General features: G+C 45.3%; 1 protein-coding gene across 2 annotated transcripts; it reads left to right on the forward strand.

The window, feature by feature from the left end:
• The first annotated feature begins 571 nt into the window (after positions 1-571).
• On the forward strand, positions 572-81,285 carry ITIH5 (inter-alpha-trypsin inhibitor heavy chain 5). 2 transcript variants are annotated; one of them, XM_053572896.1, is made up of 14 exons: positions 572-853; positions 9,695-9,739; positions 18,605-18,768; positions 20,018-20,119; positions 23,531-23,775; positions 41,531-41,700; positions 42,671-42,787; positions 62,656-62,824; positions 66,337-66,646; positions 68,260-68,819; positions 71,952-72,005; positions 73,147-73,263; positions 75,344-75,721; positions 77,336-81,285. In XM_053572896.1, the coding sequence occupies exons 1-14, from the start codon at positions 764-766 to the stop codon at positions 77,635-77,637; spliced, it is 2,823 nt and encodes a 940-aa protein (XP_053428871.1). In that variant the 5' UTR covers positions 572-763; the 3' UTR covers positions 77,638-81,285. The 2 variants fall into 2 exon arrangements, with proteins under 2 accessions (XP_053428871.1, XP_053428872.1); XM_053572897.1 differs by lacking the exons at positions 572-853; positions 9,695-9,739 and adding an exon at positions 17,315-17,432.
• The last annotated feature ends 62,894 nt before the right edge of the window (positions 81,286-144,179 follow it).

Consider the following 144,179-nt stretch of genomic DNA (forward strand, 5'->3'; position numbering starts at 1 on the left):
TGCGGGCTGTAGGTGGCAGAGAGGGCTGGACTGCTTTCTGAGGGCCAGGCAGGCCCTTCCCGCGTCCTCTGGGGACAGGAATTAAGCCACAAAGAAGCACGCACCTTGAGGAAGAGGAAGAATTGGGGAAGGGGAGTTGGCAGCTGCAAATGGAATATGAGGCTCGGCAGAGGCAGAGTCTGGTCCTGAAAGTGTCACACGCAGCCGGGTGGAGGTGCGACCCTTCTCCCGAGGTGCGCAGGGAATCTCCCACAGACTCTGGCGCGGGGAGGCGGCCGGGCTGGTGATGGGGTTGGGGAAGAGGGGGCCTGGGGTGAGCAGGAAACCGGGAGGTGGCACCAGGGAAGAGGGACCCAGGAGGCAGAGCCTAGAGGAAGGCGGGACCCGGGATGCGGGGGGAGGGATGGGGGGGAGGTCTGGGGGTCAGGGGCCGGGAGTCGGGGGAAGAAGGGGACCCGGTGGAGGCGGAGTGGAAAGGCGAGAGGAGGGCGAGGGCGGGAGGGGTCGTGGGGAAGCGGGGCCCTAAGCGGAAAAGTGGTGCTCGGGACCCCATAGAAGTGGTACCCCAGGGGGAAGCCGGGCTCCGGGGGCGGCTGCTGTGAGAGGGCCCTGGGAGTTGGGGGCCCCCATATGGGCGGGACTCCAGGGGGAGGCGGGGCCCGGGAGAGGAGAGGCGGGGCGAGCGCGTCCCGCGGCGCGGAGCCCTGAGCGCTGCCCTGCGCGTCCCGCGGGTCCCGGTGCGGTGGCCGCGCCTCGCCCAGCCATGCTCCTGCTGCTGGGTCTGTGCCTGGGGCTGCCCCTGTGCGCGGGGGCGCAGGGGGAAGCGCGGAGCTGGGGTGACACTTCGGAGCAAGTAAGTGGGCGAGCTGGGGTGCCCGGGGGCCCCGCGCGGCTGCTGTCCGCTCCCTCTGCCTTCCGGGCCTCGGCTGCTGGACAGGCTCGCTCCGGCCGGTCCTGGCCGTGAGGAAGGGAGGCATGCCCCTCTCCGCGTCGTTTCCGAGTGTCCCTTTGCTCAGCCTTCTGCCCGGGAGTTTCCCATCTGCTGGTCGCCTGCGGGTCACTTCTGCTGCGGTGCCCGCCTGCGCCTGCGACTTCAGAGTCGCGCACAGCCGAGTTGCCTCCTGCCATCTGCGCGGATCTCTCGCAGTCCCTGTTAATTTCCGAGACTGACGCCCACTACTTTAATTATGAGATCTTTACCGTGGGTGCCTGCTCGTTGGTTGTTGCTCCTTGTTGGTCCAGGGAGAAAGAAAGTCTGGGAAAAGTTCCAGACTCCTGGAAGCCTCAGCTTTTCCCATCTGAAAATCAGGAGAAGGCGACCTTCCCGTTTAGTTACCATCCGTGGTTTGTTCAGCAGTTTAAAGGTGACACAGTCCTCCAGCTGATCACCTGTTGTTTGGCAGGGTCTGTGACAGTTTACCCATCCCAGGTGAGCACAGCCTGCAAATACAGAAAGCTCTCGGAAAAGTATGAGGCAGGTTCACACAAATATTAAGATCTTACGTGAAAAATGGCTCCGCCAGAATTAAAATAGTGCTGTTTACACACATATTCTTTAGATATTACGTTTTTTCATGGGAGGGATGGGGACAATCCAGGGTGGCAGATCTTCTCTGCCCTTCCCGGATCTCTTGTTTTGAGTAGATCTGGAAGACGAACTGTCTAAACGTCAGCTGGTTGTTTTCAAGCTGACTCTGGCTTAGGAACGTTCCTATTAGTGAAGTGGAAGGAATGGCCATTTTCTCTTGAGGTTGTCAGGAAGAATATCTAATAAAAAATCCCAGGAGGCTTCTGGGTGGTGTAGGAAAAGTGCAGAGTTTGGGTGAAGCGGGCAGGCTCGTCCCCAGGGCCCTGAATTGCTCTGAGCTGCTTTTCCTTGCTGGTCACAGCCGGGAACCCAGCTCCTTCTAAGCTTGCACGAGAGGATTCAGTTAGTTTGTGTGAAGGGCCCGGTATACAGCAGGCACTCAATAACTGGGAGATGTTTTAGTAAGTGGTAAAGGGTGTGAACATGGTACCAGGAAGTCTGGGTTTGATTCCTGGTTTACCAGCTCTTTTCTTTATCTGTAAAATGTGGGGAGGTAACAGGGCTGTGAGGAGGGGAGGAGTTAACACATCTATAAAGTCAGCACATTGTACCCTATGAATGTAGTAATGTACACAGTTATGATCTAATTAAAAAAACACAAAAAGTGCTTCTCACGCTGTGGTGCTTACCCCTGGCCTTTGCTGTTGGTGCCCAGGGAAAGAATTTAGGGTAAAGATCTTGAAGCTTTTTTGGAGGCTGGAGCCAGAAGAGTGGGATGAACTGAAACAAAGATTCCTTTTATGCACCAGGAAGACCCAGTGTGTGCTTAGCACTGTCTAGACTCTCCTTCAGAGGAGTACGCCAGTTTGGCCCATCTGAGTGATTCCTGCTGTCTTCAACCCACGGCAGTATTTATCTTGAAAATGACTAAATCAGGAAAAAGACTCCAAGGCATAAAGTTCCATGAAAATTTGCAATTTTACCTTTTCTCCCTACTCCATTTTTTAAAATTTAGTTCTTGTGATGTAGAATTTGAGAACATAAGCCTCAGCCGTGGGCTTCCTGGCTTCAAATCCCAACTCTTTGCTTACCAGGGAGTTACATAATGTCTGTCAGCCTCTATCTCTGAATGAAGATGACGCAATCACTTCATTGAAAGGATGTTGAAGTGTGAAAGAATTCATATGCTTAAATCTTTGAACAGAATGTGAGAATGGAGTGAGTGCTCTATTCTCCGTAATTATGGCCTTTGCGATTTAATATATGTAAGTTCCATTTTTAGCATGTAACAGGTTATGCAAATCTTATGCACTTTTGAATATAACAGATTATAACTGTTAACTTACATTGCGATTCTTATTGGTCCTTTGCGTGTAACTGGAAACACACCTGTAACGCCTTAGATTCAGGCTTCTTCAGCTCTCACGCTCTCTTCCACCTGAGCACAGGATTACCCTGAGTGGAAAGACTACTAAAAGCGAGGTTTTCAACCTGCAGTGTGCAATAAAAATAAATAAAGGACAACAAATTCCACATTTGACAATCTGACAAATACCACATATGCCATCTAGTATTAGGGGCTAGTACAATGGAGGGGTCCTGAAGCTTACATTTGTTAGCTTTTACATAATCATCCAATATTAAATAAAAAATAATAATCCAGTTCTGTTTTTATGGCTGTTGTGAGGATCAAGTGAGTGAATTCAGGCAAAGCATTTTCATACAGTGCATAGTCAAGTGATATTAATGGTCTTTAGTATTTATGTACACCCCTGTTACATCTTGGACTGCCGTGGCAAGGTCTTAGCACACGTACTTTAGAGAGGATGATCAGGAAAGCCCTTTTCCAGAAATGACAGGTTCAACCCACTCAGTACAGAGGCTGGATTACAGCCCAGTATGCTGGACACCAAAGCCAGAGCTCTCAATGACTCCTCTAGATAGCAAGCCACTTTTGCATCTATAATTGAGCTTACTTTGTTTAATTCCTATTTGTGTGTGTCTGTGTGTGAGACTGAGTCTTACTCTGTAGCTTGGGCTAGAGTGCAGTGGCATCCGCTTAGCTCACAGCAACCTCTATTTCCTGAGATCAACTGACCCTCCTGCCTCAGCCTCCCCAGTAGCTGGGACTACTGGTGCCCACCACAACACATGGCTAATTTTTCTGTTTTTTAGTAGAGTTGGGGAGGCTGGTCTCAAACTTCTGCCCTCAAGCAATCTTTCCACCTTAGCCTCCCAAAGTGCTGAGATTTCAGGGCCGAGCCACGGTGTCTGGCCTAAGTTCAATTTATACTTGTAGCTCCTAGCACCTAGATGACATTCACTGCATGCTGATCCTGGTTCCGACATCTGTGTATTGTGGCATTACAGAACTAATTCCCTGGACTGGAAATTTTCATATTTTTAATTTTTTATAAATTCTCACTCAGAACCAAATCTTTGCATGTGGGCAAAAAGCAGAGACTCAAGACAAGTGGTTTTGTTTGTTTGTTTTGTTTTGTAACTCTTTAAAAAATAAAGCCAGTGAAAGATTTTGTAAGTGGCAGGCCCCTCGGCGGTGTTGCCCTATGTGCTGTGATGTGATTGTTGCAGTGGGATTACGAAGCTGAGTGAGGAAGGAAGATGATGTGGGAGAGGTCTAGAGATTTGCTCACCCCCAAACCAACCTTATCTCCTTTTTTGGGAGTGGGAAGGAGGTGTGGGGAGGTCCTGAGAACTGAGGGATGAATTGTATCTGCCTTCCTGTTCCCCACTAGCTCTTTTCTCCAATCCTTGGACACGCCAGTGTGAGGCCATCCTGCTTACCTTCCCACCAGAACTGCCACTGGGAACATCAGCGATATTCCTGCATCGGATAGGGCTGATTTAGGAAGCAGGGGCCACAGGATGAACACCTGAGCTTTGGTGGCGGGTAGGAAGAAACGTTCTGAACCACTTATTTTCCCAAAAGCAAGGTCCGCTTCCCTGATTTTTTCACAGGAAAAGAGAAGAAGCCGGGTGACTTGCCTCAGGTCAGCACTTTTCAAAATTTTTAATCTTCCTGGAAATTGTTTAGAATTTTAGCTGAAATATCAAGTTTCTTCCTCCTACTGAGGTTCTAGGCACCCCAAATTAGGAATGGCTGACAGCAACATAACTCCAGAGGAAGGTGGTGTAGAATTACCCAAGTGGGACACTATTCTCAGACTAACTCTTCTCAGCCCACCTGGTAAACGACATCTCGTGTGACTTTATAACGTTTAGCCCTTGATTTTGTTCCAGGTGCCATAGCAGATCTCTAAGATAACTGACTGCTTAGCTGCTGAGTCTTAGTTTCAGGACTTCAGAATGCCCTCAGAGGAGTAGGGGCCAACGGTAAATAAATTCCTGGTATAGATCCCTCTAGGAACTCACAACTTCAGTCAATGGAAGGGGTTTGGCTGAGGCTGGCCCAAGTGTAGCATCTCTTGGATCTCTTATGCAGTCCCCAGTGTTTTTTTGTTTTGTTTTATTTTATTTTATTTTTGAGACAGTCACACTATTGCCCCAGAGTACAGTGGCATCATCATAGCTCACTGCAACCTCCAACTCCTGGACTCAAGTAATCCTCCTGCCTCAGCCTCCTGAGTAGCTCGGACCGCAGGTGCCTGCCATAATACCTTGCTAATTTTTCTATTTTTAAGTAGAGATGGGGTTTCACTTTTGTTCAGGGTGGTCTTGAATTCCTGAGCTCAAGTGATCTACCTGCTTGAGCTGCCACGCCCGTCCTCCAACCTATTTGGCATTAGGGACTGGTTTCAAGGAAGCCAATTTTTCCGTGGATGGGGGACAGGCATTAGAACACACAACCTAGATCCCTCCCATGTGTAGTTTACAGTAGGATTAATGCTCCTTTGACCATCTAATTCCACTGATGATGTGACAGGAGGCAGAGTTAAGGTGGCCATGCAAGCAGTCGGGGGCAGCTGTAAACACAGATGAAGTTCCGTGCACTCACCTCCTGCTGTGTGGCCTGGTTCCTAATGGACCACGGACCACTACTGTCCATGGCCTGGGGGTTCAGGACTGCAGTCTTATGGGACCTGGAGTCACGGATCCAGTGACAAAAGGAGGAGCAGAGGATATAAACCTTGCCTTTATATCTCTCTACCAGTCAGTTGGTCATTAAAGCATCCATACCAAAAGGGAGAGGGTGCCCTCAAGAATTGGGCTTCGTTTCTCTTTTTCTGTGTCCTGTTCTTTCCCACTGATGAATTCTTGGTATGTTTTAAGGGCATTTCTCCTCTGTCTGATGGGATCCCACGCTCAGATAGCTCCTGGGAAAAAACACAGCCCCTGTTATTCAAGTTAGAAACATTTAAGTAGCACCCGCCCCTCTTTGGCCTGTAGTTGCACTAATGGATAATGGGATGGATGCAGGCATTTGACACTCGTTGGCCCCGATGGTGTCATTGCTGCATGCTTGTCCAAAGGAGACCCTGGGCTACCCTGTTTCCTGGCAGTAAATGCTGCTTGGTCCATGGGAGCTGAAGAGGACAGATTTAGGCATAGACAGGATGTTTCTGAGCACAGTTCTGATATTGAACTTAATTTCTCCCCTTCTTCCCACCCAGCAAACCTCTGCACAGGTAGTTCTAGCCATCTCTCCAGCATAAAGTCTTGAATGGTCACTCAAGTACATGGTGAACTCTTCTTTTTCCCATTTTCCTTGTAATGTATGAAACTTACCTTGTCTATTACATTTTCATGAACATATTTCTTTCTGGAAAGTTAGCTAGCACAGTCTGTGATGGCAGAGATTGTGGCTTAATAAATACTGTGGTGTGGACATCTTCTGTTCTGATGCTGGAGAAGTAGCTCAGCTGGGTGGATGTAAAGAATCCTGTGATCCAGCTCTTACGTCCACGATGGGGCCCCAGGCAGGTCAGGGGAGGCTCTAAGATGACCACGTATAGTAGTTCTTGTCATGAAGCTGGAAGTCAGTTAACATCTCTGTCCTCAAACCCTTCTCTCATTTTCTTACAAGGCAACAGGGAAACATCAAATAATAAAAAGGATCAGGAACCCTTAACAATATACAATGATGATGACTTTGGTGCCATGTGCACTTCCAGTCCTCGCTGGCACCAGGATTCTGTGTCTACTGGGAAGTTGTGATTCTGGGTCAAGCTGAGGTTAACTTGGACTGAAGTAGCCGTAGTGATCCCTGGAGATGTCAGACAGGCATCTTAAAAATGAAAAACCAACTTTTCTTGTTCTTCTAAAAGCACACTTATTTTCTTGGAAAACCTATTTTACAAAGAGGAAACTTCAAAGAAAATTCTTTAGATCAATCGGGGAACTCAGTACCCAAGAGGGGCTGGGCTTCTCTGCTGACCAGAGCTATTTTAAGTGGTCCCCAGACTATTCCACAATTTTAGGGAGGGAAAGGCCTGAGATGAACCCACAGGCCTGGTAAAGAACTTGCCTAAAATCTTAGCATGGCCTTTCTTTGAGGGTCGCTCAGACATCTCGTTTCATATTAGAAATCTGGAACCAGCATCCTCCTAGGAATTGTTTGGTTCTACGTTGGAGCCAGGGATGGTGTCAGCCTGAGTCCTGTGCTTTATCTCTCTGTTCCCTGTTCTATCAAATGGGAGGCTCCATCCGGGCTCGGAATGATAATTAACAATATACATTTTGAAGGGGTATTAGGGAGAGGATGGGGCCAAAACAGTTTCTGTTATACTTTCAGTTTTCAAAATGGAAAAATGTTTATCATTTTTCTACTGTGGCAGTAATACACTCCAATTTGTCAAAACCCAAGGTTATACAGAAAAGTCTAAAGACAAAGATTCCAACCACCCTTTAGCGTTTTGGTCACATGCTACCCACAAAAACACTTATGCTTACAAAAATAGGATCGTATTAAACAAGATGTTTTGTTACCTGAATTATTCACTTGAACTTATGTCAGTGTGTATCTGTCAGGAGAGGCTACGGTCTGCTGTGTTACCAAACAACTTTCTGTTCTTGGCCTCTTAAATAACAAAGTTTATTTCTTTCCTGTACAAATTGTTCATTTCAGGTTGGCAGGGGAGCAGCTGTGCACATGGTGGTCACTTTGAACTTGGCCTTGGTAGAGCAGCTACCACCTCCGGCGTTGGCAATGATGAGACAGAGGGAAAAAGGAGTTCTGAGGATCGAACACCTGAAATGCTTGGCCCAGGAGAGACAAATGTTACTTACATTCGTAACTTATTGGCCAGCCCCTTGTAGCCGTCTGGATCCCTGAGTGCAGCCTCTTAACCAAATCCAAACTTCACAAAATAAATCCCTTTATTAAAAATTTTTTTCAGTAAAATTTGGATTCAGTCAAAAGGTAGCACCCCCATACAAGGGTCTGGAAGGCCACCTGTGGTCTCAAGGCCTCAGGTTCCCCATCCCTTTCAAGTTATGAGCAATTGTTATAAACGTTGCACAAAGGCCATGCAAGATGGCTCACACCTGTAATCCTAGCACTCTGGGAGGCTGAGGATGGTGCATTGCTTGAGCTCAGAAGTTCGAGATCAGCTTGAGCAAGAGTGAGACCCCATCTCTACTAAAAAATAAAAAAAAAGCTAGGCATTATGGTGGGCATCTGTAGTCCCAGCTACTTGGTAGGCTTGGTAGGCAAGAGAATTGCTTGAGTCCAAGAGTTTGGACTGTGAGCTGTGATGCCACAGCACTCTGTGCAGGGTGACAGAGAGAGACTGTGTCTCAAAATAAAATAACAGTTGCAAAGAATTTTCTTACACATTTGTTTTTCTAATAATTTTTGTAAATAGAATTCATACATTAAAAGACATGCATACTGGTGGGTAAAATGCTACAGCCACTTTGGAAAATGGGCAATTTCTTAAAAAGTTAAATTTACCTTATGACTCAGGAGGAAATTCCACTCCTAGGAAAATAAAAACATACCTCCAACATAAAGGTTTGCCTGTGAATGTTCATGTAATGCTGATTCCAGTTCTGTGTTACTCAGAATGGCTAAAAGGTGGAAACGACTCGAATATCCCTCAACAGAGTGGATGGACAGACAGACTGTGGTATGTCCGTAGAGAGGAATATTACTCAGACATAGAAAGAAAGGAAGCACTGCTTGGTACAACATGGACAAACTTTGAAAACATTCTGCTAAGTGGAAAAAGCCAAATGCAAGACTTCACATTATGAGGCCCCATTGGTGTGACATGGCCAGAGTGAACAGAACCACAGACCAAAGTGGGTTAGTGGTTGCAGGAACTGGGGCACAGAGGAGGTGAAGAGGGGAGCTAACAGGTGCAGGGCTTATGTTTAGGAAAGTAAAAATGTCTAAAGATAAAGATTTCAATCACCTAAAGGTAATGTGGAGATGGCCGCACAGCTCTGTGTGTATAGTAAAAAACCATTTACTTGTGTACTTGAAGTGAATAAATGTGGTTGTATATGAATTGTACCTCATAAAGCTGCTTAAAAACGTGCATAAAGTTTAGGTGTGCTTTTCAGGTTTGATCTACATTGTCAAATGGCCTCCCAGAAAGGAACATTTATTACCCACAGCACTGACAGTTTACACTTTTATTATTGAAACACAGACTTGCCATGAGCAGGTTGTGCCACTAGCCAGCACTTTGAAATTAGTCCAGAAAGGCTGGTTTATCATTAATGAGGTTTTTTTTTTAATCACCTTTCCATGCCCCACCTCTGGTTGTGGAATACAGCAAATCGTCCAGAAAAGACATAATAAGAAAACTCAAGGTAAATTCAGTTTTGCTTCCAGAGTTTCCTGGAGTTTTGCATTGAATAATGACCTCATCAGAGTAAGGCTGAAAACCTTTACTCATCATGATCGACACAAGAGCAGAGACCTTAATTTTAAGCCCCCAAATAAAATGAAACAGATACAAATATTCTAATGATCTTTTTGTCTTCTCATTTCAACTATGCTCCTCTTACAGATTGAAGAACAGGGAGACAAGGCTGTGTGACGTTATGGGATTAACTAGGTCTGAGAGAGATGAATTCCAATTCTGGCCTGGAAACAATCTCCCTAATAGAAAAAGTTGAAGCTGCTTTTCAGGACTGATAGACCTTTGAGTGAATCTGAGTCAATTTTAACCCCCTTGTGTAACTTACTTTAGAATGACCCGGCAATCATATTTTATGTCTCTTTTCTTTTGATAGGTTGGACTGAGGGTCCCCAGGCAAGTCAGGCTCTTGCAGAGGCTGGTACGTATGTTCATGGTACACCCCCAAAGCCAGTTCCCTCATTTTTCTATTTATTTTGAACCAGGCACTCATTTTCCTTGCGGGGCATCCAGGTCCTACAAAGTGGTGCCAGGCATGGTGGCTCACACACTCTGGGAGGCCGAGGTGGGTGGATGACTTGAGTTCAGGCGTTCGGGACCAGCCTGAGCAAGAGTGAGACCCTTGTCTCTACTAAAAACAAAAAAAGAAAAAGAAGAACTGGTCAGACATTGTCCAGGAGTTTGAGGTTGCTGTGATGACGCTGTGGCACTCTATCCGGGGTGACAGAATAAGATTCTTGTCTCAAAAAACAAAAAACAAAATACAAGAACAAAAAACAAATCTTATAAAGCAGAGTGGAGAAGAACTTAACATGAAACATTGTAGTTTTTTTTTTTTTGACCAGGGCTGGGTTTGAACCCACCACCTCTGGTATATGGGACCGGTGCCCCACTCCTTTGAGCCACAGGCACTGCTTCATTTAATAAGGCTTTTTTAAGTGGATTTTTTTTTTTTCTAAAAGGACTTCGATTATTTCAGTAGGACTATTAAGGACAAAGCATGGAGAATCAAAGACCTTCTTAAAACAAGGAAAACCTAAATATAATCTTTATTTTGTTATGACATCCTTACCCAGGAAATAAAAGCTTTGTTATAAAGTAAGCAACAAAAAAATCCACATTTGCAGATTAAAGCCTCGGGCGATGAGGGTGGGGCAGGCCTCAGTGCCTGTTGGAGGCTAACAGACTGGCACTCGAGGAGCTCGTCGGAGACAGCTCAGCTCTTCTGTGCGTGCTGTGGACTATCCAAATGTGGGGCGTGCTGGTGAGGCACTGTCTGACCCTCCCTGCAGCCAGCTGGCGTTTGAGTCAATTCCGATTTCTGGTTACCAGCGTCATAGTCAGTGCCATCTTTCTTTGGACTAGGACTTTGTATTCTTTTCCATTTCTTGCTTGGCTTTTTTTCTTCCCCCTTTTGTCCCCCAGTTCTCTTAATCCTGACTCCCCACACCCCAGTTTTTTAGCCTAGTATTCATTCTTTCATGTCTTCTCCATATTCACATGATCCTAGACAGAAATTTACTTTAGTGTGTGAAGAATTGTGAAGGGTGTGAGATTTCACCTTACTTACAAGCTAGTAAGTTAGTTTGTCACCATTTCATTGATGCCAGCAGGTCACAGGAGACTCTGAGGTCAGGGACAAAGGACGACCTGTTACTCACAGCAACCGCGGTGGTCAGAGCATCGGCATTTTTGGCATTCCTCAGTTCCCATATGGTGACACAGAGAGGGCCAGATGGCACCTGTGTGTGCAGCTGGTTTGCATTGCATGGGAGGAACCCAGGCTTAGGGAGCTTGATTCTTTAATAAAGAGCACTAAGCCTGCCTGATGTCCCCCGACCCCCAGAGGAAAGTACTCTCTTTATCATTCTGGACATTAAGCCAACCTGCTTTCTTCTCTGGAGGAAGATACCACCTGTCTTCCAAGGCTGTCTGCTGTACAAACATCCTCAAAAAGATAGTTCAGAGCAAAGGCAGCTGGAGCCACTGCTTGTGAAATGTGCAGTAATATCAGAAACTCATGGAGTCTCCTAGCAATATATACATATACGTATACACACACACACGCATACATATATCCACATATATGTAACACACGTAACACATATGACATACAGCACATAACACACATACACACATGTTCATTCATTCATTCATTCAACAAGTAGTTTTTCTAGTGCCTGCTACCTGCCCAGCACGGTCCTGGGCAGTGGGAACAGCAATAACGAAACACACAAAATGCCCCGTCTTTCACAGAGCTTGAATTCTAAAGGGGACAAAGATAGACAAAACAAAGCAAATAAATAAATTATAAGTGTATCAATAATTGAGAAGTAAGTGCCACTGAGAAAAATGACACACCACAGGGGAAGACGGGGACCCTGTATACATTTGCATATATGAGATTTTTGATCAAAACCCTGGGATTACTTTAATATGTGATGATTCTTATTGAGTGCTTACTATGTGCCAGGCATTGTTCTAAGGGCTTTATGTTTTTAAGGGTCATGACTTAATTATTCTCATAGTAAGTCATTGAGGCATTTTATAGATGAAAAAAAAAGATTTGGAGAGATCAAGTCACTTCCCCAAGATGACACAGTTGGGAAGGGGAAGAAGAGCCAGGATTTGAGCCCTCACAATGCAGCTTCTGAGGCCATGATCTTCAACAAACTGTTCTCTCATGCCACGCATTCTCTACTCCTTATAATTTTCACTCAATACCTCCCCTGGCATAGCTCTACGGACTTTTTAAAATGGCCAATAGTATTCCATATTGCTAGCCCACCATTTATTAAGCATTCTACCATTGACACCATAATTTATTAAGCATTCTACTATTGACGAGCTCTCAATGTGTTTCTAGCTTTTTATAAACAATGCTGCACTAAAGCTTCTTTTGTTCATTCTGTTATGTGGGTGCGTTTAATTCTGCAGCTTAGAGTTTTAATAGGAGGATTGCTGATTGAAAGTGCATATACATTTTAAATTTTACTAGATGTCACAAGATTACTTTTTGAACACTATTGCTCTCGACACCATCTGTATTTGTTTCTTCTTTATTAGCAGTGATATGAGCAGTTGATGTAATGACTTTCTCTGATGACGCAGTCCGTTAGATAGAGGGATCTTACGGTTCCTTTAAGTTGCGTTTCCACGACTACTTATAGATTTGGACATTTTAAAATATGTTTGTTCTTGGTTCAGGGTCATTCTTCTGTGAATTCCTTTTCCAGGTCTGTTGCTTATCTTGCTATTGTGTTTTTTACCCACCTAATTGTCAATTTATCAGAGGTCTTCGTACATTATACATACCCACCGTCTTCTGAATGGGATGACTTCCCCTCAATCTGTCATTTGTCTATTAACTTTGTTTATGGTATATTTGCCATATAAAAGTTTTAATTTCTTTCTTTTTCTTTTTTGAGACAGAGTCTCACCATGTTGCCCTTGGTAGAGTGCTGTGGCATCAGAGTTCACAGCAACCTCAAAATCTCAGGCTTAAGCAATCCTCTTGCCTCAGCCTCCCAAGTAGCTGGGACTACAGGCGCCCCCCACAATGCCCGGCTATTTTTTGGTTGTCGTCGTCACGGTTGCTTAGCAGGCCTCAGTTGAGTTTGAACAAACCAGCCCTGGTGCATATGGCTGGTGCCCTAACCACTGAGCTCCGGGCACTGAGTCTATTCTAAGTTTTTAACGTGAACTTTATTCATCACCCAGCTGGAATCAGCCTGATCTTTCCAGCAGTGTACCTGGCACATCATGCTCTGATGTGAATGTCTTCAATGACTCCACAGCACCTGAGGGACGGACTCCAAGGGTGTGTAAGGCCCCCCGTGACTCATGGCTCCTGCCTGGAGCCTCATTTACCCCGTGAGCTCCTTATAGCCCATTCTCCAGCCGTCTAACTCTTGCTGTGCCTCCCTGAACGCTTGGTGCTCTAACTGATGAATAGAACGTGGATGACAACAGCTGGTAACCTCCTGCCACTGCCGGGATTGCAGGGATTTGCTTAATTTTATTCTGAATTGATTAGATACCCTTTTTATAAAGTTCCTCGGTATTACACACACAATTTACAATTTGGAAAGCAGGGGTCTTTTTGTGTCTGAGTTTCCGTGGTGCTTCCCAGATGCTGGCCTAGGTTGTCTAAGACAATTGACTGCCGTCATTCAGCCTCCTGAGAGCAGCCACTGTGTCTCAGTGGCAGCTCCATACCAGGTGTTCTAAAGTGTGTCCAGCCACGATCTGGTTTAGGCAGGCCTGGTAAGACACACAGACACAGAAATGACTGTCATGAAGAAAGAGGTTCCCATTCACAGGTCCCCAGAAACAGGAGCCAGAGGACAGCATACAGGGCCTTAGTGGGGAGGCAGGTGGAGCAGGGCGTTATTGGGGTTTTCATGCTGAAGCATGGGGGAGCAGGGCAGACATTCTGAGCAGACTTAGCATTGGATAGTTTGAGTAATTTCAGCAGGCTTTGGGTCATAGGGGTGGTCTCTGGTTGTCTGGGACCTGGCGTGATTTAGGGCAGGGGCAGATTGGCTTAGGGTGAGAGAGGTTGATGGAGGATGTGGCTGGGGCTGTAGGCTGTGGGTTGGTTGGTTTGCACGTATATGGTACACTCCCATGGAGCGTCTGCTGTCTCTAGGAATGAACCAGCCCTGGCCCTAGAAGGGTGGTCTCTCCAGCATGAAAATCCTAAATACCAGGGTATCAAGAATACAGAACATAAGAAAATATGCCTGAAAGAAATGCTCTTCTCAGCTAGAATAGGTGGCATAATTCTGGACACTGTCACCTGGCTCAGGGTGGTGACACGTGTGTCTCCATCCCCACCTCTAACCAGCGGGTCTGCCCTTTCCAGGAGGCGTATAGAGTGGGGAGCCTTCCTATATAAAGGTGATAATTGCACATTCTGTTTCTTCTCCTGTCATGCCGTGAACTATTGCCAAGTAGACTGTGTGATATTAACACAAATGTGAAATTCAGAGCGCGTGGCATTTTCCATCTACAGAGGGGTAAAATTGTTCCCCAAGGTGGTAAATCCAGAATCAGGGAAGTTCCCTTGTCTTCTGTTTCGTGAAATAACAACATGGGCTGTACTGATCTTGAAAACGAGAGGCGTTTTCTTCACTCTAGTGAAGTATAGTAAAGATTTTGGACCCACCCTCCTCTATAAAACAAACCGAGTGCAAAGTGAGATGATTTCTGAGGTTCTCCGCCACGTCCAGAATGATTTCTTCTAATGGTCACTAAAGAACTGTTAGACCTGAAAGAAGCAGCAAAAGGTTAATCCTCTAGGAAGGGGCGCTGAGGCCGGAACTTCTGGCAGATACCGTCCCAACGTTCCTTTGTTACATTTCCAGATGGCATCTTGGGCAATTCAGGACATCCTCTGGGTGGCTTGATTTTAAGTGACTCACATGAGTCATGCAAAAACCTTTGGTCCCTGGAGCAGCTAATTAAGACACTCCCTGCCTTAAACACTTTTCCATCTGTTTTGCCTTTGTAGGAAAAAATAATGAGGAAATGACATTATGTCACAGGAAGACCTTTTTTTTTGCCTTTTTTTCCAGTTGACATCCCCAAACCAAATTATTATTTAAATATAAACATAGAGAACGTGTCGTCGGATTATTAAGAACTGTGCCCTGGGAAAAATTGAGGCAACTGTTTAATATCTGTCCTTTCAGGACTCGTTTGCTACTCAGAACTCTTGCTTACGTTATAGGGTTGTTGGTTCCCTGCCCGTCTCCCCTGCCCGTGTCCCCTGCCTACATTCCCTGCCCGTGTCACCTGCCAGTGTTCCTTGCCCGTGTCACCTGCCAATGTCCCCTGCCTATGTCCCCTGCCCATGTCCCCTGCCCGCATCACCTGCCAGTGTTCCCTGCCTGTGTCCCCTACCCATGTCTCCTACCTATGTCCCCGCCTGTGTCCCCTGCCTACATCACCTGCCATTGTTCCCTGCCTATGTCCCCTGCCTATGTCCCCTGCCCGTGTCCCCTGCCTGTGTCACCTGCCAGTGTTCCCTGCCTGTGCCCCCTACCCATGTCCCCTGCCCACATCACCTGCCAGTGTTCCCTGCCTGTGTCCCCTACCCATGTCCCCTGCCCGTGTCCCCTGCCCACATCACCTGCCAGTGTTCCCTGCCTGTGTCCCCTACCCATGTCCCCTGCCCGTGTCCCCTGCCCACATCACCTGCCAGTGTTCCCTGCCTGTGTCCCCTACCCATGTCTCCTACCTATGTCCCCTGCCCATGTCCCCTGCCTGCATCACCTGCCAGTGTTCCCTGCCTGTGTCCCCTACCCATGTCCCCTGCCCATGTCCCCTGCCCACATCACCTGCCAGTGTTCCCTGCCTGTGTCCCCTACCCATATCCCCTGCCCGTGTCCCCTGCCCACATCACCTGCCAGTGTTCCCTGCCTGTGTCCCCTACCCATGTCTCCTACCTATGTTCCCTGCCTGTGTCCCCTGCCTGTGTGTGTCCTCTGCCTGTCCAACATCCTTCTCACAGTGTGTTGTTCTTTCTGGTCATTGTGCCAGGAACGTGCTGTGCTTCATCCTTACTTTCACGTCTTCTGTGTTCTTAGAATGTTTTTACCTCTTAGAAATACTACATCCATGTTAACAACTCTTCTTCCTTCTACGGACTTCACTGATGCATCTTTCTTCTGAACTCTGCAGGGTCTTACAGTCTAGGCGTCTACCAACCTACTACCTACCATCATCGGTGTATCCGCGCATCCATCAATCTGTCATATGTCTGTCCACTCATCCATACATCCATTTATCCATCTACCCCCCACCCCTTTCTCCCTCTCTCTCCTGCTCACCCATCTTCCTACATTGCTTTCTAGTTTTTGCACTTTCTCCCCAGTTTGATTATAAGCTCTTTGAGGGAAGGAACCACATGCAATATTTCTTCTCAAACCTTCACAGAATTTAGTCTGTAATAGTGCTTAGTAAGTCCTAGTCTACCGTGCTTCCTTTTTGGGTATCTGTCATTTCCTTTCATTGTTCTAGATTCAGAAAATTGAATTCCATATATGATTTTTCACTTTTTCTGTATCCCGAGAGCTGTGGGTAAAAACAAAAAACAACTGTCAGTGTGTGTTCTCCAGGAGCCGATGGTGCGGGAGGGGCTGGGCTCGTGCCTATTAATCCTACCTGTTCCCACTCATCTTTCGCTTTTTTGTTGAGGACGTTCAGCCACAGCTGGTCACAAAGATGAACAGTCCTGACTCCTGTGCACGGAGCACCTGCCCATTCTCTGTTCTTGCTCCTGTGCTCACTCTGATCACCCCGACTCACCCCCTGGCGGGTGTGAGCCTCTTCTCAGCCACTTCTCTCGTCCGTCATATAAAATGTCTATTAAGCTTTGGGTGGTTCACCCTGCAGACCATGCTTGGACTCAAGTGTTTTTGAGTAAATGTTTGGTTTAATTAGATTAGCATTCTGTGGTGACCCTTTTGAAACAGAATTTGCAGTCTCCTTTGGCTGTCCCAGGAGCCATAGGCCTTAATATCAATACATTAGAACCATATGTTTATTATGAAAATAATTACAGCCTAGGGCTGTAAATAAATCAATAAATCAGAGGAGGGCTGAAATGTTCATTGCCCAGGTAGGCCACAGTCCCTGGGAGAGAGAGAGTGTGATCCCATCAGAGTAAGCAGGTTTCCCTCTCAACCTTTACTGAGAGGCTGCTGGGTTGGGCACAGGAAGATGAGGAAGACGTGTCCACAGTGAGAGGCCCCAGGCAGACTTGGGAGCAATCTGTGCTCACACTTAGCTCCCCTCCATCTGTGAAATGGGAATAAGACACCTGCTTTATGTACTTGTCCCAAGACTGTAACAGATACCTTGTCTTTCTGCTCTGGCTTCCATAACAAAGTCTCCTGTGTGTGGCTTACACAGTGTAATTGTGTTGTCTCACAGTTCTGGAAGTTGGATGTCCAAGATCAAGGTTCCGCAGTGTTTGGTTTCTGTTGAGGGCCCCTGTCCTGGCTTGCGCACGGCAACCTTCTCAATGTCTGCTCACGTGGCCTTTTCTCAGTGTACACACGTGGAGGGAGAGACATACAGAGCTGCCTCCTGTCCCCTTTTACGAGGTACTAATCTCATCTTCATGACCTCGTGTAATTCTAATTACTTTCCAAAGGTCTCAGCTCCAAAGATCATCACTTTAGAGGAATAGGACTTTAACACATGAATTTTGGGAGGACACAGCCAGCCTGTAACATGCTTGTCAATTGTTCAGAATGTTCCCTTCCTCCTCAGGCTTTGTCATCAGATATAGCGCAGTTGACACGGCTGGAAAAACCCTCAACAGTTTTGTTGTTGTTGTTTTTTGAGATAGAATCTCATTCCATTGTCCTGGTTAGAGTGCTGTGGCATCAGCCTAGCTCACGGCAACCTCCAACTCCTAGGCTCAAGCGATCCTCCTGACTCGGCCTCCCCAGTAGCTGGGGCTACAGGTGCCCACCACAATGCCTGGCTAGTTTTTCTGTTTTTAGTAGAAACAGAGTCTTGCTCTTGCTCAAGCTGGTCTTCAACTCCCAAGCTCAAGGGGTCCTCACACCTTGGCTTCCCAGAAAAGTAGGATTACAAGTGTGAGCCATGTGCCTGGCCAACCCTGAACAGTTTTAACAGGCTGCTAAATTTATACCATCTAGCTACTGCCTTAAACAGAGATTTTGAGGCTTTCCTTTTTCTGGGTTCTAGTTTCTGAATACTCTGTTGAATTTAGTATTGATTCTGTTTCACAATAAGGTGACTGCAGTCCAGATGGGGAATCCCTGGCATATCATTCTCTAAGTGGATACTTGGTGGATATTTAATTTTAAAATATGAGAGTTTCTTTAGCCATGTTCTGATGTTTTGATCAACTCAATGGTCCTGCAAGTGTGATGTAAAAGTGGTAACTTTTATTAGAAGTCTGGTATATGTCACACAATTAACTTCTAAAATTCCAATAATTGGATTACTAAGCAATGTTTATTTTCTGTTTAATTGGAAATCGTCACTGTGTTAAAATGTTTGCTTGTACATTATGAATTTGTTGTACAAATTTGTTGTACAAATTCTTCACTTGTCTTACAAGTGAAGGGACTTAACGGGGGAATTGGGACAAGACAAAGTTAAGGAAGCGGGAATCACAGGGCAAAGGCTCCCAGATTCAGGATTTTTTCCTGAATAGGAAAAAAAACCCTGGCCTGTCCCAGAATGTTTGACTCGTGCTTTCAGATGTTGCTGAGAAGACTGTGTGCTTTACTTCCTACAGAAAACCAAACCTTTGATGGCAGAATTCTCGGTGAAGTCCACCATTATTTCTCGTTATGCCTTCACGACGGTTTCCTGCAGAATGCTGAACAGAGCTTCTGAGGACCATGAAATTGAGTTTCAGATGCAAATTCCAGCTGCAGCCTTCATCACCAACTTTACTATGTAGGTGACATGCTGGTCAGAGACGTAGGTTTCTATGTGGGGTGGTTGGGGCGAGCCCAAGACGATGTGAGGACCCACAGCCTTTTGGCTGTGAGAATTCATATCCCAGTAGGTGGAGTGTGGACGGGAAGGCGGCCTCTTTTGTTTCCTCCTTTCTCCCTGGCTCACTCCCTCATTTCTTCCTCTCTCTTTTTTTCCCTCCCTCCTCCCCTTCCTTTCTTCATTCCTTCTTCCTTTCTCTCCCTTGTCATTTCATTTCTCTCTTCTTTTCTCATTCTTCTCCTTTCTTTTCTTCCCTCCAACAAAATGAGTGTTCATTACAGGCCAGCCACTCTTCAAGGAGATTGGTATACTTTTATGAAAAAGACGTTGTTGGCCAAGTTCAGTGGCTCACACCTGTAATCCTAACACTTTGGAAGTCTTGGGTGGGAGAATCACTTGAACCTAGGAGTTTAAGACCAGCCTGAGCAAGAGAGAGACCCCATCTCTACAAAAAATACAAAACTAAGTTGGGTGTAGTGGTGGGCACCTGTAGTACCAGCTACTCAATAGGCTGAAGCAGGAGAATCTCTTGAGCCTAGGAGTTTGAATTTGCAGTGAGCTATGATGATGCCGTGGCACTTTACCCAGGGCAACAGAGAGAAACCCTCTCTTTGGGGGGAAGACAATGTCACAATGCTTACGATATTCTAGTGGGGATAAATGGACAATGAATCAATAAACAAAATGGTAAATGAAATAGTTTTAGGCAATTGTGAATGTTATGAAGATGACAAGTCAAAGAGAGAGGGGCTTGTTAGGTAGGGAAATCAGAGAAGGCCAAGGTTAGGCTGAGACCAGAATAAGGAGGCAGCATGAGACTTCTGGCATCCTAAATTGGATATCTTTCCTCTTCTTGTGATTCAAGAGGTAAAAATATGCCAATCAGGGTAGGTATCAGGTTTAGTTTTTGGTCCGGACAAGATTCAAGATGGCAAATGTGTGTGGAAGTTTGAGCAGATCTCGTGATTTTCTCCTGGAGAATCCCTGAGGCCCTGTGGGTTGGGTCTCACCATTTGGACCTATTGAAAATTGCCCTAGAGCGAAATGAATGAATCAAGGGTGATGCCCTTGTCTGTAATGTATTCGTTCTGCATATCCAAGAGGATATAAATAAAAATATTTTCTAGGGTTGTCATGGTTATAAGATCCGTGTCTGAGTTTGTCTTCGAACTGTAGGCTGGTGACACAGCTGTCTCTTGTGTTTCAGGATTATCGGAGACAAGGTGTATCAGGGTGAAATTACGGAGAGAGAAAAGAAGAATGGTGACAGGGTGAAAGAGAAAAGGGACAAAACCACAGAAGATGAAGGGTAAGTGTTTCATTAAGGAATTAAAAATCCATTTCAGCAAGGTGTTTTGTTCTCCAGCCCTTCCCTACCCATCTGCTTTTCTAGCCCCAAGTACTTTTCTCTTTTTCATTTTTATCAAAATAAAAAAAAATCTATACTAGTTGACAATATATTAGATAGGTATTTACAATATAAAAGGAAAATTTTACCAAACCCACGCATTGGCCGTCTCTTCCTAGGAACACCCACTTCTAATATTTCTACATTTAGCTTTCTTTTTAGTTACCTCCCTAACTGTAAATAGTATGGTGGCCATCCTTCAATGTTTTGTCTTGTTTTATGCTTTCCTTTCCTTTCTTTATTTTTATTTATTTATTTTTTTGAGACACAGTCTCACTCTGTTGCCCTGAGTAGAATGTGGTGGTGTCATCACAGCTTACAGCAACCTCAAATCCTGGGTTGAAGGGATCCTCTTGCCTCAGCCTCCCAAGTAGCTGGGACTACAGGCACCACCACCACGCCTGGTTAATTTTTCTGTCTTTTTGTAGGTTCACGGTCTGGCTTTTGCTTAGTCTGGTCTCAAACCCCTGTCCTTAAGCAATCCTCCCACCTCAACCTGGTAGAGTGCTGTGATTGCAGAATGAGCCACACTGCCCTGCCTGATTTCTTGATAAAAATAAGACATCATCTCTTGACCCTCTGGTGCAGAGAAAGAGGATTTAGCAAACTTACAATACTCCTACTTCCTTCTGCATTGCAAATTTTCATATTATTATTTTATATTTTCTTTCATCCGTTTATCAGTGTGTAGGTTATCTTGGCTATTCCTACTGTCTTAAATGGGAATATTCCTTCTTAGCCTTCACATTGCCTCTCCTTCCCCATTTCTTGTACCCGCCTTTTGTTACCTGATCACTTATTTTGCCCTGTTGGAGTTATTGACATTTAAATTTTGACCTTTAACAATACTTGTGTTCTCTGTTTTGCCTTTAAACTAAATCTAAACATTGGGAACCAATACACAGCATTTGCTTTTTTAGGGCTGTAGAAATAACATTCCTGTGGGGGCCTCTATGCACTAAGATTGCATTTCTCTCTCTAGGCCTCCATAACCTTTGTAGGAAAGTGATCTTTGAATCTAGATAAAATGATGTGAACCTATAAATCTGATTTGGTTCATTGACAAAAGGACGTAGCTTTGGGAAAGTTAGTTAGTCTTAAACTGTCAGAAGTTTTGCTGTTGGAAATCCTATTAGTGAGAATGGAACATCTGTTTTTCTGGAAGACCTGAGCCAAGGGGTTGCTAGGCCACAGAAATGCAACCAAGGTCCAGAGTTATAGATAAGGGGTTTTCAGACATGGTATTTTACATTTATCTTAATGTTATTACCAAGGATGCATAACCTAGAGACTGCTTCCCAGTCTAGCTGATATTAACAATTTTAAACATACCATGCTGTGCCTTGAACCTGTCCAAACACTGCTTTGCTTAACTTTTTCCCTGCATGTCACCCTTCTCCTGTCTTTTCCTTTGTTTGGTGAGATGGCTCATGGTGTGTCTGGTGTGTGGCCCCTCTTGCTGCAGCGGACAGTTAAAACCCAACTTTGTGGGAATACAGGTATGTCTCAAGTGGTATTTATCACAAATGTTCAGACTCCTGCCACAGTTTAGTTAGATCATGACCTGTAAGTTTCTGTTTTTCTTCGCATTTTCTATTGCCTTCCTTTTTTTCCTCATGAGACAAAATTTAATTTTGTCACTATTAACATTTAGCAAGACACATAACTCATTTGAAATGATGACAAGAGAAACAGTTGTTACCAAGTTTCTGTAAACAGTGACATCCGTATCACCCCTGATGCTGGAAGACATCACTGCTGGGAAGACAGTTATGATTTCAGATCTGTTAAAACATGCCATTAAAACACAGACGTCGGTGGCTCATGCCAGTAATCCCAGCACTTTGGGAGGCTAAGGTGGGCAGATTGCCTAAGCTCACAAGTTTGAGAGCAGCTTGAGCTAGAGTGAGACCCCCCTCTCTTAAAAATAGCCAGGTGCTGTGGCAGGCACCTGTAGTCCCAGCTACTTGGGAGGCTGAGACAAGAGAATCGCTTGAGCCCAAGAGTCTGAGGTTGCTGTGATCTATAACACCACAGCACTCTAAAAAACAAGCAAACAAAACAAACAAACAAAAAAACACAGATGTCTTCGGACAATGGATACCATTATGGCTGTTACTCAGGGGTTTCTTCTCCTTTTCTTCTGAGTTGCTTTTGTTATTTCTATATTTCACATCTTCCCCTTTCTTGGTTTCCTCCTTTATTTGGCTGGAGTACGTGCTGAAGTAGTTTCTCAGAGTGGATGCATAAGAGGTAAACATTCTGAGACTTGGATTAATATTTTGGTTGTCTGTGGAATGTAAAATCAGAATAATTCTCCTCTGAACTTTGAGGCATTGTTCCAAAATCTTGTAACATCCAATCTCACTGGTGACATGTCTCATGTGGTCTGATACTCCTTTTCTGTGTTTTCTCTACATGATGTTTTGAAGTTTTACAATAATGGGTTTAGGCATCAGCCTTTTTTTATTCATTCTGGAAATGCTCAAGAAAAGTTTTCCATCTCAGTACTTGTGACTGGGAAAGAGGAGTATGGGAAGTCTGTTGTCTTGGCCATTCACTTATCTATGGATTTGGGATTATCCTCCCTGTAGTTGGTCCCTCTTGTCACTTTCACCTGGTGCTATCCTACCTGATTCAGACCCTGCAAGGTGAGTCTCTTTCTGAGGGTCTGCCAGTTTGGCCTTCTCCTTGGTGGCAGCCCCTTCTGGCACATTCTGAGATGTAACGTTCTTGCTCAACTCCCTCCCCTCAAGTCTCTGGAAGCTTTTGAAAATGCCTTACCCACTAACAGTCACTCCTCCATGCCTAGTTCTTTGGTGAATATGGCGAAAGTGTTCCAAATCATTTGTCTTTTCTTAGCTTTGCAGTCTTTCATGCCATAGTTATCCTCCTAAACACATCCACAAATGTTACCAAGGTGTAAAATCCTAATGTACTGGCTATTTTAAAGTTATGTAAAATGCCAGCATTTATTTGGCCATCCTGTAAAGGGGAGAATGCACTTCACACCTGTCTTATAGTGGTTTGCAGCCTTAACTTCCCCTCTCTAGATTGCCCCCTTGGTCTGTGCCCGGGAGAGGAGGAGGCCAGTCATCTGTGAAGTCCCTGCTACTCGCCATTCTTTGCCCCAGGCAACCTTCCTCCAGTGCTGGTCTTCACTTCCTCCGGGACTGGTTTTAACTTCCCTTTCTTAGGGCTCTCTGATGTGCCCACTGGTCTCCCCAGAGGCCAGTGCCTGGAGGGGATGGAGGGAACCTGGCTCTGTCCTACTTTGAACCCTGCCTGGGGTCCCTTTGTCTTCCCCGACAGGGAGAAGGAGACTGATGTATTCAGAGCCTCCGTGGTCATCCCCAGCAAGGACAAGGCCGCCTTCTTTCTGAGTTACGAGGAGCTGTTGCAGCGGCGCCTGGGCAAATACGAGCACGTGGTCAGCGTGCGGCCCCAGCAGCTGGCTGGGAGGCTGGTGGTGGAGGCCGACATTCTGGAGCAGTCGGGCATCACGGCCTTGGAGGTGCTGCCACTGCAGAACAGTAGGCAGAAGGGCAGAGGGGACGGTGAGTACAGACGCTGGTGACCTTGGGGTCTCGTGAACTCAGAGTGGGCCTCGGCTCCAGAGAACTCCATAAAGGATGCGTGCCCCCCTCACAGGCTGGGAACTGGGACCAGAGTGACTGAGTGGAGACTGTGCCTAGTACTCCATTGTCATTGTTTTTTAAAAAGTGCAAGGCTCTGATTGATTTTAAAATGTTTAAATTATTGACACAGTGGTAGTGCTTCTGGGAATCTACTTTAGGAAAAAGATCTTAGATATTGGGGATGGTTTATGTACCAGCCTGTTTGATAATATTTGGAGTATCAAAGTCATTCCCTCAGCCCAAATAGTCAATGAGTGGGAGGGGATGAGTAAATGACATTGTGAGACAATTCAGCATGTCAGACAGAGAGAAGGATGAAGTTGTACATCTGTTAGAACGTTAAATATGCCTACTTTGTTAAATACAAAGTGAGAAAAGCCTAGGAAGTTATATTAAATAGTCATTTTGTATTAGGGGTATAGGAATATGGGACCATTTTCTAAAAATCTGTTTTTAAAAAGCAGTATATTACCATCTTTCTAAAATTAAATAATGAATAATGTGTGCTGTACATTTGATTTAAGATACAGACATTTTGGCTCATTGGTGGGACCATTCACTGTAGATTTTTCTCAAATTCTGACTTTTTTTACATCAACACACATTTATTTTGGTCTTTAACATCTCTCGATTTTATGGTGAAGTTTTCAGATTTCTAGTACTTAGTATTTCCGGTTGTTGCACTGTAGAGTTATTAACAACAGCAATTTAACACAGCATTCAAAGTGAACGTATGTAAAGTGCAGACCTTGTCAAATTCTGGTTTTTAAAATGGCATTCCATTTGTTGAAAAATTCCATATAATATAATTTTAATCACTATGTTAATTGCAACTAATAGGTTGGGCTGTATATTTAATACGGCAGTAAGACTGGTCAGTGTCAAAATGGGGTATGAGACAGATGATTTCCAAAATTTGCACCACGATTGGAATGACAAGATTTTAGGTCATTGTGTTGCTGAGGGCACGGAAATTTTAAATGCTAAATAAGCAAAAATAAATTCAGTCTGGGGGCTGCAGGGAGAGCAGCCCAGAACACTTTTTGGAGGGTGTATTTAGGAACAAGATGGGAAGGACAGGAGAGAAGTGACTAGCCAGGTGGAAGGGAAGGACGCTGGTGTCTAACGTAATGCAACACAGGCAAGGCCCGGGGTGGAAAACACACCCCTCCCCAGCGCATGGTGCTCTGGGGGAGACTCGGGCCCTTTGCTATGTGTTGACTCCAAACTTGGAGCTCGGCATTCTCACTCCAGAGCTAACTGAAAAAGCAAAGATATTGTCAGGGTCTCTGGCATTTAGAGATACAATGGCCCATTCTGATGGCATGTAGATGGCAGTTACATGGTTAATGGATTTTAGTTCAGGAATTAACTGTAACTTTGAAAAAAATTCCTGGGAGACTGGAAGACTCAGCTTGCACATCTGGGAAACAGGGATGATAACTGCCTCACGTGGTCATCGGAACAGCTTAGTAAATGTTATCATTACTTTTTTAGAGTTGGGTGTGACTCTGCCACTCAGGATGGAGTGTGGGGCACAGTGGGCTCACATCATCCTCATGCCTCAGCTTCCTGGGTGCCTAGGCCTACACATATGAGTAATTAAAAATAATCTTTTTTTTTTTTTTTATCATGGCAGAGTCTTGCTATGGTGCGTAGGCTGGTGTTGAACTCCTGGCCTTAAGCGATCCTCCTGCCTGGGCCTCCCAAAGTGCTGGGATTGAAGGCATGAGTCAACACCTCTTACTGTTATTGTTCTCACCATATGTACAATAGGACTTCCATAGCTGACCCTCTCCCTGCACTGACCACCTCCTTAAGTTGACATAATTGTCACAGACAGGACTGCACCACATGTGTGTATCAGAACAGTAGGCCTAGTTCCTTATGGTGACCACCTCTGTGGGTTGCCCAGTCTGATACGGTCCCTTAGTTGGTCGACTTCTAGAGGTTCTGCTGTATATCTTTTTAAAGCAAATCTTAGTTCTCTGATAAGATCATAGGTGCCTTTGAAGGCTGGCCTGTGTCTGATCGAACTTTGTCCTCTTGGTATTTAACACAGTGCCTTTTAAACAGTAGCTAGAAAATTGAGTGTCTTCAGATTAGAGAAGAAAAGAAAAGAAAACATATACACAAATAACAAAGAATGTTTTAAGATTTTATTTCTCTCTAATAGTAACTGAGAGGGAAGTTTTCCTGTTTGCATCATTTTAAAAAAACTTTATTCAAATTAATTTGAGGGTATGATATTTAGGTTACATTGCTGTCAGTTTCAGGGTCAAGTTCCATTTGTAGAAGAGCCCCCCGCCCCCGGGGGACGGGTCATACACCCTCACACCGTGCGCATTACGTGAGGTCCTGTCTCCTGCCCCCGCTTCTGCCATACGTCCTCCCACTTCCCCCTCACTTCCCTCTACCCCTGAACTAGACTATAATTGTGTTTTATCATTCTTAAGAACATGCGATTGTTTACATATTGATTTCATATTAGTAAGGAGTACATTGGATACGTTTTCCTGTTTGCAACTGCAGTAGTGAAGCATCTTTTCAGGAGGAAGGAGACTCTGAGTTGGCAGGCTCTCACAGGGAGGGCGGCTGTCCGTCTGGGTCTGGGCCATGCACAGGCTCAGTTAGTGTGTCAGGAGGAGACTGGAGGGGAACCAGCCGTGCACAGTAAGGAAGAGTGTGTGTTGTCTCCCTTTCAGAACCACTGTGCCCCTTTGGAGACGTGTGCGCGTAGTGGGATGCGTGTGCACAGGGGGTGTGCGAGGTCTGGAGGGCGTATGGATTACAGTGGCAGCCAAAAGGCTGCTGACTGTTTGTATCCAGGGCCTGTTGGTATCTCAGAGGAACTTTTCCAGACCATTGATCTCTTGGGGTCTGTTTATTTTTAAGAAAACTGCTCTCCTTGCTCTTTATACCAAAGCAGACACTTTGCTTCCGGAAGAACATGGAGATTTCATAAGCCTTTCCCAGAGCCAGGTGCGGGGGGACCGGCCCTCTCTTTCCTGTCCTCATTCCCGCCGTTCAGAGCTCAGCTGTGATCCCCCAGCAGCATGGTGGCCTTGGCAGCCTGAAGCACAGGATGTTGTGACTTTGACCGGACCCCACTGTGGGTTTCCAGAGGAGATGCAGGGTAGAGATCACACCAGGACTGGGCTTGCACCAGAGCATGAGCTGTCCTCGCAGGGCTGTGGCCCCAGCCAGCACATTCCTCTGCTGGATCTGGCTGTTGTTAGGAAATCAGACTTCTGGAATCTGCATAAGCAAATCTCTGACCACTGACCCATTTTTATCTTTAGAAATAATTCTAGATAAGGAACACTACTGTGTTCTGGATACTGACTAAGCGCTCCGTGTATAGTATCATCTCGTCCACACCTGACAACAGCTCTCTTAGGTCATATTTTTCTAAGTTTCCATTTTGTTTATGAAGAAGCGGAGGTTGTTTATAGAGTTTCAGTAATATGGACAAGGTCTCATATTTAATTATTGCTACAAACTGAATTAAAGTCTACTTGAGTCCAAGTTCATGCCCTTAGAACTCTGCTGAACCACCTCCTCATTAAACAGAGGATTGTCCACTACTGGTAGGTGTGAGTTCACATCCCAAGTCTCTCTCTAATTAAATATAAAAATAGAAAGAGAGACCGAAAGCATTATAATCTATCTTTGGCTTAGTTTACTTGTCTTGTGTATCAAGATTGGACCCACGTCTATTGAATTGTGAATTAATGGGCTCCTTCCCAATGTAAACACCAATTCTGTGAGATGTAATTTGGAAGCCAAAGCACTATAATTGCTGATTATGGAAATAGCTAACACAGGTTCAAAAGCCAAAGGATTTTTGCTAAGACCTATGTTAACTAGTGTGATGAAAATGTGTCAAACGGTCTATGAACCAAGTGTATGGTGCCCCATGATCATACTAATGTACACAGCTATGATTTAATAAAAAAAAAAAAAAAAAGCCAAAGGATGACGAAGGCAGGACGCCCTCTCTCGTTGGTCTCCCTGCTGTCCTGTCCCCTGAGCTACCCGGATTTGCGAGCTCAGCAGAACAGAGAATTTGAAATGAGGGCCTCCCTGGGACATCTGGGGCAAGCCAGCTTCTGAGGGGACATGCTAGGACAGATTTTTCCAACTGTGCGATTGTTTGGGCCTGGTTACCTGACTCTCTCTGTTAAAATCTCATAAACTTCCTACTGTCTTACCCATGGCACCTAGATGCCTCCTTTGCCGTGATTCCAATTTGGGGGGGCAGGAAATTTTCATTTAGGACAAGATCCCTGAGGACTAGAGGTAAAATCGAGTGAGATGAGCAAGGTGAAGGATAAGATACCTGTTCATTCCCCTTGAGGTTTTACCAGTAACTCTCGAACCTGCTGATACGCTGCAGTAACCTGGAGGGGGTCAGAAGGAATTGCAGACAACCCAATCTTACCCCAGAAAATGAATTAGAACTTTTGGGGGCGGAGCCTACAGAGCTGTACTTTTGGGTATAATATTCTGTACATTTATATAAAAAGCTTAACGCTGTACGAGTGCTTCTTAAATTATTTGTTAAGTTAAAGAACAATGCCTAATACTTTCCCTACCATTAACTAGGTTTAGTTGTAAGACTTTCATGGTTTACTCTTTATAGTCCTTGCCCTCCCCACTTTTTTTTAATTTTTGGAGGGTCTCACTCTTGCCCAGGCTGGTTTTGAACTTATAGCCTCAAGTGATCCTCTTGCCTCCGCCTCTCAGAGTACTGGGATTAGACATGAACTATGGTGCTAGCCATTCCTTGTTTTTAAAAGATATTTTATTGAGGTTTAATTTACAGACCAATAACATTTACCCATTTCTAAGTGTACAATTTGATGATTTTTTGTGCATTTGCAGAGTTGTACAACCATTATCCCAATCCAATTGGAGAGCATTTCTGTCTCCCCAAAGAGGTCCTTGCACCCATTTGCAGTCATTTCCTGTTCTCACCCCAACCCCAGATAATCACTCACTCACTCTCTGTCCCTGGAGATTTCAGACAGCTGTATATATATTTTTTATTATTGTTGGGGATTCATTGAGGGTACAAGAAACGAGGTTATACTGATTGCCTTTGTTAGGTAAAGTCCCTCTTACAATTGTGTCTAGCCCCCAAGAGGTGTGTCACACTGAGACCCCACTCCCCTCCCTCCTTCCCTCTCTCTGCTCTCCCCTTCCCCCACCCCCCACGATGTACTAGGTCATTAATCGTCCTCATGTCAAAATTGAATACATTGGATTCTTGCCTCTCCATTCTTGTGATGCTTTGCTAAGAATAATGTCTTCCACTTCCATCCAGGTTAATACAAAGGATGTAAAGTCTCCATCTTTTTAAATGGCTGAATAGTATTCCATGGTATACATATACCACAGCTTGTTAATCCATTCCTGGATTGGTGGGCCTTTAGGCTGTTTCCACATTTGGGAGATTGTAAATAGAGCTGCAATAAACAGTCTAGTGCAAGTGTATTTTTAAAAACACCTCAGGTGATTCTGATGCTTAGTAAAGGTGGAGAACCATGACTTTGGACTTGCCAGCGGAATTTAGGGACATCGGCTATGTCGGCATCTCAAACTACAAGAGCAGCTTCTGAATCAAACAAGATTGTTCCTTAATTTTATGGGGCCTTCAGAATACTCTGACTTTAGATCTGTACTAAAATGTGTGTTATTCCTCCTTTCCACCACGTTTTTAATTGTATACAGGCCCACATAGAATTGCCCACACTCTTGGTAGGAATAAGTAACTTCTTCCATCTCCTAGTTTTGGTCATTAACGTGGAAAGTTGAGGTGAAGAAGTGGCACTTGGCAATCCCCGTCTAGCTGGTGCCATCTCTGTGACACAGCCTCAGGTTCCTCAAATTAGGTGTCCTGTCTTCTCTTAGAGAAGGCAACATGATCATGAACATTTTGGAGTCAAAAAAGAGCTTCTCAGATTAACTTGATCCCGCCGTGGCTTCTCGGGGCTGGTGGAACCGCCCCTTCTGAGTGTCAGCCTCCACCCCTGCTGTTGGGCATGGCTCCCTTGCTGAGCTCAGTAGTTCCCAAACTTTGCTGCACATTAGAATCCCCCAGGGTGCTTTTATAACTCTCCTGCTCAAGTCTCACACATGCCGATAAACTCAGAATAGCTGCAGACGGAAACCAGTTCATGGTAGTTTTTAAAAAGATCCTTGTGTGATTCTGACATGCAGCAAAGTTGGGGGGGTCCAGACAGTGACTGCTTGTTTTGTAGCACTATTTGGCTTTTGTTCCTAGCCCTTTGTTCCCTAAAATGCTTTTCCTGGTCTGCAGAGTCTGTTTTCAAATCCCCCAGCTGGGGTTCCTGGGTAATCTCAATTCCTCATCTCTGTCAAAACTGAGGGACTCGTGCAACCTCACCCTGCCCTAACCTAACACTAAAAGGAAATTTCAGTTCCAAGAAGGAGGAGACCTTTGTAACCCTGTCGTGTCCTCCTGGTTGGCCATTGACAAGAGCTTCCCACTCCAGAACGCCGCAGAAAGAGCATCAGCTTACGCTCTTAAGAAGATACATTCTAAAAAGATAATCTACAGAATGGGAGGAAAAACTTGCAAGTCATGTAAGTGTGACGGGTCTAATGTCCAGAATATAGAAGGAATTCTTACAACTCAACCACAAAAGGACAAACAACCCAATTAAAATATGGACAAAGGACTTGAATAGACATTCTTTCAAAGAAGATTGACAAATAGTCAATAAGCAAAGGAAAAGATAGCTCACACCAATGGTCAGTCCAAAAATGCAAATTCAAACCACAATGAAATGCCACTTCCCGTCCGCTAAGGATGGTTATAATGAGAAAAAAGGAAGTTTGCGTGTGTTGGTGACAATGTGGAGAAATTTGGATCCTCACACATTGCTAATGGACATGTCAAATGACGCAGCTGTTGTAGAAACATTTGGAGGGTCTTTAGTGAGTTAAACCAGGGATCCAATAGTTCCTCCAATTTTCAACTGGTGCGCCATAGCAGGATCATAGGTGTGCCTTGAAAATTTTCAAAGATCATTAATTAAATGATTTCCCAAGAAGTTCAAAGAACATAAAGTATATTCTTTTTTTTTACTCTTTTTTTTGACCAACATATTTAAGGGTGCCATAAAAATTTAACTACAGGTTCAAGTGTGCTGTGAGATAGTAAAGGTTGAAAACACTGCTCTAGCTATGTGTCCCAGAGGGTGGCAAACAGGTTCTCAAACGCTCACAGAGACCCATCTAAGCATCAGTATTCACAAAAGCCAAGAGGTGGAAATAATCCTAATGCCTGTGGACAGATAAAGGGATCAACAAAATATGGTACGTGCACACAGTGGAATATTACCCAGGCATGAAGAGGAATGGAGAGCTATCCCACCACAGCCCACATGGGCCTTGGAAGCATTGTGCTGAGTGGAGGAAGCAGACTCAAAAGGGCACACGTGTGATTTCGTTTAGTTGGAGTGTCTCGAGTAGGCAGAGGCGTAGAGATGGAAAGCAGCTGGTGGTCGTGGGGGCTGGGAGAGGGAGGGATGGGGAGCAACCAGCCAGTGGGTACAGAGTTTCTTTGGGGGGGATGATAAAAATGTTTTGCAATTTACTAGAGGTAGTGGTTGCACAACATGGAGAATGTACTAAATGCCACCATTTTAATGCCATTTAACATTAAAATGATAAATGGTACGTTCTGCAAGTTTCACCTCAATCAAAAACAATGACTTTCTGGGTTGTTAGAACCCCTCTCCTTCCTCCTACCCCAGAAGCAAGTCTGGGGTATTCTCCCAAAGTTTCCTGTGAGTCCTTTCCGTGTCTGGCAAGGCAAATCACAGGAGTAAGCAGAAGTCAATTTATGGTTTGCTTTTTAGTAATAATCACATCATCTCTACGTAAGATTCCTATGGAATTTTGATCTTCAAATAATCAGGAGAAGTCAGGAAGCTTACTTGGAAAGAACACGGCTCTGTCACCTTTCCTGTTGGCGGGGGAAGGGGTTGATGCCACACCTGTCTTTGAGGACAGGCTAGTGACCAGACACACATGGTGCACGGTCAGCTTTGGCCTCCAGTGTTGTCCTGTGTTTCAGTAGATGCCCGATAAGGAATTGAACTGAATTGAGTTTAAAGTTTTATTATCTTTTTCTTTGGTCTGTGCCCACCATGACTCTGCCCTCGCTGTGCAGGCCCTCTTGAGGTTGTATTCTTGGGCACCTGCTGTGGTGCCTGGCATAGAATGGGTGCTCAGTAAATATTTGTTAATCAAACTAAGGAATAAATAACTGTTGGTTACAATGGTACTGTTAGGTTTTCAGCACTTTTCTGGCTTACGTTGGTGAATTTTGCCAGATCTTGGGTCTAGCTCTTATGTCATTATGAATTAATAATTCACTTGGGTTCCAAAAATCTAGATAAATCCCCCTTTTGCTAGGGTTGCCAGGTCAGACATAGGATGCCCAGGTTTTTTTCATTAAGTCATAAACACATAAATCATGTATGCATTGATGCCTTTATGGGGTACGATGTGCTGATTTTATATACAATTAGGAACGCTTACATCAAACTAATTAATATAGCCTTCACCTCATTTACTTAATTGTTGTGTTAAGACATTTATACTCTATACTTAATAGATTTGACATGTACCCTTGCAATAAGGATGCCCAGTTTTATGTGAATTTCTGATGAACAATATGTCCTATGCAATATTTTTATATTGAAAAAATCCATTGTCTGTCTGACATGCCCATGTAACAGGGGGTTCTGTATTTTGAATCGTTAAATCTGGCGAGTCTCCCCTGTTAAAGAGCCGCTTGGTGACTGACTGTTAAGCCCTTATTTCCACATTCTTGCCCCAGATCCAGTCCCCCCCAGCGGCTGGAAGGGCATGACCCTGTGTTTGGCCTCTGAAATCTCTGTGCATTTGCCAGGAAACTATCTGGTTGCTACATGAGGGTTTCCAGCATTGTTCGGCACAGAAATAATTCAGGTATGAATCACTTGGCCCCATAGTTGCTTTTGTTTTGATTTTTAATGCCGGTATGAAAGCCCCTGTTACCTTGTTCGTTCTGACACTGGCTGTTGCTCGGTCAGCCCCGGAGAGCAGCAGAGGTCCGGGCCTTCTTTAGCCTGATACTGGTGAGCAACCCGCCCTCCCGGGGAGACCTTGCTGAGTTTCTTGCCGTCCTGGTTTGCTGTGAGGCAGATGGTGTTGTCTTGTATATGACACAGTCCACAGCTGTGGCTGAAACCAGAGGTGGGTCTGGGTACGCGTGCACACATCCCAAGAGCATCTGTGACCCACCCCAGACATTTCCAGGATCTGACATGTCAGTTCCATGCTGATGTGTTTTCCCCTCGTATTCGTGCTCGGGGTTTGAGAAGCTTGTGAGCCGTCACTGTGCTCTGGCACTGTGCTAGTTGCCTGGGATTTAAAGATAGCTAAGACATTGCCACTACCCTTGTAGAACTTGGAGTTGGCAATTCAGATCATTCTTTTAAATTTTAAATTGTGATATAAATCCCTTCTTTAAAAGGCTGAGTTATAGCCCACAGTGTGTATACACCACATTTTATCCATGGATCCTTTAATGGATACTTGGGTTATTTCCACCTCTTGACCTTGTGAGTAATGCTGCTATGAATGTGGGTGTCTGAATATTTTTTCTACCTCTTGCTTGCCACTCTTTTAAGTATTTATACAGAAGCAGAATTGCTGGATCATCCACTAATTTTATTTTTAATTTTTTTGAGGATCTATCGTACCGTTTTCCATAGTGGCCACACCATTTTACACCCCCCACCAACAGTGTACAAGAGTCTCCATTTCTCCAGATCCTTACCAACACTTGTTATTTTCTGTTTATTTCTTGTTTGATAGTGGTCATCTTACTGGGTGCGTAGAGTTGGCAGTTATGAATAATAAGAAGGGAAAATGCCGTAGGCTGAATCTATACTACGCCGCCATCCTCTCCCAATTATTAGATCATGTAACGCCTGCACGCAGGAGGAAGACACCCAGGAATTTAACAGAAATCTCTCCGTCTCCTATTCCTGAACTGCTTTCATTCAGCTCAGTTTCACATACTTAGAGCAGTGAGAGTTTGAGGTCTTCAGGGGACTCGAAATAATGGCAGGAGAGATAACATTATATTTTTTAGGGGTTAGCTGAGTCAAGTCTATGGCATCCCAAAGACTCTCTTAGGATGTCAGTCAGATGCAGAAAACTGAGACTCAAGAACGCGTTCTTTTCATTTATGTTCATTCCTCCCTTCCTCCCTCCCTCCCTCCTTCCCTCCCTTCCTTTCCTTTCTTTCCTTTCTTGTCTCACTCTATCACCCTGGGTAGAATACTGTGGTGTCACAGCTCACAGCAACTTCAAACTCTTGGGCTCAAGTAATCCTCTTGCTTCAGCCTCCCACGTAGCTGGGACTCCAGAAGCCACCACAACGCCCAGCTAGTTTTTCTATTTTTAGTAAAGATGGGGTCTCGTTCTTGCTCAGGATGGAGAAGGCTAATTTTCTAAGAAGCTGGGGCCAACATCCCTTAACTAGAAAATACTAGAGTTGACTTTGAACCCCTTCAGTGATCAGTTTGCTTTATTTTTCTGTGCAAAAAGTTACTATATGATCTATGTGGTGATATCTTCCACAAGGATTTAGAATCCCAAATGACAGTGGAGGGGGAAGGAAAACCCTTTTCAGTAAGACAACCATCACCATTACAACAAAATGTAAACGCTGTGTCATCAAATGCGTTTTAATAAGAAAATGGTACATTGTAGGGGGTCACGAAGGCATTTAACCAAACTCCCTTCCATCTCCATTGCTCCTGCTCTTCTGGTTTCTCTTTCCGTCCTCTGCTGCGCACTTAAATGTCATGTATGTAAGAAATTGCCTCTTGGATCCTAGATAAGCAGGGTACATAAACAAACAGCCGATTTAGCCTCTTTCTATAGAGGAAATGAGCAGGCAGTGTGTGCTGGGAGAGCGTTCTGTCCCAGCACCAGGTGCTGGCTGTTTTTCTACAACAGCAGCCAAAGCCAAGGTCTACGGGAAACAGAGGCTAGGAATCCCTCTGTCCAGCAGCCCAAAGGGTGTAGCTTCCACCCCGTGTCCTTGAACACAGTTTGTTGCTTCCAAACTTTTTCCCTCTTAGACATTTTTCGTAGCAATTGGCTTCCTTTAGCCCCCGTGTGGTTGAGATCGCGGGGAGGAGAATGTTTATTTGTAACTAACATTCTTGTTTCCGGGCAGAACTAAGGACCTGTGCTTTGTTCCGTCACCCTCAGCACTGTCATTAGTATGTAAAGTGCTTTGTCATTACAAGGTGGAATCCAGCAGAGGGCTGTTTAAAGTGCAGGCGTACTTCTTTCTTTCTTGGAGATCATGATGAAAGCTTCAAACCCTCCCTTCAGAAAAAAATGTACATTTGGACTTTCCACTGCAAGATCCTGCGTAGATGTGATTTCAGGGGCTGTGGACGATACTGACTATACCTTGTGAAGATTGTTCTTTGTATTGTAGAAATATATTGATATGTGTATGTAATATATATAATCTCCCTGTTATGTTCACTATGTCGTGTCTCTCCTTTCCAAACAATTATTTGTTTTTATCAATTTTTCAGTAGTACAGAGAAAACTATTATGACAAAATGTAAACTCTGTTATGAAGAATATTTTTTTCTTTGTAAGTTGCCTTTCCTAAGAGACAAAGAGCATAAGAATTACTTCCAAAGGGGAAGAAGTTGGGAATAGTATGTATTGAGCACCTACTGTATGCCAGGCACCTGGCATGTGTGATACCTCCTAATCCTGATTGTGGCTCTCTGACTGTGGAATTGTTCCAGTTAGCAGACACAGAAGTGAGGCTCAGGACCGAGTCATTTTGATTCTGCCCCGCTCTGCAGCCTGCTATCATTGGTATTATGTAATTCACAAGGAGGACATAGCTTCTGACTCAGAAGTACTGGGCTTTTAGAGAGGAAGAGGGCCAGCTGGGGACCCTGGCTAGGATTACACCTAGACTAATTAGAATTAACTCCAGAATGCAAGGACGGTCCAGCATATGCAAATCAATTAAACTGGTACACCCCATTAACAGAATGAGCAGTCACTATCACACGATCATCTCATGAGATGCATAGAAATCATTTAACAAAATTGAACACCCTTTTGTTGTAAAATAATTTTGTTAAAAATGATTTTAAGAAGGAATTTTACTCAATGTAAGAAAGACTTTATGAAAAACTCATAGCTAACATCATATTCAATGGTAATAAACTGAAAGATTTTTAGCATTTTTTAAGATCAGAAACATGGAAAAAGCTCACACCACTTGTATTTAATATAATACTGAAAGTTTTAGCAAGAGCAATTAAGCAAGAAAATGAAATAAATGGCAGCCAAATTGGAAAGGAATAAATAAACTTATCTATTTAGATTAGAGGCAGAGAAGAGTCAGTGGGTGGAGAAAGAGTGGTGGACACTTGGGAGTGTTAGCTTGCCTGGGACCACCAGAGGGGTGGCGTTAGAAGACTCAGCCTCCCCCAAATCAGAGCAGCCTCCGCAGTTCGCTGCTGCCCCCAGCCAAGTGGGAAAGGAGAAAGGGAAACACAGGGGAGGGGAGGGATGGTTCTCATTAGGAAAGTAGGTCAGATTCTTCCCCTTTTCTGGTCGGCTCCCAGGCTCTTTCCTCGCACTCTTCATTATCCCTAGAGCACAGCCCTTGGGTCTGAGGGCCCTGCTGCCGCACCGCCTGTGCTTCTGAGATGCTTGGTGGTGCCCGCAGCATAAGCCCCAATTCACAGCTGGGAGAAATGAAACAGCCTTATTCTGCTTTGGGATTTTGGTCAGTAACTATGCAGCAGTCTATACTAACCTCATAGATTTTTTTTCCCCTCCTCTCATAAAAAGAGGGTTTTATTTTCTAGAGAGTTCCAGTAAACTTTTTTTTTTCTGAAAAAAATAGGTAGTGGAAAATTCACTGGGTCACATTCACTGTCTGGTACTTAATGTGTGGAAATCAGTGTCAGGAACTGAGCTTCTTGTGAGTAACCAAGTTGAGGACCAGCCCAATCTTAGGGCATATAAAATAAGCCCATTTAGGCGAAACTCATGAATTTTCATCATGAACCAGCAAACAGCAGAGGTCAACAGGAAACCAAAATAATAATACTGTCTCCTTTCTCATGGTCTATATCAAAGAGCCCAGTCAAATGAATTATGAAGAGAGAAATTATACTTTCTAATCCCCAGTGCTTTTATGCAGCCATGAATGGCATTAATTCAGGGTCCTTGTAAAAAGCATTTTCACGAGAGAGATTTGAAGCAAGACAAAATAGGTACATGCCGGCGTTATAAAGAGAGTCAAGTGTAATTGTTGCAGAATCTTAGAGATAATCTCAGCTCTGCCTAATTACACATAACACGTCTTATTGATGCTTTGCTGTGTGTAAGGCATAGGTCTGCTTTCTATGGGTAAAACCCAGAATCACCTGGGAGGCTCATTAAAATACACATGGCTGAGGTCCACCCCAGGAGTTTCTAATTTAGAGTTTCCAGGGTGGGCCAAAGCATCATGGACGGTTTTATCAAGTTCCCAGGTGACACTCATGCTACTGGTCCAAGATCATACTGTGAGAACTGCTGTGCACCATTGGGCAGGTGGGGTTATTTCAGGGTTCCCGCCAACACTCTGATGGAAAGCCTGTACTCTTATGGAAACAGCTTTCTTAGGGTGAGCAGACACCACAGGGCACAGTGCCCTGGGTAACTGTGTCCCTGGTCCTAGTTCTGCCAGCTAATCCTCAGGTGAACAGCTACACAAACATGTCCATCCTAAGGAAGAGGATCGACAGGGGTCTGTTTTGGCAAATAACATTGTTCGTTTTCATTCCAAGGAATGCTGCTTCTGCTACCTAACTCCCAGCAGAGGTCAACTTTAAAAAAAATGGGTGTGTACATACAAAAATCTTAGAGCTACACCGTGGTGAATTTTTGCGTAAGTGTACACCCATACCTCTGCCTCCCTCCTCAAGACATAGAATGTTTTCACTATCCCCCCAAATTTCCTTGTGCTCTTTTTCACTCAGTAGCCACCTGCTAGAGGCAATGACCAATCCACTTGGGTTGCCGTGGGTGTGTTGTGCCTGCTGTCGAACTTCATGTAAATAGAAGGGTAGAGAATACGTTCCTGCGTCTGGCATTTTCACTCAAGATGGCTGTGCGACTCGGCCACGTTGCAAATGGCAGTAGTCGTTCCCTCATTTTTATTGACATGTAGTATCCCAAGTTTGGCATATTTTATGGTCTTATATTGAATTCCTTCTTCTACTCTGTATGTATAAGCTGTGTAACATTGCGTAGACCTTGTATCTATTTAGCTATAGAATCCCAGCTCTCATAGCTGCTCGCTGTGAACCAGAATGCTGCTAGGATGCATTGCATTGCTTAATCTCCTCCCTAGTGTGAAGTTGGTACCGTCATTAGTCCACTTGAGGGGTGAGATGACCAAGGTTCAGTGATGTGCCCGGGGGCTCACAGCTGATAAAAAGTGGAACTGATATTAGAGCTCAAGTCTGTCTGACTCACGATCCTGAGTTCTTAGCTGATGTATTACCATGGCTCTCACCCGTGGGGCTTCACCAGTAATCACCAATGAGAGACTGAACCCAAGGACACGCATTTTCCTTTGACTTCAAGAACTTTTGCATTGTCGGCCTGGTTTCTTCTCCCCTAAGCTTCCCAAGGCATCTTCGACCAGGCTGGTGAAAATTTGTTTGCTAGCTCCTGATCACTTCCAAAATGCCTGCCCTTGACAAGGGCAAAGAATAGAAGATTCAGTTCTACCGTGTGGTTCCTGTTAAAGTTACACCTAAATTTGTCCCTGAAAAAAAAAATCGTCTGTTCTTTTAAAGGAAATGTTTAAACTTCCTTTGACTTTTGTGTCTAATAAACCTCTAGCAGAAGGATATTTATTCTTAAGTACAAATTACTGTGGCCATCTATGCCTCATTTCCTTTTTTTTTTTTGCAGTTTTTTTGTTTTGCAGTTTGAACCTGCCACCTCCAGCTCATATGGGGCCGGTGCCCACTCCTTTGAGCCACAGGTGCCGCCCCGCCTCATTTCCTTTTTTATCCTGCTAACTGGAGATGGGAAATTGCTGGTCGGCCTATTCCGTGCCATTGACTTGAATAGATTTAAAAAGATAATCAGATGTGTTGCCACAGTTTTAATCTTAGTTTTGATTCAGTATCTGGATAAAAAGCCTTTATGTATACTTATGATGAAGAATTCTTATTTTTATTTGTATATTCCTCATGGTGCATGCATATATCAAAATTTGGATTTTTATTGCTGAATACGTAGCTGGGATGTTGTTTGGACTTATAAAGGTGGGTGGTCTGCTGAACAATTCTGTATCCTAACAGGAAATGAATCCCAGATGTAAAAGCTGGGATGTTCTGTGCTTAATCTGTCATGACATTAGTTTTTCATAAATCACATAAAATCTGTTTATCTGCTTGTCTAATTCATATCCCAAGGTTCATACTAGAAAAAACTTTGGGAATTTTTTCCTTTTTTTTTGTTGTTGTTTCTGTTCGTTTGTTTTATAAAGAGGCATAAACTTTCTGGACAAACTGTCAACCTGAAATAAGTAACTGAGGCAAAAAGCTCAACCAGTGGAGATTTATTTAGCCAAAACTGAGGATGCCCCACACAAACTACAGACAAACCTTTGGCTGTTTTTCTGAAGGGGAATTTGGAAGTTTCAGCATTTAAAGGCATATAGAAATAAGGGACATGGGGTGGGGGGGGGTAGTGAGACAAAATGGTTACATTCTTGTGAGACCCAAGAAAATAAAATTTTACACAAGATAAGGCAACTATTAGAGAAGAAAAAATGAAGTGAAGGAAGCATCAATTATATAGGTGTCTCTGGGCAGGTGGAAGAATGTCTGATCCTATCTTGTCTCTGTTTTGCACCTGTAAAGATGAACTTGTAATTCACTATTAGTGTGAAATGGGACCAGGGAGGCACAGGCACAGTTTGCATGTCCTTAAGTATGGGACACCAGCAAAGACTTTCCTTAATGAATGATCCATGGGGCAGTTCTTCATAGGGGCCTGAAGCCTGGACCTTCTCTCCTGAATAAGGAATCGGGTGGGGGAGGGGTCCTGAGATGTTTATTTTCTTTTTACAATAGTGTGTTAAAGCAGCCCAATAATTGACAAAAGAAAGGTTTGTTTGTTTTTTTATGGAATAATTCCATATGGAGGAAAAATGGCATTAGAAATAATCGTTTTGCAGCCCCAAGGAAAGAGCAGATCAAACATCGTCTGTGATTATAAACCAGTTGAGTGGAAGATCACTGGGGACCTTTATGATGATGGGTCAGGCTGGCAACACCTGAGCCACCGTACACCTCCAGTAAAGTAGACAAGGAGATATTATGTGCCCGTGATGTGCTGAAGAGGAAGATCCTCAGCATCACCTCAGAAGTGTTCTCACAGCAGCCCCGAGCCTGAACATAACCCAGCTGCTAGCTATGCCCCTGGCTGTAGCTTCTGGAATATGGGGAAACACAGGGGATTGTGCTGGGTTCTCAGCCTCGGCTGCACATCAGAATCACATAGGGGAATTTTTAACATCTTCATTCTCAGGCTGAGTCCCAGACCAATGAAATGAGAATCTCTGGACCCAGACATTAATATTTTCTATTGCTCTCCTGTATCTAACACTGTGCACCAAGGTTGGAAACCGGAGGAAAAGGGGAGCATGTTAGGACAGGATGTGAGAAATACCGCAGGACACATGACCGGCCTTTTACCACATATGAGGTTGAGCAATTAAGTTCATGAACTCATCCTAGAAAACATGCTATGTACTTCCTTGCTGAATATCACTACAGTCACCTTCAAGGTCCTCCCCTTGGGGAGCCGTGACACCCGTACCCAGTCCAGCCTTCAAAGCGATGTTGGAACTTTTTCTCTGGAGTGGCCATCAGAACTGTCATTGTACATGTACGTAGCTTTAGAAAAAGAAGTTGGGGAGGGCAGACGGTAGATTAAAAGAGACTTAAAAAACAGAAATGAAATGGGATGTAGGGACTCTGTTTTCAAACAAACCAACACTTTTATTAGAAAGAATCAGGGAAATGTAAATGCAAACTTGAGTACTAGGTATAAGGCATGGGGCATGACCTTAGTTTCTTGTGATAATGGTTTTGTGGTTATGTTAGAAAGAACGAGAGATCCACAGCCAAGTATTATGGATGAACTGTGATGCCTGGGGTTTGTTTTAAAATACTCTAGCAAAAAAATGGTGGGAGAATAGACAAACCCAGATACAAAAGATTGGTAAAATGCTGGTAGTTATTAAAGTTGGGTGGTGGGTACACAGGGGTTTATTTCACTATTCTCTCTTCTTTTGTGTGTTTTAAATTTTTTCATAAGAAGAAGTTCAAAAGGGAGCACAGAGGTGAGCTATTTGGTATAATATCTCTTGCTTTGTCATGTGTCATCAGCACAAAGCCTTGAAGTTCCTATGAAAAAGGAACCTGCGATAAAACGTGTCTGTGCTAAAAGGTTCTTATTCCTCTTCAGAGAAACATTTCTATGTTCAATTTTTATGCTTACGTTTTGTTTGCAGATGATTCCGGACCTCCTCCTTCAACTGTTATCAACCAAAATGAGACTTTTGCCAAAATCGTTTTTAAGCCTAATGTGGTACAACAAGCCAAGATTGCCCAGAATGGGATTTTGGGAGACTTTGTCATTCGGTACGACGTCAACAGGGAACAGAGCATAGGGGACATCCAGGTACTTGTGGTCTTGCTGCTGCTGTTTCACGTGGTTGCCGTAAGCTTTTCTTAATAGTTAGACTCAGAACTGTGGATTCCACACTTCCCTAAGGGAGAGAGAACTTTTGGCTTGTCAGTAAATGTGTTTTAACCCAAAATACGTCTTCAAAGAGACCAGTGGTGGCCTTTTGCTGGATGCTGAGCGAACCTATTTCCTGCTTCAGTAATCTGGAGCGCAAATGAAATCTGTAATACGATTTTCCCTGTGGTGTTTTAGATTAAGTTAGAATTTTAGTTCATCTTCAATTTTAATTAAAAGAGACTGCTCCACGGCTCATTTCCCTTTAGGTTTTATTGCTCCAGAGACAGGGTGGGAATATTAAAATACATTAATGTGCACACAGAATGTAGACAACCTGATGTCTCCACCGGCAAGATGCTGGGTAAAGACCAGATAATGGAAGAAGCAGGATTCTCAAGCAGCAAGGTTCAGAGGGGGACGGATAATTAAAGTGGAATTAGCAGCCATCATGGATCATTTTTTTTTTTTTTTTTGCAGTTTTGGCCGGGGCTGGGTTTGAACCCGCCACCTCCGGCACATGGGGCCAGGGCCCTACCCCTTTGAGCCACAGGTGCTGCCCCATCATGGATCATTTTTTAAAAATTAATTTCAAACTATTACGGGGGCACAAACGCTTTTGGTGACATGGATCGCTTTTGTAATATTTTAGTCACTGCTGTACGTGTGGCCATCCCCCAAATCACTGAAACATTTTGAAGGGAATATTCTATCCTCATACAAAGTAAATTAGCAGTTAGTTCTCTTGGAGGGATCAGGACCACAGATCATTTGCTTCTGGGGGTGGACTCTGGTCCTAGACTGTTTCCTGCAGTCTTTGACTTTAGGCCGTTCCATAGATTATTCATTTTAGGTAATTTTCCTCCCTGTTCTAGGTACTAGTATTTTTATGTTCTTTTCTCTCTACCAGGTTCTAAATGGCTATTTTGTGCACTACTTCGCTCCTAAAAACCTTCCTCCTTTACCCAAGAATGTGGTATTTGTGCTCGACAGCAGCGCCTCCATGGTGGGAACCAAACTCCGGCAGGTGAGTGAGAGATGCCTGCCTAGTTTTTTCTCCCTTGCATTTGCCTGGGACAGTGGTCTGCTTTGGGAATAATATTCCATGGATGACGAATGTCAGCTCTCCCATCCAGCTATTCCTGCAGACAGAGAGCATTCGTGAACTGACTCAGTTAATGCATCAATGCAGACATTTCCGCATGGTGGTTTTAGGAAAGCAGAGAGACATGCTATAGAAACCCCTTGGAGTAAAGGACCCTAGCGAAATGGATAAGGTGAGCGAGATGGTAGTTTATCTAGACAGCCACGCTCCCCAGCACCCTTGTGGACAGAATCACTCTGTCCAGTGATGTTTCCTCTGAGAACAATGGAATAGAATCATGGGGGGCCACCTTGGCTTATCCTTCAAACAAAGTGCTCAGGTCTCAATAACTCAGGACTGGCATTCTCACAGAATTTAGGACAAACTTAAAATTCCAGAGCTGGGTGGAGGACATTAAGGGGCCATACAGTCTGTGCTTAAACATTAAATTTCCTGAAAGTACAACTGTTTACATTTTTCTTACAATCTACTAGAAAAGGGTATTTCTTATCTTATTCTGGTATCATAAATGTCACAATTTTACATTTATAATATATTTCAAACTCACGTAATGGAAAACAGAGAGCTACTAGCCCCTAGACCAACTAATGTGTCTATATTCATCAAAAGCTTAAATCTCTTAGTTTTTATTTTTAACTTCATCATCTATTTCTTATTAACACTTTATTGTGTTTTAATGAGTAAAATACTGTCTCAGATCTCATAAAAAGTCTCCCTTTCATCTGTTTTGACCCCTGCGTCCTACCTCACATGCAATCGAACCTAATCCTAGTCGATAAACTATTGCAAGTATTTTCTCTTAGGCTATTAACTTTTTAAATCATTTCTCTGGCCATATGTATTTTAAAAATCATGTACTGGAAGCATGAATCCTATTCAATTTTTATATGAGGACAATTAATGACAACTAAGGTTATGGGGGGGAAGGAAAAGCAGAGAGAGGGAAGGAGGGAGGGGGCGGGGCCTTGGCGTGTGCCACACCTTCTGGGGGCAAGACATGATTGCACAAGGGACTTTACCAAACAAATGCAATCAGTGTAACCTGGCTTATTGTACCCTCAATGAATCCCCAACAATTAAAAAAAAAATCATGTACTAACATATCTGTCTACTTCTTCCTCATGGCATCTGGTTTTTCTTTACCTCAATATAGCAAAAACATATATTCCAAAATGTGAAATAAGATAGGGTTTAACTCTTTTCTTTTTGAGAATAGGTGGATATAACCTCTGACTAATGTAGGCCAAGAAAACCTCACTCTGTAAATCAGCATTTTGTGGTTCTTCACATCACATTCTGAGTCCAATCTGCCAACACCTCCATTTTTATTGCTTTTTCTTCCTCCTGCATTTCTGACCATCTGTCTGGGGTTACTTTTCTTCTGCATGAAAACTTGCATTAATATTAGTATATCTTGGGCGGCATCTGTGGCTCAAAGGAGTAGGGTGCCAGCCCCATATGCTGAAGGTGGCGGGTTCAAACCCAGCCCTAGCCAAAAACTGTAACCCCCTCCAAACCAAAAAAACAATAATATTAGTATATCTTTTTTAGAAGTGAGGATCTGCTGGTAGAGATTTCTGTTTTTGTTTGTCTGAAAATGATTCATTTCACTTTCATTCCTAAAAACATTTGTACTAGGTACAGTATTCTATGTTGGCAGTGATTTTCTTTCAGTAATTGAAGATAGATTCCATTGCCTCCTGGCTTCCATTGTTGCTCTTGCAAAGTCAGTACAATTTTTAACTGTTGTTCCTCAAAAGCAGGGTTTTTCCACCTCTTTAATCTCATGGTACACTCGAGCCCATCATTATACTTACACAGCACACTTAAAAAATTATGTTGACGGGTGGCGCCTATGGCTCAGTCGGTAAGGCGCCGGCCCCATATACCGAGGGTGGCGGGTTCAAACCCGGCCCCGGCCAAACTGCAACCCAAAAATAGCCGGGTGTTGTGGCAGACGCCTGTAGTCCCAGCTGCTCGGGAGGCTGAGGTGAGAGAATTGCTTAAGCCCAGGAGTTGGAGGCTGCTGTGAGCTATGTGAGGCCACGGCACTCTACCAAGGGCCATAAAGTGAGACCCTGTCTCTACAAAAAAAAAAAAAAAATTATGTTGACATAAAAAGGGTTAAAAAAGATATATTTACTTTTCTTCTTTCAAAAATAACTTAATTAATAATCTTTGAAAATTTCTGTGGGACACCTAAGATCCTTTCAAAGCATACCAGTTGAGAACATTGCTCTAATGGGAGTCTTTTATAATCTGACTACTTTTAAGACTTTTCTTTTTGTCTTTAGTTTTCCGTAGCTTTAATATGGTGGTTTTAGGTGTGGCTTTCTTCTTTATTCCATTGAAGATAACTAGGACTTCATGAATTAGTGGGTCAATGGGAAAATCCTTTGCCATTATCTCTGAAATTGCTTCAGTTCACTTTTTCTTCTGGGATTCCAGTGTTAGATTTTCTCTTTGTATTATCTGTAGTTTCTCATGCTTTTTTCTACATATTCCAACTTTGATTTTCTGTGCTTCATTCCAAACTTGTCTTCCAGTTCACAGATATTTCTAATTTGCTGTTAAACTGGTCCATTGCGTTATTCAGTTCTTGTATATATATATATATATATATTTTTTTTTTTTTTTAGTTATTGTACTTTTTAGTTCTAGAATTTCTATTGGGTTCTTTTTCAAACCTAATCTGTGACTTTTTAGGATTTTCGGTTATTATACAAAGTTTTAAATAATGTTTTGTATTTTCTCAAGCAGTAAACATAGTTATTTTAAACTCTATGTCTGATAAATTCTAACTGTGGAGCCCTTAGGGGCTGTTTTCATTGTCTGTTATTTTCCGTCCTGTGTAACTGGTTGTCTTTGACTGAATGAGGGAATAATATTTGAAAATTCATTTGTAGAATTAATGAGGTCCAGGATGGTAGTCTATTTCTATAGAGAACATTTTGGTTTGTTTCTATAAGGTACCTGGGGGAATTAGAATCTGGGATTTTTTAAATTTTTTTGAGACACAGTCTCATGGTTTTACCCTCGGTAGAGTGCCGTGGAGTCATAGCTCACAGCACCCTCAAACTCATGGGCTCAAGTGATCCTCTTGCCTTAGCTTTCCAAGTAGCTGGGACCACAGGTGCCCACCACAATGCCTGGCTATTTTTAGAGATGGGGTGTCTGGGTCAGGTTAGTCTCGAACTCCTAAGGTCAAGCAGTCCACCTGCCTTGGCCTCCCAGATAGAATCTCGGATTATTTTAGTCCATTTTTAGGGCTTAAGATTTTTCTTGGTGGCCTAGATGGCCCAAAACTGGATTTCGGGTTTTTTCTAGAGCTGGTCTATTTCTGTTTTGCACAAGTATAGTGTTTTGCCAAAGTAGTCATCCATCGTGGACTCTGAACTTCGCCTTTCTGCTCCTCACCTGCAGAAGTGGTGCTGAGTCTCTCAGATATCTCTTTGGCCTTGACAAACGTCCATTAGATAAAAGATCTTCCTACATGGTGAGCTCACCTCTTTAAATTTTTATTCTTCTTTCAGATCTTTTTTTCCTCACTAGTTTGTTAGCTCTTTGCTGCTACTACCAAGATAAAAAAGAAACATTTTTTCAGTGTTTTTGGTTGTTCCCAGTGGAAAGCTAAACCAAATGTTTGTTTTGCTTCTTTCTCAAATCTACTCTGTAACTTTAGGATTTCTGGTTACTTTACAGTTTTCAATAATTAAAAAAAAAAAAAAGTTGTCTCAAGCACAGCAAACCTAGTTATTTTAAAGTCTGTGTCTGATAAATTTAAACTTTGAAGCCTCTTAGGCCCAAATTACCTATAAGTTTTCTAACATTTTCTCCGATGTCTCAAGCACCCTAAAGCGAAGTGTTCTTTCATTGTGTTTGGTATTTTTTGATGATTGAGAGTCCTTTGCATGCTTGCCAAATACCCAGTGAAGTTCTTTGCTTTATGTACTACAAGTTCTTATGTGCTGTTTGTTGACCAAATTGTTTCTGTGAGTATGGTGGCTGGACAATAGGCCTTGGCATAAGAACACTCATGGCTTCCTTTTTTTCAAGACCACCGTCACCCATGGAATATGGTGTTAACTGGGTCTGACCTTTGGTCCAGTATCATAATGATTGCATTTGGATTTTGAATCAGTTACTACCTGCTAAGGAGTTTCCATGTGCTCAATTTCCCTACTATGTGCCTATGAATCTTCAGATTTTTTTTTCTTTCTTCTTCTTTTTTGTAAACAATGAGCTTGATGAGGGCAGGGTTTGTGTTTGCTCTCATCAAAAATAACTTGATGAAGATATTGACGATTCCAATTCCTGTAACCAATCTAAATTTCTGTGATCACCAATTTGTATTCTGGTATCTTTATTTAACATCGTATCATGAACCTGTCTTATGTTATTCGATATTCTTTAAAAACTCGTGCTGGGCAAGGTGGCTCACGCCCATAATCTCAGCACTCTGGGAGGCCAAGGCAGGTAGATTGTTTGAGCTCAGGAGTTCAAGACCAGCCTGAGCCGAGCGAGACCCTGTCTCTAAAAGTAGCTAGGCCTTTAGGTGGGCACCTGTAGTCTCAGCTACTTGGGAGGCTGAGGCAAGAAGATCACTTGAGCTCAAGAGTTTGAGACTGCTGGGAGCGATGATGCCATGGCACCTAACCAGGGCAACCATTTTTTTTTTGTAAACAAAAAATTAGAAAAACTAACCAAACACATGGTGGGAGCCTGTAGTCCCAGCTACTTGGGAGGCTGAGGCAAGAGGATTGCTTGGGCCTGAGAGTTTGAAATTGCTGTGAACTATGAAGCCACAGCACTCTACTGGGGGTGAAAAGTGAAACTCCATCTCAAAAAAAATAAAAAAATTCTTTAAAAACCTGATTCTAGTGGGCAGTGCCTGTGCCTCAAAGGAGTAGGGTGCCAGTCCCATATACTGGAGGTGGCGGGTTCAAACCCAGCCCCGGCCAAAAACTGCAAACAAACAAACCAACCTGATTCTAGTGATTGTGGAGCAGCACAGTCCAATAGAAGCTTCTATGAGAATTGGGAGGTTCCGTCTGCTCTGATAGCCAGCTGTCATGTAAAGCTATTGAGGCATTTGGAACGTGGCTGATGCAACTAAGGAACTGAATTTTTAGTTTCATTTAATTTTAATCAACTTGAGTTTGGATAGACTGTGTGGAACAGTACAGCCACAGCACATTTATTCATCCTACCCCCCGCGGAGATGACTTTCCTCCTGCAGAAATCCTTGATACACACTCTGTGGTTTTCTTGAATCTGTTTCTTAGAAGTGGAGTTTCTGGGCCAAAGAATACCAACTCATTTATGGGTTTTAGTTTATATTACCAAAAATTGTCTCGAAAGTCTATTTCAGTTTACAACTTTAAAAACCATTATCAGAGTAAGTGTTCCAAATGGATTAAGGGGCGAAAAAGATGATCTGTGAACCACACCCCCCCCAAAATGTAAGAAAATATAGATGCATATTTGACTAGTTTTGAAGTGGGGGAAAACGAACCCTTAAAAGCAATGAAAGTAATGACTGTAAAGGAAAAAAATTAACAACTTGACCTACATGAAGATTTTAAACTTTGGTTATAAATTTAAAAAAAAAAGTGAATGAAAGAGAGGGAAATTGTGTGCGGGAGAAAGACAGGAAGGAGTTTGTCATCCATGTATGATGAGCTATTCCAGGTCAATAAACATTAATCCTATATAAGAGAAACAGCAAAAGATGTAAAGCCATGCACAGGAGGAAGTAAAAAGACTCAGTGAGGTTATGGGAAAAGGGAGAAGTAAAGAAATGCTCAGAGCACTCACATGTTCAAGGGTCAGGCTCACTTCAGAGTTTAAGCCCAAACCGACTTCAGCCCAGAACACAAGGGTATTCTTACCACGTAACCCCTATAAAGACAAATCATGCCTTGAATTGTCCAGAGGATAAAAACAGTGAACTAAATCAGGGTCTCCACAATTAGCCTTTATCATACAATAACTGGGGCACTTCTTAAAAATATAACATGGGGGCATTTTCAACATAATTAAGGGTATTAACATGAATTATTTAATATGAGGATATTTAGTTTTTATGATAATTTCATTGTCATTCCCATTTTACAGGTGGAGAAACTGAGGCTTTGCAAAGGTAGATGCTAATAAATGGCAGGGCCAGGCTTCAGTCCCAGGTCTGATCCAAAGTCCCTGAACAAACTCAACGCCATGGGGCCTCCGTGCAGGTCACAGTGTGACGAGGTAGCACAACTGTGTGCAAACGGATACTGGGTCAGTGCGGTTTCGTTTCAGGACCCGACTGACAAGGCAGCCCCGTAGAAGGCAGGGATTTCCTTGCGCTATGTAAGAGCCTGTGACAACAGATGTCAGAGCATTTGTTATTTCCCCTCTCCCTTCATTCCTGGATATTACAACCCCATTCCTTGCTAGCCACTGAAAGTCTGGCGTGCACTCTGCTGGCGTCTAAGCTTGCAGCCATGGGCTCTTTCCAGGAGAGCCACCCCACAGCCGCCAAACACATGTTTGAGCAATTTATAACGCCCCTTGCCGCCTTGAGTGGTTTCGAAAACTCCCGACTGTTTTAGCAATTCTTGTCTGAGGCCACAGCACCAAGTGAAAAGCTGAGTTGGCTCTTCGCAGAGTCTCGTATGTGATGTGATGTCTGCTGGGGCGAGGAAAATTACCCCCAGCACAGGGCTTTTCTATCATGTCATCAGGCACACAGGATGGATGTTTGTCACAGGCCCACTTGGATCTGTCATGCATCGTTCACTGTTACTCTGAAGGGCGTTGGCGCCCTCCTCTGTGACGGGCCTGGAGGACTTGATTGTGCTTATGTCAATGCAGGCCGTGGAGCCGGCATTTATTAATTACTTGAAGTTTGATTCAGAAAGAGATGTCAAGATCAGTCAACCCTAAAACGTAACCTCCATAAGGGGCATATCTGTCCAGGACAGCCCTTGAAGCTGTGTGCACCTGGCATTTTCTGGTTCTTGTCCTAATCTCTCTGAGAATATAAGCCCAGAAGCCAGGGCTTCCCCAGCTTGGGGATGGCACCAGGGCTGCCCACACATTGCTGGCATGTGGGTTGGTGTTTTCTCTTTCACGTGTGTTTGCAGATGAATGTGCCGGGCCTGGGCAGGCAGGATTTCTGCCTCCCAATTTGAGCTGGTAAAACATCTCAGAGCAGCAGCAGAGAAAAGCTAAAAAGCGCAGAGAAGAATGTGATCAGGGTTGACGTCCTTTCTTCTTGTGAGTCGCACACCTGAAGCACCAGCACGTGTGACCACGCGTGTCCTTGTGGCTTGGCTATTAAGTATGTTTTTCCTTGACCAAGGCCTACTTCTTTCTTTCCCCTAATCTGTATAATGACATGTACCACTTTCGCCTTCACATTAAGGAACATGGCTAAGGGACCCTCTCTAGCAACTGAGTGGTGACGGATGGATCATTTTCCAGATGCTTTTCATGCTGTGATTGTCTCCAAACTTGTTCCCGCACCCTGTACCGTCCTCTGCCAATCCAAGTTCCTACATAACTTTAGAAAGGTTGTCTTCCTTTTCCTATTTAATTTGCTTGGCAATTTCAGAGGGTAAAGGACAAATGTTTTCCTTACCCAGAATTGCCTCATTAAAATGAGGAAAAACGGGAATTAATGGTGTGAGAAGTGTGGCTTGCATGTGGCTCCTGCCCCATCCACAGCCTTACTTTAATCCTGGGACACCAGTTTCTTCCTCATTGCGCAAAACTGGGCTTCCCAGAGCTACGTGCGCATTCTGTCTGTAACCTTACAGGTGGATAGTTTGGTAAGCACCACGGATTTGGGGAACGCCTTGTTTTTGATCATTATAATGTGCATTCCTGGTAATGTTGTTTGCTGCAAAACCACAGCACACAAACGGTAAATGTACCTGGCATTTTTACATTTTTAAAGTATGGATACTGCTAGGTGACCGCTGGGTATCACGCACTTGGAGGATTTTATTACATAGGCATTTTTTTTGTTCGTTTAAAATTTAGCCATGCACTGAAGTTGACATTACTATCCTCATTTTATGAATGGGAAGGTGACAGCAGGAAGGTGATATCATTACACTGAAATTCACAGAGTTGTAAGTAGAAAAGTTAGGATTCAAGCCTAAAGCGCTTCACCATAATATTAAGTGTGGACCTCGACAGAGCTGTAGGCCACCTCTCAAGCTTTTTGTCACCAAGTAATGTGACGGGCAGTGGTGCCCATCTCAGGTGAGTGCACAGGCATGTCACCTGCCCAAAGAGTCATCAGCCAGAAGGCTGGTGATGTCAAGAATTAATGAAGCCGTTCTTTTCTGATCCATAGAGTTAGCGTGCAGTGTCCCATAGAGACATTCAGGACTGCAGACTTCTTTCTCTTTCACAATTTGGATTGGACAGGGCAAGTCCAAGTGTGAAGACAGTGGTATAGACCAAAGAAAGGTAAGTCATTGTCAAGTGCAGTGATCCAGTGCTGTGACAGTCTACCTGTCCTCTTCAAGAATATGTGGATCTACTACATTTTGGAAGGGAGGGATCTGGAAAGATATTTGGATATGGAGGAAGTAGCTTTTAATTATGGGGATCAAAAAAGGTGATCTGAGGTTCCCTGAGCAGCCTAGAGGAAAGCTGGGCACAGGCTGCAGGGCCTAAAAGGGCCTTGGAGGACTTGTGGTCTGGTTAGGAGGAGGGTGTCAGAGGAAGGTGTCAGAGGCAGGAGGATGCCAGCATCTCAACCATCTCTGGCCTAGAAAACTAGGAGGCACTCAGTCTGTGGCTATCACGCAAAGAAAAGTGAATGACTTTCACCAGTTGATTGGATTACAGCTGAGGGTATACCTGCATTAACTATGCAGGTTGCAGAGCCTTATAAGCCTTGGAGAGCCGGGCCCCATGACTAGGCCTAGCCCAGTTTAGTTTTCCTTTCTTATTTCCTGGAGCAGGGCTCTGCACACTTCTGTAAAGGGGAAGATCATGATTATTAGAAGCTTTGCGGGCCAGATAGTTTCTGCTGTAACTACTCAACTCCACCAGTGCACAGCCACATAAATAACTATGCAAAGAAATAGGCATGGCTGTTGGCAAAAAAAACTTTATTAAAAACAAGCAGCAGTATGGACTTAGCCATTGGAGCATACTGGGTCATAGTTGCTGACCCCTTCTCTAGAGCAATGACTAATTGGCATGTGACTAAAGGTTTCATCTTGTCTACTGGGCTGCCCTTGTCAAACCGTCGTCACCAGCAGATGAGTGTTTCAGGAATCCATTGCAAAACAGAGATCTGGGACTTGGGGAACAGAGACAGCGGGAAACTGTTGTTTTTGTCGCTGACTTAGAGTATGAGGTCATAATGATGGACAGAGGGCAAATTATATTTCCCTCGCTCATCAGTGAAAACTTGGATTTTTAGTTTCAAGAAAAAATTGCTCTCAATGATAATACAGATAATTTCAGATAAATCGGAGGTCCCCATTAAAAAAAATGTTATTGTTGTTGAGGTCTTTTAAGATCACTCAAATGACATCATATTTTTTAAACCATTGAGGATCTCTGGATGTAGCCCCTACATGACTGTCATACAAAGGAAACGTACTGTGTAGAGCTTTGAGTGCTCCGTGTTACCTGCTCAGATTCCAACCTTGTCATTAGCACCCAAAAGCACGGCGCCAGGAAACAGCAGCAAAGCCCAGCTTCCCCCTTTCTGGTTTCTTAATTTTGCAGTCAAGTCTCAAATCAGGATTGGCAAACTTTTTGTGTAAAGGGCTAGATAGGGGCTGAAAGGAAACTTTACTACAGTTAACAACCAGATAAACACTACAAGTCAAAGAGAATTAAATGAGATAAAAAGTGTGGTCGTGCTTATCAGAGCGTCAGAAAGCTTTGTCACTGCAGGGATTGCATAACCTCGCTGGCTGACTGAATTGTAGCTGGGTCTGATTCCTGATAGCATGGTCTCCCTCTTCTCCTGTTCAGGACACCTGACTCTCCCTTAAGTTCCCGTCTTGGCTGTGACTCTAGACTTCAGAGTCTCCACAAATGAAACAAGTATTGGTTATCAGCTGCCGGAGAGTAGCCGGGCGGCTGCAGGGATGAATAAGACAAAGCCTGTTCCATCGAGAAGCCCAGAGGAGAAGAGAAAGTCAGATGGAAGTTACATGGAAAGAGCTCCCTGGGATACAGACATAGGCCAGGTCCCATCATGGCCCAGCGGGGTGGCAATCGGTTCTTCTTCGGGGTGGGAGGCGCAGGGATGATGAATGCTTCCCAGAGGAGGGCCTGGAGAGTGAGTCTCAAAGTCTCATGGAAGTGAGTTGAGTGGGCAACACAAGGTGGGGCATTGGAGAGGAGAGAGAGATGGAGAGGGAGAGGGGATGCTTGCACAAGCAGAGGGTTGGCTCTAAGGCATTTAAACTAAGGCCTTGAGAATTTGCTGGGGAAAAGAAACGTGGGACAACCAACATTATCCAAATACGCTGTGTCATGTCAGCAGTGGGAGGAACTGTAGAGGGAGGCAAGCCGAGGTCCTCAGCACAAGATTAGTGATGAAGATGGGCTCAGAACTAGTCCTGGCAGACAGGATGCTCGTTTGGGGGCAGGAAAGGAATGAGTGAATTCCTGGGTGGGAAAAATGTGAAGAAAGGAATGAAACATGTGCTGTTGTCTGAAGGTTTAAATAATAATTGGGACTAGATAACTTGAAAATCCTTCTGATACAAACATGCAGCAAAGCAGGTGAATTGGCACATGCCTTTTAAGTGTATAGCTGAGCTGGGGAGTGAGTGAGGACCCTTTCCCTCCACCCAAACAAGCAAACGGAGAAACAGCAAGCATGGCCCCTGAGTGAAGTGGTCCTCTCCCAGGAGGGTGGTCAGTCTGTATCGTGGGAGCTGAGGCTTTCATAGCCCTATGGGAACAGCAGATGAGACCATGGGCCCTCGAGGGGCAGTTGAGCCTGAGACCTTTGCAGAAGACTGTTTCCTCTGCAGGACCCCGTCCTCAGCACAGTAGAAGGGAGAGGAAACCACCACCCACCCTTTGGGGAAGGCAATGTGGGAGGAGGTTTGTCTAATTGTCTATGGGTTTGAGGTTGGTAGGAACATCCTTATAACCACAACATTCAAATAAAATAGACTAGAAGGCATTTGGGTTAGTGACTGAATTTTTATGACCATGGAATTAGGGAACTTTCTGATAATCTACCAATAAAGGATGTTGTGGCCCGTGATAGCCTCCAGGAACCCCCTCAGGCTGGCACTCTCTCTAAGTTGGGGTGAAAGGAAAGACATTCCCCCATAGAACTAAAGACCCTGCTTTCTTTGCTTTGAACTTTCAATCTACTGCAAATAAGGAAGACAAGCAAAAATCACCAAAAGTTCCTCCCTCGCCCCTAACAATAAGTCCACCCAGTTTTATGATCCTTTCCCTCCTGCAATAAAAATCTCACCTTCACTGGATCTGGGACGGTGGAAAGAGAAACAGGGACATGGCATTTCTCACCCTGCCTGGTGGAGGGTGGCTTCACTTACTCTAAGTATTTTCTTATGTATACAAACTACGTTCATTAATATACTGTGTTTACTTCTTACGTAATTGTCCCGTGATTTTATATCAAACACGGCTTTTTTCCCAGCTTCTTCGTATTTTGATATTTTATGTTCTTAATGTTTGACAAGAAAAATCCCTGGGAATTTATAGCGAGAGGCAGAGCATGGACGTAAGCCAGGGAATGAGAGATCAGCAGAACTCAGACTTCAGGGAAGATTGAATGGGTCAAAGGCAAGAGGAGAGTCTGACACCAAAAAATCTGTAGAATGAGACAGTCAGGGCTCCAGAATGCAAATAATATAAACTTCAGAATGTACGCCGAGGCACTGGAGACCAGGAACTCAATCGTCTTAGTTAGTGAGCATGTGGAGACGATGGGTGAAGGTCACTAGCCCCAAGGAGATCAGTAGATGGGTGAACTTCACTTACTCACCATCTCATCACGTCCTGTTAAGAGCAGGAGGCTGTACCTGGGGACACCCACCTGGACCCTGCAGGTGCAGGTAGCTATGATCTTGGGAGGCTCCCAAGGCCAGGCAGCAGGGCTGTATTCATGGCTGAGTGAGAAGCATAGAATTGACAGTGGACAGAGTCCTCTTAAGCACTAACCTTTCTTATGAAAAGAAGTGTGGGAAAAAAATCAGCTTTGAGGCTGGAGTCATTTTACACATTGAATATGAAAAAAGATGTGCCTAATACATTATAAAGAATTAACGAAATATTATTGGCAAAGAGCTTTTTAGAAAAATATGCAATGACATTATTAGGTAAATGTTTGATACACTTGTCAAAGCAAAGTCAGAACATCAGAGACTAATCTTACCATGAGCAGGGAGTGAGAGAGACACAGTTTGCTTCTCAAGTTAGAATAATGTCATCCAAATGCAAAGACTAATGGGATTTACTTATGTTTATATTGCAAAAATATTTTAATATTTAAATCTAATCATTCATTTTTTTTTTAAAGTCAGGCCTGTATTTCACCGTAATTTAAGTCTTTAACAGTTATTCTAGTTTAGAGCCAGTCCTGAAGTGATATTGTTATTTAGATCTGAACCTTTACTATAAAGGTGCTTTTTAAATTCTTGCTATGAAGAAATTAGTATTTTTACACAGATTAGGTAAACATATATGTAAGTAAGTATTCCAAATCAGAGCTGTGTTATTTGTGTACAGCAAAGTACTGTATTGGTAAAGCATTTGAAATTAAAATTCAAACAGTAAATAAAACTACAATAGCTTAAAATAATATATTTTTAAATACAGGAACCTGGAATTTTGCTTAATTTAAGAAATATACTTTTCATAGCAGTATGAACATTAAAATGTTGAGTGCAAAGAACAGTGTTTTCTAGATTTACTTCTAGGTGAAATTTCAAATTACTGTATAGCATCTAGTTTTAAAATACTGGAAGATGTAATGACTTTGAGCCCTAATTTTCCATTTATATAAAGAAAGCTTATTAGCTTCTCCTGTTTTTCCAAAAACAACATTTTGTTTAATAGAAAAATAGTTATTCTTGGCTGTGCCTGTATCTTCTTGGCTCAAATATATATTCTTGGCTCAGGTCTATAATCCTAGCACTCTGGGAGGCTCAGGATGGTGGATCCCTTGAGTTCAAGACCAGCCTGAGCAAGAGGGAGACCCCATATCTACTAAAAAAATAAAAACTAGCTAGGCATTGTGGTGGGTGCCTGTAGTCCCAGCTATTTGGGAGGCTGAGGCAGGAGGATCCCTGGAGCTCAAGAGTTAGAGGCTGTGAGCTATGATGCCACAGCCCTCAACCCAGAGTTACAGAATGAGACTCTGACTCAAAAATGAACACACAAATAAATAAAAACAAAGATAAAAAAATTTATAAAAAAGGAAAATAGTTTTAATTTTTTTCAACAAGATGACCCAAATTTGACAGAGACACCTTTTTTGGTTCTGTCTCTTTCTTCTATTACAGGCGAGAATTTTTATTTTTAATATAAATTGTACAGTGTCGCTTCTTTCAGGAGATATTTACAGCAGAGTGGCATCAAGAAGGAACTAGAAATTGTGCTATCGTTGGTATCCTTTGTGAATTTTCACAATCCCTCGAAGTGGGGTGTGTCAACTTATATAGCTGACCCTTAGACAACCTGGGGGTGAGGGACACGACTCCCCACAAATCTGATAATCCACATATTTTTAAATTTAATCATAACTGTGTATATTAATGCATTTATGGGATACAATGTGCTGATTTTATATACAATTTGGAATGCTTACATCAAACTGGTTAACCTAGCCTTCACCTCACTTACTTAATTATTGTGTTAAGACATTTATACTTGGGTGGCACCTGTGGCTCAGTGAGTAGGGTGCCAGCCCCATACACTGAGGGTGGTGGGTTCAAACCCGGCCCCAGCCAAACTGCAACAAAAAATAGCTGGGGCTGGCCTGCCGCTGCGGTCATCATCTTGGCCTGGTTCACGTCCTAGTGTTACTCAGGGCCATCCTCAGGGTGTGTATTTCCTGATACGGCTTCTCTTCTGTGGCTCACATCAGACTTTCAGAATGTGTTTGATTTCTTGGTTGGGTTATTTTATGCCATTGGTCTTAGATCTTTCTCTTGGGCTCATTAAAAAGGACTATGTGGACCAACTTCACATGAAGAAAATGTCAACTCTTTGGCAAACACTTTAGATGAGGCAGCAGGGATGGTGCGGGGTCAGGGGTGGGTGGGAGGTGGACCTCTGGGGAGAATAGTCTGCTCAGTTTTGCCCAATACGGACTTCCCTTGAACTTGAGTTCACCTATGACGCCATTGGCTCCTCTCATCCTATGCTGGACAACCTAGGGTTTGTGATACAAAAGCCTTTTGTGTGAGAGTTAGTTCCGGTGGAGTGTGGTTTGACACAGACACAGAGATATTTGAGGGAAGCTGTGTGTGGTGCTGGGTGCCAGGCACAGAAGTGGAGGGACGAGTGGCTGCAGCTCTTTCAGGCGCTCCACTGGCTTCCCTTCTCTGGTTGTAGACAACGCTTGTTCACTGGGGAAGTGTTCCCTGTCCATCCACCACTGGAGCAGAGGGGAATGCTGACCCCTCTGAGGGCTGGGCTGAGACAGGGAGGGTCCCACGGGAGGGTCTCATCCTTGGTTCTGGTGTGGCCTGTGCAGGGGGTGGGTGGGAGATGGACCTCTCCCTCTGCCCCCCAACACTCCCTTCGCTGGGTGTGTGGCACAAGAGTCGACAGGAGGCCGGGTGTCCGGGGCCCAGCTCCGCCTTCCACAGACACATTAGGAGAGAGGGTCTCATTTTCCTCCCTGAAGATCAAGGACTATTGCCAACCACATCAATTGGAGGGAGACTCTGAAACAGAGAGTTTACTTTCATTTATTTATGTCTGCCTTGTGCCTGGAAGAATTTAAACAGAGATTAAGAGACTGACCTAGTAGTAAACCCAAGGCAAAGCTGGAATGAACTTCTAAGACTGTGTTTTCAAAAGAAATACTTTTCTTCTTTAAACCCAAGGAAAGTACATGTAAGAAAAGGAATCCATCACCATAGATAGTTTTAAAGAAGGATGATCCCTCCCCTTTGTGATTCTAAATAATAAGGATTAGAAGGGGCCTTGTCTGATGCCTACAGTGGCCAACGTACTTTCTCACTACCTAAATAGTAAGAAATGCATCTTTTCTGTTTATTACTTGTGTCAGAGTACCTTAAAAAACACCCTCCCTCTGTCCAAACACAATCTGGAATTTTTTTAAAGATCTCTTGTGATGTCAGGATGGGAACTCTGTGCTCACAGATTCTGGTGCTCACTTTAAAAGATCTGCAAAGAAGACCTTTCTATGACCTTTCAATGACCTTTCTATGGTCTCCTGTGGTCGCCTGTAAACAGATAGATTTGGGGGCATCACTGTTTTGGGGCACTCGTCTTGAGCACACTGGCCTCTTTGCAGCATGGAGGGCCGCCCTGCCGGAGGGAGCTTTGAGGTTGGGGGAGAAGTCCAGGGAACGGGGCACCCCGGGTGTCCAGGAGGAAGGGGTGCTGGCAGGTGGGCGGCCGCCACCTTCTCTGTCATCTGCACCGGACACATCTGCAGCTCTTCCTGGTCCCGTCACACAGTCTCAGGGGCAGCAGGGACCCTGGCAGGCACCTAGTTCAGTCCTTGGGGGTTTCCTTTACCTTCAGGGAGTTTCGGGCCCCTGGGCAGCCTTGGATTCTACTTCTTCTGCCTCTGATCTGCCTGGAATGTCCCCTCCCTGTTCTCCGAGCGAGCCTTCCGGGCTTCTGTGCATCTTCGGCCTCTGCACAGCGTGCAGAGGGCTGGGCTGGGCGCCGTGAGCTGGTGAGCATGCCCCCGCATGGACAAGCCTTCCTCCTGCCTTTTGCTGGTGCTCAGCTCAGACGGGGATGGGAGGGCACGTCAAGGGTTAACGCAGCTGGCGGCTGCAGGAAGCCACAGCAGTGGCAGCTTCTGGTGGCCCCTCTGGGAGCAGGGCAGGAGACCATCCAGGGGTGGGGATGGAACGGCCAGGCTCCACCCGCCTTCCCTGGTGCACTCGAGGACAAGTCCCAGCTGTGGCCTTACAAGGTCTCACGAGCCTGTGGCTGCTGAACTGGGGGTGGGCGGGGCCAGAACAACTCTCCTAAAGCACAATATTCGTCACCACGGGGAAAATACCAGCACAGGAGCCAGCCATCCCTATTCCCCCAGGTCCTCATACTGTGTAAGGGTGCCTGAGGACACCAGCAGCACACAGGTCCCCTTCCCCTGCGCTGCCTTGCAGCCCAGATGCTGGGGCCTGCCTCACTCCACAGTGCTGTCCCTCCCGGCGCAGCCCCCCGCCTTCAGGCCTTCCAGGGTGCACACACCTCCAGGGGAGGCCAGGGAGGACCCTGAGCCCAGCCTTTGCTCACCCCAGGGAGTGCTGTCTCCAGATGGACAGGACGAGGAACCTGGCCTGAAAAGGGCCCAGTGCCCTGGCTAAGGCCCCCTTGTTGGCGCTAGGCTGCCCACCGTGTCTTCGGTGTGTGATTTTCTGAGTTGCTGGTCACTGCTGCACAGTCCATCAGGAGCTTGGAGCTTCCCGCCCGTCACCCATCTCAGGAGCACCTGCCTCAGCTTCCCCACAATGGTCATGTCTCCCTCACATCCTCTAAACAATAGTCACCGAGTCTCTCTCTGTGTCCTGTCTGTCCCCGTGTCCCTCTCTTCCCCACTCTCTCTGCCTCTCTCACTTCTTCACTAAACAACAGATATTTACTAAAAGCCTATAATGTGCAAAGTGTTGTGTTGGGAGAGGAGACCGAGGGGACAGCTGTTGAAAGGCCCTCCCTCTAGTGTGCCAGATGGTCAATTCACTCACCCTTCATGTGTCAGGACATGCTTATCAGGTGTCTCTTACATGCCAGCCACCGCTGAGTATTAAATATGTAATATAGAATGAGAAAGTAGAGGTATTAAATATAGAATGACAGAATACAAGTAGTCCCTGCCCTCGGGAGCAGAGTGCAGCCAGGCCGTTCCACACACAGATGTCAGTGTAGTGAAGGCAAGGATGGGGCCGGCTGGGGGGCATGACGTGGCAGCTCAACTGCAGGAGAAGGGGCAGCGGGAAGGGTGTTGCAGGGAAAGGGAGCAGCAGATGCACCGTTTGTGAGGTGGGCAGGAGCCTGAAGAGGCAGTGATAGCTGAGCTGGATGAGCCACAAGGGACGGAGCTGCCACCTGTCTTCAAGCTGAGTTAGGAAGGGTGTCACGCAGGAGGGACATGTCAGGGGACCCTGAAGGACGACTGTGGTTCGGTGGGGGGAGAGGGGTCAGCAATTTATGCAGCGGCAGGAAGTTCTGACAAAGCAGACGTGGTCGGGGATTCGGGTGCTTGGGGAAATTAGACCTTAGAGTCTGCAGCGGGGGTGGGGTGGGGGGATAGCAGGAAATGAAGCAAGGAAGTTCCATTGGGACCACTTACTTTTATGGAGGATCTTGTATCTAAAAAGCATTTGAGCTTTATGACGAGGGCAATGAGTGAGGGGCTGGAGCATTGTGCCAGAAACAAAGCAAAAGAAACACAGAAATAAGCAGAGACCATCAACACCCGGGGAGCTGGAAGAGGTCCCCAGAGACGCTGCACACCACAGGGCGATGACCAGAGATTCTCAGCTCCGGCACTGTGGGGGCTGCAGATTCCACTGCGGTTGGTGCAAGAGCAGGCCCCGGAGTCAGAGTCCCCACGTTTTAATCCAGGCTGCTGTGGGCCATGATGTGTGACCCTTCTGCACCTCAGTCACCTCCCCTGTATGGTGGGACACCAGTAGTCACTTTATCAGGGGACTTAGAGGAGTAGGTGAGTCAGTCACTCGACAGGGAGGAGATGTGCACCCAGGGTCAAGCGCCCAGCAGACGCCAGCTGCAAGCGTCACCATCCTCATTGTCAACACTGACGTCATCCTTTTTGTGATACTGTGAAGCTCGCCTGCTTTCTCCACCTGGGAGTGAGGACATGGTGGGAGGTGGAGGAGCATGACCTGCATTGGTGGACAGGAGGATTTAGGTGAACGCAGGTTCGGGCTGGACTCTCTTTGTTTCCTAGACCCTGCAGGAAAGAGTGTCACGCATAGACGTCACAGTGCAGACTTCACGGAGTAGAGACAGGATGTGCGGGTGAGCGGCCAGTCGGACGCAGGGATATGAGCGTGAGCAGCTGGATGCAGGACTGAAAGGGAATCTGAGGGGTGAGGAAGAGGGAAGACCCAGAAGGGAACTGGTGCAAACATTATGCTTGCGTCACTAGCTAGAGAGGTAGAAGGTCTAAACCATCTCAGCCTGGCAGTGACACTGGGCCATGGTGTCTAAACTCTGGGGAAAGGCCTACGGAGTGTCTTCAGAGCAGCAGTGTAGCCCCCTGGCACACTGTCTGGAAATCGCAGCTTGAGACTCTACTGCCCTCCACGTTTACAGCATCAGCTGAGCGCCTGGCCCTGTTTGAAGTACTTTTCATCCAGATCCTAACGTCATCCTCCTGACAGCCTGGAGGAGCAGGTTCTGTTATTGCTCCAGTTTTGCAGAGGGGATAACCTGGGCACAGTGGATCAGAGTGAGAGAGAAAATGGTGGGGCTCCCTGGATAGGCACTGGGTGCTCTGGGAGTCAGTGTCGCACCCAGCCTCGGTGCGACAGCCAGTGCTCCTAGCCACGTAAGGTGTTACGTGGCCATCATGCAATGGAAGTTCCTGGCCTCATATGCTCAGTCTCTTTAAACATCTAGCAGCACTGTTTGGGGAAGATGGTGTTTGCTCATGACATTTGGTAGATTATTCTAGAACTCTAGTCTGTGTACCTAGAGCACTTCTGTCTGCAGGCCATGTGGCTTCTTTCTCCTCTCCATGCACCTGACTTCAGAGCACCCCTTCCCTCGAGTCGGCACCCTCAGACTCACCCGTCTCACCTCTTGGCTCTGCTCAAACCCTTCTCTGCTTTTCTCCAGAACATCCTCTGAATCTCTCAAGCTGCCCAAATCCTTCAAACCTTGTCTTCATCTTCCTCTTTCTCTGTAAAGCCTCATGTCACTCTGGTCCACAGGGTTTTGTAATCTTTTCAGTTCCTGTGCTATTCTGCATTTGTACCTTTAATTTTTGTAATGCATCAAATGTTCATTCATCCCTTCTCCCTGCACCTGTGTCTGGTTTCCTGTGTGCCACCAGGTGAGAATGAGAATGAAGGGACTCACCTGTGATGAGCTCACGGCCTCGTCAGGGGAAGAGACACAGGGTAGTCACGACTGTGACGTGCACTCTGTGACAGTGACAGCCCAGGGGAGGGGACAATCAGCTCTCAGCAGAGAGGTTAGAACAGGTTCAAATAGAGAATTTAGCACGCTACTCTGGGTCTTGAAGAAAGGGGCTTGTTAGGCGCAAGATGGGGGGGCAGGGGTAAGGCAGGAGGGAAGAACATTTCAGGCCGAGAGAATGGGGACGGTGACGCCTATGGAGGCCCACACACCATGGCTGTGGCAGCATGGAACATTTCTTATAGTAAACACTTATTCATATCTCGTTATGCAACTATTAACATTTTTTATGCCATTTTGATCCCCCAGCTAGGTGATAAGTTCCTTGACATTTACCGAGTTCTTTGCACACAGTAGACGCTGAATTTGAACCCTGAGATTGCTCCTGGTGGGCATTTTCCCAGCCAAGAGACAAGTGCACTGATGGGACTGGTCTTGGTTTTGTGCTTGCCTAGACCAAGGATGCCCTCTTCACCATTCTCCACGACCTCCGGCCCCAGGACCGTTTCAGCATCATAGGATTCTCCAACCGGATCAGAGTGTGGAAGGACCACGTGATACCAGTCACCCCAGACCACATCAGGGACGGCAAAGTCTACATTCACCACATGTCCCCCACTGGAGGTAAAAACCATTCCCCCTTTTCACAGGAGCTTTGACGTGATCAGAAACTAATATTTTGCTAATAGTCAGGGATCTGAAAGCTGACGCTGGTCATGGGAAAGGAGGCAGCAGGTGAGAGCGTTCCCAGATGCTTGGGTTTCTCTGAACACCTGTCCTAAATTCTCCTCTCCCAGGGCCCAGATTGGTTTGATTATGGGAAAGATATCTGGGAGGTATTTGGAGGCTCCCTTAGTTTATCTTATGGATCCTGTTACAAAACATTTTGTTGTTACAAGAGTGACATTGTTTTTGTAGATTAGTCGGGGGGAAGAAGTACATGGATCGTCTGTGGTTCTGAGTGCACCTTGGGCAGTGGCGGGTGACGAGCCGCCCCCTTGGCAGGGCAGCTGCAGAGCCAGCGGAACGTGTGTCCTGGGTATAGAGTGGGACAGGAGGATGCCGAGCTCTGAGTCACTGCACGCTCGCCTTGGGGAGGGTGCCCAGGGAAGTGGGCAGAATGGTCATAGAGGAGAGAGAAGGCTGTAATGATGCTGAGCAGGTTTGAGGATCAGAGCAGTGTGTCACCGGCTGCGCTACATGTACATTTCTTCAACTCCAGGCATAAGTCTCCCCAGGACTGTACCTGTGTCACTGGTGCAGTGGGCACAGGAGCGGCGCTCAGTATGGGGAGTTTAGGGGAACTGAGCCTGCCCACTTCCTTACAGGCCCTTGTCAGAGACATCATCTCTTGGAGTTGTTGCAGTTAATTTCACAATAGTTATTTGCAAACAAACAAAATTGTCAGTCTAGTCTTCTCCCATCTGGGATCACATACAGGCAGTCCCCAGGTTACAAACAAGATAAATTCTATAAGCTTGTTCTTAAGTTGATTTTGTATGTAAGTTGGAACAGGTGCATTTACCTATTACCTGTAGTAGTCTCCATTCCTAAGTTCAGGTCTTACATCAGTCAGATGTAACTCAGGGACTTACTGTAACTGCCTCCATTTGTAAGTGCGAGTTGTACACAAGTGGGATGTCTGTAACCTGGGAACTGCCACATTCACAACTTCCCATCCAAGACACAGCCCTGATTTCCCAAATGAACTTAATTTGCAACTTGATCTTGTCTGACTGGTACTTTGATTTGGGATGAGATCTAACAGTCTCTGAAACAGCATCTTCTAGGAACTTTTTTATTGTTTGATGGGAGAAATAGGAGATGAGATTTAATACTATGACAGCACTCAACAGCAGGAAGCTGGCAGGACTCTGAAGTCCCTGAAGGGAGACGCTCCTCCTTGGCTTTCTGCAGGCTGGAGCTCCTGGCGAGATTTCTGACACGTGGTGCTTGCTCCGAGGACAGTTGCAGATGGAAGAATTTACTTTAATGGTGCTGCTCATCATTAGAATGGGGTGTGCGTGTGTGTTGGGCAGGGTGGTAAACAGTGTCAGGAGACAGCTGCTATATGTTATGTTTGTCTGGAATCCAAACCTTAAAACCCCCCTGGGTTCCCTTTACCTCTGCAGGTGAACAGCAAATGAGTCTTCCCTCATCTAAAACGTGTAGCAGCAGGATTGGGAGCCAGGATTCGAATCCGGCCCTGCCTTCTGCTAACCATTTAACTTCTTATGCCTCATCTGTAAAATGGGATAGCAGTGGAGTTGTTATGAGAATGGAATGAGTTAAAGTATTTAAAGTGCTGAGACCGGTCCCAGCAGGTGGGAAGTCCTTTCCACACATCAGATGGGGCTGTTATTTTTACCCACAATTGAGTGATCTCTCTTGCTGGTGCACAGGAGTTCTTTGGTGACAGCTTGTCCCACTTTTTGAGGGGATGGGAGATGCTCTGGATTAGCCTAGGCCTGATTCTGAGTCCTGCAGGGCCTCTGGTGTCCACGCAGTCAGGAAAGCTAATCCATCCCTTGGCCTTGGCTTGTGTGGTGCGCCGAGAGATTTGGCACCACTGTAAGTAGATTACAGAGAAAACAAACCCCAGCAAGCCCAGGCCCACATGCCCAGAGGCAACGTGAGATTAGACTGGGCGCTGAGAGAGGCAAATTAAGGATCCTGCAGCCATGTGAAAAAATACTGTTTCGGCTGTAACTTTCCCTTCTGTTTGGACTCTGCATTTTAGTGAGAATTATGAATATTTTCATCACACTCATTAGGGAAGCTATGCACCAATGCCAGCTCCTACCTAGTCCAGCCTTCAAAGCCATTTTGGAACTATTCCTGGAATGGGCCATCAGAGCTGTCATTTTACAAGGTCTGACAATTAAGTTCATGAACTCGTCCTAGAAAAATGAATACGCACCTCATTGCTGAATATCACTACGGTCACCAGGTGGCCAACAGGGGTACTTCGTAGGTGACCCTAGTAATACTCAGCAGAGACATGTATAGCACTTTCTAGGAGGAGTTTGTGAGCTTAACTGTCTGACCTACTCTTTTAGCCAGAAATTCTGAGGAATGTAAAGCAATGTGGGAGATGATTCTGTTCTCGTCAATGTGGTCAATTTTGCAGGTAAAGTCACTGTAGTCAGGGTGTTGGATGGGGGTGATGTGCTGATGGCTACAGAACTCCATGGCTTTACTAACCATCATAACTTCCGACCTTTTAATGGGTGATTTTGAGTATGTAGATTTTATCTCAAGCCAAAGAAAAACTAAAGGAAATACGTGTTGACATTACAGTAAGGACTCTTGTTTTTGTGATAGTTGGATGGGGGTAGCTTGGAAGTATGGAGTTCTTAGCTAATCCAGAAACCTTGTCATAGCTGGTGGTTTCAACCTCAACCACTCACTGATCTCTTGTCCACCAAGCAAATAAATACTTGTTTGGCCCCTGCTGTGGACACCGGCCCCACAGCTTTAATCAAATGTGCTCATGACAGGGACCTCTAAAGAAGCAAGGGCAGGCCAGGAGGTTAAGTATTTAATGCCTTCCCCTTTTATGGGGTTCTCACCAACAGAGGTAATCGCAAAGGGCCAGGAAGCGCGGGAAGAACAGACAGCCAAGGTCACCCGTCACCAGGCCTCTGACCGGAGCCCTCCGGGCCTGCGCAGCAGTCGAAGGCGTCTGGCTTCTCCGGCTGCCCTCCCACTTATTCTGTGCCCCTTTCTCTCTTCTGTGACTCTCCCAAATTCTTTTTGCCACCCACTCCCAACACATTCCTGTTCTTGTTAAAACCATTTTCAGAAAAAAAAAACAAAAACAAAAAACCATTTTCAGAAAAGGGGACAGAAACCATCCGTGCTAAGGTAGTAGAGATTTTTAAGCCAATGTATCATTTCGTACCTTTCAGAGAAGGTTTTTATTACAAGGAGATAATCCTGAGTCATTTATATTTATTTAACGAGCACATGCCTGGTGTCTGGACAGGTGGCATAGCCTCACCCCATCTGTGCTGGTGGCTTCTTCACTCCACATCATACTTGAAGGGGTGAGCGTTGGCTGCAGCCCTGAAGGGGCGCTTGGGGTAATGAGGTCCAAGTATAGGTGCGAGCTGAACTGTGTTGGTGTCCCGCAGGCACAGACATCAACGGGGCCCTGCAGCGGGCCATCGGGCTGCTCAATGATTACATGGCCCACGGTGACGTGTACGACCGGAGCGTGTCCCTCATCGTCTTCCTGACAGATGGGAAGCCCACCGTCGGGGAGACCCACACCCTCAAGATTCTCAACAACACCAGGGAGGCGGCCCGGGGCCGCGTCTGCATCTTCACCATCGGCATCGGGAGCGACGTGGACTTCAGGCTGCTGGAGAGGCTGTCGCTGGAGAACTGTGGCCTCACGCGGCGCGTGCTGGAGGAGGAGGACGCCGGCGCACAGCTCATCGGGTCTGCTATCTGGGGTGGGGGCAGGGACAGGGGTGAGGGCAGTTCAGTGGGGAACCCAGAGAAGGGGATGGTTTGCTGCGTCTGAACCTCACATCTGCCGGAAATGACTGCGTTGGGAGAAGTGATAGGTCATATTTGTGTGAGCATGAGGATTTTTTTTTTTTTTTTGACACTAGGGTATCACTTTGTCTCCCCAGCAAGAGCACAGTGGCATCATCACAGCTCACAGCAACCTCAAATTCCTGGGCTCAAGTGATCCTTCTGCCTCAACCTCCTCAGTAGCTGGGACTATAGGCACCCACCACAACACTTGGCTAATTTTATTTTGTTTTCTTTTTTAAGGTCTGATATTTATTTATTTATTTTTGAGACAGAGCCTCATTCTATTGCCCTTGCCAGAGTGCTGTGGCATCATAGCTCACAGCAACCTCAAACTTTTGCACTTAAGTGATTCTCTTACCTTAGCCTCCTGAGTAGCTGGGACTACAGGAGCCCACCACAACTCCCAACTAGTTTTGTTTTCTATTTGAGCCCAGGAGTTGGAGGCTTCAGCCAGTGAGCTATGATCTCACCACTGTACTCTAGCCTGGGTGGTGGAGTGAGACCCTGTCTCTTAAAAAATAAAAAAGCAGTTGCAAAAGAAGCTGAAAGACTTACGGGATAGCTGAGCTGTCTTTCACCCATGGTGTTCAAGTTACGGCCAAATAACCTCTTAGAAATACAGTGCTGGGGACCTGTGGCTTAGTGGGTAGGGCGCTGGCCCCATATACTGAGGGTGGTGGGTTCGAACCCAGCCCCTGGCCAAACTGCAACAAAAAATAACTGAGTGTTGTGGCGGACGCCTGTAGTCCCAGCTACTTGGGAGGCTGAGGCAAGAGAATTGCGTAAGCCCAGGAGTGGGAGGTTGCTGTGAGCTGTGACGCCACAGCACTCTACCGAGGGCAACAAAGTGAGACTCTGTCTCTAAAAAAAAAAAAAGAGAGAGAGAGAGAGCTTAGGGAGGGGCCTGTGGCTCAAAGGAGTAGGGCACCAGCCCCATATACCAGAGGTGGAGGGTTCAAACCCGGCCCTGGCCCAAAAAATGAAACAAAAAAAAAGAGCTTACTCTTTCAAATATCACACTCCCCAAATAATAACACCTTTTATTCTACCCTCCCCATTTTATAAGATCCGCCTGCCAAAGTTAATGCTTACAATTAGAAATCTAGGTTTAGGCTTGGCACCTGTGGCTCAAGTGGCTAAGGCGCCAGCCACATACACCTGAGCTGGTGGGTTCGAATCCAGCCCGGGCCCGCCAAACAACAATGACGGCTGCAACCAAAAAATAGCTGGGCGTTTTGGTGGGCGCCTATAGTCCCAGCTACTTGGGAGGTGGAGGCAGGAGAATTGCTTGAGCCCAGGAGTTGGAGGTTGCTGTGAGCTGTGATGCCATGGCACTCTACCGAGGACAATAAAGTGAGACTCTGTCTCTAAAAAGAAAAAAAGAAAGAAAAGAAAAGAAATACAGTGCTGAGTACCTGTTGGGTTCAATCGCTCCTAAATTCAGACGTGCCCCTGGGTGGCTGCACATTCCTTTAGGACAGGGCGCTGATTCTCTCTCTGTGCTACTGCAGGTTCTATGATGAGATCCGGACTCCTCTCCTCTCTGACATCCGCGTCGATTACCCCCCCAACGCAGTGGCACATGCCACCAAGACACTGTTCCCCAACTACTTCAATGGCTCTGAGATCGTCATCGCAGGGAAGCTGGTGGACAGGCAGCTGGATCGGCTGCACGTGGAGGTCACCGCCAGCAACAGCAAGAAATTTGTCGTACTGAAGACAGACGTGCCCGTGGGGCCCCAGAAGGTGGAGGGTGGCCTCCCAGGGAGCCCTGAGCCTGGAGGTGGCGAGGAGGAGGACCCCAACCCCCTGGAGCGCCTCTGGAGCTACCTGACGGTGAAGGAGCTGTTGCGGTCCTGGCTGCAGAGTAACAACGGGCTGGAGAAGGAGCGGCTGAGGCAGCGGGCGCAGGCCCTGGCCGTGAGCCGCCGCTTCCTCACCCCCTTCACCTCCCTGAAGCTGAGGAGGCTGGGCCCTCCCTCGGCCAGTCTAGAGGAGGCCCAGGGTGTGTCGGCTGCTGCAGGACCTGAGCCCGTGTTGCAGAGCTTGCGAGGGGCCAGCACAGTGCCAGGTGAGGCAGCAGCCCTGTGTCAGGCCCATGTGAGCCACCCAGGGCCCACGGTGCCCCCTCTAACCCTGCCAAGGGCTGCTGTGATCGCAGCAGGGATCTGCATTTATTTGTCTGTTTGGGGGGTGGGTTTGAAGCAGAGTCTCACTCTGTTATCCTGACTACAGCACAGTGGCATCATCGCAGCTCACTGCAGCCTCCAATTCCTGGGCTCAAGTGATCCTCCTGCCTCAAACTCCCGAGTAGCTGGGACTACAGGTGCAGGCCCAGCTAATTGTGGCTCAGTGAGTAGGGTGCCGCTCCCATATGCCGGAGGTGGCGGGTTCACACCCAGCCCCGGCCAAAAACCACAAAAAAAAATAAAAATAAAAATAAATAATTCTTTTTTGTAGATACAGGGTCTCACCTTGTTTCACAGCCCCATCCTGAACTCCTGAGCTCAAGTCATCATCCTGCCTCAGTCTCCCCAGTAGCTGGAACCACCATCGTGCCCAGCCAGTTTTGAAAATTTATTCGTAGAGACAGGAGTTTCACTATGTTGCCTTTGCTGGTCTCACAGTCCTGGCCTCAAGCAATCCTGCCTAGGCCTCCCAAACTGCTGGGATTATAGGCATGAGCCACCTGGCCCAGCCATATTATAATTTTTATAGACAACAACTCTACAGGCAACTCGTGGTCTTCAGAGACTATCTTAGATTCTTATATCTGTGCTGCTACAAACCGTGACTCTCTAGAGAAACTAAAGGAAGTGGCGTTTGCCTCAGACATGGTACCCAATGCAGTCAGCCCATCAATAAGTCATCAGTAAACCAAGTGCCTCCCAGGCGTCAGGCAGGAACAAAGTTACAGAGAGGAACGGATGGGTCCTCACTGTTAGTCACTTCTCTGTGTTTCTGAGCATTTCAGAGTTATGTGACTGTGTGTGTGCTCCATGTTACTGTCCCAAGAACGCATGTGAAGCACCAGCTTATGGGTCTGTGAGGGGATTGGCCCTTTCTGCACCAGCCACTCAGAATCTGGGCAGGAAGAGCAGGCACAGTCAGGTTCAGGGACATCTTGGTGCGGGGTGTGGTAGGCAGTGGTCACAAGAACAAGAGGAAGGCAAAGCAGTCAAACCAAGGCAGGGGGCTGTGATCTTGGCAAACCCCTGTGTGGAAATGGGTGTGTTTTTATGCATAGCATTTTGTGAGGTTCCTGTCAAGTTTCTGTCCCTTAGGAGAGGGGTCTGAGGTTAGCCAGGCCTCAGTGGGCTCCCACCTGTACTGGCTCATTGATCCCTCACACCCTAAACTCGGAGGCGCACCTGGCTGTGGCTGATGGCCCATGAAGTTAGGTTCCACCTGCTTCTGACTGGCTGTGAAGTCTGGGGCAGGTGTCTGAACCTCTGCGAGCTTCCCTCTCCTGTAAAATGGAGATGATCATAATTTCCCTAAACGATTCTTGCAATACTTAAATATGGCACATAATGAGTTTTCTACAAATGCCAGATCCACCCCTCCATCTACCCTGTCAGGTAGTACTGGAAATCGAGTACAAAGTTCAGACCCTGGGAGAGAGTTTCCCGGTGATCTGTGGCTATTTCATAAAGAGCACAGCTTGTCTGGCAAAGCCAGGGCCAACGAGCTGCAGGTGGTCACTTCCTGCCTACAAGACCCACAGCACATCCAGGAAAAATGGCTTTTTGAATAAGATCTTTATTCTGTGTCTTTGACTCAAATCCTAGTAGCTTCAGGAGAGATTAAACTCAAATGATAGGAGTCTCACAAGGCCAGGAATTCAGACAAGGAAATAGCCACCTGGTTGCTCAAATGAGTTTTTTAAAAATCAGAACTTCAGTGAGTACTCAAGGCAATCTTCCTTTTCTTAAGCTCTGACGTTTTTTAAAATTCTTACTAGGCTGGGTGAGGTGGCACTCTGGGAGGCTATAATCCTAGCACTCTGGGTGGCTGAGGCAGGTGGATTGCCTGAGTTCAAGAGTTTGAGACTGGCCTGAGCAAGAGCGAGACTCTTGAACATCTCTACTAAAAACAGAAAAACTAGCTGGGCATTGTGGCAGGCTCCTGTAGTCTCAATTATTCAGGAGGCTGAGGCAGAAGGATCTCTTGAGCCCAAGAGCTTGAGGTTGCTATGAGCTATGATGCCATGGCACTCTACCTGGGGTGAATCAGTGAGATTCTGTCTAAATACATACATACATACATACATACAGTTTTTGCTTTTATTTTTTCAAGTGTCTGGGGTACCCGTTCCCACTTCTCAAACCAATTGTCCAATCCACCCCCCCACCTCCGTCCCTGCCCAACTGCACTGGGCCAGCTCATGCTATCAGGGACCGGTATTGAGAAGGGGGTGCTTAAAACGCACTTAGATACTTTGATCTTTAATTTCTGTGAGGGCCAAAATCCAGTGAAGAGGAATACAAATTTTGCTAGTATAATTTGGTGTAAGATATTGATTGTGTTTATAGATTATTGAATTACTTTTAGGTTATTCTTTAACTGAATACTTATCCATAGTATAAAGTACTTTGAAATGCAGGGTGTTTCAAAGCCTGATGGTTCATGAATTATGCTTGGACTCATTGCCACAGACACTGGATTATAACTAGATCGTTCCTTCTCTCTTTTTTACATTTATATTATCTCTTTCTATTGTGGTAAAAACCATACAGCATAAAATTTACTGTCTTAACCACTTCTGAGTGTATAGTTCGATACTGTTAAGTCACGCTAAGTATATTCACATTGTTTAGAAATGGATCTCTAGAACGTTTTCATCTTGCAAACCTGAAACTTTCTACTTACAAAACAGCAGCCCCGCATGTCTCTTGCCCCCCATAACTGTATCTGAACTTTGATAGAATATCTCCCCCTATTACATAGACAGAAAGCAAAGAGAAGAACATTATCTAATTTATAAAGGAATGACTAATCCTGCACATTTTGCACCCCACTTGTTTAGAGACCGAGCTCCCTCTCTAAGACAGGTGGTGATTTGAAGAGTTTGTTTTTAATCTTAAAGTTGCTCCTAACGGAGCTGAAGGCCGTGTGTGGCTCATCTCAGCCCTCTCTCTGTGTCCCTCTCTCTTTGTCCTTGTTCATGAGTAACACTGGTGTCTCTCCTTCTTCTTTTTAGGATCAACGCTCGAGAAACCATATGAGCCAAGAATTAGAATCTCTAAAACATCAGGTAAAGAAAAGGATGTGGTCGTGTGTGAATTAAGACTAAGGGATGTTTAGAAAGTGAACAGCCAGGAATTCCCTGAAGCCAGCTAAAATACCAGCTCCCAGAACAAGATGCTTGGAGCCAGGATGTCACTGGGATGTCACATCAACACTGTGGGGTAACACAGCCCGAGGAAGTGGGCCGGACCCCTGATAGAAGAGAGACGGGTGACGGAGGCACCTCTTGGTGGTTATTGAGTTTAAAAGACATTCATTTTAGCCATCTGACAGGTGCATGCTCTGGGGTTACAAGTACAAAGGGAGCTACAAAAATTAAAATATCTGGTGTGACAGATAGGGTTTTGTTTTTGTTTTTTTTTTTCTTTTTTTTTTTTTATTGTTGGAGATTCATTGAGGGTACAATAAGCCAGGTTACACTGATTGCAATTGTTTTTTTAATCCTTAGCCTTAGAAGGGAAAGACAGATTTTTTAAAAGTCATACAATTTCCTTTTGCCCACTGGGATTGAAATAAAAGTCCAGCTGGAAGAACAGCATAAGAGCTGGGTTTTGTGTCACAACGTGCACACCGTTCTGTGTAAGCCTGTCATTGCCTTCCCCTGCTCTGGGCCTGGCTCTGAGCACTTACATGCAAGGGCTGCATACAGCTGGTGCATACAGCTGGTGTCTGAGACAGCCTGTGGCTTCCTGGGAGAAGGAGAGCCGTAGACGCCTGGCTGCAGGAGAGGGGGAGGGTCCTCATGCAGGCCTCCCTTCCGTGGTGTCCACAGGGAAGCCCACGTGAGTGAGGATCAGTGACGGCTGAGGGTTTTGGGCCAAGGGTTTGGGGTGAGTTCTGTCTTTCCATTTCTTATCCCTCTTGCCTTTCAAAGCTTAGCCATCTCTACTCAGCTGAAAGGTGAAAGGAGTTTTATACTTGAGTTTAGAAAACCTGAGGTCAAACATTTACTATGTGGACATTATCACACAAGTTCCCCATGTAGTGGGCAGCTCTGGGGAGCCGCTTTCCCCCCACAGCGCCGCTTCCTTCCAGTACAGTCGGGACTGAACAAAACCATATGAGAGAGACGGAAAGGATACTGTACTCAGGAAAAGCGCCCGGTAAACGTCCTTCTTTCTCTCTCCCCCTTTTCCCTGCCCTGGAAGTGGATGGAGACCCCCATTTTGTGGTGGATTTCCCCTCGAGCAAACTCACCGTCTGCTTTAACATCGATGGGCAGCCAGGGAACATCCTCAGGCTGGTCTCAGATCACAGGGACTCCGGTAAGTTCTGCTCTGCAGGGAGGTGTTAACTCCCGCTCTGTTCTTGGGATGAGGGTCCAGTTATGTAAGTGCTATGTCATGGTCACTCAGGGAGGACTGTGGATGGCTAGGGGAACTGGACACTGCTCCCTGACTTGTGGTCAGAAGGACGTGCATCCCAGTGCCTGCTTTATGACCAAGCGCTGTGTGGCCCTGAGCTTACAGCTTGGGGGCTGCAGGTATTTGCTTTGCAAAATGAAGACAGTGAAACTCTACTGGTCTCGCGGGGCCCTGATAAAGGGGGTCCAGGCAAATGACAGCCACGAAGCTGTTTTGTGAATGCTCTAATGCTGTGATGTGTTGTCATTGTCATCACATCCATCCGTTCTGAAGCTAGGATACCACAGGGACCACAGTCCTAAACTCATCTGTCTTAGTTCCTTGGTGACTCAGAGGTAAAGTCAGCCACACAGCCTTCTCCCATGCTGGGAGCATGCATGTCATCAGGGGGCAGGTCCCTGTGGGTCTGCAGAGGCACTGGGTGACAGGAAAACTTTTTGAGTTCAGTGCTAAGGGATGGTCATGCGGGGAGCCACACGGCCTGGCTCTGTGAGGCCCTGCTTTGGCACAGACATGCTGGCATGTCTCGGTGCTGAGGACCCAAGTGTCTTGGGGGTTACAGTGCAGGTGGTCCCCAGCCAAGTGACACATATGATGTTATTATATAAAGTTTGGTCCTGGGCTCCTTTAGTGTAATACTCTCTTGCAGAACTTTCTAGCCTCAGAGCTAAATAAATCTCGACTGTTTCTTATTTCAAAGGGCTCAGGAGAGAGATGGTGCATAACTGTATCCTTCCCTAGAAGTCCCCCTCTCCTGGGAGCTATTCCTGTGGTTTCTGTAATTCCCAAGATGTCCACCATGGAAGCTCACCCCTCCAGGTGTAGAGCTGTGGAGCTGAAGAGCCTAGGCTCTGCTCATGCTGGGATTTCCCTTCTCCCCAACCCCTGCCCTGGGGAAGGTGATTTTCTATGTGAATGTCTGAGAAGCTATTAGTAAAGATTTATTGAGAAGGTTATTCTCAAAACAGAGAACACAAGAGTTAATTATATAGTTATCTCTTACGATTACAAATTGCCCCTTTACCTGAGAGCAGACACCCTGAACACAGTCATCTGATTCAGCCCCAAACATCTCCTGTGTTCTGGTGGTCTCTTTGCTGCTTTGCTGGACTGCTCGGAAGTCCAAAAAGCCACAGTCATGTTCGTAAGGATGAAGGGAGAAAAGAAAGGAGCTATGGTTGGTGACACTTTACAGCGTACACATATGCAGCCTCCTGGGTCCTCACAGACATTGTTAGGCTTTATATCCCCCTGTTTCACAGGTGAGGAAATTGAGGCTCCAAGTGTTTTAATGATGAACACCAAAGTGGAAGAACATGAGTTTGGGGACTGAAAAACATTCTGACCTTGCATTGTACCACGCTGCTCAGGGTCATCACAGGGTCTCCAAATTAGCATCAGGGGCCACAGGTGGTTACAGAATACACATCAGGGCCACAAGGGTCTTTCTATCACTATACGCAGACACTGAAATGAAGGCAAACTTTATGTTTAGCTACATTTTGGTACACAAATACTTAGTATTGCGTTTCCTTTCAGGACATCTTAACTCAAATATACATCCTCCTTACCCTAGACCCAAATACTGGTCAAACTCAGGAGGCAAAATCCATTCATAACTGCATGCAGTCACTCATTCATTCACACCTTCACTCATTCATTTGTTCATTCATTCACTCCTTCACTCATTCATTTGTTCATTCATTCACTCCTTCACTCATTCATTTGTTCATTCACTCATTCATTCACTCCTTCACTCATTCATTTGTTCATTCACTCATTCATTTGTTCATTCATTCATTCATTCACTCCCTTGGCAAGCCCTGGGTTGCCTCTGTATGTGAGTTGTCCACATACTTGGTGCTGGAGAGACAGAGATACACCTGGAAGAGGAAGGGAGTTCTGATCAGATGCCTTTAGCAGGAAAGTGGGGGTAGTTTTCCTTTTTCTAACCCTTGTTCTTTTCCCCTCGGCCTGTGAGGTGTGACAGTGAATGGAGAGTTAATTGGGGCCCCCGCTCCCCCAAACGGTCACAAGAAGCAGCGCACATACTTCCGCACCATCACCATCCTCGTCAACAAGCCCGAGAGGTCCTACCTTGAGGTCACACCGAGCAGAGTCATCTTGGACGGCGGGGACAGGCTGGTCCTCCCTTGCAACCAGAGCGTGATGGTGGGGAGCCGAGGGCTGGAGGTGTCAGTGTCTGCCAACGCCAACGTCACCATCACCATCCAGGGCTCCATTGCCTTCGTCATCCTCATTCACCTCTACAAAAGGCCAGCACCATTCCAGCGGGACCACCTGGGCTTCTACATCTCCAGTGGCGAAGGCCTGTCCCGCAACTGCCACGGCCTGTTAGGTAGGTAGCCGCTCTCCCCCTGCACTGGGCTTAGGGGATAGAATTAAATTTCCCAGCGTGAAGCCGATATTGCCAATATCCTTAGTTAGATTGAGAAATGTGATATGAAATTTGATATAGGTTTTTTATACACAGTGGAACAGCTCACCACCTCCCTATACTGACCACCTCCCCACACTGACAACTCCCCATACTGACTCGTCCCGCACTGACCACCTCCTTAAATTGACCTAATTTCCTAGACCATGCACCTCATGCACATGTCAGCACAGCAAGCCTAGCCCCTTATGTTGACCCCTCCGCGTGTTGAGCAGTCTGTTACCGTCTCTTCAGTGGTCACCTCACAGAGGTGATGCTGTATTTACATATAAGTGTATGTACATGCACTGTGCATCACTTAGCAGTGGGGACACGTTCCAAGAAATGTGTTGTTAGGTGACTTGATTGTTCTGTGAGTATGGTAAGATGTCCTTACACACACCTAGACAGTGTTACCCACTGTACAGCCCGGCTGTGTGTACAGCCCATTGCTCTTGGCTACAAACCTGTACAGCCTGGGACTGTACTGAATACTTCAGAGCTGTCACACAGTGGTAAGTACTTGTGTATCTAACACATCTAAATGTAGAAAAGGTACAGTAAAAATATGTTGTTACAATCTCAAGGGGCCACCATTGTATGTGCACCTTGTTGGTGACCAAGATGTCATTATGTGGCACATGACTGTACATGTAATGTGAAAATTAGATTTCTAGTCTCCTGATGAGACTAGGAATTCTGGGATTAGAATGATTTAGAACTTAATAAACCAGTTGTCACTCGCCTTCTGGGACCATGAACCAAGAAATGGGAGTAATCATGCTAAGGTCCAGTTTCTCAGCCAGAAGCACAGGTGAAGGGCAGCCCCAGATCCATCCCCCAGCACCCAGTACAACAGGTACATTTCCCTGTGGGAGTAGCTTTCATTGCCATGGGCAGCAGGCCGGCCACTCTGGCTGGCTTTCTTTAACGTGCAATTTCATCAGGGCCTTTTGCCTAAAAATAAAGAGCCAGCCATGGTCAGGGCTCGGTTTACAAGGCAGGATTTCCTGGCACTTGAGCTGGAGAGCGTTTGTGGTGCCCACTGCCAAGTGCAAGCTCACTTGTGCAGATGCAGATCTGTGTCCTCACCCAGCCTGGAGAGTTCTGAGGGTGAAGTGTCAGGAGGACCTGGGTTGACTTCAGTCCACACCCCACCCCAGCACACACACCTCAAGTGGACGGCATGGACGGGGCCTGTGACCAGGGAGGAGAATGGGCAGACCAGGCGTTACCTCCTGTTTATCTGCCCCTGTCTTGTCCTCACGGCTCTGTCAGAGACTGAGGCAGCTTTCCGGTGTTAGCAGCTGGGCAGTGTCCAGAAGGGGAGCAGCCCCCACGAGCAAACTCTCGGCTCTTCTGCCCCGCCCTCCAGCACTCATGTCCTTGCCTGACACTGGACGCTGTGTGGACGCCTTCTAGGAGAATCTGACCCAGGACTGTGGTCGATGACAAGCCCCTCCTGCCACTGGTGCCACTGGAGTGAGATTTCCCACTCCATATTTGACAAAGAGCTGATGCTTTCTGTCCTCCCAGGTCAGTTCCTGAACCAGGATGCCCAAGTTACCGAGGAGCCCAGGGGGCTCGGCAGGAATCTTACTCACCCTCCGTTCTCCCAGCCAGAAGGGAGGCCTGAGGCCGTCCTCCAGGTGAAAGGCCACCGCGTCCCTGTGATCTGGAAACAAAGGAAGATCTACAATGGGGAAGAGCAGGTGGACTGCTGGTTTGCCAGGAACAACGCCGCCCAGCTGATTGACGGGGAGTATGAGGATTACCTGGCATCCCACCCGTTTGACACAGAGATGACACTCGGCCTGGGTCTCTCCAGGGGACTCTGAGACTGGCAGCCTTAGTGATGAGAGTGTGTGGCAGGAGAGTGTTCTAGGGAACGTGGCGGTGCATGTGTGTGCCACCTCTATTCTGGGCAGTTAGCTGTCCTGGTGACCTGCCCCTGAGGAATGCAGGTGCCACATCTGCTTGAGCAAAGGGTAGGAGCAGAGAGCTTGAGTGTCAACGTCCTGTCCTTCTCCTCACTCTTTCTGCCTCCTCCACCCTCCGCTCTGCAGCAGAGACACGGTTGCACCGAGGGGAGAAAGATTGTGGTTAAAAGCAAGGAAGTCTGTTTCCTGTGCCACCTGGCTTGTCTGTCCATAGCCCAACAGAAGGTAACACATTGTGTTTCTCTGTGGACATGGCCACCTTTGGGCACCGTGTTTTTGCCTCCTGCTAATGCTTCAGAATCTCTCCTTTTAGCACCACCGTACTTCCCAGATGTGCAGCCAACCTCTGCCTCAAAGGAACTTCCCATGGAAGCCAGGCTACCGGTTATGCAAATGACATATAAATTTGATCAGTATAAATAATTAATTCTTTCCTTAATGGAGAGTTTTCTTCTGCTGTGGCATCTTGCCCTTAAAAATTAGTTTTCATTTAAAAAACAATTGATTGGACATAGAAAAATCAACATTCTGGATATTGATCTCCTTCTAATGGGCTTTGTAAACCATTCAACTTTGCTAATAGATATTCTCCAATTTATTCCAATAAGCCAAGTGCTTTTAATAAACAAGAAAACCCACATGGATGCTTTTTGCTGGCTTGGCTTGGTGCTGGAGAATTCGCCATGGACTGATGATTCTTTTACTTGGAGCTCTTCAGACGTTGTCAAAATTCCTGGACCTTTACTGCCTGTGGTCCTCCAGGAGGTGATAAATGACCTGTGTACAGTCCTGCGATGGGTGTGTCTGTCCCCATAGCAAGAAGAATGTCCATGCTTAGAAAAGTTGAAAAGGCTTCCTTTATCTCAGGTGGGCAAAATCCAGGAAATCAGCAAGCACAGTAATTTTGGTTCCAACACTTGCACAAACTTGATCCCCTAAAGAAAAGGTTAAAATTTGTGAAGGTCACCCTTCTTATTCCGAACACCCCCTATAAAGTTCGGTCATATCATCAAAGGCCAATCACCCAAGCCTCCCTCTCCACCTCACTCAGAGGTTTCTCATTTTCCTTCTGCTTAGTCCTCTCAGGGCCACTGTGAGGAGCTTGGTCAGGAAGCAGGTGGCTGTGGGGAAGCTTGGGCCGGACAGTAGAGGACGTAAGAATGTGGTCAGAGAAAGGGGCAGCTCTGATGCAGGCCAAAGGTACAGGATTTGGTCCTCACCAGTGGCTTCTTCTGTTGGGCAAGACGCCAGGCAGCCCTGCCTGAGAGAGACAGGCGTGCTTAGCACTTGAGAGACATCCAAATTAGGAAAATTGTTTATCGTGTTCAGCTTCCCAGGGGAAACATTCAGGCAGCAAAATGACATCCACATGTCCCAGTCAGACCCGGCAGCTTCGAGAATGAATTGGAGCTGGGGGCTGCCCCTACACTCCCGTCTCAGAGCCTGGTCACTTTGTGAACCCCCACCCAGGGTCTGTCCCCTCTGCTATTTATTTGACTCCCATCCTCTGGAGCTCAGCTGCCTGTTTTCATTCCAGAGGTTCAGGGACTGCCAGCCCTTATTTCAGAGCTTGGAGGCAGAGCAGAAGCGAGAGCCAAGGCTGGCCGGGGCCTGGACAACATCCCACCCCTTCCCATTGTGTGGATTACAGCTGGGCACACAGCCCAGGGCCAAGAGCCCCAGGCTGCTGCTGGCCTTGGAGCAGGGATCTGCTGTTACAGGTGCAGCTCTCAGCCCACACAGAGGGGTCATACTGGGCAAGACCAGTTTCCACTGCTGCTGCCTTGTAGAAGAGCAGAGAAAAGTACTCCAATGAGATACCTGTAGCTCATGCTCTGACTCAGAAAATATATCAAAGCTGAGTTTTTATTTTAAAAATTATACTTTTGCTTTAGACAAATACCACTTTTCTTTCTCCTTTTGCTGTAGGTCTCTCTTTTTTGCAAACCATATTTACCATTAAATTTTCTGTTTTAGCTGGAGGTTAGTATCTGTGAGCCTGAAACCTCATACCAATGCCACACTTAGGATCTTTTCCTTTTATAAAAAATAAGGGGGGGTGGGTGTTTTCTGCTGCCTCCATGTGTAGTAAATAGCAAGGTCTTTAAAATAAATTCAAAGGACAAGAGAACTTCTCATCCATATGGGGAAACTGAGGCAGGAAAATCACCCATTCCCCCCCACTCCCCATTTATATAAAAGACTCAAGGCAGGGCGAGGCAGAACCTCCTTTGTTAGCTTCAACACGCTTCACTGTCTGGGTGATCATTTATTTTCCCTGAGCATTTATAAATAAGGGGGAGGGTCCCTAGCGATTGAAAGGGATTGAGAAATATGCCATAATTAGAGGAGCTAAATCTCCTTGTATCGTAATAGCCGATGTTAATGAATCATAATAATTGACTAATTGGAACCTGGAGCAGGTTCCTGTCTCTGAATTTCAATGCCCTCTGTTGTCTAAAAAAGAAAAGCATGTGAATGGGTTGTCTTTAATAGTTTTCCAATTTTAGGCTTCATATTCCCCAAATAAAATAGACTGGACATTCTATTAAAATAGACTGCCCACCTATGCTAAGTGCTCTATGTCCCTCTGTTTGGCTTTTTGAGGACTTCAGACTAAAGGGGAGTATGTTGGAAGTAAATCATCCCCACATCGGTCAGAGCAGGTGGCTGCCCAAAGGGTGCAGAAATGGGGGGGCCTGGAGAGACAGTCTCTTTGTTCCTGTCAGGAATAACCCCGAACACTTAATTGAATCATGTATACTATAGGTGGAATAGGAAAAACATCCATCCTTTAAATTTATCTCTTGGCTAAATAAACTCTGTGCTGTGGACTAAATGTTTGCGTCCTCTTAAAATTCATAGGTTGAAGCCTAAATCCTTGATATGATGGTACTTGGAAGTGGGACCTTGGGAAAGTGACTAGGTCTTGAGGGAAGCACTCTCATAAATGGGATTAGTGCCCTTGGAAGAAGTGAAATAAGATACAACAGAAGATGGCCCTTTGCAAACCAGGAAGAGAGCCCTCACCAGATGCCACACCTGCTGGCGGATTGATCTCTTCCCAGCCATCAGAACCATGAGAAATAAATATTTGTTGTTGAAGCCATCCAGTCTGAGATATTCTTGTAATGGCAGCCCAAGCTAAGACACTAAATCACTTAAAATAGGAATCCTTTTTTTCTTTAACCTACCCAGAATACACACACGGACATACACATATATACACAGTGCTGCTATTACAATTCAAAGGACTCCTGCAACCATGAGAACACAAATCCAGTTAAAAGAAATAGCAAATATAATAATACAACTTAGCAAATACTTAGACGTGTATCTCTAAATATTTATTTCAGTCGGTTTTATGTACTAAGTAGGGTACGAGATAGTTCACGTTGAAGAGACATTTTTCTGAAACAAAAACTTGTAAGGGAAGGATGTATAAAAACAAACAACATATTGGCATGTTTATTTTTTGAGGGAAAATGTAATCAGGACTATAAAGAATAAAACATTTGACTCTAACTGTACTGCTTGCCTGTGGGAATTTCTGAATTAACACAAAATGTTGTGTAAACAGACAAGGGACGCTGGGAGAGTAAAGTTGCAGTAACACAGATTATCGCAGAGGACAGCAGGGTCACAGGACCATTCCTGTGTGCTCTTCCAAAACTGCCAAATGGTGGAGTCTTAAACCTCTTAGCCCATTCCTGTCTGGGCATCTGATGTTGCAAACTTTGATAACCTGTGTGCCAGACGTGGAGATTCTGAGGGAGACAAAGTTGATGCCTCCATGGAACTCACAGTTTAGGACAGAACAGAGAAAGAACTTGAAAATTGGAAGAGACTGTGGCAAATATTACTGGAGAATTTTGACGAGGGTAGTTATTTGAGCTTAGAGAACTATGGAGGTAGGAAAGAGGTCAGGATACCATTTCCACCATGGTGAGTCGAGGTAAGCTCTGAGGACGAGGAGCATGTCCGAGGCACCCACACACGGTAGGTTTTCCGTGATGCTGGGCAGCTGGAGTATCTATCTCCGCCCCTCAGCCATGTTCTCGCTGTGTCTGACTGCAGGCACAAGCGCGGGTGATCGGGCAATTTCTGAGAACCCACAAAAGAAACCACACAGGGGATCCTCAGAGACTCATTCCCTTGCCCCTGTGCCGGATCAGCTTTCAGCCCTGTGCCATGTCACCTGCTCCCCCCAGCCCTGCTCCTGAGATGCAGAAGAATGGGAATGCTGGGGAAGGGCTCAGGACTCTACGAAGGGTCACTGCATCCACGGGGCTGCTGTCGGCATCTGAGAAACTAAGTCACTGTTTTCCTTTCCTTGATTGGCCTCACTGCTGGTTTCAAAGACCGGTCCAAATGTGGTCTAAACCTCTGTGACTTGACTGGGCTTCTGTTGTCAGTTTCACTTCATTGTCAGATCTGCGCTAGGGATGGGCTGTGAACCCTCATTTATTCCCACCTCCCGGTCAGTCGCTTTAGTCATCAGATGCCACTTCTGTCTTCACTGCATTGGTGGAACTGCATCTCAGGTGTCCTGAGGCCCTCCCCATGCCCAGTTCCAGCTGTCTGCACCTCCAGCCTCTGCGGCAGGACACTGTTGGCTTCTTACTCTTTTAGGGGACACAGGGTCCCTTTGCTTCTTTTGTGTGATCCTTTTTTTAAATCTTCCCCAGCCCCCTTGGATGCATGTCTTTCCTCTGCTACACAGTGGATGGACCCTGAGGTGCTTCCTCAGTCCTCTCGGCACACTCCCTTAGCAATCTCACCCACTTGTGGTCGTCACACCTGCCTCTGCAGACACAGGTAGCTCTGAGGAGAAATCTGCCACGTTGGCTGGGAATGGTGGTTCACGCCTATAATCCCAGCACTTGGGAGGCCAAGGCAGGTGGATCCCCTGAGCTCATAGGACACGCTGATCCAGCACAGGGGCAAGGGAAGGAGGCTCTGAGGATCCCCTGCTTGGTTTCTTTTGTGGGTGCTCGGAAATTGCCTAATCACCAGCGCTATGCCTGAAGACAGGCATAGCTGGGAGATCAAGACCAGCCTGATCCAGAGCAAGACCTCGTCTCTAAAAATAGCCGGGCATCGTGGCAGGCACCTGTAGTCTCAGCTACTTGGGAGGCTACAGCAAGAGAATTGCTTAAGCCCAGGAGTTTGGGGTTGCCATAAGCTATGATGCCATGGAAGTCTACCAAGGACAACAAAGGGAGGCTCAAAAAAAAAAAAAAAAAAAGCAATTTGCTACGTCCACTTCCTTTCAGTTATTCTGAGGTCACCCCAAACTCAGGAGTCAAACTTCCCATCTTCAAAGCTTCTGTATTTTATATGACAGGTATATGGGATTGGAAACCTTGGAAAGGAAGGAAGGACAAGTTCCAGCACCATCCTTTTCTATTTCTGGTGTTGCAAATAAAGGAGTAATACGCACATATAAGTGTACAGACACACACACCATGCCTTTCATAGGAAGCAACTCCAAACTAGTTTTCACTGACACAGTGTAACTTCCCCCAAATTCTCTGTTAATGATATTCTTTTTCCTCAAAACAACAGCTGTGTTTGTGCAAGAAAAGTCCCAATGTCCTGTTGCCTCACTGGGAATTTCTGATTATTTGAGTTGAGACTCCCATGTTACTACCTTTACTGACATGTCTAATACACAACTTCACCGAACTGCGAGAACAAAATTCATTGCAAATACATTTTAGCATGTTTCTTCTGAAACAAATTTAATTTGAAAAGTCTGAGGGCAATGCAGAAAATACAGTGGTCCAGATATGTGAGTGTGAATGAGTGTCTGACTGGCCCAACTAGATGTCTGTCTCACAGTTCTTGAATCTTTCAGCCATGAATTAAAGTAAACTCTATTAATAATAACTAAAAGATCTGGCTGGGCGTGGTGGCTCACTCCTATAATCCCAGCACTCTGGGAGGCTGAGACAGGTGGATTGCTTGACCTCAGGAGTTCAAGACCAGCCTGAGCAAGAGTGAGACCCCATCTCTACTAAAAAAAATAAAAACTAGCTGGGCATTGTGGCGGGCACCTGTAGTTCCAGCTACTTGGGAGGCTGAAACAAGAAGATGGCTTGAGCCTAGGAATTTGAGGTTGCTGTGAGCTGTGATACCACAGCACTCTACAGAGGGCAACAAAGTGAGACTCTGTCTCAAAAAACAAACAAAAAAAAGTAAAATATTGCATAGTACCCAAGTCCAGCTTCTATTCTGAAGATCCATATGGAAAGTTATGGAAGAAAAGAAGTTTCCCATGGGAAGGCAGAAATGATTGAATGCTCAGCCCCAGAGTAAAGTCTATTTGCTTTTGGAGAAAGCTGGAGCCTGGGAATATTCTAGAAGCTTCTAGAACCTGTAGGTGAGAACGTATCCTTTCAATCTGTTTATCTATCTTCCTGGAAAGCTAAAATAGAGCGTTTTGAAAACTGGTAATGAAGAAACATAGGCTATAATTGTGTGTATTATTGAATAACAATATGAATTGTTCATGCAATTTGTCTGGCGGAGAAAATGCTTCTAAACAAATAACATTCACTTATTGGTTCATTTAGCTAATAGGGAGCAAACACAGCATATGAGGGGAGCAGCTTTCTTCCTCCCCAGCCCTGGAGAGGACGTCCTCTCACGTTATCACCTGCAGAACCCCCGGATGGGGGCTTATGAAGGGAGATTGTTTCCAGGCTGGGGCTGGATCCAGGCATTACAGCACTGGTCGGTTTCGGACAGGGAAATGCCTGGAGCATTTTACATAATAATTTATTCTCCACAGAAATCTCATAAGGAAAAGAAGAATCAATTGTATAGAGTTCGTCTAGATATTTGCTCTCACCACAGTGCTAATAATACCTGGGATTAGGCTGGCTGGGCTCCAGGATGCTTTGGACAAAACAAGGGCAGACCCTTTCGTGGGTCTAGGGTCAGCTGGAAGCTCATGGTCAGTGGCCTGCTCAGGACCACACAGGCTGCGCAGTTTTCTGTCCTCCCTGCCACTAAGGCTGTGGTGCCCTCTTGGCTGGGCCTGCTCGGGTTACAGCCGAAAGTGCTGGGAAGTAGGGAGAAAAAAGCGGCAGCCTGAGTGGGGCCAGGTCGGGTCCCCAGCGGGAGGGCTGCACCCCTGTCCCCACCCGGTAGTGCTGCCAAAGAATGGGGCTTGTTGTGTGGGTGGAGGGGGTGCGCTAGGAGGTGTGAGCAGAGAAGACGGTGGAAATTTGAATCCAGGCTTTGCTGGCAGCCCGGCGCCTGCTGTTAGACAGCGAGATGAGCTCTGATAAGCCCGGAGGCACCTTCCCCAGGCCACAGCCAGCCCGGAAACTCGAGCAGCGGGAAGGGCCTGGTGGGAGAGGCAGGAGGTGGGGGTGACTTTGCTGGCACCCCCAGGTCCAGCCACTGAGCCTTGGCAATGGGGACATGAGGAATCGACAGGGGGAAGGCCACAGCCTGCAGGGCCCATCTGCAGGGGTGAGAGGGGGAGGGTGGGACCAGCTATGGTCACAACCAGAGCCTGGAGGTGAACCCTATCCTGGGACGTTGCCAGACCCTCCCAGACCAGTGTGGGGGGGGATCCCAGCCAGCCTCCCACATTTCCCTATCTAGGCCTGGAGGCTGGGGCCACCCCCCCTTCCGGGGGTAATTCAGCCCTGGCGGTGAACCTCACGGCGCCTGCGCAGCACGATCACGTGCTCAAGGCGCCGAGGTGCGCGCGCAGATGTGAAGGCAGGGCCTTGGGAGCCTCGCGAGCCTCGCACGCCCGGGCCTGAGGCGGCGTGGTTCTAATAACCAAGAGGCGGCAGCACCCTGAGCCCTTCGAGGGAGATACGGTAAGAGGAACGTGCTGTCCGCCTGATACCGCTGTGCGTTAGGGAGGAAGGGCACAGTGACGCAAACGCTATGACGCGCATTAGACAGGAAGGGCACGGTGACGCAAACGCTATGACGTGCGTTAGACAGGAAGGGCACAGTGACGCAAACGCTATGACGTGTGGGAACCTTGATATTATGCTGTGAAATAATCCAGTCACAAAAAGACAAGTGCTGTCCCCTGCGTGCACCGCCGGCAGCAGGCAGGTTGGTGGAGAGGGAGGGCGGAGTGGAGGCTGCCAGGGCCTGGGGGGTGGGGGGAATTATACTTTAATGGGTGCAGGATTTCAGTTTTGCAAGGTGAGAAAGTTCTAGAGATCTCTTAACACAACAACGTGGTTGTGTCTAATGCCACTAAACTAACTGTACGCTTGGAAATGGTTAAGATGGTAAATTTTATGTTATATTGTTTTTACCACAATAAAAAATGTGGAAAGAAAAACATGAGCACAAGAGTGATTGTAAAGCCTGGCAAATTGCATAATGAGAGAAAATTATAGACGAAACTTATTTACAAACATTGATGCCGTATGTTAAATTAACTGTTAGCTAAGAGAATCTAACTACATCAACAAAAGTACGTATAAAAATGGTTAAAGTGGTCAATTTTATGTTATGAATATTTCACCACATTAAAACAAATCCTCTGCGTTCATTACTCTGTGACCAAAGTCCTCAAGAACTGAAGAGGGAAGATGGGGGCCAGGCTGTGACCACGGTTGCTGGGGACACCCCAGGCGGGAGCTGCTGGAGCCATCTGGGTCCCTGCCCAGCCCAGGAAGCAGCCGGGCCCCTCTGCTCAGGTTGGAGACTCGGGTTCGGGGTTCAGCGTGGCACCAGGGTGGTGAGAGAAAGGGGACCCTGGATGCCTCACAGTATTGGCTTGGATCTGTCACCAGAGGCCTGTCACAGAGAAAATTTCTCTAAAAAGAAGAGAAAGAGACATGAGGCAAAATGTAAAAGCACAAGTGAATTACAGAATCAGAAATGGTTTTTAAACTATAAAAGGAAATAATCTAGTTTCTCTGTAGGAAGCAATGGGGTAGCTATTCTTGTCTCTTCCTCTTGCTAAAGATATTCCTTATTTTATTTTTTTTTTAAATTTCAGATGAATATTAGGGTACAAATGATGAGGTTACAATGTTTGCATTAGTTAGGTAAGGTCCCTGTTGTAGTTGTGTCCCACACCCAAGGGTGTCCCATGTACCCTTACATTGTGCCCATTAGGTGGGAGCACACCCATCCCCCTCCCTTTTCCCCTCTTCCCCCCACTTGAATTAAATTGAGTTTTTCTGTTGTGTAGGTGTGTATTAGACTTTCTACTGGCTTCATATTAGTATTGAATACATTGGATGCTTGGTTTTCCATTCTTGTGATACTTTACTACAGAGAATGTGCTTCCACTCCATCCAGATTAATACAAAAGATGTAAAGTCTCCACCTTTTTTATGGCTGGATAGTGTTTCACAGCATACATCTCCCAGTTCATTAATCCATTCCTAGGTTGATGGGCATTTGGGTTGTTTCCACATCTTGGTGATTATAAATTGAGCTGCAGTAGACAATCTAGTCCTTCTAAGGATATTCTTTCAAATGGCTTCTGCTCCCATCCCTGTTAATAAGTCACACAAATGCTTGCACATGGATCCAGTTCAAAGGGCAGGACCAGGCTGACACCCCCACTGGAGCTAGAGCTCCCAGTATCTGTGGTCACAGCAAGAAGACCCTGTGTGTCGGCTGCAAACTCGGAACACTGTGACTGATCTCACTCATAGCAAGAAGCTAAACCTCGATAAAAACATTTTTTAATGAGTGGTACTTGCCATACTTCAGAATAATCAAAATGGACCAGTGTTCAGATCATCATTTCAAGGATTTTATAAGTGTTCTTTGAAAAGAAAGATAGGAGGGTCCTGAATGAACAGGGATCTCTGCCTTTCAGGCGAGACTCACAGGGTGCTCCTCCTTCCAATGTGTTGGCTAAAGCCACAGCACAAGTGTATTTCAGCTTTTTGTTCCAATATTGCAGTGACTGACCAGTGAGGAGGACTTTGCTCACGAGAGATGATGTGTGGGAAAGCGCCTTGTTCCTTGTTTGGAAGGCACTGCATTAGTGTCCCTCACCAGAAACCCTTACAAGAGAGCATAGCTTGAAGCAGGTGCCCCGGGGTGGGCAAATCTGAAATGCCACTCTGCTCGGTGGGTACCTGGGCCTGTAGCTGTCCATGGTCAATTACTAACAAAGCACAACTTGTATCTGATTGTGAAACAATACATATTCATTGTTTAATAAAATAAGGCCTTGGAAAATATAGAAGATTGTAAGGTATCTTAATTTTGATATTTGAAAAATATTTTCAAAAGAGACCTATTTCCAGGAGATTATTTATAAGGAATAAAACAGCTCTTCTGATAGTTTCAGTAAACCAAGCCAGTAAACAACAAGAAGTGTGAGATTCAAGACATTTAGCCGAAATCTAGAAAAAGATTGAGTTCCACTAATCCAATACTGTAGGGTTTCCTGCTTATCACAAAGGGAGCTGGATCCTGCCTCTCACTGCTGAGTGACCCTCGTATGGACAGCAACACTCAGTGAGCAGTGAAAGACCAGCGTCCTAGCCTGGGGGCAGTGTCTGACCATGTGACCTAGGAAAGATGTTTAATGCCTATGAAGCAGCCATCTCCTCCTCTATCAACCAAGATCTCAGCACCTGCCTCCCAGTGGCGCAGAGGACCCAATCAGCTCAGCAAGGAGAAGTCCTGATGTGTATCTGGCACACAGGAATATTCCAGAAAGACAGCTATCTCTCCCATACTTTTGCAAACAGGTGTAAAATACTGCTTAAATCATTGCTAAATCCTCTGGGTAGTTAGGGTAATTTACCTTTCTGAATAAGATAATAAAGACTTGGTATAACCCAGGAGTGATCAGGTCTCTCCCATGCTCGCTCGCTCTCTCTTTTTTTTTTTTTGGTAGAGACAGAGTCTCACTTTATTGCCCTTGGTAGAGTGCTGTGCCATCACAGCTCACAGCAACCTCCAGCTCCTGGGCTTAGGCTATTCTCTTGCCTCAGCCTCCCCAGTAGCTGGGACCACAGGCGCCCGGCACAACGCCCGGCTATTTTTTGTTGCAGTTTGGCCAGGGCCAGGTTTGAACCCACCACCCTTGGTATATGGGGTTGGTGCCCTACTCACTGAGCCACAGGTGACCTGGCTTCTGATGCCATGAGCTTGCCTGGTGCTATTAGACTCTTGGGAAATAGGGGACAGGGCAGATTGTGGATATGTGGGGGCAACCTCATGATGTGCCTAGCTTTCTGTTCTGCCAGGGGTAAAGTGTTTGCCTCTTTGTCCATTTGCCACAGGGAGTTAGAATGTACCTCTCTTAAGGACAAGAGGGCATGGAGCTCTGTGGAAGACACATTATCCACACAACATTGTTCCAAACAGTACTGTCCTAGGCAGGAGAAACGATTTTGAACAAGACCCTGAATCTGGGTTGTGAATGACCTGGGTTGTGAATGACCTTGAGTGTAAACTTATTACAAAGTTTATCACATAGCCAGGCTGCACCCCAACCCTCCCAGCCACTTGCTCCTGGTCACCTGATGGTGCACTCCTGGTGAGGGAGGCCTGGAGTAGTTGAGGAAAGGTAAAAATTGACGTACGGAATAACATTTGTAATTAAAACTGCTCGGGGGTAAGGGAGACAAAGGTCGGTATAGTTCATAAGCCAAAAATATGTCGAAGTTCTAAGAATCTAAGGGCCATTCTATTTCCTGTAATTGGTATGTTTGGAGTTTAAATAAATACAGATTATTTTCCATTTCCTGCCCTTGAACTGAACCAAGCCAGTGGCCGCCACCACCCTTTGTAGAATCTAAACTTCCCTTTAGGTCTCTTGTGTTTGGACAGGAGGCTTTAGGACAGCATTCCATGTCACCAAAGTTTCCAGGATGTTAAAGGAAACTGGGAAAAATATACCCCTCCACAGAGAACACTTTGAAAAATAGGCAGAGGAAAGCTCTGTGCAAAGCACCTAGGGTTCAAGTCTCGGCTGTCAGCTCTGCTGCACGGACACTGTCAGTGGCTCTCTCTCATTGAACTGGCAGGTGCACTGAGGCATGTGACCAGGAAAGGTACACGAAGCATCCCTAGGCCAGCTCCAGCTGAAGGGCTGTGATGTCATTCCCCAAAACCTCCTGAAGCTGTGGGGAGGGAGAGAGAGTAAGACTTGCCACATGACAGCAGAGTGAAATCAATCCTAGGACATCAGTTTGGGGAGCCTTCTTCCTGGGAGCTCAGGTCCCCTCATGCTTCCACCATTATCAGGAAACATGAAGAACAGGGAGGAACATGAGAATTAGGCATATAGCCCACAATCATAGAATCATGGATGGCAGCAGAGGAGTGCTGCCTTGGGGACAGTGGCTTGACATCCAGTCGTGGTGACTCTCAGTTATCACGGTGCTGGGAGCTCACAGGAAACTCCCCCAGACCCCTAGGACAGGGGACTCCAGGGAGGGAACTTTCAGTTATGCCTCACGGTGAATGAGATCCACTGGTTCACGTTCCCTGCAGGACCAGGGCCATATAGTTCAGATGCCTACAGCACAGAGCTCAAGCTGGCCCCAAACTTCAGCCTCACTATTCGCGTAGACGTCAGCCTACACAGCCGCCAGGAATGTCACCTGCCTCCTTACTGTGGCCAGACCTGGTATTTGCAGGACAAGGCTGTGCCCATCTTCCAGAACTCTGCCCAGTCCAGGTCTGGGCTCAGGGAGGGTAGGGTGAGCCCAGTAAGAGCCCCCGACTAACACCCACACTGGGCCACCCAAGGGAGTCCCAGCAGGCTCCTCAGTGAGACCATCTGGAAAGTGCAAAGCTCAGTTTATCGTGGAGACGTCACTACTTCTGGGTGTTGCAACCTTAATGACCATTCGTACTGAGCCCCGATATGTGCTTTCTTACCGTCCACAAGCGGAGAAGTGTTGGGCCCTGCCATGTGCCTGAGGCCTAGTGCAACTTCCCGAGCTTGACTAGAAGTAGATCCATCGAGCTACTTCCGCATAGCAATGACTCAGCAAGGCCTGGCCTGAAACTGCCTCTACCTAGATACAGCCAACGTGGTACCATGCCATTGGCCCAACCCTGTTTTACCACCCATCACACCATTTCACGTACCTCATCCCCCGCCTCCTTTCCCCACGCCCTATATAAGCGGCTCCTTGACGCATTAAAGTTGAGCTCCTGCTTCGACAGACTCCTGGCTCTGTGTGTTCCTGTTCCAGCCGCTGACACTCGCCATCCCGCTCAGCCCCTGGGACAAGATCAGGCTGATCCCCATCTTCCCTCAACTGTGACTGCCAGAGGACCCGGCAGAGAAGTAGGAAACAAAACTTGCCCATTTGTCCAGAAAGTCGAGGTGGCTAGGCCACTAGGACACGACATGGTTTTCCCCACATGCTGGTTGACTGTGGGTCTTATCTTTTCCCCCAGAATTAGAGTGGCCTGCGATGTGATGCCCCAGGAATGAGAGTTTCCAAGGAGCCCTTGCTCCTGCCTCAGGGTCTGACTCGGGCCTCCTTGTAGATTCCACAGCCTGGCACACACACTTCTGTTTTCTCTATGTTAAACTAGACAGGCCCTTGAGGACTTGCTTTGTGGCTCCAGCATCACACACAGTATCTGACATATGGGCAGCAGTTAATCCATACTGAGCGGGTGAGAGGACATCGGCGAGGGGCCATGGAACTTGAGTGGGGCAGGCTTTAACCTTCCTTCCTACCCCCATCCCTCCCTTCTTTCTTTTTCTCCCTCCCTATTCTTTCTCTTTCTTGTTTTCTTTGAGTCTCACTCTGTCATCCAGGCTAAAGTGCAGTGGCATCAGTCTAGCTCACTCAAACTCTAGGGCTCAAAGCCATCGTCCTGCCTCAGCCTCCCAAGTAGCTGGGACTATAGGTGTGCACCACCACACCCAAATAATTTTTCTATTTTTTATAGAGACACAGTGTCGCTCTTGGTCAGGCTTGTCCCAAGCTCCTGGCCTCAAGTAATCTTCCTATCTCCACCTCCCAGAATGCTAGGATTATAGACATAAGCTGCCATGCCTGGCCCTGATTATTTTTCTTTCACAAATGATGTTTCTTACGTAGAGGAGAGAAGACATTCTTCAATCCATGTTGCCTGCTTGCTCTTGCTTATTTTCTGCTTTTTCCCCATGCTCCAGAACCAGCAGCAGGCAACAGTATCCATCTGCAACTGCAAAATGCTTTATTTACAACCAGTAAGACTAACCCTTTTATAGTAGTGATTAAGTCTTCTCTGCAAAATGAACTTATAAAGTTAACCGAGGTGGCCTTGAGGGAAATACAGTGTAGATCATGGTGAGGGTGGGAGTTTATGGCAAGAAGGACTTGGGGTGGAGGGAACAGGAATAGCTCGAGTTTGGGAAGCATTTGAACAACTAGGCAACTTTCCCTTCCTGACGCCGCCCGTGTACACCTCGCCTCCCCCGGGACTAGTTAACCGCTTAGAAAAGGCCATGAAACCAACGGAAGACCAAGCCAGAGGTGGAAACCTCCAACGCGTTGTTTCTGCACTGTGTCCTTGCATAGACGAAGCCAGTCTGTGGGCCACTGTGAAAACTTCAGTCCCGCATTACTTTTTCCCCGGGGCTCTCTCACTTTGCAATAAAACTCACAAGCCAGGCTCAGCTCTATGGAATCTCATTCATCAGAAATCACTTTAAGGCTAAGTGGGCCTCTGCTGGAGCCACATGTGGGCAGATCAGATATCTGGGGGCTGCTGACACAGATGAGCTTCTGCAAGGAGAGGCAGGTGGTGACTAAAGTCTCAGGAAAGAGCCAGGGGGGTTCCATTATCCCAGGCTTCCTGGGTAATACAATCTTGAGATCAATGCTCATTAAACACAAGTGATGCTAATACCTCTGACAGGTTACATCTCAAGTGATAATTAAAAGCATATTTCCTGATGCTTAGCCGCTATGAAATGCATCCCTATTTATGCCCCATAGGAGGCCACGCGTTGAGTCCCAGTGGACAGTTGTAGTTCCCCCAGGAAGCTGCTAAGTTCCCGGGTTGTCACTCAATATTTTGATCTGATTTCCTTTACTCAAGTGAAATAGAACCTGGCGTTGGTGCTATCTCCAACTCCACCGACATAATTGGTTAAAAACCGATTAATGTCAGCATAAGCCCAAGAATGGAAACTTCATTTTGCATGAACACAGTTTCCGTTCTATCCGTGGATGAAGTTTACTAATCATCAGCTGCACCCTGCTACATTTTCTAAACCTCCAATTCAAGAGAGATGGGGGAGCTGCTATGTTAAATCCTTTGCACGTCGAGCTGGAAAAAGCCTCAGTGTCTGAGACCCTGGAGTGAAAATGGGAGCTGCCGGGGGCCAGAGGGACTTTTCAGGAAAGCACCAGGGTTCTTATAATGGCTAATAACGTTGCTGGTCTGGTACTTATGGTATCAAGTTGTCAAATGTTATCTCAAGAACTTTATTAGTAATGGGAATGTTCAACATTTCTTTGAAAGACTTGGACTTACTGATCTTTCAAACGTTTTATTAGAGCACAAGAAAGGGTGATAGGACCAGAAGAACTTGTCTCTACACCAGTGTTCTCAAGTGTCACAGTGCCAGTTTGGCCTGGAGAGAGGAGAAGGACGAACGTGAGATTCTCCATTCCTCCAAAGCCCACTGATGTCCTGGGACCGCACTTTGAGTAGTAAATGTCTCAACCTCAGCTCTATCTCATACATCTATGTCTACCTGAGAATCAGGACTGGTGAACTTCAGCTAAAAAACAAAAAGGATCAAGGTGGAAATCCTCTCCTGAGTCTCTTTCTTCTCTTCCCACCCGTGATCTCAGGAGCACACCAGGGAAGAAGCAAGGGTGGGGTGCAGAGCTTTCATACTCAGCTTGTTGGGACCTGGCCCCAACCCAAAGCTTCCACATGGGAGGCAGGACTCATAAAATTGGAGGAGTCCCCGAAAGTTGACCCTGTGCCCCAAAAGGATGGATGGCCAAAATATGACACATCACAGCCCTGATGGTTTGAGAGCTTTGTTTGGTTGTTTGTTCAAGCATTGGTACCAGACGCATATTTATTCTGCTAATAATAACATGAGAGGGGTGATCCTGGTCTTAAGTGCACCCTTTCCTCAGGGTTCACAAAATGCTTTTTTTTTTTTTTTGGAGACAGAATCTCACTCTGTGCCCTGGGGTAGAGTGCCGTGGCATCATAGCTCACAGCAACCTCAAACTCCTGGGATCAAGCGACCTTCTTACCTCAGCCTTCTAAGTAGCTGGGACTACAGGTACCAGCCACAACGCTCAGCTAGTTTTTCTATTTTTAGTACAAATGAGGTCTTGCTCTTGCTAAGGCTGGTCTCAAACTCCTGAACTGAAGGGATCTTCCTGCCTCCACCTCCCAGAGTACTAGGATGACAGGTGTGAGCTACCAAGCCTGGTCACAAGGTGCCTTAAAGTTATCTATTTATCCCAATGCAAAAACAGCCATCACTCCCTATCCCCAGATGAAGGAACTAGCAGCTGATTTCCGACTCCCATTTTTGTGGTTGCCTGTTGCTAGATTCTCATTAGCGGAGGAAGGAAAGCTCTGGCTTGTACTAAAACCCACGCACCAGGTTCTTTGTCAGGGCCACTATACAGTGGACAGCATCAGAGTGAACAAGTGACCAGGAGTCAAACTACTAACCTAATCTCCTACCAGTGAAAGTACAGATTTGGTTACAGATTGACAGACTTGTCCCGTATGCCATGTGAAGATAATGGGGTTTTATGGGGGAGAACATTATCTAGCTGGTCACCAAAAAATTCCTGGTAGGTTAAGGGATTCTGAAAAGGCACATTGCCTAGTGGTTGATATTGTTTTGGTTTATGTCCACTAGTGCAAACACTGAGATATTTGATTTACACTACTTAAACAGATACTTGCCACATTCTCATTATGTAAGCACAGAACCTGTTAGGGGATAAGAAAGAATGTGGGTAAGAAGTTCCTCGAGGAACTTACTGTTTGGTAGAGAAGGTAAGAAAGGCAAATATGTAATAATTTCACAATTGAGCAGCTGGGAGAGTTTGAGAAAACAATTCAGATGTCCTCTCCGTTTTAGTGAGGGGGGTGATGGAGAGAGTCAGGACTGAGGGAGGAATAGGGGTGCTGGGGTCTCAGGCCAAGGAGGAGTAGAGTGCTGGTCACAGCAGCAAGGATGCCAACCCTGTCCTCACTGAACCCCATTGTGTGGCAGGTGGAGCTCTCGGCCAGCAGGAAGACTCAGCCCTGCCAAGGCTTTTCCTGGTTCTGAGCAGGGAGCAGCAGTGAACAGATGTCCCCTAGGTACTCAGCACTTCAATAGAATCACCCATTGAAAGGAGACCACCTGGCAATTCCAAGCCAGGCCTGCCACTTTCTGCTTCTGCGGAGAGGGGACTCTTTTTTCTCAATGACATTTGCAAGCCCCAGATGGTGGGTGGTTGCCACTGCCAAGAAATCAAAGACCTCCTGAAACTCAAGTTCAAATTAAGTTTCTGAATTCCTTTGTGTTCTTTTGTAGAAAAAATAGAGCAGGGAAGCATACAAACCACTCTCTAATGTCCTGAGCCAGGCGAGTCCCCCCTCGTGGGTGCACCTGTCCTTACTCTCCACCCTCCTTAGGCTCAACCCACTTCCTGGCTGCTCAAACCTCAGAGACGGGAGAAGCCACACAGCCAAATGCTCAGAACACCCCGCAAACTCACAGAATCCTCCAGGAGGAAACAAGGTTGAGCATATTCAGTACATTTCAAGCTTGTGCCTGGTTTTAGCCAGAGTTAAACTCTCACACACTAAAATCAGAATATCAATCCCAAAGGGTTCTTGATCATTTTCCAGCCTAACTTGCATCGTGCTGGGCAAACCGTCCAAGTTGGCTGGCCTGGGGTGTGGGCGGCCGGCTGTGTTGTGGAAACACTGCTGGGGCCATGGCAACAGTGCTGAGGGCTCCCGCGCCTTCGTGCCTGGCTGAACACAAGCCCCAAGACTGTACAGGCGTGACCTCATTTCAGCGAGGAATGAGCTTCTCTGTCCTTTGGACAGTGAATGATTCCCAGATCCCAAGGGCCACACCTACATGTTTAGGCATGGGGAGGAAAGGAGAGATGAGCCTTGCCAGCTTCAGTCCTGTCTGCCTCTGAATAGAATATATAGTGTTGCTTCTCAGATAAGGAAGAGGATTTATGCCAAACTTTCCCTCCATTCTTTGGAAACAGCATTATTAAGTCCTTGTGGCCCATGCACCTGCTATTGGGCGGTGCACAAGGTGGGAGGTTTTCTCCTAAGAGACACACGATCTCTGCTCTCAAACGGGTTGTTTTTAAGAGTGCGAAATACCAAGTGAGGCTTTTCCTTGAACCTCAACCTTTACATTAAAATTATGGAGGGAGTAAAATGGTGCATCTAACCTACTACAGAGTGTCCCAAAAGTTGCCCCTAAAATCTCCACATAGGAAAGGGAAATTACAGCTAAATGTACCTTTATTTACAAAATACTCAATACAAAATTTTACAGAATGTTCTCTATGTATTGGCCACCTCTTTGTAAAATTTTGTAATGAATATTTATAAATAGAGTTATGTTTAGCTGCAATTTCCCTTTTTTTTCCTGTGTATGGGAGATTTTAGGAGTGACCTTTAAGACACTTTGTAGAATAAAAATATTCTCACTTTTAGTCACAAAGCCATTACTTGCCAAGTCAGGTTGCAAAAAGAAAAATCTATTATCTACTAACAGACACCCAGTGGCCACTGGCAGGTGACACCCACTTCCTTCTCTCCTTTACATAAAACCTTCACCAGGGTGCATTTCACTGCCATAAATTAGCATGTGCTTTAGACAACATGAAGAAATTGTAAGAACCAATTATGAAAACACAATGTGAAAAGGAATTTTTGTTTGTTTGTTTTGAGACAGAGTCTCACTCTGTAGCCCTTGGTTGAGTGCCATGGCATCACTGCTCACAGCAACCTCGAACTCTTGCCTGGGCTTAAGTGATCATCTTGCCTCAGTTTTTCTATTTTGAGTAAAGATAGGGTCTAGCTCTTACTAAGACTGGTCTCGAACTCTCAAGATCTAGCAATCTACCTTCCTCGGCCTCCTAGAGTGCTAGGATTATAGGCACGAGCCACTGCCAAAAAGGAAATCTTAACATAAAGGTAGCACATCATACTCTAAACCAAAAAGACAGTCAGATGATCCTTCTTTTCCTCTGCAGTTCAGTTATGGCCCTAGTTCATCTCAGGCATTCAGTCCTTTTCCTTTCCATCTCCAGGGTGCCCGCAGCTCTGAGCCCATTTGTGGTCCACTTTGCACTTCTAATAAGAGCACATTCTTCAAGTCCTCCTTGGGGAAGGACGGAGCGTCTGCACCCACTCTGCCAGGACATCACTGATGCCAGTGAGGAGCAGTGTTCTTAAGCAATGAGATGAGAGACAGACAAGCACAGATTTTCTTCTCTTTGCACTGTGCAGATTCAGAAAGACATGTATCTTTCAATCCATAGAGAAAACAGAAGTCAGGGGAAATGGGCTGTAAGAATCCCAGGCACAACATTAGATAGAGCTGGAGTGCTTGGTTGGAAGGACTTTTAAATTCCTTCCAAACAAATAAATGCCGAGGCCCACCCTCATTCACTCTGCTAATTCTAATCTGTATTAACTTGATCTGATAGTGCCTTTATTCCCACCCGCCCACTTTTTTGAGCAACTTGAAATAGCTGCTCCTTCCTCCCTACCTCCCACCATCTGCTTCTCTCTCACAAAAAAGGAGACCAAGAGGGGTGTCCCACCAGATTCCATCATTCTGCCCCTTCCTGGCTCCTCTCCCCTTTTACCAACCCCAGAGCTAAGTGTTCCAGTGTGTTTTATGCTTAACTCTGAGCTATTACAAAATGACCCAATTTCTTCCCATCCCCAGAGCAAAGCCATGATTACACGAACATCAGGAAAACAAGGAAGACCCATCTGACATTTATTTTCCCAAGTCTGAAGGGCATCTGCATACTCAAGTGAGATGTTACGTTTTGATAATAGGTTGTGGGCCTGTGGTTTTCCTCTGTGTTGCTGTGTAACCCAGGGAGACAAGTTTTACAGTGATGTGGTGACTGTATAATCAATGCCCACTCTGTGTGAGACATTTTGAGAGATGCTAAGGGCTTATTATCCAGTTGCAAGGCAGATGTGGGCACAAGAAAATTAACTCATAATAGAAGGAAGTGTATGTAGGGACCTGCCAGTGAGATGGAAAATTCAAGGAAGAGAAAGAATACTGTGAACTAGAGTGCCAGACAAGGCTTGGAGTCAGTGGGGTGGGTGGTGGGGTTGAGCCTTCAAAGATGGCAGAATAGCCCAGGTGAAAAGGAAAGACAGAAATGCCCAACAGCTGCTGGGAAAGCACAGCCTTTCCTGCGGCTGATGGAAGGCTGGCATTGCTGAGTGGGAAGATATCACACCATGGTGACAAAGGCCATTTTCTCTTCAAGAGTGTCCAACTTCCATAAAGAATGATGCTGCTTTGCTGTGGCATTCTGTGGACATTCCATGCCATGTGCTCTGAGGCTATTTTTACAAAAGGACACAGCCATATGTCTAGCCCCACACACTCTTCTAGAACCTTGCCACTGCCCCATCAAGAGGTGGAGTCTATTTTCCCTTCCCTTGAATTCTAGAGGGACTTTCAGGCCACCTCAATAAATAGATGGCAGGGGAAGTGATGTTGCCGGGCTTCTGAGGCTAGGTCTGGTCATCTGTCTCTCTGAGGACAGTCACCATTAGAACCAGCTGCCATGTCGTGAGAAACCTCAGGCCACGTGGTGAGATGTCGCAACAGACGAGCTGAGCTCAGGTCCCAGCCCAAAGCCAGCAGGAGTCACCAGACATATGACTGGATGAGCTTTCAGATGATGAGGACAGCCAACCTTTTAGGCACCAGGGACCAGTTCCGTGGTTTTGGAATGATTCAAGCACATGACGTTTCCACCTCAGGTTATCAAGCATCAGATTCTCATAAGAAATTTACAACAGGGCTCCAGCTCCCGTGAGAATCAGGGGGTGGAGCTCAGGTGATGGTGGGAGTCCTGGGGAGCAGCTGTAAACACAGATGAAGCTTCACTCCCTCCCCCGCCGCTTACCTCCTGCTATGCAGCCTGGTTCCTAACAGGCCATGGACAGTTGCTGGACTGCAGCACCAATCTCGGGGGTCAGGCTCCCACAGTGATGAGTCCATGCATCCAGCCACCCACCTTTGAACTTCCCTGGCTGACAGCAAGTGGAGCAGAGACAAGATATCCACGCTAAGCCCTGCTAGAATTGCAGATTTAAGAGCAAAATAAACGTTTCTGTTGCTTTAGGGTGGTGTGTTATGCACACTTGATAAATGGAGCTGATTCCATATCAATCCCTTACTTAGTCCTAATTTAGTAATTAAAGCAACATTTCTGTTGAATACATGCTGCTTCTCAATCTCAATGATGCTGATAAAATTGTTTTTCAGGTTGAATTTCCCAACTGCATTAGGAAAGGCACACGGTTCCCCTTCACCTCTACTTTTCTTTCTGCTTCAGTGACTCAGAGAGACCAGTGTGGGTTCCCACCTTGTCCATGTGACTGTCGTGGCCTCTCCAGCAAGACAGTTTCTAAGGCTTAGACATGTTTCTGGAGGCAGAGACACCTGTGTTTATTTATATATTTTTAGAATATGAAAGTATACGTTTATTTTAGAGAGAGGAAAGAGTGGGGAAAGACGAGAAAGAGAGAAAAGAAAGCAGAGAGCAGGGAATGAGAGAGGGGATAATGGGGGGGGGGCAGAAAAGGAGGGAGGGAATGGCATGGCATCCCAAAGAAAGGAAAGAAGACTGCCAGCTGACACCCATGTTCATTTCAAAACAAAAATAAAACACCCTTCCAGTTGCCAGTCTCTGTGTTCTTCTGTGTTCCCGTGTGCTGGTGCCACGACCAGTCATAAATATTCATCATCTCTTGTCATTTAAGTAAGGTGGGCATAGACATCAGCAAGGTCAGAGTGGGGGCCTTGGCAGGTGCCACAGAGTCATCCCTGATCGACGACGTCTGTGTGGGACGCTGGAAATTAATTCATATTTAGGCTTCACCTAAGAGAACAGGATGTGCCCGAATCCTCTCCCACCAACAACTGCCTAGCATGTAACTCACTGCTGGGTCAGCTGAGTTTCCAGTTATCTACTTCCTACAGCCCTATACATTTTTTCTTTTCTTTCCTTTTTTTTTTTTTTTTTAATGCCATTTGACCCTCTGGACATAACATCAAAAAAGGAGCAATAAATTCAAAGGAAGCTTGAATTAATATTCAAGTAGAGTTATAAATATGGATTAGCAAACTGTGGTATATGTATACCATGGAATACTATTCAGCCACTAAAAAGATGGAGACTTTACATCTTTTGTATTAACATGGTTGAAGGTGGAACACATTTTTCTTAGTAAAGCATCACAAGAATGGAGAAGCAAGAATTCAGTGTACTCTATTCTAATATGAAGGCAATAGATGAGCTAATACAAGGGGTGGAGTAGGAGAATGAGGGAGCTGGGAGAGGGGGTCACGGTGTATGGCACACCACTTGGGGCAGAACACAATTGTAAGAGGGACTCTATCTAACAAATGCAATCAGTGTAACCTAATTCTTTGTACCCTCAATGACCCCCAAACAATAAAGAAAGAAAAGAAAAACCTAAATAGAGTTATAAATAGAAAACAGGATATTGCAGTGGGTAGAGTCTTTGGAGTTAGAGACATGTGACCTTGAGCCCTGGTGCCTTAACTTGGGCCAAATTACTAAGGTTTGGAGAGCCTGGCTTCTTTCATGTTTAGGACGGGGATAAAACAAGCTGCCTTACTGGATGGTTGTGAAGCTTAAATGAGAAAATGGCACAGGAAAAGCTCCTCCTGGCATACAGTAGGCGCTCAGAGCTCTAGCATTGCTCTGAAGCAGAGGAACCCGGGGCTGTCTTAGGTCTTTGGCACAATTGTAAGAGGGACTCTATCTTAACATCCAGTAAAACCAGTACTGCCAAGGGTAAATAGGGATCCGTGTATTTTAGGGGCTCATCACAAGTTAGCAAAGCCCCAAGCAGGTGATAGACTCGGGAATAATATTCTATGAAAGGTCTCACTTGGGTAAGTTTGGTGAAGTGCTTCCTTTGCAGTGAATAAAATAAAAAATAGGCTTGTCTTTCCATCTTGGTGCAAAGAAGAACAAGAATAAAATTACTTTTAAGCCCTTAAAAGTCACAGCAGTGTGGACTCCTGGGTCTCCCACTGCAGGACAGTGTGGGTCTGACACCTCAGGAAATGTGCACATCAGAGCCACTGAATCAGATTCTCCGGGTGTGAGGCCCAGGAGGGGACTTTTTCATTTATTTATTTATTTATTGTTATTGTTTTAGGTTAATTGAGGGTTCAATGAATTAGGTTATAATGTTTGCATTTGTTAGGTAAAGTCCCTTTTATAATTGTGTCCTGCCCCCAAGAAGTGTGCCACATATCCTAACATTGTGCCCATTAAGTGGGAGCACAGCCATCCCTCTACCTCCTCCTCTTTCCCCACTCCCTTGTATCCCCAACCCCCACCTTGAATTGATTTGAGTTTTTCCCTTATGTGGGTACTGGATGGTCTACTGGCTTCATATTAGAATTGAGTACATTGGATTCTTGCTTCTCCATTCTTTTGATAAGGGGACATTTTCTCATGCTTCAGAGGTGATTCAAACTGCAGGCTCTTAGAAACTGCCGTTCCAAGATCTCTGAGAAATTTAATTGAGGTATTGGAAACCAAATTTGCAACGATTATCAATGGGAAAGGCAAGGCTTTGAGAGATGGGCATTGCTTCCAGGGTTGAAAAACCATTTAGCAGGAAGAGGGCACTGGACTCAACCAAAACCTGTGAAGTTCCTGTTCCATCATACCTGCAGAACTGTTCTCGATTCATTCATTCATTCACTCATTCATTCGTTCTTCTCTATCAGCCAATTAGGTGCGTGGGTGACTAGTTCAAGGGCAACTCCTCTATCACACAGGCATACGATGGCTCCAACTGGCAGTGCTTATCTAAAAGACAAAGAAATACAAGGCAATACAATCCCTTCCTCTCAGGCACCATCTTAGGGTTGTTCTAATGGGAATATCGTGAGGCCTGCATGTGGGGGGAGGTTAGCAGCAGGTGCAGAGGACCTGATGGACACTGAAAGGACCCAACTGGAAGAAAATATCTGCACAAATGAAACAGGGACGGAGACAAGGGGGCGAAGGAACAAACCTTCTATCCAACATGGATTTCTAGTAAGAAAGCAGTTCAACCAAGTCAGCCAATAGCACATTTCCTTGCATTTCTGTCAAAAACTCTTAAGTACTAAATTTTCTGGTCTGCTTATAAATAAAAAATACCTAACAAACTCTCACAAGACAGACTGTGCTGGAATTTCTGACAACTCCAAGAACTCTTGTCGTTGTCTTGCGGGACTGTTGGAGAAACTTTAAGACAGAAAGACTAGTTTACCTCAAATATGTAACTTGAATATATTTTCAATGAGAGTGAATTAAAATTAATTTTTGGCAAATTTCACAACCCATTCAAGCAACTTCAAAGGGGAGGCCATGAACCAAGGCTGAGACTTGCCTGAAGGTCGGCATCTTATTGGTAATCTTGCAACTTGGTTAGGCTGGAAGAAAACCCAGGACCTGTGAGCTGTGGAATGGGGGAAACCCAGTGGAGCTGAGGGAGGGGATGGGCCAGCTGCTGCTGCCGGCACTAATCACTGTGCTGTGCAGAGAAAGGCACTTCATGGCTCTGACCTTCTGTTTTCTTCATCAGGAGAGGGAAGAGATAACCTCAGGGATTGACATACAGACCAAAGAACACAGCAGAATGAAAGGACAGTAGCTCCTCTGTGAGTGGTCACCCGAGGGACTGTAACAAGCTGGTCAAGACATGGAGGTGGTCAACTCAGGAGCTCGGCCACTTATACTGATGCGCATACGGGGTGCATGTCCAGTCTATGAAATCAGGTCAACCTTTTGTATTTCTAAATATATAACACCATATAAATGTTAACGATATTATTCTTTTAGCCTGGGCTAGGTTTGAACCCGCCACCTCCGACATATGGGACCGGCGCCCTACTCCTTAAGCCACAGGCGCCGCTGATATTATTCTTTTAATTAGTGCCCAACAGCCTGAACCTATTTGGTGGTTAACATGGAAGCTTCCAGAGTTGATTTGCTAAATTTTAGTGGGAGGACTTGAGGTCCTCTCTCAAAGAGAAGGCAATTGTCTGAAATTTTGAGAGAAACTAAAACTGACCTTGGAAGTTGGTTAGTTTAAATGCATTTAGGAAAATGGATGTAAACAAGGAGACTTGTACATTATTCATGAGGAAACGTAGGAATAAAATAACCAGTGTCAGTTTGTGAACAGCTCTGAATATGATAGGGGGAAGTTTTCGTTTTACTTGTCATCTCGAGTCCCCATTTTTGTTTCCATAACGCTCAACACTCATGCTTAGATGGGAAATATTTCTTTCCCCCACATCTAGGATAGAACCCAAATAGAACTTTTCACCTTCCACTAAGACTTCATAATAATAAGGGAAACCAAAGACAACAACCGTGATACTTTATCTTTGATCTTCAAGATTTCACAAACAAACTGAGAAAGTTTATCCTAATTTCACCAGGACGTCTCTGTAGATAATCTGGCAGGTCCTGCAGACTGGCTCACAAAGTGTCTGTCCACCCCCTCTGTGGGCGCCTTCCTGCAGGCAGCTGGGAGGGGGCATGTGTGTTAAAATCCTTGCAACTAACTGGGAACATGTTTAATTTTATGCACCCACTTGGCTGGGCCATGGTGTCCATATATGTGGTCAAACATTATTCTGGATGTTTCTGCAAGGGTGTCTTTGGGAAGAGATTTACATTTGAATCAGTGGACTTGGAGAAAAGCAGATATCCCTCCCCGAAGTGCAGTGCCTCATGCAGAAAGTTGGAAACCTGAGGAACAAAAGCCTGACCTCTCCCAAGCAAGATGGAATTCTGCCAGCAGACAGCGCTGGAACTGGTCAACACTGTGTGTCTCTTGGGCCTCCAGCCTGCTGACCCATCTTGCAGATTTTGGACTTGCCAGGCCTCCATAATTGTGTGAACCCACTTGTCGTAGTAAATGTCTCTCTATACACACATGTGTGCATGTGGACATATATGCACCCACAGACAGTTGGTTCTGTTTCCCTGCAGAACTGGAACATGAGCCAGCTAACACCTGATTCAGGGCACCTAAAACAGAATTTATGTTCCACCTACAGAAGCAATTTCTTGGGGCTCGAATTCTGAATTGCCTTGGAGAGGAGGGGTGGGGTGGAGACACGCCTTGTGCCAATGTGGACGCAGCAGAACCTGTCACGCAGAGCCGCCCCTATAGGTGGCCAGGTGGCTCTCTAATGAGAGAATCTCAGCTTCTTGGTGGCCCATTTCTAGGGTGTGGATTTGGGGGCTGTTTCTAGAGTTTCTTCAATTTCTTCAGTCCTACCTATGTTCCTGGGAGCCATTTGACCCTGTAATCAATCCTCCTCCGCTTCACCTAGCCAGAGCAGACCCTGCTCTTTGCAAATGAACCCTGACCACTGCAGAACATTGGTCATTTTAGCTCCTGAAACTCCTTTTGTTAGCTGCACAAAGGAGTGGCTATGATCTGACAAAAACCCTTCTATGAAGGCCCACAGTGGAGAAATTAAGCTGAAGCTCTGAGCAAACAGAAATTCCACACCACTGTCTCCTTCTATGACAAAAAGGCTGAGTCCACCCAAGCCAGACCCCCTCGCTCACTTCCCAGACTCCCTATGCTCCAATAAGGAATAATCCCAACATTCCACCACACAGGACACTAACTTCACACAGACAACACGGTAGGTAGCGTGCCCATGGTGGCCTCCACAACAAAATGCACCAGGTAACTAAACAAAGAACAAAGGGAATGGAAGCTTCTGTTCAGACACATGCAGGCTTTGCCCCTCATAGAAGACCCATAATTGTGCCCTCATGGTGGGAAAAGTGGTTTCTCTTGCCCTGGCCTTCCATTCTCAAAACCTTAAAAAATTTCAGGACTCAGTGGTGAAGCCAGCTGTGCATGGTGCCTACACACTGTGGAGGGAACCAGTCTTTCCCCAATGTTGTTTGAATCAGAAACCAGCGCATGACGGTTTCAGCGGACAGAACACTCTGCAAAGTCCTAAGAGTTATAGGAGCCCACAATACTCTCTCCTTCAATTTTCACATTTGCCATGTTTTCATAGCCTCTTACTATAGAAAGATAAAGAACAGAATCCATATTATTTGTGAATGTTCCTTCCTGAGGCTGTTATTCTAGTCTGTAATTGTCTTACAGCGACCAGGCCAATAATTCTAGGCTGCCAGAGTTGGTGACTTCCCTTCAGACACGATAGGGGCTTCCAGGACATAGGGAATGTTGATTTGGCATCAAGGCGCATGAGTGTCTTCATCCTCTTACTCAGATGTCACAAACCCTGGGAGTGATGCTGTCAGCAAGGTGCCCTCCCCATGCTCTCTGCCCTGCCCTGCCCTGCCCTGCAGAGCTCTCTCCTATGTCCAGGTCTGAGACTCCATGTGTGTTGTTCCCACGAGGCCTGCGTGGCTGATTCCTGCTCCCTTTCTTTTCTGAGCTTGCTCCAAACTGTGCCCCTCCCTCCCTCTCTGCCCCCACCTCGTTCTCCGGGGTGGGGACTGCGTCCCTGTCCCCAGTGCTGACTCAGCCCCTGCCCCTCTCTCAGTCCCAGGGCTGGCTGAGCCCAGCTGTGCCTGCCCTTCACGGCACCATCACGGTCCTAATGAGTTATTGATGAATGTCTGTCTCCCCCATGGCAGTATAAAGCTCAGACAGTTAAGTTCATGAACTCATCCTGGAAAAAGAGCTACATACCTCATTGCTGAACACTACTGTGGTCACCTTCGAAGTACTCTCCTTGGGAAGCTGTGCACCCACACCAGCACCTAGGCCACCCTTCAAAGCACTTTTTCTAGGATAACTTCGCAAACTTAATTGCTGGGCCACATAAGCTCCAAGTACAGGAGCCAGGTCTGATTTTTCTCCTTGTTTTCCCTGCAAAACCTAGTACAGTTCCTGGCACAAGTACTCAGCAGAGATTTGTTGAATGAATGAATGGAATGAATTTAAAATCAGAAGAGTGTTAAAGTATCAATAAACACAGGAATAAACAGAAAAGGATGAGGCCTTGCCTTGCAACAGGAGAACCAGGTGTCTATATTTTCCACAAAGCCAAAAGCCCAGGGCAGAGATTACTTAATTTCTGTGTGTCCCAGAGCCAGCATGGTGTCTGGTGTATGGTGATATGTTCCCACCCATACCTGCGAATCCAATGCTATTGTGCCAGCTTCCCATTGCGGACAACCACCATCTCCTGGTAGCTCTAAAAGAAACTGACCAATCGACTGTCACAGATTGAAGACAAAATGCAATGGGAAAACGAATCAAGGTATTTCCCAAAGATATGTTCATTTAATACACTGTCAAGTCAGGATTGGAGAAAAGGAAGACCTTATCATCATGAAATCAGTTGTCCTGCTAAAGAAGTGCAAGGGGGGAAGGACAGTGCCAGCTGCTGATCCGTACAACTCTGCTGACGGCTGTCTAGAGCCCATTCTCAGCTGGGAGCATTTTTTCCCTGTGTTTGTTGGCCATTCATCTGTCATCATCAGAGAAGTTTCTTTTCAAGTCTCTTTCCCATTTATAAAGGAGGTTTTTTGCTCTTTTTTTGTTCATTAATTTGAGTTCTCTATAGATTCTAGATATCAGACCTTTGTCACATTTGTAACATGCAAAAAAATCTTCTCCCATTCTGAAGGCTGTCTGTTTGGTTGTGGTACCCTTAGCTGTGCGAAATGAAATGAAATAATAAAATAAAATAAATAAGAAAATTAAACATATGATACACACTTACGTATAAAGAAAACTCAATAATTTTATCAGTGAGGGCAATGGCTTGTGTTTCAAGGGTGGTGTCTACTGGCCCTTCCCTACGGTCTGATAGGCAGAGGCAGTGCAGCGTACGGAAAGGGCTCCCATTACTTGTGTTGAGATATCAGAGAACTTAGAATGGTTTCCTTTCAATGCCATAAATTTTTGAGGTTAGTCTGCACTGCCCTGTAGCACACAGCTGCAAACGCAGCTGGGCCATTAATATGGGAAAGCATTTAGAAATGACCAAAATGTGCATAAACTATCCATCATGGAGCTCTCCCTGGTATGACTTTCATGTGTTCCAATGAGATTGATGGAAGAATTGAATTGCAACATAGTTATTTTTGCTGTAATTTTATCATAAGTAATAATGTTGTTTTACTTCTACAAGATGAGGATATTAAGGTGGAAAGAGTTTAAGAAACATTAAAAAAATCTTCAGACTTAATGGTGCATAAACCATAAATCCGGACAACATGCATATACCCAAACCAAGGGCATTTTAAAAATAAATTGAAGTTAAAGACAATCAAGAAGTGTTTCTGAAATGGTTTTATGCTTTTTATAAATCTTAACATTTATTTCATTTGGCTTTCAAGTGTGGAGTGTACCAGGAATAAAACAACTTACTTTGTGTTAAAGGTTATCTTATAAATACATTTATAAAGAAATGCATCATGTTTGCAATATTCAGGAGTAAAAAGCAACATGAACACAAGTTATTACTGGGGGGAAAATTCTAAAAATGGTAAAATCTTCCTGTCCTCCTCAGTTACACAAATCAAAAGTTGTGCAATCTAACCAGATTCTCAAAGTACATCTTTCTTCCTTTGGCTCTGTAAGATGTTTCACTAGAAGAGAAGGAAAAAGAAAAATCGAAATTCCACAGAGACATTTTCAGATTTATTGAGGTGGAAAAAGTCATGGAAAGGGATGTAAAAAAAAGAGAGATCCCAATGAACTTATTCCCTCCACCTTTGTAGATTCTGTTTTCTTCTTCTTATTGATCACAAGACCAAAAGCTTTGAAGCAATCTCTGTTTTCCCCCCAAGGGGCACATCCACAGCCCCTCTGGTTACCGAGGCCCTCCCTGGAGGCCTGATCGGTTTCAGTAAAAATATTCGAAGCATGTGGCATTGTAATCAAGTGAGCCCATTGTATCTAAACCAATCCATAAAACAACAAATCTGCTGTTTGGGGGTCCTCTTTAGCAGCAGACAGGCTAGTGGACCTCATCTCGATTAATCATTATTATTTTTAAAGCAGCTTGTTCAGGGCAGGTACGCAGAGCTTAAGGGTCCACAAATCACAGGCTGCATCTAAGACCTCTAGAAACACTTACCAAGAGCATTTTCTAATGTGACCTCACGTTGAATATTTTAATTTCTGAACAAAAACGTCGCACCTTCCCATGGCTCGGCAGAGTGCACTCTGGTCACACAGGCTGGAAGGGGCTCCTCAGTCAGGATGATGTTAAACTCACCCCTCAAGGGCTCCCTGCAGATGGGACACATAGTGTTCCATGGAGGTCTCCTAAGACAGAGTCTGCCACTTACAGGCAGAGTAAGGGCTCTGTGTGCTGTGCTGTCTCTGAAGTCTCACTTTGTTTTCCTGTCCGTCCCTGCTGCTCCCCATGGATGGGGAGCTAAGGGCCAAGCCCCACATTTCCACATTCCTGCAGTGCCTGGCTAAGATCACAAATTCAAGAAGGAATCCATTAGCTCATTCTATCAAAACATATGCAAATAGCTCACCTTTTCCTGGGATTTTTTATGCAATAAACTATAGTAATAAATTACATTTGCCTTTCTTTGGATTACCTTTATAGTTAGGAAAAATTACTAGAGTATAAAGTCTAGCTATCCATCATCCATCCACCTACCGCTGCCTGTCACCTACCTATCATCTATCATTGATCTGTCATCCTATTTATCTGTCTGTTATCTATCAAGCTATCATCTAGCTAGCTACCATTTATCTGTCATCTGTTTCGTTAAATAAAATGAACACACACAATCATCCCTCCTGGGGCCTCTACTTAGGCTAGAAAATGCCAGCCCATATTTCAGGGGCTGCACACACTCCTTCCTTCTCCATCAACTGAAAAAAGCAAAACACAAACAAAAAACCCTGTTTTGGACAGCAAACTGACCGAGCAGTCTCAGAGAACTTGGCCAAATCTGCCTAGTGAATGTAACAAGGTCACCTCAGCTGGAGCTGGGAGAGGGCCTGGGACATGGGACAGACACCCAAGAATGGGGAGGGGGGAGGATGGGGTACACTTGCCTGAATTCCTATCCTCAATGTGTCCAAGGTCCCTTCCTGAGGAGCTAAGAGCCAGTGTCCTGGTAACAATGACATTAATGAAAGTGGACATGCACTGGGGTGGTCTGGGGAGAGTTGTCACCGGCATCTTGTCAGCCTGGTGGCAGATCACGGGGTGGGAGCACCTCCTTCCTGGCCTGGGTGACCTCTCCTGCCCCCGACTTCCAGGTTCAGAGGTGGTCTTAGTGCTGTGTCATACCTGCCAAGAACAAGCTCAGTCCTCTGGGAATCTGAAATAACCATTCCCAGCACCTCGCTACATCAAACCCACAAAATGCTAGTTGCTTAAATTTTAAAGGGAAATTTGCAAAGTGCAAAAGGAATATCATAAAGAAAAGAAGCAACAGGCTGTTCTGGTTAGAGGCCACAAAGTGGGTAAATGCAAGAGAGAATGTGGAGAAGTAGGACGGGAAGAAAGGCCTCCACGGACGCAGCCAGGGGTCGACGGGAGATGAGGGCTGGAGGGCCGTTGGCTCCCTCTGTGGCCAGTTATGGGATGAGCTGACTCTGACCCTCTGAGTCCAAACCCAAGGGAAGGCCTTGAAATGTGACCAGCTTTTGCAAAAAAGTGACATCAGTGTTTCTGAAAGTCACTTTAATGACTTCCAGATGACAGACAGAACCCTGCCCAGACTCACACGAACAGCATCTCTTCTCTGCTCTCACCCATGTGGGAGCAAAGGACAATCCAAACCCGTTTCATGGAAGGGGATTGATGGCTAAAAAAGCACATAGATTTTTCCAGGCAACAGCAAAACTTCATGAAAATCATCGGGGGTTTCCCATAAGATGTGAAATCTTTCCATGATTTCTACTGCTCACCTCCAGAAACTCATTACGCTCGATGGGTGATGAAACAACCTCTGTGGTGCAGTTTTTAAAAGTTGATTTCTAAGGAAATCTTGCCCTCTAGCTTTCAAACCTTCAAATTGAGCTCAGCCTGGTGAGAGAGCCACACAGTGGCAGATACACAGGTGAATATCACCACCTAGTGGAGTATTGTTGTAAGGCGCCCTAAATAGAAGGGAAGAAGGGAGAGGAAGGAGGGCGGGCAGCCCGCATGGTGAGATGATGCCGATGGTACGTGTTTTCACTAGAAATAGATTTCCCATTTCACTTCTGTGCAGCAGGACTGCGTTCTGTTACAAGCTCTCCATGTCATCCACTCTTTGCAAAAGAGGACATCCCACTTCACACATGAAGAATACACGATACATCACTAACAGATTTGTAAAATTCCCTCATTTGTCATAAAATTACAAAGCAGCTGATTCTCATTGTTCCAGTAAGCCCCCCTCCCCCAGGGGACACGGGCGGTCAGGGATTGCACATGTGCACCTAATTCTCAAAGGTGCCAAAGGTAATTAATCCATCTAATGACTTTCTGGGACAGCAGGATGCCTCAATGGGACCAGGGACTGCCAGGCCACAGCAAAGGTGACACTGACCTGCCCACTGCAGATTCCATGGGACTTGGCTCAACCATTCTCTAAACATGAACTATTTTCTGCTGCTGAGTAAGGAAAGGAAGAGATGAGATTCATTCCTGGCCATGAAAATACATTGTGGGATTCGGGGAAATGCAACAGAGTTGTAATAACCTGAATGAGGATGGACAGTGAGGATGGGTGGAGCCGCTGTTTTGTTCAAAATCTGACAGCGATGGGAGGACTTTTCACTTAAACCTTCTTGTCTAACTTTGAAAGACCAGTCCTGTAAATGTAGCAGGTACTTTTTTAAGAACAGCACTGGTAACACAAAAAAAAAAAAAAAAAAAAAAAAGAACAGCACTGGTGCAAAGGAGGTGCTCAGTTACTTCTGTGGCAAGAAAGAATGGATTAGTGAAGGAACAAATGAGTTCGGTAAGGACAAATGACTGGATACTTAAGGCTGCTGTGGTGGCCTCACTCAGCCTAGAGGGGGATAGCCACTAATGGGTCAACCTTCTAAAGTATCTTGAATGGAGGAAATCGTGGCCACAGAGGAGTCAGCGTTCACAGCTCTGGGGGTCGGTGCCCAGGTGAGCGACTACTGGGAGTTCCTTCCTTCACTTACTCACCCCACAGATACTCCACGCAAGGTACCACCCTAGCCCCAAGGACATAGAGAAGAACAGGAGTTAGGTAGGACCATCTCAGGCAGGCTGGGTTCTCAGGCGCCTCCTGAGGCGCCTGCCCTCAGGCTGACTTCTAGCCCAGCTCTCTTTGGGTGAGTGTCCTGGGGACAAGGGCATAATAATGAGGAAATCAAATTTCAACCGGTAGCTCTACAGACTTTTGCGTAAAGTTGTGATCATGAAGTAGAGTGGCAAAGCTTTGTAAATGCAGTTCAGGGGGGCCTGGAGTCCCTCCCTCTCACTTTCCTCATTTATGGGAAAAAGAAACTTCCAGATCTTAGGGACCGGACAAGGAAGAAGCATTCAGGTGCTGTAAGTAGTGGAAAACAGGTGTGTTTTGGTGGGACTGCAGGGTCCAGCAGAGGGGACCTAGCCTATTATTTTTGACTTTCGACCAAGCTCCCCACCCCATGCTTGTCCCTGTCCCCAGGGTCCTCTGCCTTGGGGTCAGGAAGCAACTTTGTTGTAACAGTAATGGAGTCCTCGGGTGCCCAAAACATGTATACACATTTTAAGAAAGGAAAGAACTACGAAAATGGTAATACTCGATATACACTGATGTTTGTTATCTTGTATCTTGTATCTTATATCTTGTGTCTGTTTAATTGCCCAAGTCCAACATGACTTGAGTGTTACCATGTAATTACAAGCGACTCAACCTTGCATCTTCAAAAAATAAAGGAGATCTGTTTTCTCAGGGTGAGAGTGACCTCCCAAAGATATGTGTTGAGATTAATTCCAATGTCACAGCGATATGGAAGCTTCTGCTAACATGGAAAGCTTCCCCTGAGCTTCTGAAGCTCATTTGCAGAAACAGACTCAGCCAGGAGTTCCTCAGCCGGATTGCCAGGTGGGTATGAAAAGACGGCAGGGGGAGGGAGGGCTCCTTGCGAAGCTGCAGCCGTCTTCATCATTCAGACAGAGCAAACCCACTTTTAAAACACCCCTTTCTATCAGAAGTAGTTCCTTTGGTGACCTGCTTTGGACTACAGCAGTGACGTTTCCAACAGTGATCGACAGCTTATGATGTTCAGATCCTCCGTTTATGTCTGCGCGCAAGCCTCCTGAGATGGCATCGCCACCTGCATTGTCACGGCGAGTCAGCCGTTCTGTGACTTGCCTGAGGTGAGACTGCTGACAAGCAAGGGAGCCAGAACGCCTGATGAGTCTTCTGACCCCGAATCTCTGCATGGTCCACCAGGAGCAAGGGTATCTCAGAACCACACCCGGCCAGGCGCCTCTGCTCCACCTCTCATGATGCCCTCACTGCAAAGGCCCAGTGATGTGGTTTGGAAACACACACCATCACCTCACTAAACTTTCAAGACAACCCTTGGAAATGTGCTGTTGCTGACATCATTCTGGATGAGGGAACAGGTTCAGAAAGTTAAGTGACTTGCCCAAAGCCACACAGGTGGTGAAGAGCTTAGTCAGATGACCCTAGGTCTTTAGAGCAAGCCCTGTGCCTTCGGCACGTCTCCTCCCTGCTTCTCTGCCAGGACCTTAGAGACCAAGTATTATAATCTCCTGAGAGCCAGGAGGACAGTGAGATCCCTGCCTGTGGATCCTGTCCATGGGCAGGTGGAGAGTGGAGAGACCCTGGAGGTGCCCTCTGCCTGGCCCGTGGGTAGGACAGGAGGCAGGGCTGCGGTGGCCTGTGAAGTTTGCTGAGGCCCACTGTTCATTGACCTGACAGCAGGTGACCCCACACAGTGCTGCCAGTGGTGAGTGACGGGTGTGTGTCTGGCTGGTGATCCTGTAATTGAGTGTGATAAGAAGACAAGTAAAGAGGCGGGAACTAATGATGTGTTGCCTTGTGAAACGGAGCCTGCCACGCCTCATTAGATTTAAATGCGTTGTCTGAAACAGGGTAATTATCAGAGACAGAAAAACTGTTGTATTAAAAGATTAAAAAGCCACTATCAAAGAGAAATAATTAACTACCTCACGGGCCTCTGGGAAGCTGGTTGATCCAGGATCAGACTGTGATAGGCCACAGGGGGCTTTTCGGCTGGGAGGAGCCTAGAATGGCACAGGCATTTTGGACCAGGTCCTTTTGAATGGATTCCGAGTGTATACTGGTATGGAAGTACAGAATCCACGTGGAAAAATCCATGGTCGTCTCACAAACTATATTGATGGGAACTTCAGTTTCATTTAACTCACGTGTTTATTGCTAATCCTGAATGAGGAGATGAGCAAAGATGTTCACCTATGACAAGAGCCCTCAGTCCCCAAAGGAGGCTGTTTAAGAGAATCAGATGCCCCTGGGAAGTTGTACAGTTGCCTGCCACACCCAGGTATCAGTCTCAGGGAGACCACATGAACGACAGTGGGCCCAAAAAATGACAGTGCCTTGACTGTACCTTTTCTGTGCTTAGGGACATTCAGATGCACAGACGCCTACATTGTGTCACAGTTGTCGGAAGTTTTCAGTGGGGTCACATGCTGTGCAGGTCTGTAGCTGGAGTGATAGGCCACATCCTATAGCCTGTCGATGCAGAACCTGCTATCCAGGTGTGTGCAGGTCCACCAGGGGTGTTCCCAACTCAACACAATTGCCTAACTGGTGCACTTATCCCATGGTTGGCAATGCATGGCTATATTTATAGCTTGGGATGACACCCACTGAATCATTCCCCACAAAGCAACATGCCACCAGGTTGGGTGGCTCTGCCATGCCCTGGTCACACGTAGGTAGCTGATGAAATGAGGCTGTTCATGTTTCTCTCTCTTCTCTCGCCTCCTCTTCCTCCTCTCTCCCTCTGTCCTGTCTCATCACGTCTCCCACTGCCCCATCATAGGCTTCTGCCAGTCGTTGGTGCTTTGCTTGACCCTGGGGTGACTGAAGTTCAGGGGCCCTTGTTCTTGCTGGGGGTCTACCTGCCTCAACCTCTTCCCCTTGAAGTGCCAGTAAAGCCTGCACTTTCTCTCCTTCTGGTCGCCTCCTTCCTGTCCCTGACTGCCATCACCATCGCACTGTCCCCTGGAGAGCTTTTGCTGTGGTGTCCACCCTTGGGCTGCATCCAAATATATTTTTAGAATTGTCTTTAACTGCTTCAGTGCCCCCAGCTCTGTTCCTTTCTGACTTCCTGCGGCATCACACAATGGTGTGCTTTAAAATTGCTGTGTGCGTCCTGTGTATTATTTCCTTGGAGGTTCACATGTGTGTATCCCGACCACCCAAGGAGCTGGCGAGTCTGCAGGATCAGTTCTCCTACATGTCCCTCCTCAGAGCTTCCCTCGGTGTGATGGGTCAGCAGGTCACCAATGATAGGAATCAAACGGAACTGAAGTTTCCATCCACATGGCTTGTGCAGAATGACCTGGGTATTTTTCATGTGCATCCTTGGCCTCGTCTTAGGTTGCAGTATACACATGGAGTCTATTTAAAGGGTGTCGTCCAAAATGACTAATGCGGTTATATGAAGAATGACTAATTTTGTGAATAGTAGAAAAAAAAAGAGGTAACTTCCTTGGACAGATTATAAATTGTATTTCTTTATGTGGGTCAATTATTTCATTAAAACTTTTTGTATTTATTCAGTTTCTACCAACATCCGTCCTAGAGGCAACATTGAATACATTTAATTTCCATCAAAACTCAAAACTTGAGAACAAAAAGGGAAGGGAGGAAGATAAACAGGACTTAAATGTTGCACTGAAGTGATTAACAATTTGGTAGCTCAATTGTAGAGAAATTTTAAAAAATAGTTTAATAGTGTTTTTGTTTGCTAGGTAAACAGAGAAAGTAGAAACTTATCTTTCCAAAGGACACAGAATCCGGAAAGAAGAGGGTCAAGGCTCTGGATGTTCATAGTCTGTTGTAAATTTATTTTACAGGAGTAGTTTTTGGAGACCAATAATGTAGCATGTTAATGTTGTACCAAATAGGTCAGAAGAGATACTTAGTACAAAAACAGAGTTTCCTGAGACTGCTAAAAGCTCTAATCAAAGCTTTCAGAAAGTTGACATTCCAGAAACTTGGATATTTTTTTAAGCCTAGGCTTGCAGTTCAAATGCAGACCTTAGTTCAATTCAAGTAATTGAGGTAAGATGGTAGGAAAAAAAAAAACCTAGATTCTCATCAGGTTGTGGCCTATATGTTAATACCTAGAACAATGTTTCTTACTCTTTTGCTAGTGGTGGTCTCTTTTAAGAATAGGATTTCTTAAAATTTCTGAGGGAAAAAAATTGAAATTTCTTCCCAGGTTAGAAAAATTGCAGGTACAAACATACACATGAAATCTTTTTAAACTCTATTCAGAGAATTCAACAACTACTTTACATCATTCAGGAAAGACAGCTCCTTAGGTGAAGTCAAAAAACTTCAGCTTAAGAAATGTTAATCAAGAAATATTCCAAAAGAAGGTAGTGGGGGATCCATTGTTTATTCTGCTGTTTAAAATTATCAGGACTTACACACATGAGGACAGATAAGATTTTATTTAAAGCAAAATGTGTTGTGTTTAAATAATTTATTTTAGGACTAGGTGCAAATTTTCATTTTTGCATGGATAAAATAATTTGTTTTCTAAAGCAGAACAAATGAGTAGAATTTCTTATAAACATGAGAAGAAAGAAAAGCTGCTCCAAATTTAACACTTTTTACCATTATTGTTTTGGAAATTTCCAGCGTGAAAGGCTGCAGGCCTTAGCTTTAACTGTGCTAAAACAACAGACCTTCAGAAAATCCTCTTCTCTACTGTCTGGTCTGGGATACAAGGAAGGCAGAGAGACAGTTCCCAAGTGTGAACCCCAGGACAGGTGATGAGCTGGTAAAGTTTAAAGAGCTATGTTTTATGGTGACTCCCGCACGGTCTTCCTTATCAATCTAGTCAGCTCACGTGTTTTTCCTAAAGGAAATTATAGTGTTTGGTAAAAGCATTTTATTCCATTGTATCTATACATATACATGGTAAATTATACGTGGCATGAAACTCATGCCATTTGTCCTATGGGAAAGGAAACTAGAAATCAGAAAATTTTAACACCTGAAGTCCCACCCATCTCATTCGACCTCTTCTTTTTTCACAGATGGGGAGAGAGAGGAGGACTGAATGTCAGCATCATACAGCTACGATGTAACATCAGACAGCAGGGACGCAAATCCAGGGTGGTCCCCACTTTCCCAGACATGGTGGACCCCGTCGAGGGCAGTGGTCAGCAGCAGTGAGTTGTAGATACTAAATTTATGGCTTTCAGTAGTTCTATTTCTTTGCACCCCAGTCTCCACACAGAAAATGAGAGCCCAGACAATGACCCTGGTTAGTCTCAGCATGTGGTTAATTTATACAAAAATGGGGCTGATGCTTACTGAAAAACAATGTAATCTTTAATTGTTGATGAGAAGTCATTTGACAGCCTTTCTTGGGTACCATTGTCACAGGTAAGATGAAAGTCCAATGTGGATCCACAAATACTGGCTCCCTGAAACTGGATTAAGCCCCAAGCCCGAAGAAAGATGATGGGGTCATTATCTTACACAAAATCTCATTTTCTTGATCATAACGGGTAGCTCCAGATTTTTCTCTAAGGGTCTTGTTCTTCAACATGAGCATTGTGGAAATCAGAAGAGTGGAAAAGAGGGAAGGAAGGGAAGTTTTCAGAAATGAGAAAGGAAAATGTATCCACAGTGTCCTAAATGTGTTACCAATGTGAGCAGAGATTCCTTTTTCCCTCCTGGTTGATGATACAGCAGATCTTATTGTGCCTGAGCTTCCAAATCCCTTCCTGAGCTGTCAGGGCCTCAGTGGGGCAGTGTGGCCACGCTGCCCTCTCAGGACACAGATCTGTGTCCCTCATCCTCAAAGTGAGCCCTAATCCTATGGCAGCCAGAAGCCACCCAATGAGGTGGCACCACAGCAGCTCTCCCCCACCCCGTCCCAGCAAAGGATATTTTTGTGGTAGAAATTAGGCTGAGCTATCACTTGTCTACTTAAAAAAATCCAGCACCAGTCAGTATCCTAGGCCTCGGCTGGCTTTTTATTTGGGATTGAGGAGAAATGGGTTTTAGGGAATAGATACCAGCTCCTCCTCCCCAGAGACATCGATATTGACTAACACGGAAAGCGCACATGGTATCAGATAACCTAAAATAAAGCTGGAAAGTCCTTATGCTTTTACTTTATTGATCCAGTTCCTGGCTACAAGGGGGAAAAAACAAGTTACATTATGGAAACTGGAAATCTCTAAGGCTACAACAACATGCTGTAAGAAAGTGGTGCATTCATCTGTGGGTCGGAAACAAGGACATTGTACGGAGCCGGGAGCACGCGCGGAGAGAAAGGAAAACAGCCTCTTGAGGATGAGATGAGTGCATTTAAAACAATTAGCGGGCAGGCTTTCTTTTATGGGCGGCGCCTGTGGCTCAGTCTGTAAGGCGCCGGCCCCATATACCGAGGGTGGCGGGTTCAAACCCGGCCCCGGCCAAACTGCAACCAAAAAATAGCCGGGCGTTGTGGCGGGCGCCTGTAGTCCCAGCTACTCGGGAGGCTGAGGCAAGAGAATCGCTTAAGCCCAGGAGCTGGAGGTTGCTGTGAGCTGTGTGAGGCCACGGCACTCTACCGAGGGCCATAAAGTGAGACTCTGTCTCTACAAAAAAAAAATTAAAAAAAATGTATTTTTATAATAGTGACATCCTTTAAAAAGATCTTAGGAATAGAGTTGGTGCCAGTTTCATTCACAATCCTATACCAAGCTCAGGAACAGGAGCAGAGAATGAATATTACCCACCAAGATAACATTTAAGTACTAACATATTTAACTTTGATAATTTCATTGCACTGATTTACAAGTCATTACCAGGGAAAAGAAAAACAGAAACAGTTGCAAGGATTAATATTTTCCTCATATACACACATGTACTATATGTACATACCCATGTAGAGATGCACACACACACATGCATACCGCGTATTTATAAACACACACACTAAACATATTACAGCTAAAGCACTTTTATTGGACAGCCTCCTAGTTGCACACTTGACATTTACAAAGTAATACATTTGCCAGCTAATTATTATATCCTTGACTGACCTGGAGACAGTCTTCTAGAAAAAGCTATGGAAAACACACACACATGTGCACGCACGCACGCACACACACACAAACAAGAAAAAGCCAGAATACCTCACCAGTGTTTTCAGTGAATGATATGGGAACAACTGGACATCTGCATGTTAAAAAAAAAAATCTGGATGAAAACCTGACACCCTTCACAAAAATTAACTCAGAATACATCATGGACTTAAATATACAAAGGAAAAACATAAGAGAAAATCTAGATGACATTGGGTTTAGCAATGACTTTTTAGATGTGATTAAAGACGTGCTCTATGAAATAATCAATAAGCTGAACTTCATTAAAATTAATAACTTCTGCCTTACAAAAGACACTGTCAAGAAAATAAGACCAGTCACAGACTGGGAGAAAATATTTGCAAAAGACCCATCTGATAAAGGACTATTATTTAAAATAAAGAATTTTTATAATCCAATGATAAAATAAAAAATCCTATTAAAAGTGAGGAAAACATCTGAACAGATACCTCACCATAAAAGATCTGAAGATGGCAAAGAAACACAGGCAAAAATACTCACAAATCATCATGAATCATCAGGGAAAAATACATCACGAATCATCAGGGAAATACAAATCTAAACTGTGAGACAGCACTACATTATCTGTTAAATTGGCCAAAATCCAGAACACTGACAACATCAAATGCTGGTGAGGACGTGGGGCAACAGGAACGCTCGCTCAGTCCTGGTGGAGATGCAACATGCTGCAGACGCTTTGGAAGATAGTTCAGCAGCTCCTCGCAGTGTGAAACATACTCTTACCAGACCACCCAGCGATCTGCTCCTTCACTGCTTCCCAAAGGAGTTGAAAACTTAAGTCCACATCAAACCCTGCATGCTGACGTTTACAACAGCTTTATGCATAATCACCAAAGTTTGGGAGCAGCCGAGATCTCCGGAGATGGTTGAGTGAATAAACTATGGTCTATGCAGACAATGGGATACAATTCAGTGTTAAAAAAAAAATAAACTACCAAGCCATGAACAGACACAGAGGAACTTTAAAGTGTATTGCTAATGAAAGAAACACTCTGAGAAGGCTACACGCTGTGTGATTCCCACTACAGGACATTCTGGAAAAGGCAAAGCTCGGGAGGCAGGCATGAGACAAGTGATTGGCAGGAGTTGGAGGGAGGTAGGGGTACACGTGCTGGACACGTGTCACTCTGCATCTGTCCAAACCTGCAGAATGCACAGCACCCAGGGGAGCCCTGCTGCACGCTGTAGACGTCGGCCGATAACAGCATGTGGATGTGGGTTTATCAGCTGGGCAGGGTGTCGATGGGGGGCTGTGCATGTGAACAGCTTTGCTGTGAACCTAAGACTGCCCTAAAAATGCAGTTTATGTAATGATAATAATGATAGTGCAGGGGCTGACGTGACCGTTGACTGCAGGAGGTGAGGGAGGCCGGTCACCTTGCTATGTTTTTAACCTCTTGAAGCCTGTTAGAGCATTTATAAAATGTAGATGAAACTCCCCTCAAAGGAACGGTTTTTCCCTGGGTCAAACTACTCAGAGGAGTTTTAATATGACTATACAGTAGAGCTGGTGTAAGTTGACCGGCAGGGCCATGACAGACTGGTCACCACACGGAGGTGGTCACCGTAGGAGCTACGGTGCTGACACGGACATATGGTGCATGTGTGGTCTGTGAGAATCAGGTCAACTTGAGGAGGTGGTCAGGACAGGGACTGGCCACTGTGGAGGTTCTACTGTGTGTTTAAAAAAACGCATCAGTCTGAAGGCAGCGCTGCTGATGGGACCCTGCCCACTGCGTGGCATGGAGCCTCTTTTTGTGGGAGTCCACGATGAAAATACTTTAACTCCAGCACCAGGGGAATAGCTCTGCTCTTCTGGAGTAACTTGTGGCTGGGGTTTTAAAGGACGGTCAACATTGCAACTACCTAGGCCCTTCTGCCACCAGGAAGGGCAAATCGGCAGCCGGTCACTCCTGCGTGAGGATTCACATCTCGGGCACTCACTTCCTGCACCCGTTCTTCTCCTTCCTTCCTTCTGATGTCCTTCTCTGTCATCTGCATCTCACCGTGAACTTGCTCCGGAGCCTCTGGGCGGCTCTGCTGCCGTCTGCCAAGACCTTCACTTTCTCATTGTTTCTGAGCTCCCTGTTCTCTTGCCTGTGCTTTGGTTTCTGAGGAGATACTGGAGAGTCAGCCACTCCCTCACCCTCTCCCCTCCCTACACGGGACCCCTATGGCCCTGCCCACTCCTGCCCCGTGCTGAGTGGGAGTGTCCCTGTGCCCCCTCGGCAGTGTCTGTGTCCACACTCGTCCCTGTCCCACTCTCTGGGCAGCTGCTCCCCCAGGCTTCAGCTGTGCTCTCAGTACCTTGACCCACCCCTGCCCCTCAGTCTGGGGTGAAGTCTTGATTGCTGCCTTCCAAAGGAAATAAAAGCCCTGAGATCACCATCCACCCAGCTCCCTGCCGTGGGGCCAGTGCACCGACTTACAGATGCAGCCCACTGAGTTCCTTCCTCCTTTATGTTGAGACAGACAAGGGGTCCCTCCCTGTTCTGACCAGTGTCTATCTTTTTTGATGTTCAAGTCTCTTCTAGTTAAAAAAATAATAAATCGGGCGGCGCCTGTGGCTCAGTGAGTAGGGCGCCGGCCCCGTATGCCAAGGGTGGCGGGTTCAAGCCCAGCCCCAGCCAAACTGCAACCAAAAAATAGCCGGGCGTTGTGGCGGGCACCTGTAGTCCCAGCTGCTTGGGAGGCTGAGGCAAGAGAATTGCGTAAGCCCAAGAGTTAAGAGGTTGCTGTGAGCCGTGTGACGCCACGGCACTCTAACCGAGGGCGGTACAGTGAGACTCTGTCTCTACAAAAAATAATAAGAATAATAATAATAAATCTCCCTCAGCCAGACCTCGCGGTCTGTGTACTGCCCTGAGCACCTGTTTCACTGCCTGGTGAGACTCTGCAGGGGCCGTCTCTGCAGTGTCCTCCTCCGTTCACCCCAATCTGGCCTCCCCCCACACCCCGGGTGTCCTGGTTATGAATGACCAGCTTGTTGCTCCTGGTCCTGACCTGACTTCTCCTTTCAGTTGTAGCTGACACTCGTAAACTTCTTTTTCTTGCCCAAACATGACTTTCCCTTGGCTTCTGAGGTAACCCACCCCACTGGATTTAACCCCCTGACTGCCCCAGAGGTTCACGATCAATAACCCATATGGGTCCTTCTGGCTCTGTCCATCCCTTAAATATTGGCATCCTGCAGGGCCCATTGACGCAATCTCCATTCCACAGATGTTCTTGGAACTCAGCAGCAGGTCTGTGAAGGTTGTCATTGATAAGCCGGGGACCCTCACAGGTGCCATGGTGCTCCCATAGGCTCCAACTCGAATGCCAGTGGCTGTCTGCTTGGTCTGGGCCAGACGTCCCATAGACCTCTCAAATGCGACATGTGGGTACCAACTCATCCCTTCTCTTCCCCAAACCTACCCTTCCTTTAATGTTCTATATCTCCATAAATGGTCCCTCGATTCATCTGCCCAAGCCAGAAACCTGGGAATGATTCAAAACTTCCATTTCTAATTCAACACTGTCCAGTTGATTATTAAGCTCTGTCTCTTCTCTCTCTGGACCATTTCTATAACCCAGTCTCTTATCCCCAAGTATGCTGTTCTTAGCAGTGATCATCCCTAGTCAAACCTCCCAGGCTCCCCCAACCCCAGTCCTCCTGTTCACTGGTGACCACCCTCCGGCCATGTGGGCCATTTGCCAATTCTGAAAATTAAAACCTGTAAGCAACAAAGAACTTGCATCTAGAATAAAAAATTGAGCTAAAAAAAATGGAAATGGCACTTCACAGAAGAAGATATTGAAACAGACTATGAATGTAGGAAAAGGTGTATCTTAGCAGCAGTCAGGGAAATACAAATTTAGATGCACAGAGATCTACGTACACCTTACACTGGTGGTGGTGAAGAGAGGGTGACGGGATTGTTCACACTCTACCAGTAGATTGGTTGCTGACTTTCGGAAATAGTTTGGCATCATGCAATGAATTTGAAAACGATACGCACATATCCTGTGACCACCTAGATTATTAACTGCTCTCCAAGAATAGGATAGATGTTCCTTAGGAGAATAACTCTCAAGCTTTAATGTGCTTTGCAAAGCCCTGAAGGTCCTATGAGGGCACAGGTGACCAGCCCGTCTTGGGAGTAGGGCCCAAGACTGCACGTTTCTAACAATTTCCCTGGTGAAGTTGTGGCTGCTATGGGGAACCCCACTTTGGGAACCCCACTTTGGGAACTCTGAGAACCTGGAGAACTCTGTGCCTATGTCTTTCCTCAGCAAGGGGCAAGAATGTCGTAGCAGAGTCGGTGAGAGCTGCAAACCTGAAGCACCCAAGGTCCATGCACAGTAAAAATCGATCACTGAATGTCTCCGTGTGGTCCTAGAATTCTTGTGTTAGAGCAAGGGACATGAGCAAGCTGGACGCACTGGATGAATCTCAAACATGTAGTGTTGAGCCAAGTGAGTCCTGTGTAAAGGAATACATATGGTCTGATTCTGTTTACACAAGGTCAAAAAGTTACAAAACCAGACTTAAGTTGTAAAACTATATAAAAGCGATGGTGCCAGAGACTATAGAGAAAGGAACTCGGGCTACCACCATTCCCTCTGGAGGGGACAGGGAAGAGCCTATGGGATGGATGAGGCTTCTAGAAAGCTAGTGATTTAGAGCCAACTCCACAGACCAAAGGCCACATGGATGGCAAATAAGCCCCAGGCCCCAAACACAAACACAGCAGGGACCCACTTCATTCACTACGGTGTGTGCGCATCTCCACAGCACTTGAGGAGCGGGTCAGCTCCGGGAGCAGACTTCTTACCAAGGAGCTCCCAGTCCAAAGGCCGCGTTCTGTATGGTGTGGGCTGCACGGTTCACTCTGTGTTTCATATTCAGGATCATGCTAGGATCTTAGGGGCACTTTCTGCCCCAGTAATGGAGGAGCTCCAGGCAGGTCCGCTCATAGCTCCTCTTCCTCTCCACACTTTTCCCCATCCGTCCCCTCCCCTCCTGCTGCTTCTCATCCCACCGCTCCCTGCCATATGGTGTCTGAAAGCACAGTTTGTAAATCTAAATGTAGAAAAATAAATTATTTTAAAATCAATGTTTTTCTACAGCCTTTTAGTACGTGAAGTCCTGAGAACATATGAAGTTTAGATCTCATTACAGAGTAGATATACCATCACTATAACTTCTAATTACAGTGTATGGTACTCTTTCAAGCAATTATATTCACAAATCCCTCTTTGGAGAAATGTTATGTGCAAAATATTCTTTACATGCTGGTGAAATCTCAGCAAGAAATATAAGTTTGCTGAGATGTTGTTTAAAAGACCACAGTAGACTCTGAAACCTATAAAAAAGATAACAAAAGGAAAAAAAATAAAAATGAGAAGTCACCTTAGGAAAACACACTTAAGTTATAAATGAATCAGATATAGCTATCTCTAAGTTATAAAAAATGTAAATGATTTAAATTATGCAAAATAAATTAAATAGACCAGTTAGCATTATTATAGAACGATATTAGTCATCCCCTTTAGGTCTAATCCTAATTCCTTGTTGTCTGAATTGATTAGAACATTGATTGCTGTGACCATCAAGTGACACTGTATCACAAATATATTATTGTTGCTGTTTATAAAAAGTAAAGCTTGTGACATTCTTGGAATTAATAAGTGGTCAGAATTAGCAGGTGTGTGGCAAAACCCACTCAATTTCCTTTTACTGGCACATGGGTTTGGATAGTGTGACCAGGGGACCATTGTATTAGAACGAGTTGCTTGGCTAGTGAGAAACTTAGCAGATGGTTGAGCAGGACGCCAACTTTGATTTTCATTCTTGTACTCATTCAAGTTTCCCTTCCCGTGTTTGTCAGGCACAGGACTGGATGCCAGGACACGTGAGAGTGGAAAAGGAACACAGAGTGGCTTGTCAACTGTTGCTTCTCAACAAGAACCCCTCCTCCCTTTGTTAATAGTAACAAGGTATGTGTGGCCCAGCTGGTGACGGCACATCTTAGCACCAAAGAAATGGGAGAGGTGGTGTGTGCCGTCAGGAGTCAGGGGCTGCCTTCTCAGCTGTGTGTTCCTTTTCCTTCCTGTGAACTTGAAGGTGAACACGTCTTAAGGTCCAGCTTGAACTGTGCCCGTAATAGCACCACTCTGGAGCAGGAATTGCCAAATTATGACTTCGGGCCAAATCCAACTCACTGATTGTTTTTGTAAATGAGATTTATAGTAGCCTGGCACAGTGGTGCCTCCCTGCACTTTGGGAGGCTGAGGCAGGAGGATCAATCGCTCAAGGTCAGCAGCTTGATACCAGCCTGGGTAACATTGTGAGACGACAGCTCTACAAAAAATAGAAAAATAATCCAGGTGTGGTGTTGCATACCTGTGGTCCCAGCTACTCAGGAGGCTGAGGGAGGAGGATCACTTCAGCCCAGGAGTTTGAGGCTGCTGTGAGCTATGATGAGGCCACTTTACTCCAGCCTGGGGGACAGAGCAAGACTCTGTTTCAATAAAATAAAAATAAAGAAAGGATTTGTGGATCATCTATAACTGCTTTTGTGTAACAAGAGCAAAGTTGAGTAGTTGGGAGACAGACCACATGAGCTACGAAACCAAGAAATATTACAGAAGAAATTTTTTACAGTAGAAGTTTCCCACTGTCTGCACTGGAGGACGGCAGAGCAAGCAAAGAGGAAACGGAGGGCTCCCCAGCAGCGAAACCAGTCACCTGGGGACACTTGTATGAGGGGACGTAAAGTTCCATGTCTTTTATCACCTGGGGACGCTTGTATGAGGGGGACATAAAGTTCCATGTCTTTTATCACCTGAGGACACTTGTATGAGGGGGACGTAAAGTTCCATGTCTTTTAAAGCAATATTTTTTAGCCTCTTTGACCTCCTTAAGAAAAGTCAGTTGCTCATGCTGGTGATATGTACACAGAGGTCTGCACCTTCTTGGTGATTTATGAGGATCTCAGAAAATAAACAAAATTCAAATCCATTTGACACTGAGCTCTAATCTTTTGGAGGTAAAACAATTTAAAGTTCTGAATTAGGTAAGATTTGAAAAACTTCTGGGTGTGGCCAAGACTGAAAGAAAAACCAATGTCTTATTTTATTCCACTGAATGGAATAGCAGAATCACATGAATTATCCCCTTTTATTTTGATACTCTATGATCTAGTTTGTACAAGGAGACATGAGAAAAATTACCTTAATTTTTGTTCGCTCTTGTTATTAATAATCTAATTTTTTCTACTCCCCTAAAATTACCTTTCTGAAACACTTAGTGTCAGCTCAAGTGCTTGGACATTTAAAAACAATGAATAACGTTACAGTGTAACATATACACCATCAACACATGAATAATACAGACAGAACAATAACACACTGTGTTCAAGCTTGTTAGGCTGTTTTTTTTTGTTTGTTTTTTTTAACTTTAATGGAATTCACCCAGAATGAAATGCACAGAGGGTACCAAAAAAAAGTATATATATTTTAAGAAAGGAAAAAACTGTGTTAAAATTATAATTCTCAATATATATCGATAATGTTTGTTATTTGGTATATTGATCTTGTATCTCTTGTAATTGCAGAAGTTAAACATGACTACAATTTTAATAAGGTTTTTTCCTTTCTGAAAATGTGAATACATTTTCTGGCACCCTGTGTTTATCTTATCAGGGATAATTATCAGAGAACTTGTAATTCTTCTGAGTTTGTATTTTCTTCTGAGCAAGTATTTCCTTACCTGGTACTAACCAGAGAGAAAGGTGACTTGTAGACTCCTCCTTCTACACGTATAAGACTTTTCCCTTTTTTAATTAGGTCATCTTTCAAGCTCCACTATATCTCTGGTGGCTTTTTAAAAATTTGTTTTAATTAATTTTTTAATTTCAGGCTAATTTGAGGGTACAAATAAATAGGTTATAATGCTTGTATTTGTTAGGTAGAGTCCTTCTTATAATTATGTCCCACCCCCAAGAGGTGTGCCATACCCCTAAAATTGTGCCCACTGAGTGGAAGCACCTATTCCCATCCCTTACCCGCCCCACCCCGTTCTCCCTCCCCCACTTTGAATTGATTTGAGTTTTTCTCTTACGTGAGCATGTATTAGATCATGTACTGGCTTCATATTAGTACTGAATACATTGGATACTTGCTTCTCCATTCTTGTGATACTTTACTAAGAAGAATGTGTTTAGACTCCATTCAGGTTAATACAAAAGATGTAAAGTCTCCATCTTTTTTAGTGGCTGAATAGAATTCCATGGTAGACATATACCACAGTTTGTTAATCCATTCCTGGGTTGGTGAGCATTTAGGCTGTTTCCACATTTTGGCGATTGTAAATTGAACTGTGATAAACAATCTAGTGCAGATGTCCTTATGCTAAAAGGATTTTTTTTTCTTCTAGGAAGATGCCCAGTAATGGGATTCTAGGATCAAATGGGAGGTTTAATTTGAGGTCTGTGAGTATTTTCCATACTTCCTTCCAAAAAGGCTGTATTAGTTTGCAATGCTTTTTCTGCATCTACTGAGAGAATCATATGGTCTTTGTTTTTGCTTCTATTGATATGGTGAATTACATTTATGGATTTGTGTATGTTAAACCAACCTTGCATTGCTGGGATGAAGCCTACTTGATTGTGATATATAATTTATTTTATTTTATTTATTTGTTTGTTTGGAGTTTTTGGCCGGGGCTGGGTTTGAACCCACCACCTCCGGCATATGGGGCCAGCACCCTACTCCTTTGAGCCACAGGTGCCACTGATGTATAACTTTCTAATGTGTAGGTGCAATCTATTAGCCAAGATTTTATTGAGTATTTTTGCATCAATATTGATTAGTGAAATTGGTCTGTAGTTCTCCTTTTTAGTTGAGTCCTTTTGTGGTTTTGGAATCAGGATGATGTTTGCTGCATAGAACACGTTGGGGAGGTTCATTCCTTCACAGTGTTTTGGAATAGGTTCTGCAGTATAAGTACAAGCTCATCTTTGAAGGTGTGATAGAATTCTGATGTGAAGCTCTCTGTTCCAGGCCTTTTTTCTGTTGGAAGCCTTTTAATTGTTTCTTTAATCTCAGTGCTTGATATTGGTCTGTTCAAGAGATCTGTTTCTTCCTTGTTAAGTCTAGGAAGATGGTATGATTCCAGGTATTGGTCCATTTCCTCCACATTGTCAAATTTCTGGACATAGTGTTTTTTATAGTAGTCAGAAATAATCTCTTATATCTCTGTGGTATCAGTTGTTATTTCCCCATTTTCATTTCTGATTGAGGTTATTAAAGATTTTACCTGTTTCTAGTTAATCTTGCCAATAGTTTATCAATTTTACTCGTCTTTATGAAGAACCAACTTTTCGTTTCATTAATTTTCTCAATAATTTCTTTGTTTTAAATTTCATGTGCTTCTGATTTAGTTTTGGTTATTTCTTTTCTTCTGCTAGGTTTAGAATTGGTTTGCTCTTCCTTTTCCATTTCTTTAAGATGATTCATTAGATTATTGATGTGCTGTCTTTCTGTTTTTTAGATATAGGCACCTAATGTGAAGAATTTCCCTGCTTTTGTAGTGTCCCAGAGGTTTTGGTAGCTTTTGACTTCATTGTTGTTATGCTCCAGGGAATTAATGATTTCCTCCTTTATTTCTTTATTTGTTGACCCACTGTCTTTCAGCATAAAGTTGATTAGTTTCCATGCCTTTGCGTGGGGATGAAAATTTTTGTTGGAGTTGAGTTCCACCTTTATTGCCTTGTGGTCTGAGAAGATACAAGGTATCATTTCAATTCTTTTGATTTTGCTGAGGTTTGATTCGTATCCTAGGATATGATCGATTTTGGAGGATGTTCCATGGGCTGACAAGAAGAACATATATTCCTTAGCTTTAGGATGGAACATTCTGTATATGTGTATGAATCCCAATTGTTCTAGGGTCCTGTTTAAGTCTCTTGTATCTTTGTTTAACTTCTGTTTAGAGGATCTGTCCAGTTCTGGTAGAAGGGTATTAAAGTCCCCTGCTATTATGATGTTATAGGGTATTATATTGCTCAGACCAATTAAGGTCTGTTTCATAAAATCTGGGAGCATTTGTGTTGGGTGTGTAAATATTTAGAATTGAAATGTCTTCTTGTTGTATAGTTCCCTTGACCAGTGTGAAGTGACCTCTGGTGGTTTTTTTTTTTTTAAGGCTGCAGGGGAGTTGCTATCTTCACTCATGTCAACTGGAAGAGAATGCTGCAGACTCAGATGGGAGCCAGAGCTCAGGTCTGGGAGGCATTGCTTGGGCAAGGCTGCAGGAACATAGGGAAGAGTCCCCAGGAGCCAGAAGCAAGAGGACTACGAGGACTGAGTTCTGGGCAAAGCCATAGGGGTGTTTATGTGAGCAAAGCAAGAGTGGATCTGAAGTTTGGATTGTTGAAACATCAGGAACCAGAGATGGTATATGTTATGGAGGCAACTCTGGAATTTTGCATACAGAAATGTGTTAGAGAAGGTAGGTTCACAGGAGAGAAGCCTGGGAAACTCACCCAGGAGCTGCCTTTGCAGGAGAAAGCTTGTGATGGTACTTACATTTTCCATCTGGCAGCTCAAAAAATTTCCCTAATTGCTGGGTCTTGCCCTTCCTGCATGACCACTAAGTCTAGGACAAGCAGGCCAGAGAAAACAGCTTCTTTGGTCTGTGGGATTAGGGTTAGGAGCAGCAGGATTCAAAGATGTTCTCCCTCGTGCTTTGGCAGGAGTAAAGGCCAACTCTGTGATTTATTTTCAAGTCAGCATTCTGGCTGCTGTTGGTAGTGTCCTAGCATCACCTTTACATAGAAGGGACCCATCTTCAATCACATCATATGGTTTGTTCCTTAGGACTGGAGCAGGACCGCACAAATCATGGTGGGCCAGATGTTGGGGAGATATGAAGACTGTTGCTTCACCTTGAGTTAGAGATGACAGTCAGCAGTGAAGTTGTTAGGGGTAAAGGTGACAGTGCCATGGTGTGGGGATGGTGGGAAGCAGCAACTGCCCATGGAGGCTAGGATGTTGTGTTAAGTGTGCAGAGAGGTCCTATCCAGCACACAGTATGCTGCAGGCTTAGCTGCATGTAGGGCTGTGGTCCCAGCAAGAAGACCAGTGGCCACCATGGGCTTCAGGCCAGCAGAACTTAGAGAAGGGACATGCAGGTCTGGGATCCTGCTGGCCATTCCACCACACGCTCATTCACAAACTTCACATCTGTGGACTCCAGGGACCCTACGCTACCTCACAGGCCACCAGGACACTGATTCTGAGCTGGGGATTTTTATTCCCATGCTGTGCCTATTCCGGGAATGAGGAGACTGGAGTCCCTCCAGCTGTGCTCCTGGAGGGATGGGGCACTGACTTCACAGTCAGGTCCTCTGTGCCCTGACTCAGGGGTGCACTCTGCAGCCCATTTCCCACTTTCCATTTTTGAGTCTTTCTTCCACAAGGGAGATGAAAGTGTATCCCACCCACCATAGACTATCAGACTTCACATTTCCTGAGGGCCTAAGGTGCAAGACACTGTGCGGGGTGCTCTGAGGCACTAAAAAATTAAGAGACAGCATGACTCCCACATCAAAGAATTTATAATGCAGTGAGATGTGAGCAAAGGATGCGAGTCCCTGAAGGCCGAGCCCGTCCTGCTCATGCTCAGAGTTCCAGGCTGGGCACTGTGAGGGGAAGAAGTTCTGCCCTGGAGGAGCTGAGCTGACAACATTGTGAGCCAAGGACAAATCATAAATGAGATCCCTGGGTCACTTCTCAGCCAAAAAAAAAATAAAATAAAATACAGATTCCAGCCAAACAGAAGCCAAAGTCTCAGTCCAGCGTGACCAAAAACCATTGTCACACTTTGGGGATACACTGCTTATGGAATGAACAGTGGGGAATGGGACTGTTGTTCTAAGCAGCAGGGCCACATGACGAATGTGCACGTGGATGGCATGGCCCTGACACATTGTCCACAGCAAGTTTCTATCGGGTCACAACTCCGCGCCCACGGGCCTGAAGCCAGCTGCTCTGTCGGTTCTCTGCTTTGTAGTCCAGTGCCATTGAGAGTGGTGACCTGGAAAAGGAGTCCAGGAAGTTTCAGGTGGTGTTTTGATATGTCTCAGGAGGACTAAGATGATTACTTGTCATGCAAATAAAACACAGAGCAGAGGGGGATGCACAAACCTCAGCCACTCTTTCCCCCGCCCCCTTTTTTCTTTTCTAACTTTCTTTGGCTGTCACAACTTTTTCAATTTATTTTTCCAAGCGTTTAATAAAGTCTTTTGAGAAACAAGCAGGTCAAAGACTTGGAGAAACATATGCCAATGCTACTTAGCGAATCTCCCTCCTAGACACCCACTTGCAAGGCAGCCATCTGCTGCTCTGTCAGCCGGGGTATTTATAGCCCCTTGCTTTGTCCTAATTACCCTGCTTTTACTGTGATGCTTCCAGCTTTGTCTCTTCCCCTTGGAAGAAACAACAGGGTAGAGTTAGTTTCTAACTGTAACTGTTGGACCCTTTCTATGACAAAGTTACTCCTGATCTTAGAAAGATTTGAGTGATAACCAAGCAATACTTTGCCACATTGTCAGACTCTGTAGAGCAAAATCACTTTTCCACTTCTCTCTTCTCATCCTGCAAGGACTCAAAAATCAGAGTTCAGTGGAGCAGCGTATAGTAAGCCATGGGCCTTCAGTCCTATTTTTAAAGTGCTGGATTTTATTTATTACTTAGGATATAATATTATTGACCTAGAAAATCAATCACAGGCCTCAGAACAAGAGACATGAGTGCTCACAACAAAGGCAATCAGCTCTATTCATCCCAGTTTAACCAGAAGGCTCTCATCTCTAAAAGGAAATCATCCCTCTCAATTTAGGACTGACCCAAGGACCACAGGGCTGGAGTCCTTTGCAGGAAACCTTCCCGGCAATATCAATGTCTCCACTCCCATCACAAAACAGCTGGTGGATTCAAAACCCTTGACAAGGAGTTGGTTCCCAGACCTGCACTTCCCCCTGTGGTGTCACAGACCGTTCCTCCTCCTCCTTTGATCAGCGGCACCCTCACCCATACTGTTTGTTCTCACCATCGTCACCCCTGCTGTCACCCGATACGAAATCAAACTGGGACAGTGGCTCTGTAAGCATTTGGGAACACATTTGTGACCCTGGTCTAGGTGGAACTTGCAGTAACTCTGCAGACTGCTTTTCTAGTGTTTCAAAGTAGTAGGTTTCCCTGGAGGGCAAGGGAAGCAAACTGGAACTTGCTCCGTACCCATCAGGGTGCTCCAAGGGCCCACAGCAGGAGGGCTAGCAAGGCGTCCTTAGGTGGGTTCGTCGGTGCCCCATTATTGGGCCTCCGGGTGGGGACGTGGGGACTGGTGTCCACCTGCTCCAGGGACCGGAATAGAGAAAGGGGCAGCTGCACAGGCTTGGGAGCACAAACAGGGGTGTCCACAAGGAGATGCCCCTGGGCCTCAGAAGCACCGCACCTATGCTCAAAGGGTGGGGACACAGAGATTCCGGAGCGTCTGGGGACACTTTTGTTCAGCTGCTCACATACTGAGATTCAGGAAGCAGCTCCCTATTGGAAAGGGACCACATAGGTTGTCTCTGAGGGGTGCTGGGTGCCCAGGGGCTTGGCAAATGCTGGGGAGACCTGGAGCCTCACAGCCAGGGAGTCCACAACTCAGTGCATCAGGAACCTGGACAGCATCCTTTCCCTCTGTTCCAGCCATCCTCTTCTGGAAATGAGTCTCAGCAAAAATAGGCATGGTTATTTATGACATAGTTTTATAAGGGAAATATAATTGTCCAACTATAGGGGGGATAGTTCAATAATTATGACAAGTCGTGGCTTATTGTAAGGTGTAAAAATGATCTCACATATTTTTTTGTGACACAAGGGAAAAACACATTACGATATTAAGTGAAAAAAGTCGCATAGTCTGGAATACAAAGCATGATGCCAGTTATGGACTTCCAAAAGAAGGCTGAGGGAAAGGTAGCTATAGTCTCCCAGAATTCTGTAAGTTCTGGTTTGTAGCAATTGTGACAATTGTAAGCAATTTTTTTTTTTTTTTTTTTTTTTTAGGCAGAGTATCACTCAGTCACTCTGGGTAGAGTGCCTTGGCATCATAACTCACAGCAACTTCAAACTCCTGGGCTGAAGCAATCCTCCCACCTCAGCCTCCAAAGTAGCTGGGACTATAGGAACCCTCCACAATGCCTGACTAGTTTTTCTATTTTTGGTAGAGATGGTGTCTCGCTCTTGCTCAGACTGGTCTTGAACTCCTGAGCTCAAGGAAACTTTCTACCTCAGCCTCCCAGAGTGCTAAGATTATAGTCATATATGACTATAATCTTAGATGACTACGCCCCGCAGGATTTTTTGTTATAATCTGTATTTTCTAAAGTTTCTGCCACCAATTACATTTATAATTGGAAAATAGAATGTTTAAGCTCTTTCTGATCATATCACCACTTCCCACTTCATCAAAACTAATAGTTTGGAAAAGTTAGCTATCCATCACTAAGGAACCTTGACCTTCATTATCACGTTCATGCACCAGGGCCTCAGTGTGGACCAGCAGGTGCACAGGACCATAGGATGTCACACTGGAAGCAACTCACAGCATCCTCCCTCTTAATCTGGATCAAATCACTGGTGTGATCAACCAAGGCAGCTTCATAAAGGGAAAATGCTTATAGATCCCATTTGTGATTTACGTCATAAACTATGATGTTCCTGAAATGTGAACAGTATAATCTTCCCTTCCTGTGGGACTTAAACAATTATAAAGCCAAAATAAATGTATAAATTAACTGCAAAGAAAAGTGTAAAATGAACCAGAAAATCTAGTTAGACCTCCACTTCTAATTAGTGACTGTCTGTACATTATTAATACTCTCTCAGCCTGTTTCTTCATGGGACAAATGACATTAAGAATAGTACTGATGTTTTTTTGTTTGTTTGTTTGTTTGTTTTTCAAAGTACCGATGTGTTTTTGTTTTTGTTTTTTTGAGAGTTAAATGACACCATGTGTGATGCAGTAACTATTCATCATCATTCTGGGGAATATCAAAGGCCGGACACTGGGAGAGGGAAGATCTCTCAGCCTTTCCCTCTTCCTTCTGAATGGTGAGTTTTAATTGCTGCACTGGCTGGATAAAGCCTTCTCAGAATTCGAAGAACTGTTCAATCCTTAATCAAAATGAAATTCTGTGTCCTGAGGGAAACTCACGCCATTTTCCTTGGTCCATCCGGTGTTTATATTGTCCTACTTGGGCACAGTCTGGAATCTGTAGTTTTAGCTTTTTTTCTTCTTTGAACAGTAGTTATTGCAGAGATTACAAATTGACATTATTTGGGTAGAGTCTAAGGCAGAAATCGGAGGAATGGGGGAAGGGCGCAAACAATACGGCATAATCTTCCTGGGAGCTTCTTAACTGAGCTAAGAGCATGGTGTGAGCTGGGCTGTGAACTCTGGGGAACATGGGTGCCACCATCACATCCTCAATGCTGCCCAGCGGAGACAAATAAATAGCCTGACCTTCCCTTGGTGCCCCCAGCCATGGCCTGCAGAGGTCCTGCTCAGTGCCACTAAATATATTTGGCATATATTTTGTGCAAAATCTTTTGCTCAGTTTTATGGTAAACAGAACAAGAAAGAGCTTGTGCATTAAAAAGTGTTTTCCAGCATTTTGTAAAAGTGTGCAAACCCACAAAGAAAGATACACAAAACACTAAGGGGAAAAAAAGAGAAAAGATATGAATTAAGGAAATCTAAAAGGTGAGGGCAGGGAAAAAAACTCAAAGTAGAAACAATGCATTGTCTTTTGGAACATGGGCATATTGAAACGTGTTTTTCAAACTGATTCTTCTATTTGTTATCAACCCAAACTTATGATTTAGGCAAGCAGGAATTACTATATTATTCTCACGATCCTTTTCTGTGAGATGTTGAGAGATTAAGTCATTTGACCAAAGTCAGCCCCACGCACCCAAGACCACATGCACAAGATGCCATCACAGTGAGACCTGGAGCAGGACGGATGCCTCTGCTTCTGATCTGCTTCCCTGCAAGGACCTGGCTTGGAAAGAAAGAGAGAAAAGAGTTTCTGCAGGTCTCAGGGGCTGGTGCATGAGCCTGTATAGGTTCTATGATCTATGGCAGGCTGGGACTCACTGGCTCATGCTGGATTCTAGATTTCTTTCTTGGCTTATCAAAATCCTTCAGTCCCTATAAACAAGCACATGGTAATTTGCTTCCATGAGGCATCTGCTTTGTATCAATGACCTGCAATGTTCCCAGAGACTTGCTTTAGAGCTACAGACCAGCAATTTCATTGTGTGCGCATCCATAAATTTGTTCAACAAATATTTACTGGGTTCCTAACATATGTCAGACATGGTGCTATGTCCCGGGTATGTAACGAGGAGACAGACAGATCACTTCCCACCGTGAGTTAATGGGATTGAGAATGCTGCCCTGCACAGACACACCCCTCAGCCATTGTCTTCCCTTGCTCTGTTGGCTCTGTTGTCCTGCTGGGGTGGAGGTCTGCTCAGGCCCCCTGCCTCCCACCTTCTTTGGAAAGAGCATGTGATGCCTTGCTGGTTGATTGACACTGTCACCCCTTTTATGGGGACAGCGCAGGACTGTCTGCAGCAGCAGGTTAGCAGGTGGGACAACCCCCACCTCACCCCCACACACACCTTGTTCCTGCACCGAGATCCAGGAGCTCGTGAGCTCTCCACTGGACAATACTGGGAGACTGAGCACCCCACACCATCACCTGAATATTGTCCCACTGAGGAGTTTGGCCCAAAAACCTAAAAGTTGTCTTTCTGTGCTCCATCTGTCAACTGGTCTGCAGTGAGCATCACGCTCACCTCTCCTGTGCTCCTTCCCTTTCCCCATCAGTAGCATGATGGTGGAACCACATGTGTAGGGACAGGACAGAGGCTGAGGATTTTGTGATGCTTTAAGCTTGTCCTTCTGAAGTTAAATGTTTTTTCATTTGTCACATGGAGCACATTGACCAGGACCTAGAAGAGCAGGCAGAAACGACAGGGTGCACCAAAGCCACGGAGGTCCCTGAAGATGCCGGGTGCCGGGTGTGGGAGGAGTCACAGCTCAAGAGCCTGAACCAAACCCTTCTGGTGGTCAGAGGTAAGCAAGAGTGTGCAGGAGGACCCCATCTTTCCAGACAAGAGCTGGGACACATTAGTTTGGAGCCAGGATGAGCATGTAGGGTTAGAGGAAAAAATAACTATGAGTATTCACATTATCCACAGGAGACATCATTCCTGCAAAAACTCTAATAAATACCTCCCAAGTGCCAAGTGATTGCCTCCCCCGTGGGGCCTAATAATCCTGCTTAGGTTCTGGGGAAAGGCGTCGATGATGGAAAAACAAGTAAATATTTAAAGTATTCTTTCAATAAAATTGCTGCAAAACTACCTAAGATGTGAGACATCCTCGCTGAGGCACTTGGATGATGAAGTATCTAGAAAGATGCAAAGGGTACGTTTGGTGGGACCCAGTGTGGGGAATTAGCCTGGACCTCACACCACCAGGAGCAAAAGTCATTCCTTCTAGGCCTTCAACAGGGGTGCCATGGCACAGTGGTGTGACTTAAGAGGATCTTAGGTGTGCTGCAAAAATTTTTAAAGAACATTAATTAAATTATTTTTGAAAGAGGTTCAAAACACAGTAAGTATTTTTTTTTTACTCTTTTTGATCAACATCATTTAAGTGTGCCATGGAAGTTTAACTATAGATTCAAGTGTGCCATGAACTAAAAAGGTTGAAAAACACTTGTATAGGCAGTTCCAGGTCACCAGAGAGCAAGAGAGGAAGGTCAGTGGCAGAGGACAGGGTCAGAGTGCGTGTGACCCTCCTCTTGGGACTTCCAGAGCTCACAGGGGAGTAACTCAGAGGCAGAGATATTCCCATTTTTGAAGGCATTGAGGAAACCACTGGTGTATAGAAAGTAGATAACTAATTTCCCTTTCTTGGAAATCTCAATGGCAGATCACAAAGAGCATGAGTAAAAAGAAACAAATCTTTTAATCAAATAAACCCTAAAACTACATTGTTGTGGCTTATTTCATGATATGAGAGCTGTCAGCTTGCCTCACATAAGTAAATGTAACTGGGAAGCCAACATTCGGTTGAGGTCCCTTGGAGGGCAAAGGAGAATAAGATCTCTTGGCTAGTTAAAATTAGGTTTGGTTACACATAGCAGAAAACCACAAAATAACAGTTGCTTAAGGACAGTGGAGTTTTACTTTTCTGTCACAGAACTCTGAAGGTGGGCAGGTCAGCTGGTGGTTGCTAAGGACCCCTGATCTGATCTTTCTACCCTGACATTTTCCGTGCATGTATGACTTTCATTTTCAAGGCCACCTCAAGGTCCAAAATAGCTGCTGAAGCTCCAGCTGTCACATCTTTAAGGAAGGAGAGAGAAAGAGGAAAAGCAGAAATGAAAATGGACTCTTCTTAGCAGTCTACGCCTTTCAAGGAAACTTCCTAGAAGTTATACTCAGCATTTTCACTTCTATATTGGCCACAGTTTAGTCACATGGCCATGGGAAGCTACACATAAGCCCAATACATGTGCCATTTAGTGTCAAATAAAAAAGAAGTTTGGTCTTTAAGAAGGGGTAGTGAATGGGTATTAGGTAATAGCTGGTAGCCTCTGCTACATGACTTTTCTTTGTTCCCTTGTCCTTCTGACTTCAGAATTGAGGCCTTTTCTTGTCCCTGTAACTTCCTAATCCCATCCCATTCATGGAGAATATAACTTCCAATACCTTTCTAATGGTCTAATGGAATATATATATGTATATAGTCCATAAAGTTTGTGTGAAATTTAAAATACTTCTCTCTATATATATGCATAGATACACATATATATGATCATGTGAGCAATATTCAATATTCCTCATAATAAATTGAATTATTTAATATTTGTATCTATTAATATTTATTTCTACCTATTTAATAACATTTCCCCCATCTCTCATATGTATAGAGATTTAATGTATATCAACTTAATATAAATATTTAATAGATAAAAATATTAAATAGATAATTCCATTTATCATAAGGAATATTGAATATTGCTGACATGATCATAGAGGCTGAGAAGTCTCACAACCTGCTATCTACAAACTTAGAAACCCAGGAAAGCCAGTGGTGCAATTCAGTTCAAGTATGAAAGTCTAGAACCAGGGAAGCCAAGCAGTGAGGTGGAAAAGAAAAGCAGATTTCTCCTTCCACCATGTCAGGCCCTCAATGGATTCTTTTGAGGCCCACTTATACTGGGGAGAGTGATCTGCTTCACTCAGTCTACCCAGTGCCCTGCTAATTTCATCAGGAAACATTCTTACAGACACACCCAGAAACAATGTTTAATCTGGGCACCCCATAGTCCAGTCAAGTTGACACATACAAATTAATCATCATCATCATCACCCCCCCCACCCTCACCCCCGCCGCCCAAAAGTCATATTTCCTTGGCAAAACCAACAGGCCCTAGACACTCAGACTTGTGTGAGGTTAGAGAAATGCTTCTGGGGCACACACCCTGTCCGCATGCATTTTTTGTCCTCAGGACAGGGGTGGACACACTGTGAGTGGATCCAGCCACCTGATGCTCATTGCTCTGAGAGGCTCTGTCTCACCATCTTTGTTTCTCACCACATAGGGGCCACGTAAGAAGGCCATGTTAGGAATGTTTGTGGGTATCCTCCTTCTTTTCTTCTTGCCTCACTCTCTCCTCTCCTTAGAAGCAGAGGAGGATGGAACTGAGTTGGGGCTGTCAAAGCATTTCCAATCTGGTCTTGGTATTTTAATGGAGGCATTTGGTATCCAGGCAGTAACCAGAGCCCAAAGCAAACTTGTAAATAGGCAGAGTTAGTCTTTACTTCCCTTGGGGTCCTCAATCTGCCACCTCCTGTTTTCTGGTGCAAGGGGGCTGGGGTGGAGCTGGGGCATGTGGCAACACACTGTTGGGCAGACTGTTCCTTTTCTCTGGTCTCCTTGTGCCCAGCTCACAGTGAGATGCCCGGGTCGGAGACTGAGTGAGCCAATGTAGCCAGCAGCAAAGGCATCTAAGAAGCTATTTTATAGGGACACTCAGCGGGGTTTATGAACCAAGGCCCCTCAGCCTCTCCTCTCCCTGGGCCCAATCCGGTTGTTAGAAGTAGAAATGTAATTCTACACAGATCACTACCATGACAACATTTCCCTGATTTAAACCATTCAAGCTTCAGGCAAAATCAGGCTGCTGACACTTTTCCCCATGGCTTTCTGAAAATTACAACTTTCTGCAAGCAAATGAGTCATTTTGGCTGCTATTTCAAAATGTTGAATCTTCCACAAGAATAATTAGAAACAATTATTTGGTAGTTCCTTGTTATTCAAGCAATAATGGGACATACCTAACTAAATAGAAAGAAATAAAAGAACAAAGGAGGACCAGAGAGGAGAAAAGTGCAGGTGATTCTGAGGCTATCTGCAGAGACTCAGTTCAGGGTTTTTATTGAGAAGTCCGTATGTTCATTTAAATGAATACATTTCTAAAAAAGAAAACATTTTTTAAACCGATGTTGTGGACAACACACATTACAGAAATAATCACACTTCAAATGGTCTAGATACTAATAATTTTGAGGTTATTTTCTATCATTATTAGAAATAAAATGAATAGGGAGGCACCTGTGGCTCAAAGGAGTAGGGCACCAGCCCCATGTGCCAGAGGTGGCAGGTTCAAACTCAGCCCTGGCCAAAAACTGCAAAAAAAAAAAAAAGAAAGAAAGAAAGAAAGAAAATGAATAAGAGTCCTAAGACCAAAGAGAAGGATTTCTTAAGTTCACTCATAGGTAATGGCCTTTCTCATCTACCACCTTGTGTGAGATCAGGAGCAAGACCACAGCCTCCAGAAAAGTTTTTGTGTAAGGTTTCTCTTTGAGGGCTGTCGAATTCTCCCACTGTCACCGCCACCCTCTCCAAAAAACCCTCCAGAAGATTTGAGGGCTTCCCCTAGCAGTTGTGGAGTCACTTGTCTCCATCCTGAGATGCTGTAGGCCCATGTGCCAGAGAGCAAATCTTCCCTCCCTTAGAAAAAGATGCCCTAGCTGTGTGAACCAAACTCGAACCAGAGAGTGGCAAGTCCAAGTTCTAACACTGGCCAGTTACCCACAGCTTTACTGCCCATGGTCTCTATAAAACTAGAATGTTAAAGCAGAAGGTGTCTCAGGCTTTCTCTAGCTTGGTGACTGATGCTATGCTATCCTATCTGAAATTCATCCGTAACGATGTTATGTCTTTGGCCTAAGGTTTCTTGCCTTCATTTCCAGTTTAAATGTAAATGCCCATGCAGGGGCAGCGTATGAATGACTTACATGTAGTGTGAACTGTTTCAAGAATCGTGATAAATAAAGCTATAAAAGCTTACTTTCAGTCTTATCACTAATAATATAGAAAAATTTACAAAGAATTGGTTTATAGTTTGCTTTTCTTTCTTTCTTTTTTTCCTTTTTTTAATAAATCTTTTACAAAGCGAGAGTCTCCTTCAAACTCTTGCTAGGATGGTCTGCGTACTTCTTTGCGGCCTAATTGCTTAGAAATGATGAAGTATAATTACCAGCTCTTCCCTGATTTCTCTGATTTCAGTCTTGGTTCCTGTGTAGATTGATTTCAAAGTAAACCTTTGAAGATAAATCTCTTCCACTAAGCCGCAGTTAGGAAACAAGATTAAGGCATGGGCTGCCAAAGTAACAGCTGTTTTTTTATTTTTTTTTCCTTTAAGTGTCACAAGTTGCCACATACTGTACTTTTTAATGGAAAATCCCCACATTGGAGCTCTAGTTATATTTTCTGTGGTATCTTGAAAATTTTGTTGGCTATAAGCCATCTGGATTTTTTTGTGGTCTACTCAAGTTTCAAAGTAGTGATACTTAGAAGGTATTTTGCAGGGTCTCCATCAGTCAAGGGCACACAGTTCTCATAATCTTGTGCTGTTAGGTCACACAGGACTGTTGGTGGCAGTCTGCCAATAGACTAGTGTTGGTTGCCTTTTTAACACTCACTCCTGGAATCTCTGCCGCTATCCCTCATTCCATGGTTTTCTAAGTATCTGCCCCTTTGCCTCTTTGAAATGCTTATCCCTGGATAGCGAAGCCTTAGGAGTTCCTGGTTTCTTGCTTCTATGGTTATTAAACATTAAGATATATTTTTTGACTTATATAATTATTTATATCTTATACACACACACACACATATATGTCCATCCAGGGAACTAAAACCTAATCCCAGAACAGGATTGTCTGAAAAGGGTGCCCTGCCTCTCTTGAAGCATGATTAGGGAAATGTGTCCTGGCCTTGGAATTAAGCGTACATCCTTAATTGCCAGATGGCTTTGGGAAAGTTGCATTTCCTCTTTTAGCCTCAATTCTGTCATTTGTAAAACAGTGATGCAAATATTTACCTTTCAGGTTTGTAGTGATGCCCAGATATGAAGTGTGCATATGAAGTACAAACAAAACCAAATACCGTCTTGAGTTGCCCCTCTGTTGCTGGACACAGTAGTTGTTTTAGATTACTCATTATTATAAATGATGTTATGTTGTGACAGAGAGGTTCTTCTCTGCAAAGGCACTGGAGTCACCTTAGGTCCTGTCTGCCTAGGGCCCCTCAGAATTCACCTTCTACAACGACCAGCAGAATATTTCCCCCTTGATTACTGTTTGCAGGGAGAAGAGAGGAACATATTAGGAGACATTCAGGTTGCATGAAAGGTGTAAGTCTAGAGTTTTTTGTGCAAGGCAGAACGTTCATTCCCTGGCTTTTATTTAATGACTGGGTCCACTACATAAAGGACATCTTGGTTCTTGTGATCCTCTGCTGTAGAACAAGGATGTGACTTCAACTGCAATAGCAGAGCTTTTATTTAATGATAGTTTGCATCTTAGCATCTCTCTCTGTTTCCAGTGATGCAGACCTGTCACCCCTTTAAAAGGAGGTATGTGAGACGTGTGGTCCTGTGCACAGGTGCAGTGGGACAAGAGTGGAGGGGGATACAGGGTGACAGTAGCACAGGAGCTGGAGAGGGAGAGACCTGACCAAACAAACCAGCAATACAGAACAAAACCCTGGCGCTGATTAACTCCAGGGGAAACAAAAAATGGTGCAGAGGAGGAAAGCAAATCATAGCTTACTGCTCATTGTAGCATGACTGGCATTTCCACGGTCACAATAAGGTAAACACCAAATCTAAACAAAAGTATCGTGTAACTAGAATACATCGGGAAAACAGGGCTGGAAATCGTGTGTGAGAATAAGTCAATGAAACAAAATCTGAAAAAATCTAGAGGCAGCAATATAAATACTCTACTAGAAATATAAAACTAATTTCAGAAGACACAGCTAACAAGGGTTGAAAAGTCTGAAGGAGTAGAATACTCTTTCAATTATTTGCATGTATAACGTGATTAAAAATTAAGAGGATGCAGCCAAGGAAGAAATTTTAATTACAGTATTTCTTAAGTAAACATCCTTAAAAAAAAAAAAAAAAAAAAAAAATTCTTTCTTTCTTTTTTTTTTTTTGTAGAGACAGAGTCTCACTTTATGGCCCTCGGTAGAGTGCCGTGGCCTCACACAGCTCACAGCAACCTCCAACTCCTGGGCTTAGGCGATTCTCTTGCCTCAGGCTCCCGAGTAGCTGGGACTATAGGCGCCCGCCACAACGCCGGGCTATTTTTTGGTTGCAGTTTGGCAGGGGCCGGGTTTGAACCCGCCACCCTCGGCATATGGGGCCGGCGCCCTATCGACTGAGCCACAGGCGCCGCCCCCAAAATTCTTTCTTTAAAAATTAAGCTGCATTTTACTTACATGACATACATTTCCTTCCTCTGTAAAGAAAATCCTTTCAGTCTCTCAATGAGAAATATATTCTTATCTTTAAAAACAGCACAACCAAGTCAAAATTTAATAAACTCTGATGCACAGTAATAGCGTGGATTTTTGCTTTGAGATGTAACTTATCTACAGTAAAATGCATTCAAATGACTTTTCTATTTGCATCTGTGCCACCCTACTACAATCAAGGTACAGATAGTGGGGCTGGGCCTGGTGGCTTACTCATGTACTCCCCTGAGCTCAGGAGTTTAAGACCAGCATGAGCAAGAGCAAGACCCCATTTTTAAAAATAGCCAGGCATGTGGTGGGCGCCTGTGCTTCCAGCTACTTGAAGGCTGAGGCAAGAGGATTGCTTAAGCGGAGGGGCTTGAGGTTGCGGTGAGCTGTGACGCCAATAGAATGAGACTCTGTCTCAAAAAAAAAAAAATATATATATATATATATATAGAGAGAGAGAGAGAGAGAGAGAGAGATAATGGGGGCATTTCCATCATCCCCAAAGTCCTTTGGCCCAATCTCAGACAATCCCTACCTACAGCTCCGGGCAACTCTGGCCTGATTTGTTTCTGTAGATCACATTTGTCTTTTCTGAACTTCCATATAAGATGAGATGAGATACGTGGTCTGTACTTCTGCTATTGACGTCCTCCGCGCACATTAGACACCCCTCCCTGCTGTCTGTGTCCCTCCTTTTATCACTGATCAGCATCTATTATATGAATAAAGCATGATTTTATGTACGATAGAAATTGCTGGCAAAACTTGGGAGAGTTAATTTTTTTTTTCCTCCAGGCTCTTGATTATAAGCTCTTCCTCCCTACCAGGCAAACGCTTCCCATGGTCAATTATCAAAAAGGGAACAAGGAACTGACCGTGAAGTAGGCTTCTTCTGGGTAACCCAGCTCTGTTGCTTAGCAACAAACAGAATCACTGTATTCGTTCAGTGGATTCCGAACAAAAAGGGAATCATCTTTTATCCCCAGATAGATAGGAGATGATGTTATTCCAAGTAAAGTGGGGAAAAAAATAAAAGCCATCCAAGTGGAAAGAAAACACATGTGGTAAATAAAGGCACTGGGTCTCTTCTGGAGGCACCAAGTGTTCTGTGAGAGACGGAGGAATCCTCGTTTATTCCAAACACCATCGCGTTTTGCACCACCCTTGTACGAAATCTCTTCAAATGCACAAATAAGTGATACCAAAAATTGATAATTCATGATAGAAATAAAGAGAACATGTTTACCTTTATTAGTGTACATTCTGCCATTAGTGACTTGAATAAGAAATGTCTCTAAGAAACACCATCCCATCTGTACACCCCTTCTTAACAGAAGATTTCTGGTGCATGTCCCTAGTGAAGGTGATGGACTTATATTGGTTCACCTCATTCCTTAAGCTCATAAAAAGAATGCCAGGAAGGCTTTGTCAACCAGTGTGATGAAAATGTGTCAAACTGTGTATAAAACCAGTGTATGGTGCCCCATGATCACATTAATGTACACAGCTATGATTTAATAAAAAAAAAAAAAAAAAAAGAATGGCGACCTCTCTGCAGGCGATGTTGCTGACAGAGGGTTTTTTTTTTTTAAACTTCCTCAAGAGTTCTGCCAACTTGCAAGCAGCACTTCCTTTTCATTGAGGATGCCTCCCTCCCAGCACCCAGCAGTATAATCCAGCAGAAAGAGCTCTGCTAAGAACTGTGGATTTAATGAGCCCACCATCTCCCAGGCATTTCATGGGAAGTGTTTAATAATCAATCCATCAGAGATCGGTTTCACTTAGTTTTACAGGACTGAAAGGAAGGCAAAAACCCTTCACCCTGGCAGGGCTGCTCTCCACTGCTGTCTCCTGACAACAGATTTCCTGGTTTAAATCATGCCCCAGAGGGATAGGGCTGCAGTGGTCCTGCAGTTTTCTGTCAGTGCCAGGTGTCTG

This window comes from Nycticebus coucang, chromosome 20 (genome assembly GCF_027406575.1).
Source record: "Nycticebus coucang isolate mNycCou1 chromosome 20, mNycCou1.pri, whole genome shotgun sequence".
Taxonomy (NCBI): Eukaryota; Metazoa; Chordata; class Mammalia; order Primates; family Lorisidae; genus Nycticebus; species Nycticebus coucang.

Bases quoted from the DNA above. Each gene is read 5' to 3' on its own strand.
- ITIH5 (XM_053572896.1), top strand. From the start codon at position 764: ATGCTCCTGCTGCTGGGTCTGTGCCTGGGGCTGCCCCTGTGCGCGGGG. The intron at 20,120-23,530 runs GTAAGTGTTTCA...CTTCCCCGACAG, and splicing joins AAAACCACAGAAGATGAAGG to GGAGAAGGAGACTGATGTAT. The intron at 62,825-66,336 runs GTAAAAACCATT...GGTGTCCCGCAG, and splicing joins CCACATGTCCCCCACTGGAG to GCACAGACATCAACGGGGCC.